Source organism: Lissotriton helveticus, chromosome 7, assembly GCF_964261635.1.
Source record: "Lissotriton helveticus chromosome 7, aLisHel1.1, whole genome shotgun sequence".
Taxonomy (NCBI): domain Eukaryota; kingdom Metazoa; phylum Chordata; class Amphibia; order Caudata; family Salamandridae; genus Lissotriton; species Lissotriton helveticus.
In genome coordinates this window covers 1,859,278,680-1,859,422,858 of record NC_136068.1, presented here as the reverse complement: position 1 = coordinate 1,859,422,858, position 144,179 = coordinate 1,859,278,680, and the positions used below count along the sequence as shown (strand labels likewise).

The 144,179-nt window shown below is 44.4% G+C and overlaps 1 pseudogene; it reads left to right on the top strand.

The window, feature by feature from the left end:
* Nucleotides 1–31,235: 31,235 nt before the first annotated feature.
* Nucleotides 31,236–127,806, top strand: LOC144767793 (cytolysin tenebrosin-B-like; annotated as a pseudogene).
* Nucleotides 127,807–144,179: the final 16,373 nt, after the last annotated feature.

The following is a 144,179-nucleotide window of genomic DNA, read 5'->3' as shown; positions in this document are numbered from 1 at the left end:
CGCCCAGCTGAGTGGGGAACCACAGCAAACTAGCGGTAAGCAGATTGTATGTGTATGTTACTTGGGCCTGCAATGCATGTATTGCTGCTCAGACACAGTAGTGGCTTCCGTGGTGCGTTTGTTTAGCTGAAATACCATGCTGGTGCCATTAGCAGAGTAGGCGTTGGCATCCATGTCCGCCAGGTGGACAGCCCACTTGCTTGGTAGTTAAGGGTTCCAGGACATGCCATTGAGGTCTGTGGTGCCATGGCATGACATGTGTGCAGATAGTAGGGGTGGGACGTGGGCAGGATGTGTGCTACATGTACAATGTATGTAATGGAATCCTAGATCTGTAGTCCTTCACTACGTGAGTGTGGCACTTACTCACACCGCGTTTCTCTCTATTTCAGCTTTTTTTTTTTTTTTTGTCCTCATATTTGCCACCAGATAGAATGACTCCAAATGGAAACTCTCAACTCTGCCAACACAAAAAACACCTTACTGTGCACCCTGGAATAATTGGTTATATGTGTGGCCTTCGAGAAGTCTCCCAGAGGTGGGTTTTCTACTAGTCCAACTCCCCTGTTCGATGTTCCTGTACCTTGTCCTAGGGAGGACCAGACCACAAACCCCTGGCTTAATCATTGGACGTTTAGTGTCTAACTGTCCGACCATTTAAGCAACGGTGCCCAAATCTTTTCCGCCTCCTCTCCACCACATTTGAGGTCTGTTTTACTAATAGCCATAATGTTCTTTAAGCATTCTGCAAACATAGGAGGGGTTGGGGATTTCCATTCTTTGCATACCTCTCTTCTAGCGATGACAATCACATAAAATATAAACTGGGTAATATTATCTGTCAAATCATATTCTTCCAACAAACCCATCAAAATCAACCTAGGGCTACCTGTGATTGTTCTAACCAGTGCCTCCCCCAAGAAGGTACAGACTGCTAACCAGTAATTTTTAATCTCACTACATTCTACAAAAATATGTATGTCATCTGCCTCTGCATGTTTACATCTGGGGCATACATGTAGTGTTCCAGAAATTTTTGAAAGCTTGGAGGGGGTCCAGTATACCCTGTATGCCGTAAAAAGATGATTTTGCCTAAGATTAGCGGGTTTTTTTGTTTTCTGAGAGATTGCAAAAGAATCTAACCATACCTCTAGTTGTTTCTCAGGATCTTCTCCTATTATGTTTCCCCAGAGTTTCGAGATCTCTGCCTCTTGACTATCATTTGCCCTAATTAATGCGTTATACCACGCTGAGACCTCACCCTTCCAACCTACTTGTCTGTTTGCCAGGTCTAAAAAGTCACAATCTTCAGTTTCTGACATCCAGTTTTGGCTCCCCCACCATGATGATAGCTGATAATATTTAAACCTGGCTAGAGCTCCTCCTGTTATATTAGATAAGGATACCCAATCCATTAGTTTTTGATTCATCTGGAGATCTCCCCATCGATTTAAACCCGCCTCCCTCAGGGGGAATGAGAGTCTATCTAATAGACATTCTGGTGTTCCGGGGGAGTCCCAAATTGGTGCTGAAGAGTTATAATATGGAATTTTCCATATTTTACATGCTATTTGCCAAACTTTTAGGGCAGTTAGTAAAATTTTGAGGCGGACTTTTTTGTAGAATTTTTGGGCACCGAATTTAAACAAGAAAAATTCAAGGCCCTGAGGTAGGTCAGATAGAAGAGCTTGAAACAAACGACCATGTGACGATGCATCTAATTTATTGGCCAGGAGTCTAAAATTTTTTAAGTGAAATGCATAGCAGTAGTTAAACAAATCAGGGAGAGCCAGTCCTCCTATTTTTAGCCCTCTCCTTAGCTTCTTCCAGGCAATTCTTGGGGACTTAGATGCCCAAATAAATGAACTTATTTTCCCCTGAAGATTTAAGATATCTTTATTGTGGAAGGTTAGCGGAATACTGTTGAATAAAAAAGTCACTTTTGGTAATACTACCATTTTAATTAAATTAACTCTTCCATAAATACTAAGAGGAAGATTAGACCATCTTTGAAGAAGTTTGGTAATGTCTTTCACCACGACCTGCCAAGACACTTTAGGTAAGTCTAATAGATCTTTAGTAATATGTATACCCAAGTATCTAATCGTAATCTTTACATCAGGAATGGGGATAGGGCTATTCCAGCTCATTATATCTATTTTATTTTTGTTGATGCCGTATCCTGGAACTGCTCCGTATTCTTCTGCAAGAGTGAATAACTTTGGGATCGCTTCTAATGGGTTTGTGGTATATAATAACAGATCATCAGCGTATAATGCAGTTTTAAGTTCCAACCCACCCATGTTGAAAGAAGAAATTGTTGGGTCGGATCTAATCACCATAGCAAAAGGCTCAATATATAAATCAAAAAGGAGAGGAGACAGGGGACAGCCCTGCCTCGTCCCACTCGATATCTCAAACCAGTCTGACAAGGCTCCGTTAACTAAAACCTTAGCTCGTGGATGTCCGTATAGGTTTTTAACAGCCTGAATAAAAGGTGGTGGAAAACCAAACCTTATTAGAGTGTCCCACAGAAATACCCAGTTGATTTGGTCGAAAGCTTTCGCGGCATCAATTGCCACGATGGTAAGTCGCAATCCCTTATATAGAGCATAATCTATTGCGCCTATAACCTGAAAGGTCAGCTCATTAAGTTGTCTTCCTGGAATGAAGCCCCTTTGGTCAGGGTGAATAACAGTTTTAATAACTTTAGATAGTCTTTCGGCCAATATTCCATAAAATATTTTAAGGTCCGAGTTTAAAAGAGATATGGGTCTGTATGATTCTATATTCTTTGGATCTTTGTTTGGCTTTACGATTAGGGTAATGGTGGCCTCGAACCAAGATGGTGGGATACCCGCTTTTTGCTGATAGATGTTATTAAAAAGAGTCAGTAGATGTGAAGTGATCTCGTTCTCATAATCTGTATAGATCCCAGTCGGCAGACCATCAGGGCCCGGGGCTTTATTCCTACTCATTTTCTTTAGTTGAGCTCTTATTTCCCCCTCTGTAATGTCTCTTGACAGGGTCTTCTTATCCTCTTCATTCAATTGTGGTAGTGCCCTTTGGTTCCACCACTTCTCTAGGTCTTCTGTGCCAATCTTGATGTTTTCTTGATATAGCTCCTCTATAAATCCTCTGGCTTCCTCCCTAATTTCTTCTTCCTTAAATAACTGATTTCCAGAGGCCCTTTGGATCAGGGTGTCAATGTTATTTCTAGTCCTGTCTGCTCTTGCTTTCCACGCCAGAAGTGCCCCACATCTTTCTCCGTATTCGAAGTTTTTTAGTTTGCTAACTTCCCATCTGTCGTGAATTTCAGCTTTGGCAGAGGGCACTGACCCACAGACGATGGAGATGAGTGGTGGCAATGCCTCCGAATCAGAGGTCACACACACGCAGACTGACACTGAGGAGGGCAGCCCCGGAGAGGGGGACAGGACCGTCCCTGAGGACTTGCATGTGGAAACACCATCGCCCTCATCCTCAGAAAGTGTTGGTGAGTCCGCACTGTTGGCACAGACAGGGAGTGGGCAATTGACACCTTCAGTCGGGACACAGCACATAGGGCCCACACTGCCACCCACTGCAACATGTACTGCTCGTGCTCGCCAGAGGAGGGGGAGCAGAGTTGCCTTCGGTGCAGGAACCGCCGCCCCTGCCCCAGTGACACAAAGTGCACTTTGTGCAGAGGCTGTTGATCTGCTGCGACAGCTGTGTGTAGGGCAGACCAACATGATCAATGCATTCCAAGACCACGATAGGAAGTTGGGGCAGGTGGTGGCATTCATGGAGGGGATGCATGGCGATGTTGCTGGTCTCCACAGAACACTTCAGTCATTGGCAAACACTGTGTCCTCAGCCATTGTACAGTCGCATAGACAGGGTGCTACTTCTGTACGACCATCCACACCACTTGATGTTACAGGGGAGAGTGAGTCTTCAGACCAGGCTCTTATTCTGGTTATTACACTAGGAGCAGCCACAGGCAGCAAGGCAGGGCACGGAGGGCACAGACACCATCCCCTAAGCCTGTGATCTATTTATCCGAAGACGACGTGTCCAACACTGGAGTTGACAGACAGGATCATGTAGGGGTGTGTATGGAAATGGATTCACATGCTACACAGCCATCCACCACCAACGTGATTCCAAAGCCAAGGCCACCTCCCAAGAGCAGGGACACTCCCAAGGACAAGGACAGTACCAAGGAAAGGGAACTTCCCAAGAGCAGGGACACTCCCAAGGACAAGGACAGTACCAAGGAAAGGCCACCTCCCAAGAGCAGGGACACTCCCAAGGACAAGGACAGTACCAAGGAAAGGCCACCTCCCAAGAGCAGGGACACTCCCAAGGACAAGGACAGTACCAAGGAAAGGGCACCTCCGAAGAGCAGGGACACTCCCAAGGACAAGGACAGTACCAAGGTAAGGGCACCTCCCAAGAGCAGGGTAGCTTCAAAGGAGAGAAACACTACAATGGACATGTCTGCACCCAGGGACAGGGCACCGGAAAGGGATCAGGGCCATTCCAGGGACAGGACACCTCCGACGTCCAAGGCACATCCCATGCCCAAGGGTTCTCCCATGGACACGAGCACCATCAAGGACAGGCATATTTCACCCCTGCCTGCACTGAGGATGATGTTTAAGGAACGTACAACACATGTATCAGCGGTGGAGTCCCCCCATACCTCTACTCCCATCCACGCCCCGCTGAAGCAGAGGAAGGAGTACACTGTTGTTGCATCCCCCATTACACATGATGCAGAGGGCAGAAGGCAGGCCCACAGCAAATGGCAGGCAGGGTAGAGCACGTCCCCAGAGAGCAGACCACCACAAGCATAGATACAACTTTGTTGTCTGGTGATGCCACTCCACTTACCAGTCCAGGCATGTCCGGGGTGCCCCTACGTTTCACAAAGAAATGGAGACACACACCACTGAGACCTGAACACCCCAATGTCGCTACAGTACAGCTGTCCCCAGCTCCCAGAGCCACCCTGCCTCCTGGCCCATACAGCCCTGTGGCTCACCATTTCAGTGGTCCTAGTGGCTCAGCTGCTGTTCACTCACATGTGTCAAGTGCAGGCATGGTATTTGTTGGTCAGTGTACAGGGATGGAAAGGTGGGATTTCACCTCTAGAGTCTGCTTACCATTCTCCAGAATCCCGTCACAGGTCGACTAGACCTTTTTACCTGTCATAGAGTGATTTAGGCAACCTGTTCACAAATATCGATTTAATTCTACTGATTCCCAATTGCTTTCCCCCAAAGAACCACTGACCAAAACTAAGTTTGAAGGTTTATTACATAACCAAAAATAACTGCAGGTACAAACACCTCAGCAGGAGGTTCAGGAGATAAACGGGCACTAATACAAACATAATCCTACGGAAATGTCTCAAGCGACTGATGAACAATACAAGGATCAATTCCAGAATCATCAGACTGAACAGAATTGCTATAACCTGAGTTCTGGTACTCATCAGGATAAATTCAGGTTAGTCTGTCCCTACACTATACTAAGTGACATCCCTACTCAACGATAGCCCAACCTAACCCAAAAGGTGTCAGCTGTGGTGACTTCCCAAAGAAGCTCGCCCACATTCTCTCTTAACTAGAGACTCCTTCTTCGCAGCTAAGCTCCTTGACCATCCAACCGCTCTCTCTAGCTCCTCAGCCCATCTGCTCTGCTTCCACCCTCGGGCGCTGACCCTAATACAAAACCCCACAATGCGAACGACACGCCTTCAGGTACGCCCCTCTCGAAGGTGTTAACTACAAAATCTTCCAGTATGGCACCGGTCCATTCTTGCTCGCGCAGACGTCCTTGGATCCCAGACTCTTCATCGCTTCTAGTTGCATCTTCAAATTCCTGGTCTACTCCTCCGTGTCTGAGTCTAACATTTCTAACTCTCATACACAATGGGCCCTTCTACTCTACAATCTACTTGGTGATGCACCTGCAAAAGAATATACGCAAATAGGCTCACAGTCTAATAATGTTGCAACATCTTCTGAAAGCCCCTTTCATAAGCATTTCTACAGTTTAAATGTTAAGCAAGACATTTTCAAATAGGCCTACACCATTTTCTATGAACTAGGCCTCTGCTGGATTTATAGGCCCAACATCGTACATGAGCAGTTCTCTTGTTTCACTAGACCTCCAATCCTAACAGCAAATGCATTTTCTACTTTAAGCTAGTTATTGATTATACAAGGCACAATAAATTTCGATAAGCAGATCTTAAATTCACAATAGTGCTTGGTTAAATGCACTTCTCATCAGTGACATATTTCTTTTTAACGCCATCTCTAAGTTATTTAGCAAGGGCGGAATTACACTTTATAACATTGGTTCTGCACATTTTCTGATACCAATTACTCTATTACTCCATCTCACATTGCGTCTAAACGTGATTTTTTTTTTTTTTTTAATCCTCATATTGCGAAAATTTTATGTATTTTGGAAAGTTTGGTTTCTGTCTCTGAAGCTTTCTTTTTGTACCGTCACTGCCCAATGGTCTCTCTTGTCTTGGGAGTTTTTCCCCTTGTCTTGCTTGGTCAGAGGAGAACCTTTTCCATTTACATGTAAACATATCTGTTGTCGTGAAGGGGGGAGCTAGCCAACATGGCTACTCTATAAGTATCATACTTATAAACCAGAATATGCTTTCGCTTTAATCATAGGACAGTGTGTTCTGCCCTATCCTCAGAGGTCAGATGTTTTTCCATGATTTCCCAATATTTAAACCTCTTGCTAGTTTTTCCCCTTCTGTCTAGTTTATTTACCTTGATAGCTGAGTTCATCCACTCTACATGCGTCGGGGGTTGAGGGTTAATCCACTTAATGCAGATCTCCCTTCTGGCTATCACCATTAATACAAAAAGTAACTTTGCTTCCATTACTGTTAATTTAGCTATCCCTGTTTTGTTATCAATCCCAAAGAGAATAAGAGTTGTACTTACATTTAGATGTTTTTGAAATATTGAGATCAGCGTCTTACCAACTTCTTCCCAGAATATTTTCAGGGATGGGCAGCTCCAGAACATGTGGACATCGTCAGCCCTTTCTTCCCCACATTTAGGGCATTTTTTGATTACTGCATTTTTGAATTTTGAAAGTTTTTTCGGTGTCCAATAGGCTCTGTGCAGGGTATACAGATGATTTCTTTTTAATGCCGCGGATTTTAAAGTTGACCAACACTTCTCTATTGAGTCTTCCCATATATTTACTAGGTCTTCTGAGGCCAGATCTTTTCCCCATATTTGTTCTACCATCTGGGAACTTTCGTCTTCTTCTGTTATAAAGGTCCAATACCATTTTGCTACCTCCTTATTTATGGGTAGAAGTTTTATCATTTCTTTTTCTAAGGTCTTGTTTTCTTTATCATATGTTGGTAGTGTCTTTGCCCAGCTGTTTAGTTGATAAAACTTGAATTTTGATATTGATCCATTGGAGATCTTATGCATTTCTTCCCATGTTATTAAGGTTGACCCATTTAGAAGTTGACCCCAATATTTAATATTGCTTTGTTTTAGAGGGTTGGCCATGGCATCTTTTAAACAGTCCGGAGTTCCAGGAGAGTTCCATATCGGTGCCTTTGCACTATAATAAGGGATTTTTAAAATCGTTCTAATTTGCATCCAAAGTTTAACTGCCTCCTTCAGAACTTTTAGCTTGATTTTCTTAAAGTATTTTTGGTGGCCAAATTTAAAAAGAAAGTGATCCTCAGCTTCTGTCATTACTTGCAGATATTCCGGGTAATATTGGTGTATTCTTAGTAGAGTCCGAATATTTTTAAATTGAAAAGCCCTACAGTATTCTGTTAAGTCTGGACTTGCTATCCCTCCTTTCTCCTTTTTCCTTCTGAGTTTTTTCCATGAAATTCTGGTTCCCTTGGAGGTCCATATAAAACTTGCAATCTCTCCTTGCAGCTTTTTTAAATCAGCTTTTTTGAAATCCAAAGGAATAGTGTTGAATAGAAAGGTGTATTTTGGGAGTATGGTCATTTTTATGATATTAGACCTCCCTATGATGCGTCTAAACGTGATTAAAAGTCCTCTATATATATGGGTGCTGACTACTTGTACATATGATGCACCCCTACAATTTTCCCTATTTAAATGGCGCTCTCTCAGTTACCCCCTTTGATGACCCGTGTCATCACCACCCTTACATCTCCCTTAGGGTAAGAATAGATGGTGCAATTGAGTTTACACAAAAGGTCTCTTCCTAACAGGCACACAGGACTGGAGTCACACACTACGAACTGGTGTCTATCTCTGAAACTTCCGATCTTCACCGGAACTGGCTCAGTCAGGGGGTTTGTCATTCTTCTGTTTGCTACTCCTACAACTTGTATGGTCTGTCCTGAAAGAGGTAAGTTTGGGACTACCGCAGACCGCACAGTGGAGCGAGAGGCACCAGTGTCAACCAGAAAGGTGGTAGGATAGCCATCTACATCTGCCTCTACAAACGGACCTCTCTGATCTACCTCCAATACTGCTCCCAGAGTACAGCCCTCCTCCCCATCCACGTACCGTCCGGTCACTGGGTCAAATTGGTAACCTTCGTCCCCTTCCACTATGAAGGGCATCTGCTTGTATACCTTGTTCCCTGTGGAAATCTTCGGTGGCTGGGGAACCGGAGCCCTAGGGGCTGAAGTCCCCCCTTTCGTCGTCTGGAACTTGGTCACTGTCACCTTCCGTACCGGAGGGGCTTGAATTTCCTCCTCCTCCTCCTCCTGTACCTGATTGTCTGGGTTATGGGGGCACTCGCGCCTCCAATGCCCGACCTCATGACATTGATGACACTTGGTCGTCTTTTTCAGGGTTGCTATATCTATCTTTGGTCTCTGACCTTCCTCATTGTCTCTCTTCTGTCCCCCTGATATCCTTCCCAAAGTGCCATTGCCTGACTGACCCTGTCCTCCAGATTGCATCTGAACTAACATCAGTTTGTCCTTTAGCTTCCTTGTCTTTGAGTCTATCTCATCGCTGCAGTACCTCGCATACCTCAAGATCTCATCCAGAGGTTTGTTTTGCCAACAGATTAAATGTTGCTGTATCATAAGGCAAATATCAGGCCTCAGTCCCAGAACAAATTTGGATACGAACTGTCCCATGTCCTTTGGGTCCATCACATCTAACCCACTGTACTGTTTAAAAATCTGCAATAATCTCTCGTAATATTCATGCACTGTCTCCTTTGGTTCCTGCCTAGTCCGATCTATTTTCACCCAATCAATGTCCTGTGGTGGTACCTTGGTCTTTAGCCACGTGATCGTTTGCTGGTACTTTGCCATCACCCTGGGTGACGGTCCATTTGTGGCAGTATCTCGCTCTGGCTCCGCTGTGGGCCATTCAACACTGACCTTGCACGCTATCCACAAATCACCTGGAACCACAATGTCAAACAGCGTGTTCAAATCAATCCACAGCACCTTTGAGATTTTAATGAACCTCTCTACCTGTTTGTACCATTCCACTGGACTCTCACGCAATTTTGGAAATGTGTTCGTAAAGGCAGCCAGGTCTCCCCTACTCCATGGTACATGTACATATCCTCCATGAGCCACCTCCCGCAAGGGGTATGCTTCTATATGCATCAACCCTCCTCCCGGGGATGTCTCAATTACACTCCGTCTGACGCTCTTTCTCTTGGACCACCTTTCCTCCCATTTCTCCAAAGGGGACCACGTTCGGATTCCCACTATCAGCTCCCTAATGTGAGTTTTTAATCCGATAACCCTCTTTTCTTCTAAATCTTGATCTGAGTACTGTAACCGGTGGCCACTCTGCAGTGCTTTTGTTTTCGTCAAATCTACATTATACTTATTCGCTAATTCTGAGAGTTTCTCATGAGCTGTCCTAGCCCTCCGTGTAACATCCTTTGCCACAAACAATAGCTCATCTGGTTCGTAGAGTTCGATCCTTTCTAGTGGCAATGTACCTTCCACTATCTCCTTCACTTCTGTTTTTAATCTCAGCACATCTAATTTCCTTGCTTTTATCGCAGCCTTCAATGTACCTTGACTAGCAGTTCCATTCGAGTCCCTCCCGCCACTATCCTGACACTCTCGTCTGTTTTCTTCAGGTGTGTTAGGGGGAACCCTTCTATGCTCCCAGCCGTCTCGGACCCACTCCTGTCTATTGTCGCTAGAGGTGTGGTGGGACGCCCCCCTATCCCCCACCCCTTCCCGTTCCCATTCCTGCCGGCTTTCACTAGGCACACAGTGAGACACCATCCTATTATCCTGACTCTCAAACCCAAAGACATTCCTGGATCTATCACTCTGAGTGTCCACAATTGTTTCCCAAGTTCTCAAGTCTGGCCTTAATTCCCTCATTGACCTTGGTCTTGGTCCCCTCAGATCCATTGGTCCCCTCCAACCCCCCTGCTCTTCCGAGGAGTCTGCAAATGCCACCAAAGGATTGCTTCTTTCTACAGGCTTTGGCAACTGCCTCCACCCTTCTATCCCATTACTCCTTTCCTCACTGGCACATCTCTCACTCCCCGTTTGCAGCGGTCTCTCATCTTGTTTCTGTTCTGGGTTGTGCACTGATACTATGGGACCTATGGTAACAGGTACCGTAAGAGCATCTGGCAATTTCTGTGAGTGGACACCCTCTTCCACCCGAACCTTTTGTACTGTAAATCTTCCTACTACTCTTGTCACTGGAGAAGGTGGAGGTGCCTTTTCTCCCTCCGCCTGGCAAAACTTTTCTTCTGAGGTACTCAAACCACTCACCGTTTGAACCCCACCATCCCCTCCTGAAACTTCCCAGTCCTTGGCAGATGTTGGCGTGCCCCCAACACGGGATTGTATGGAGGTGGTCTTTCTGACAACAGCCTCTCTTTCAGGCTATCGTCTGTCTCACTGTCTTCATCCTCCGTACTTTTCCTCAGTGCATCGCCTGTATTTTCCAGCAGCGGGTACAACCTATCCCCTTCAATGGTGTGTACCCTCCATCTCTTGGCCAGGGCATCCCATCTCGCATCTTGGACCGCCCTAACTGATCGCTTCACTCTTTCTTGTCTCCTATCTCTGTTCCGCTCATGGGCTGCCCTGATCCATGCATTTAGTGCTTCAAACTGTGTTGGTCTGGACTAAAGTCGCAACGCAGCCATAATCGCTTTCAACTGATACAACACCTCTAGTCTAAACGTTCCATATTTAGGAAACGTCAATTCTTCGTTTCCGTCCGTCATCTTACACCAAGTACCAAGCCACAATATGGTGTGTAACCCAACATTCGTTGCCGTATAATAAGCTGGAGTGTCCTCGGGTGGAGCCTCCACCCCTCCCCGAGGTTCTATTCTGTTTTCACCCTTGAAACATTTCCACAACACTTTAAAACATTTCATGATTAAAATCCACAACGTTTCCTTGTTTACTGCACTCGTTTACTTCCTGATGACAATCCACCAATCCCAGCGCGGCTTCTCGCTAACCGCCCTATCTCAGCGTGGCTCCACGCTAGCCGACCAATCCCAGTGCGGCTCTTTCTGACGTCACTCGCCTCCGTTTCGCAGCAGTTCCCCTCCTCTCTCCGTTCTTCTCGCGATCTCGCATGCGTCCCAATCATACACTGGAAATTATTACTTCCGACCAAGCAACCACCTCCCTGACTGTACGGCCACAGTCTAACTGTAATTGTCACCAAACTGGCAAATGTCTGTCCGCGAACGACCGGACAATCGCCTCACTGATAGGTTACAAACTCACGGCAACTTCCGACCAGCGTCCGTTACTCACACATCCGTTCCCCCTATCTCGGTCCTGCGGGCGATCAATGGTACCTCATGACCCCCTTAACCATGGTCGACAATTACTATGGGTGTTCGATACACCCAGACCACTTAGACTCCCCTTGAGCCCAAGATTTTCACTGGTTGAGCGCGCTCACAACCTGTTCACACTACAGGCATTCAACTCCGCAAGACAATACAACACACAACATAACACCGCAATCTAGCAACGCATGACCCTTTTCATACTCACTCTCCTTCGACCTGCTGCTTTCTCTGCCGCACTGTCACTCTCCGTCAGTTTCCATGGAGCGCCGTCCATCCGCAGTTTTCTGGACTCTCTTCATTGGTTCTCTATGGGCCTCGGGGATATCTCAACTTGCTTCTAGATTACCCTCACTCCAGAAGGTAAACCATCCTACACTGCTACCAACTGGAAAGGCGGGATTTCACCTCTAGAGTCTGCTTACCATTCTCCAGAATCCCGTCACAGGTCGACTAGACCTTTTTACCTGTCATAGAGTGATTTAGGCAACCTGTTCACAAATATCGATTTAATTCTACTGATTCCCAATTGCTTTCCCCCAAAGAACCACTGACCAAAACTAAGTTTGAAGGTTTATTACATAACCAAAAATAACTGCAGGTACAAACACCTCAGCAGGAGGTTCAGGATATAAACGGGCACTAATACAAACATAATCCTACGGAAAAGTCTCAAGCGACTGATGAACAATACAAGGATCAATTCCAGAATCATCAGACTGAACAGAATTGCTATAACCTGAGTTCTGGTACTCATCAGGATAATAGACATAAATTCAGGTTAGTCTGTCCCGACACTATACTAAGTGACATCCCTACTCAACGATAGCCCAACCTAACCCAAAAGGTGTCAGCTGTGGTGACTTCCCAAAGAAGCTCGCCCACATTCTCTCTTAACTAGAGACTCCTTCTTCGCAGCTAAGCTCCTTGACCATCCAACCGCTCTCTCTAGCTCCTCAGCCCATCTGCTCTGCTTCCACCCTCGGGGCGCTGACCCTAATACAAAACCCCACAATGCGAACGACACGCCTTCAGGTACGCCCCTCTCGAAGGTGTTAACTACAAAATTTTCCAGTATGGCACCGGTCCATTCTTGCTCGCGCAGACGTCCTTGGATCCCAGACTCTTCATCGCTTCTAGTTGCATCTTCAAATTCCTGGTCTACTCCTCCATGTCTGAGTCTAACATTTCTAACTCTCATACACAATGGGCCCTTCTACTCTACAATCTACTTGGTGATGCACCTGCAAAAGAATATACGCAAATAGGCTCACAGTCTAATAATGTTGCAACATCTTCTAAAAGCCCCTTTCATAAGCATTTCTACAGTTTAAATGTTAAGCAAGACATTTTCAAATAGGCCTACACCATTTTCTATGAACTAGGCCTCTGCTGGATTTATAGGCCCAACATCGTACATGAGCAGTTCTCTTGTTTCACTAGGCCTCCAATCTTAACAGCAAATGCATTTTCTACTTTAAGCTAGTTATCGATTATACAAGGCACAATAAATTTCGATAAGCAGATCTTAAATTCACAATAGTGCTTGGTTAAATGCACTTCTCATCAGTGACATATTTCTTTTTAACGCCATCTCTAAGTTATTTAGCAAGGGCGGAATTACACTTTATAACATTGGTTCTGCACATTTTCTGATACCAATTACTCTATTACTCCATCTCACATTGCGTCTAAACGTGATTAAAAGTCCTCTATATATACGGGTGCTGACTACTTGTACATATGATGCACCCCTACAATTTTCACGATTTAAATGGTGCTCTCTCAGGGACATGTCCGGCCAGTGTGTCTGGGTCTATGGCACATGTGTCAGTCAGTAGATCGGTGGCTGTGTCTCACACTCCTGTTGCTGGTGCTGGCGGTGTGTCTGGGTCTATAGCACATGTGTCAGTCAGTAGATCGGTGGCTGTGTCTCACACTCCTGTTGCTGGTGCTGGCGGTGTGTCTGGGTCTATGGCACATGTGTCAGTCAGTAGATTGGTGGCTGTGTCTCACACTCCTGTTGCTGGTGCTGGCGGTGTGTCTGGGTCTATGGCACATGTGTCAGTCACCACAGCTGTGGCTGTGTCTCACACTCCTGTTTCTGGTGCTGGCGGCATGTCTGGGTCTAGGGCTCATGTGTCAGTCAGCACAGCTGTGGCTGTGTCTCACACTCCTGTTTCTGGTGCTGGCGGCGTGTCTGGGTCTAGAGCTCATGTGTCAGTCAGTAGATTGGTGGCTGTGTCTCACACTCCTTTTGCTGGTGCTGGCGGTGTGTTTGGGTCTAGGGCACATGTGTCAATCAGTAGATCGGTGGCTGTGTCTCACACTCCTGTTTCTGGTGCTGGCGGTGTATCTGGGTCTATGGCACATGTGTCAGTCAGTAGATCGGTGGCTGTGTCTCACACTCCTGTTTCTGGTGCTGGCGGTGTGTCCGAGGCGAGTTGTTCAAGCAGTCCACCAGATTCTGTGGTGTGAGGTCTAGTTGCCATCAGTCACATGTCATTTAAGTTTGTGTGGAGATTGACGAATGTAACCACCTATGTTTTATTACTCTCCTTGTGATGGGTCGCTTGACACACGTACTTGGCTAGCCAATGATGTACCTGCTCTGTTGGGCACAGTGCCCTGTTGCTGTTCCGATACTGCATTCTGCCCTCTCACGTGCTGCCAATGATGTACCTGCTCTGTTGTCCACAATGCCCTGTTGCTGTTCTGATACTGCATTCTGCCCTCTCATGTGCTGCCAATGATGTACCTGCTCTGTTGTCCACAATGCCCTGTTGCTGTTCTGATACTGCATTCTGCCCTCTCACGTGCTGCCAATGATGTACCTGCTCTGTTGGGCACAGTGCCCTGTTGCTGTTCTGATACTGCATTCTGCCCTCTCACGTGCTGCCAATGATGTACCTGCTCTGTTGTCCACAATGCCCTGTTGCTGTTCTGATACTGCATTCTGCCCTCTCACGTGCTGCCAATGATGTACCTGCTCTGTTGGGCACAGTGCCCTGTTGCTGTTCTGATACTGCATTCTGCCCTCTCACGTGCTGCCAATGATGTACCTGCTCTGTTGTCCACAATGCCCTGTTGCTGTTCTGATACTGCATTCTGCCCTCTCACGTGCTGTCTCTGATGGACCTGTTCAGTGCAATGGACTGTTGATGCACTTAGCCCCTCTCACGTGCTGCCTCTGATGGACCTGTTCAGTGCAATGGACTGTTGATGCACTTAGCCCCTCTCACGTGCTGCCTCTGATGGACCTGTTCAGTGCAATGGACTGTTGATGCACTTAGCCCCTCTCACGTGCTGCCTCTGATGGACCTGTTCGGTGCAATGGACTGTTGATGCACTTAGCCCCTCTCACGTGCTGCCTCTGATGGACCTGTTCAGTGCAATGGACTGTTGATGTACTTAGCCCCTCTCACGTGCTGCCTCTGATGGACCTGTTCAGTGCAATGGGCTGTTGATGCATTTAGCCCCTCTCATGTGCTGCCAATGATGTACCTGCTCTGTTGTCCACAATACCCTGTTGCTGTTCTGGTACTGCATTTTGCCCTTTCATATGCTGCCAATGATGTACCTGCTCTGTTGTCCACAATGCCCTGTTGCTGTTCTGATACTGCATTCTGCCCTCTCATATGCTGCCAATGATGTACCTGCTCTGTTGTCCACTATGCCCTGTTGCTGTTCTGATACTGCATTCTGCCCTCTCATATGCTGCCAATGATGTACCTGCTCTGTTGTCCACAATGCCCTGTTGCTGTTCTGATACTGCATTCTGCCCTCTCACGTGCTGCCAATGATGTACCTGCTCTGTTGGGCACAGTGCCCTGTTGCTGTTCTGATTCTGCATTCTGCCCTCTCACGTACTGCCAATGATGTACCTGCTCTGTTGGGCACAATGCCCATGCTCTTGGATATTCTGATATTATGCACCTATTATGTTGAATAAAGCTAATAAATCATGTTTTGTGGTTTGTCGCTGTCATTCCTGGTTGTGTACTTCAATTGTGTATATTTTGGTGCGTTCGTCAATGTATTTCCTGTGACATGACACTCCCCCCTCCCAACGTCACAGCCCTGCCAGGTACTCCCCTTCCCGAAGTAAATGGTGTGTAGCGTACCTGCTTCGTCGTCGATGATGGTCCATGACTTGCTGGTGGAGGACCGCGAAGAGTATCGGAAAAGCGTGTAGCGCTGGGTCCATGTGGGCGAGCTGCTTGTGGTGGGTATCTTCGCAATGTGTGGTTTGTTAGCTGTGGGGAATCCGCCGTGTTCAGGCAGGTTGTTTTTCCGCAGCGGTTTTATGTGTGTTTTCCGCCATCGTGATTTGGGACACGGTCGGAGACGTCATTCCGTACGGCGGTGTCTCTGGATTGGTTACGTCCGCCGCGGGGTCCGGTGTAGTTCCGCGGCGGTGCGTTCTCTTCCGCCGCATACGGAGTTTTCACAGTTTTTCCCATCCTAATATGGCGGTCGGACTGTCCGCGGCAGGCGGACGGAAAAGGGCTTTTTCCGCCTACTCCAGGACGGCGGTCGTCCTTCCGTCCGCCATCCTAATGAGCCCCTTAATGTTTATGGCTCTGGTGTAACTCCTGCAACAAGTAACTGTGGACCTACTTCAGCTCAGTTTTCAGCTTCAAAAGCTTTATTCGGTTTGTCAATAACAATCATATAAGCATCTTGTTAAAATACAAAAAACTATTATTAGAAGCCCACTTTAAATTCTCAAATATTTGCTTAGCAGCATAGGTAACTTAGAAACAACATGTGCAGTTTTATCTTTCGTGCAAAATCGCAAAAAAAGTGACAAGTGCAATCAGTTTACATTTTGTGCAAATTTCGCAATAAAATACCATATACAATCATTTTACATTTTGTGCAAATTTTGCAAAAAGTGCAATGTGCCACTAATACTGAAATAAATATTACAACCAGTACATGAAAACCCAAATTAGTCACATGAAATGTTGTATATGAATCACGTGTTCTAAACCTGTCTCCATAAATTCCATAAAGTGCTTGCGTGCTTTCTTAGATGTTTAATTCATAACATATAAATATGCATATTCAAAAGTAAATAGATTTCCTAGCAGCTATGTATTTAAAAATATAAGATGCAACATAAAAGCATATGTCTGGACCTTCCAAAGAAAACAATAACTTCATAGCATTTAGTTGATCTTACATTATGTTTTAAAAATATAGGTTTCAAATAAAACTTCCTTAAAAAAGAATAAAATTTACAAAACATTAAAAAATGACAACAACTTTGGTTGGATATATTATCAGATGGGCATAGAGAAGTAGAACTTTTTTCATAGTTGGAAAAGCCACAAGATGGTGACAATCCCTAACCTTAGGTGTGTCAATACAAAACGGTGGGAGGTTCTAGTCACTTCGGTCAGATATGCCTGAAAGCCATTTCTAAGGTTTAGTTGCTGATAAAATACCAGAGTGGGTTGTTCTCCCATGGACCTCCCTTTTATATGCTAGAAAGGTTATTTTTAACTCATTCTTAGCGATTGAGGCTGCGTACTCGGGCTCTACCTGAATGGTACAATTAAACAGAAGACTATACCAATGGTGGATATAAATTAACCAGGGAATACGAAAACAGTGGTCCAACTTCAAACAATCTTTAATAATTGATTGGGTAAATAACGTTTCTTCTTTAGACCAAATAGATCACCACAATAACAGGGGGTGTAGGGAAGCTAGGTCCGAAATATATTTGATTCCCACTTCTTGGTGTACCAATTTCATAGAGACCATGTTGGCACGCTCAGCAACCGTTTGAGAAAGGTATTTTCATCTTGCTGAAGTGACTTTTCATGGCAGTGTCCCCAGACTCCAGCCCCATAAAGTGCGGAAGACACACACCTGGCATTATAGATGGCCACCATATCTTTTACTCTGCGATCCCCCAATTTTGCAGAAAATCTAAAAATACTATTAGTATTCCTACCCATCTTAAAACGTACATTTTCATGTTCACATGTCCATTTCCCATTACCAGCAAATGTTATACCCAGGTAACAAAACAATTTGACTGATTGCATTTTAGTATTCTCTATATAAAAAGTCCTAGTTGATTTAACATTTTTCCCACATGTCATAGCAAATGTTTTGGATTTATTAATTAAGAGTTTTCTCCCGTTAATAAACAGTGTAAAATTATTAATAAGCCGCTGGAGACCAATCGGAGTACCTGATAATAAAACAGCATCATCTGCATATGATAAAATAGGTACAGCTTTGCCGTCTATCAATGGAGCATCCGCAGGTATCTGTCTGAATGTTGTGTCAACTTGATTGATAAATAATGAAAACAATAGTGGAGCCAGGACGCAACCCTGTCGGATGCCTCTTTTTACGTTAATAAAGGGGGTGCATTCCCCCATGGGCCCATAGCGAACTCTACTTGATAACCTCTCATAAACCCTTGCTAAAACATATACAATCTCCTTTGGGGCACCAGAGTCAAGTAATGTAGACCACAGAATTGAGTGGTCCACAAGATCAAATGCGCTACTCAAGTCGGCGAAACATAAAAACATGTTACCCCCTTTAGCTGATGTGTATTTACTAATGAGAAGATCAAGGTTGACACACTGTTCCAGGGTTCCTAATCCCTTTCTGAACCCATATTGTGCTTGTGAAAGGATAATATTATCTGAAGCCCAGGTTTCAATCCTTTTTAGCAGAATCCTGCTCATAACCTTGACAGACGAGTCCAACAATGATATTCGACGATAATTACATGCTTTTGATTTTGAGCCTTCTTTAAATAATGGTATAATTAGTGACTGGCCCCAAGACAACGGAAATTGGTCCACTACAGCAACATTAAAAATCCTAGCTAAAATCGGGGCCCATAAATTCACTTCACTTTTGTACAAGTCGATTGGCACCCCGTCGGGGCCTGGGGCTTTGCCCCCCTCACTGTTGGCCAACCCTTCGTGCACCTCTTCGACATTTCTTAACAAAGGTAGTATAGGCCACATGGAATCATTAATTGGCAGCGAACCTAAAACATCCCCATCTGGATTAAAAATATTTGTAAAATGTTCGATCCAGGTATTACAATTTTCATGCAAAGTTAATTCTGGTACATATTCGTCCTTTAAAAAAGGACAGTTTATTTTCTCCCAAAACAATTTACTATTATTAGTAACTGCTGCTAGGCTAAGTTAGTCCCATGCGTCAGCTTGAAGTTTTCTTTTTCTCACATTGATGCTAGCTTATAGTTAAAACATAATTCTTGAATATGGACCGTATTTCGAGGCTTAATACCAATGGCCTGTTTCAATCTATAGAGCTTGAGTACAGTTATGGTCAAACTATCCAACATGCTCCTGTGTTTTTTGCTCTATGGCTCTTGGTTAATAGACCTTCTATTGTATTATTTATCTTTAAAAAACTAGAGAGCAATAAATTTAAATTGACCTCATCGCCAAGACAATAATCTATTTCCCTTCTACATTGTATTACAATCAATAAATCAATCAGAGTACTTGCAAAGCGCGCTACTTACCCGTGAGGGTCTCAAGGCGCTATGGGGAGGGGGTTGCTGCTACTGCTCGAAGAGCCAGGTCTTGAGGAATCTTCTGAAGGCGAGTAGGTCTTGGGTCTGCCGTATGTGGGTAGGGAGGGTGTTCCAGGTCTTGGCGGTGAGGTAGGAGAAGGTTCTGCCGCCGGAGGTCATTCGTTGGATGCAGGGGACAGCGGTGAGGGCGAGACTGGCGGAGCGGAGCTGGTGGGTGGGGGTGTAGAAGCTGAGTCTGCTGTTCAGGTAGGCTGGTCCGGCGTTGTGGAGTGCTTTGTGTGCGTGGGTGAGGAGCTTGAAGGTGATCCTCTTGTCGACGGGGAGCCAGTGTAGGTCTCTCAGGTGGGGGGTGATGTGGCTGCTGCGGGGGACGTTGACGATCAGTCGGGCGGAGGCATTTTGGATGCGTTGTACAACATCCCTTTGTATCTTTTGCGGATCAACACCAGCCCATTTTATCCTCATACCATTTGGTCTTATGGGGTCAATGCTGGAGATACAAGCATCAATATTAGAGGGTTTATTCCCCCAACATAGCAATGATAAGGAAATACTATTGGGATCACTTACGGCCTGCTCTGTAATCCATACGTTTGAGTAATCATGGTTACATGAGATCAATATATGATCAATATTGGTGGCGGCATTCATACCAGTAAAGGTTGGGTATTTAATATGTCCCCTGGTCATAGTACAGTTTAATAATTCGAGATCGAATTTTGCTATTAGTGTGTTTAAGGCTGCACCATATTTGCATTGGAGGAAGTGCATATGATTATCATTATCATCGACGTTATGACCCTTCCTAAACCCACATATCTTAGTTTGAGCCAACGGACATGCCTGAATGTTAAAATCACCAACCCAAAGGATGATAGCTACCTTACTGGTCGATGCCATCACCCTTTCAATTTCTTTTTCCAATGTATAAACAACAGACCCTCGTCTATTATCAAACATGTTGTTGTTGTAATTGATCTTTACCCTTATAAAAGTGAAGCCTCATCACTTAGCTATACATATCAACTGCTATACAACTTTTAATTGTACATGTATTCAATTTATTAGAGACAAGAATCAAAAGGCCCTTGTTTGCTCTACCTGCCAAAGAATCGGCAGCATGTAGCCAATGCGAGGTATGGCCCTCTACAAAAATCGGTTCTCTGCAGCAAGTTTCCTGCAAACAAAGTATATCATAATTTGAAGTAATAAAATCCCTCCAGAATGGCGTATCTTGTTTCTTTCTGAGGTCTGCAATATTCCATGTTACAAAAGTGTAGCCTTCATTTATATTGCCGTTTGTAGGCCTACATATAGGAATATCTAGAGTCTCCATACAGGATGTATCAGTTGTTTCCCCGGTTACAATTATGAGGATTTCTGTTGACTTCCCTGGGGACGTATATTTTATTTCTCTAATAGTAGTTATAGCCAATTCTGGATGGGGTTTCCTACATTCTTGCGGCATTAAAGAAAAAAGTGACTTAACTGGTAATTGATGAAAAGGGTAGTCTGCAGCTAATCCATCAACATCCTTATACAAGGTCTTATTTAGATTATGTTTCTGAGTTGTTCCATAAACTATCATAAGTCAGTCATTATCCTCTAAGGAACTTACAGCCTGATTCATCAAGCCGAAATCGGCTCGCAAAGGGCCAGATTCTGAGAATCTGGCCCTTTGCAAGCGCTATTTTTGCATTTGGGATTCATCATCCCAAATGCAAAAATCGGTAATAGTGATTTCGCTATTTTGCGAGGAATTACATTTAAGGAATCTCTATTTGAGATTCCTTAAATGCAATTCATCATCCATTTAAAAATTGCGAATTCGCAATTTCGGCCCGCTATTTACCACGAGGTCAAACCTCGTGGTAAATAGCGAAAACTTAGAAAAATGCTTTTAAAAGCATTTTTCTAAGTTGCATGTTGCACACACACATGTCCTTTGGACATGTGTGTGCGCAACACCTGTTTCAATTTGCATTTAAGGAGTGCTACAGGGTGTCCTTTGGACACCCCTGGCACCCTTTAAATCGCTATCTTATTTGCGATTAGCTAATTGCTAATCGCAAATAAGGAATGTGTAGGAATGGCAATTCTTTTTGCGATTCCTACATGAATCCCGTTTTGCGAGTCTATAATAGCGATTCCTTATGAATCGCTAATAAAATAACTCGCAAAATTAGTGCTTGAAATCTATTGTATGTTGGGATAGTAATACAGGTTGGTGGTTTTAACGGTAGTAGCATTTTATTAAAGTTAGGGTTGTAGTTAGGGCTGTCGTAATTATCGGTCGTCTTAAAAATATCCTAGAGGCAGGAGGGTGGTGTTGTATTCCCAATGTGATGGAGAAGGGGCGCTCGCAAGGGTATTCCGTGCTCACCCTGGGGTCCTGAAATTAATAATTATGCAATTTCCCTCAAAACTTTTCTTGAGGGGACCGATCCAGCCCACCCCTTGAGTTAGCAAGACCTGGTTGGCCATTGGAAAGTCACAATTATTGGTTAGCCAATGTATAGTTTTATTCTTGAGCATTTCATGGTTTTCCCTCTGATCTTTCCGTTATTTAGGCACATTAACAAGGACCGCTACGTAAGCACCACATTCAGGTGGTAAATTGATAGATGTAGGTGTCTTGTTTATAGTGGGGAACATTGGGTCTTGGTAACCTGGTTTAGTAACATCTTTTGCTGGATATTTACTAGCCCCTGGGGTTAATTTCTCCCTTTGATTCATGTCAGGGTTGGAATCAGTAGTTAACATTCCTCTATTTAACATAGAGGGTTCCTTTAGTTTTCCCCTGGGGCCTGAATTTTCCGTAGATGGTCTCTCCAAATGGTGATTATTTATTTTGGGTGCAATTGAAGTACTATTACCAGTAGTGTCCAATGTAATAACCTCACTATTTACCTCACTATTTACATCTACCCTTGATCTAACTTGTTGTGTCCTTGCATTAATTTTATCAAGGGTTCCACTCAGCTTGTGGACTTCCTTGGCTAAGTTATCTAGCCTATCATGAAATGGCCTAAGCAGCTCGATTAGCTTGTCAGAAATGGCTTCTAAGGTAAATGTACCAAGGGCGACATCTAAACCTTGTTTATTACTTGTGGTTGCTGAACCCTCCGTGTAATCATTATTTTGTCTTTCTTAGCCTTTGTATTTCCCTGGCATGTTATTTTCTTTTTATATCCCTTTGTTTTTATTGGGGAGGAGGGGGAAGAGTTGGCCAGTATAGATATAGTAGGTGTATTAGAAATACAAGTATGGTCATCATTATTGTTAGTCACACTAACAGCTGTATTGATTTCATCTTCTAGAGTGACATCTAACATAGAAATACTCTGTCTGTCTTTGCTGGCCAAAACGCACTCTTCGCTAACCTGGTCTCCACAAGCAAAACTAGACCCCCTAGATAGAGGCCTCTCAGTGCGATCAATTTCCTCAGATAGAGCACTGACTGCTTTTACTAGATACGAATCTATAGTAGTACGAGGTTTTTCCAACAAGGTTTTTGTGGCTCATCTTCTGGTCATGTTGTAATTATTTATAAGAGATGGACGATGCTCAATCCTCAGTATGGTAACTTAGCTTATAGCCCAGAGTGATGCAATCCCAGATCAAGAATAATACAATTTGACAACCTTTCCCCAGCAATACAACTTTAGTACCTGTTAAATGCCCAGTCCAAGTTCGTTCAAAGGTTAGAGGGGTGGCCCAGCCCAGCCTCCTCCGGCCACTGACGGCCTAAGACGGTCCCGCCCTTGTCCCGGGCACACCCGCGCGCGTCCCGTGCTGCGGGAGCCCTGCAGCCGATTTAAAGCGCCTCCTGGGGCTAGATTATTACTCGCCTGTGAAGCGCCTCGGGGACTCTGGGAGATGGGCGCAGAGAACCAACGTTGCAGCCCCCCACGGGCTGTTTCAGGAGTCTTTTGTAAAGCGGGAACTAACTTGGCAGCAAATAAGGAAATTAGTTGAATGAGCCAATTGGGTTTGACTATTGTTACCCCATGTTTAAGGATCAGAGTACCTGCACTTGGGGGCTCTATTAAAATGCCTCCCAGTCCATAGAGTAAAAATCTAGCCTAGAATTGTGAAACCTCCGGGTACCACACAGAAAGGGGCCTGCTTACAGCTTAGCTCAGCCACTCGGTATTTTCCAGCACAGCACCCTGGTGCTTTCTTCAACGAAGGAGCTCCCCCGAGAAGCTCCCTTTCCATGTGCTGTGTCCCTGCAGCTCCTTCAGCACACTCTGCGCCTCGTATGCAGCCCCTGCTTCCCCCAGAGAGCACCCGCCTCCCCCCACCCCGGCTGGCAGCCCAGGCTGCGTAGCCGCAGGGCGCCTTCGGTGTTCCGTGTGGCTTTCCTGCAGCAATCCATGGGGTCCCTCAGGGACGGCTCTAGGCTCATGGCGGCCCTGGGCAGGTGGCGTAGGTAAGGGGCCCCGGAAGAGGTGTCCGGGCGGGGCAGAGCGCGGAGACCAGTGAAGAGGGGGGGGGTCTCAGGGTGTTTGGAAGTGGAACAGAGCCGGAGGCCGCCAAATCCCTGCCAGGGGCCGCCACGCAAATATGTATCCATCCTCAGAGTGTTATTATATTAAGGATATATATTGGCGTGGCGGCCCCTGGGTATGGCGGCCCTGTGCAGGTGCACAGCTTGCACATGCCTAAGGCCGCCCCTGGGTCCCTTCGCTCTTCCAGTAAGGCTCACTGGGAGGAAGTCCCGCTGCTGAAACGTACACAGTCTGAAAAACACAACCGCGCAGCACCCAATCAGACCTTCCATTTTATTTATTAGTAGTTTTGGGGGTTGGAAATGTGTGGGATGCTAGCGCAACATTGCGGTGACCTAGGCGCAATTTCATTTATCCATTGAGTTTGATACAAATTTTTATCAATAAGTTCGGGTGACAATGTGAAGTCTTTAGATTCATTTCTATGCGTTATTTTTTATGAATGCGTTCTGCCGTATGCCAGCGTCTCCCCTTGCAGGCACTTGGGGGCGCCATGCAGTGAAGGCTCAGCGGCCATGACAAACGCTTTCGAGACAAGGTGGACACTGTTATCTCAGCTCAGGGGAGTCACTGAAGCCACAGAAGCCCTGGGTCCAAGTGGACTTTTTGCAGCGCTCATCGGATCCCGTTTGCTGAAGGAAGGCTATTCCGTCCTCTCCATTGGCCCCAGGGCAATGGCAATATACAAATGACCCCATCATGGCACGTGCTGATCGTGCCCCGGTGTCTGAATATTACACCGGGACGCGTTCAGCATATTTCTGTGGGGCCCAGCTTCTTGGCAGGGTGGACGGCGTCCACCCTGTGAAAAGAGTTTCGGGACGCCGTGCACCTGCGTGTACCCCGACTCGAGCCCTGATTGGTGTGATGTTCTCTCCTTTTCTAGTTATACTTTTCCTTCCCCTTTAAGACCTGTCATTCCACTCCTCATTCTTAATTCTCAGAATGTACTTGCTTGAAGGATTCTGTATTTGTCAGTTACTTGTGGCTGTTCGTGGATGAGGTTTTAATAAACCCACTCTGCTTAACAAGATAGACTTCATCTTTATTTTATTACATTTATACAATATTATACTGGCGACGATCGGAAACGACCTCAACAGAACAACACAACAAGCTTCCTGACCTGCTTTCTCCTCCAGCGGCTGTCCATTCGTGTTTCAAGTGAAGCGAAGACTTCCCAGCGGCAGTCTTAAAAGTATCATGGTGGTGAGGAGAGCGGGAGGTGTATTATTATAATATAAAGAATTGGGAAAATCTAAACTTAAAGACTTTGCGTGTAAAAGACGAACTTGTTTGATGCTCGCGCTCCGCTCCTAAATTGCTGACGTCGACATGCGTTTCAAACGTATGTGTTCCAGCTAGCGATAAGAACGCACTACGCGCTGACGATCTGTAAAAGCTGATGCTGACGTCTTTATCTGCGCTTCAGGAGAGCTGCGCTGCGTTCCAGTGGAACGTCCATTGTTGCTCACGTCTTGACGTCTTTATCTATTAACGCTGTGATTCAGGAGGGCTGCGCTGTGTTCCAGTGGAACGTCCTTTGTTTCAATCTCATAATACTACATTCAAGAAAGCCTGCACTGCATTCTATTAGAACGTCCTTTGTTTTAACACGTTCTGTTCTGGCTAACAAGCATTGGAAAGTGGAACATTCGAATTTGCTATCTCCTTTCTTCTTTTGTCCTGGAAAAAGACTGATATTTAGAACTCTTGAACAATTGGCATTTGTTTCTTCCTTCTAACACATTAATATATTGGCACAAAGGAAGAAAATGTACAGATATTAGATAAACAAGGCATAATTAGAAGAAAACTAACCTTAAGAAGTGACTAATTACAGGATATATATTTATTTAAAATTTAAAGGAAAAATTTACTTATTGTTTAAAAAATGCAAAATGTAACGCAACCTGCATTTTTCTTTACAAGTCCAGGAGAGCCTAATGTAAAATGGAAAAAATGGAAAAAAATATTTGCAAATTACGCTAGAGTCTGCGGAACCAATCTGAGTGCTGAAAGGAAACACTCACTTCTACTACATTGTCTTGGGGGTGAAGGACAAGATGTTCTTGAACATTTGCCAGACTTATCAGCTGCAGAACAAAGAAACCTTAATGAATACGAAATAGCCATTGTTCAACTTGACAGGCATTATTTACCTAGACTTAGCACCATCATGGAAAGGTACCATTTTGGCTTGTGTGAACAAAAGAAAGATGAAACAGTAGAAGAATATGTATCTTCCTTGAGAAAACTTGCTTCGTCATGCAACTTTAGGCAGACACTTGATGAAAGGATACGTGATCAGTTTGTTTTAAGATGTGCACATGACGATATAAGAAAAGAACTGTGGCTAAAGGATGAACCTCCTTTAGAAGAAGTTTTAACTATAGCAAAACAAGTAGAACACATGACGAAATGTGTCGGTGAACTTAAAAAGAAAAAGAAAAGCCGTCTACTCCTGAGTCTAAGGATGAAGTAAAAGTAGATGAGACTGTTTATCAATTAAAAAAAGTAGAAAATGTTATTAATGAAGAGAAGCATGCTAGGTCATTTAATCCTCCTTTATCTTCCTCCAGTAACAAATTTTCTTGTTTTAGATGTGGTCAAAATAATCATTTGGCTAATTCACCTATGTGTCCTGCGTTAAAGGTTACATGTAATTTATGTAATAAGAGGGGTCATTTTGCAAAATTGTGCAGAAGCAAAACATATAATAGTGATAACTCAAGAAGAAGATGGTCTCAACCTCATGTAAGATCAATTTGTTTTGAAGTTAATGATGACAAATCAGACCATCCATCTCATTTAGTTAGTGTTGAAGGCTCTATGATTAATTTAAAATTTGATTCCTGCTCAAAGATAACCATAATTGATGAAAAGTTGTATAACGAGCTATTTAAAGGCAAAGTAAAACTTTTCAAATGTGATATTTTTCCTTTAGGGTATAGTGAAAAACCTATTGTGATGCTGGGTTATTTCATGGCTGAGATAGAACTTGGTTCAAAGATCACTGTCGGTAAAGTCTATGTGTCAAAGAAAGGTGATGCACTATTAGGTTGGTTGCATCAACGCTATTTAGGAGTGACACTTGATCCAAATGCCTCTCCCCAAGTCCAAATTCATGAAGTATCTAACTCTGTAAGTAACAACAAGAGTGATGAAAGTTTGTCTTTGTCTTTGGCAAAACAATTTCCAGATGTTTTTAAAGAGGAATTAGGGTGTTTGCGTGGGTACAAACATCATATAAAATTAAAAGCCAATGCTCTTCCTGTTGTGGCTAAAGTAAGGAGGATTCCCCTTGTAGAACAAGCGAAAGTTCAGGAAGAACTTGACAAACTTGTGAGAAATGATATTATCGTACCTGTGGAGGCAACAGAGTGGCTTGCTCCAGTGGTTATAGCAAAGAAACCTACTGGTGAAATTCGTCTTTGCATTGACCTAAGGGCCCTAAATAAGGAAGTAGTTGTTGACAGGTTTCCCCTTCCTAATATAGATGAGATAGTCAGCACTTTAGAAGGTGCAAGGTATTTTACCACTCTTGATTTAGCTTCCGCATACCATCAGGTAGAGCTAGATACTTATTCTCAAGACCTGACTGCCTTTATTACACCTATGGGTACGTTTAAATTTAAGAGAATGCCTTTTGGCCTCGTCTCAGCTGCCTCAGTTTTTCAACGTATCATGTCAAAGATCTTAAGAGGCTTGTCAGGTGTTAAGTGCTATCAGGATGATTTGTTAATCTATGGAAACAATGTCCTTGAGCATGATTGTCGTGTGTCTGACGTATTAAAACGATTGGATGGTGCTGGCATGACCTTAAAAAGATCTAAATGCAAATTTAGAGTTCAGGAAGTTAACTATTTAGGTCATCGTATCACTGGTGATGGTGTTTTTCCAAAGAAGGAACTTGTTGAATCTATAGACAAAGTTAAAGATCCAACTTGTAAAGATGAACTTCTCTCATTCTTGGGCATGGTGGAATTTTATGGTAAATTCATTCCCAATTTCGCAGACAAAACCCATAATTTGAGAAAATTGACTGCAAAAAATGTTGTGTTTGACTGGTCTTGTGAATGCAAGGATGAATTTGAGTGTATCAAGAAAGAGTTGAATAAAGCTCCTTCTCTTCATGCGTTTGTTCCTGGACTACCCACTGTCATGTTTACAGACGCAAGTGATAAAGGCCTGGGTGCGGTTTTGGTTCAGAAGAGAAATGGTAAAGATTATCTTATTTGTTGTTCTTCTCGTTGCCTTAGAGGATCAGAGTTTAATTACTCTGTAATAGAGAAGGAGTCTCTTGCTATTTTCTGGGCTTTGAGAAAGTTCAAGAATCTCATTTGGGGAACGAAGGTGTGTGTGTTATCTGATCATAAGCCTTTGAGAGAGGTCTTTTCAAAGAAAGGTCTTGATGCCATTTCCTCAAGAATCAGAAAATGGATTGTTTCTCTGCAGGAATTTGAGTTTGAAGTAGAGTATATTCCTGGGATAGCTAACAGGTCGGCTGATTGTTTATCTAGATTAGTTAACAGTGAGAATGCTGATCACGATGATTTGTGTGAACCTGATGAATGTAGTAATGTGTGTGAAATTACTGATGGTGCAATTGATGAAACTGAATGGAGGTCGGAGTTGGGCAAAGATGAAGAAATATCCAATGTAATTCTTTCTTTAATGAGTAATTCTCGTCTGTCTAAACCTTGGTCTTTGGTTTCAGATGAACTCTCTGTAAATAATGGTCTGTTGACTCGTGGTACTAAACTTGTTCCTCCCTCTTCTCTAAGAGGAAAGTTGTTGACCCATGCTCATTGTGGTCATTTGGGGATTGTGAAAACCAAAGAGTTCTTACGTATGCAATTCTGGTGGCCAGGTATGGATCTTTAAATTGAAAGAATGGTCAGAGAATGTCCTGAGTGTTGTTCTAGCGATAAGATCCTTAAAACAAAACAAATGCCCATGGTTAAGAGGGCTTTACCTGGTCATCCTTGGGATGAAGTTGCCATTGACATTCTGGGTCCTTTATCTGGTGTTTCTGATACTCCTTACCTCATTGTATTAATTGATCTCTACTCAAGGTGGATTGAAGTTTCTGCTGTCAGGGAAATTACTTCTGATTCCATCATTAAGTTCTTGGAACCTCTGTTTTGTAAGGAAGGGTTTCCAAATAGTATATTATCTGACAATGGTCCTCAGTTCTGTTCCTCACTTTTTGTTGATTTTCTAAAAAAGTGTGGTGTTACTCAAAAAAAGTGTTCACTATATCACCCTGAGACTAATGGTGCCGTAGAGAGGGTCAATAAAACTCTGAAGGAGTCAATTCAACTTGCTCGTGCTTCAGGTTTAAATTGGAAAACCACTCTCCAAGACAGGATAAATACCTATCGTTTCGTCCCTCATTCCTCTACTGGGAGGTCACCATTTGAGCTGTTCAAAGGGAGGATTCCTAATACCTTGTTGTGTCCTGGGTGGATGTGCTTAAATAAAGGTCTGGTGGATAATAACATAGGTGATTGGAGGACAAGAGAACTGCTCAAGCAGAATGCACGTAAGTCATACTTTGACAAAAAGAAAAGTGTAAATTTTCATGAAGTCAAAGTCGGTGATCTGGTAAAAATAAAGACCCCGGTTGGACGTAAACCGTGGTCCAAATATACTGATGTTAGAGCTGTTATCAAGATTTTCAGAAATGCTGTTAAGACTGAAGATGGAAGAATTTGGAATAAGAGTCGTGTTGTGGTTGTTAATCCTAATTTGTCTAGTGACTCAACTCATAATGATATTGGTTTGTGCAATAATTCTTTCCTTCCTTCTAACTCTTCTTTTGACAGGTTGTCATCTCCTTCTACAAGAAGTCAAAGAATTCGTAGTGCTCCGTACTACTTAAAAGATTATGTTTAGCTTGTTTTTCTCTGCTTAACTTAGTCTCATTCTCTCGTTTATAAAGAAAGGGATATGTGTGATGTTCTTTTTTCATTTTGTAAAGGAAGGGAGATGTGTGATGTTCTCTCCTTTTCTAGTTATACTTTTCCTTCCCCTTTAAGACCTGTCATTCCACTCCTCATTCTTAATTCTCAGAATGTACTTGCTTGAAGGATTCTGTATTTGTCAGTTACTTGTGGCTGTTCGTGGATGAGGTTTTAATAAACCCACTCTGCTTAACAAGATAGACTTCATCTTTATTTTATTACATTTATACAATATTATAATTGGCCCTATTGAAGGGGCCCCTCAGCATGAACACAAGCCGTCACAGCCTCACAAGCAGCGGTGGTGTTAGTATGATGACCCAGCAGTGGCCTCTCGGAAGAATGCTCGGGCTAACCCATTCTACTGTTTTAAAATGAATTAGAAAAGTGTTTGCCAAATTAACACTATGCTTACTTTTCTGATAATTATAAACAGCGTGAAGGAGACCGTGTCATTATTCCCTACACTGGTGGCCCGTGGAAAGTTCGAATACATTTGGAAGATACATTCATTGTAAATGGAGGGAAGCCTTCGGAGTTCGGAGACATCACAATGAATAATGTACTTCCGCTGCTCGTCTCTCCCTCCTCCTTCTCTTTAAACAGATCATCAGTGACGTGAAGTTACCTTTCTTTATTACAATTTACTTCTTAACCCCCTGATTACAAGCAGGTCGTGATTCCATGCGGAGATTTCCCGCAGCTGGAATTCCCGTGATTGGCTGATACCTCCACATGGAATTCCACCCATTATGAATACAACACATTGGAATGATGAATAACTTACAGACATGCACTGAACGTCTGGTGAATGAGAGCAGAGGCTTCTGTGCTAAGAGGTGGTGGGTGAGGGAGGATAGTGGGTGGAACTGGAATGGAAATGGTAGTTTTGGCAAGAAAAAACCTCTCCCCTAGCCAGAAGAAGAGCTTGGCAGGGACCAGGATACAAGGCCTGGCCACTGCAGCTGCCGAAGCCTTGTGTGATCTTTGCCAGGTAGAATTACCGGCCGATAAGATTGGATCCAGCGATCCGCAAAAAGATGCCGAAACACAACGCATATGTTTAATATGTTCATCTGAAAGAGGAAAAATAGATTAGAAAAGAGTATTCCTAGAGCGCCCACATAAGTGGATATCAACTCACATTTACCCCACCTGCGCCGTGTTTCTGCCCTTCATCTATTCTGATCCTATTGCAGGTTGATGGGCTGGTCCTTGGCCCGTGTCCAGCTCACTTCAATACCCTGGGCGTGTCTTGGAAATACCCTGTGGCTGCTGTTCTGGAAGGAGGTTGGGCTGAAGCCTCTCACCTACCTTTGCACTCCACTAACTTCACCCAGGGGAAGAGAAGAGAGTCCGGAGAGCGCTCAACGACACCCAAGTGGCACCAGGTCTTTGGTGAGGATGGCCCAGAGCATGTCCATCAAGGAGATGGTGCTGCAGCTTACCACCACCAGGTGTGTGGGAATCGAGATCGCCAACGCCACCAAGTCTCTCACCCTGAAAATCGCCAGGTGAGCTACACTTGGCCACCATCGGAACCCCTGTTCTTTCTTACCCAACCTTACTCTCACCCAGGGCTGTAAGTGGGCCGGGTCCTGCCGGTGCTCAGCACCGGCAGTTCTAAAAAGCAGGTGCCGAGACGAGTCCCTATGGGGCTCTCCATTCCTGCCCTCACCCTCAGAATGAAAAAAATAAATCTTAACTCTGCGGCAGTGACACCCTTGACTGCCTTTAATGTAACTTCAAAGAGACTCGTTATAATTCTTACAATCTCATCATTTCAGAACTGAAGCATTTTCAATATTAAATATAACAAAACCATGCTTATTTATCAGAGTCGATCCATTCATTTTTTACTGCCACTGGGTCCTATTCTATCTGGCTTGCCTGTGCCACTAGATTTAGTTGCTGGCCCACCGAGTTCTGAGCATCTGCTCGACTCTAGCATTCCTTTTTTACTACAGGATAGGGATAGCCCCCCAGAATCCCAGGTTGCTTTCAACCCCGTCACTAATCTCTCAGCCTCGTTGGTTAGTATATCAGACGAGGTTGCATCTATGACGGACTCTTTGCTGATAACAATTAAGCCTCTCCCTAGACCCGATACGCCCGCCGTAGCTGTAGCTGCGGAAGATAACCGACGTTACGGTCCTCCGCCTAAGAAAAGGAGAAGGAAGGGGCAGGGTATAGCTCGTAAGTAAGCCGCATCTTCCCCCTGTACTAAGCAGAGCTATCTCCCTTCTCCAGCCATAAACCTACAGAGTCCTACTTCTATTCTCTCTACAGACCAGCAAGTTCCCGATCTACTGGGGAGCATGGAAAAAATGATTAGATCACTTACCATGCCCCTGGTGGAGAGACTTAAGGGGATTGCTGTACAGCTGAGAGATTTAGAGAAGGCATTCAAGGCTTTACATCTGAGTAACAAGGGTCCAGGTGGGGAAGTCCCTATCCCCCCTGTTACTACTGCTTCTCGGGGTTCTGCACCACGGACTAAAGAAAAATCTACCAAGCAGCCCAACGGTGCCGCGTCGTTGGTTACTGTAGTTCCCAGGCGCGACACTGATGGTGCAGTGAAGGATTCTTCGGGGAGCATGACATCTACTTGCTCACAATCCAAACCCGTGGTTGCAGATGCTACTGTCAGATCACAAATCCCTAAAAGACAACGAGTTAACTTACCCCCTGAAGCAGTACCTTTTGTGGTGGTCTTAACCGGCGTTCCGGTCTTGGAGCCGGGTAAGAGGGAGGACCAAGTCCAACTTAAAAACAAGGCCATTTATTGGCTAAAACAGAATCGGCCCTTACCTCCTTACCTTAACGGAGAAATATTAATGGTACGACGGCTTGTATGGCTAGGGTCCACCCAAAAAAGCATAACAGGGGATATCGTTATAATTAGTTTTAAAGATAATAGGGCGGTTAGTCATATTCTAAACTGGTCCTCGTCTAATAGTAGCAGCTCGATTACTCCTCGAGAACTACCTTACTTTTATCCCAGAAACCTGATAACTCCAGCGGCTAATCCTAGACAGCGGGCTTTTAATGTGACAAATACAACCAGGCCTTTGACATACCTGCAGGATAAACAAACGAGGGGACAATGTTCCCATCCTATGGGGCAATATCGTGCACCTAGACCTTTATTTGACACACACTTAGTTGATTCTGTTTTTCCTGCTCATCCGCTCCACCACGATTCTTGGCCTCAGTATTTTAATCATCCCCCTACAACACCTATCCCCTGGACTCTTAACAGGTTCCAAATCCCCCTTAATAACCGTTTTGAAAGCCTTCGAGAATTGGAGGGTGTAGATTGACTGAGTTGTAGTTCGCATGTATTAGCTTGTCCGGCAGTTTCTACCTTTCAAGCAACTTGTCACAGTAGTCCATCCATTGACTCAGTGCTGCTTAATGTTACTGGTCCCACTTTTACTCCTGGGCAATGTGATGATTTAGGTCCAGTTTCAATTTGTAGCCCAGGTCTTGTTAATCTTGATGTTTTAAAAGTTAGTACAGTAGTCACCTCATGTAGCCTCAGCCCTGATATCCCTGATGTCCCTGAACCTAGTAGCTCCAGCCAGATCCTTGAGATTCCTGTGGACCGCAGTAATAGGGGTCAAGTGGTTAAATACAGTGCTCAAGGGAACTTTGAGTTCTTATTTTGGAATGTTTCAGGGATTAAGGACAAGGCATCGGATTCTTCTTGGGTTGAGTTTGTCGAACCTTTTGGAATATTGTGTATTCAAGAAACTTGGACAGTTGAGCCCGTTCATCTAAACGGGTTTAGAACGTTTCATGTTGCAGCTGTACCCTCCAATCGTGGGAGGAATAAGGGTGGGATATGTATTTACATTTCGAACCTGCTGGGTGTTGCGAACATTAAAGTAGTCAAGTCAGGACTATGCTATCAAATTTTATTAATCAGGCTGGTTTCTAAGGTCGATATTATCCTGGTTAATATCTATAACAACCTGCATGAGCATTTAGTCCCTGAATTGGTATCGTCTGTGATTAAGGGCATAAATGGTATTGTTACCCCGAATGGGAGGGACCGTATTATTGTTTGCGGGGGAGATTTCAATTATAATTTGTGTGTTCATGAGAGGGGGGGTTGTGGATTTACGGGGGAAGACGAGGATGATATTTCCCCACACTTTTCCCACCAGGAAGGCGGTGACTCATTGAACGATATGATGGCATCTTTTAATCTAGACTTTGTGAACAGGCTGTGCACCCCTAGTTTTGAATTTGGAGCAACCTTTGTGGGTAGAGGGCCCGGCACCACCATAGATTTTATCATCGCCTCGGAAAGCCACGCTACTTGGTATGCAGATTATTCCACCCATCCTGTAGGATTTAGTGACCATCTCCCTCTTTCTTTTGCTATTAACATACCTCAGGCTAAGTCTAGTTCACTTATAGAGAGATTGTCGTGGCTGAAATCCTGTGATATGTCCAGGCAAAATGGCTATGCCATCAAATGGAGCCAGATTGACCCGGAGGTTATGTCTGTAAAGATAGTCAGGGGATCCTTGGAATCTATTGACAGGTGTCTAGATGTAGTTTCTTCTCACAAGGAGACACTGGCAGCCTTTGATGATATTACACGGACCATACGAGATAGTCTGTCCCGTAAGGGGAAAGGCCCCACCACTAGGATGACGACCAATTCATGGTTCGATGCCCCATGCTCTAGGGGACATTTACATCTTATGGATGCGTTACATAAAAAGATCAGGGACCCGTGTGAGGTGGCCAACTGCAGGAAAGACTATCGTCTTTCCCGGAAGATCTGTAAGAACAATATAAAGCAGGAGGCATGGAACAATCTGGCTACTGCCGCACAATCAAAGGATAGCGCCCTATTTTGGCGAGCAGTCAATGCACCCTTTTTTAACGCACCAAATAATGCTAGGGTTGAGGTGGCCATCAATGAAGCCTCCTGTATTGACTTCTTTTCAGAAGTTTATAATCCGGAGGGGTTTCCTAAACTTGTGGATATGGGGGATCCGGATTGGGACATGGCCAGGAACTTTCAACTGGTTAACTTAGACATCTCAATTGGCGAAATGTCCGCCGCCATCGAGCAGAGTAGGGGAGGTAAAGCCCCAGGAATAGATGGGGTTCCTATTGATTTATTTAAATACTCAGTTGATTTATGGTCTCCCATACTGAAGAGAGTCTTGGACGCTAGTTGTGAGCTGGGGTTTCCTGGACCTGGTCCGATTCCATTATTATACCCATCTTCAAGAAGGGAGATAGGGAGAGCCCTTCTTGTTATCGCCCTATCTCCCTTCTTGATTCCTTTATGAAAATTGCGGGAAGGGCCGTCCTGAACCGGTTATCTTCCTGGGTGGAGGAAGAAGCAGTACTATCTCCGGTCCAGTACGGATTCCGCAAGGGGATGGGAACTGTGGAACAGGTCTTAAATTTCACACTCCTTCGTGGAAAATACGTCCAGGCTAAGGCAGGCAAACTCTATGCGGCATTTGTCGACCTGAGTGCCGCATTCGACTGCGTGTAGCATGATCGACTGTGGAAGGTGTTAGAGGATCTTAAAGTAGAACAGGCCATTATATCTTTTTTGAGACAACTCTATGCGGGGGCAAGGGTGAGGTATGGAACCAGTGGAGAATGCACCAAGCCATTTCACGTAAAGCGCGGAGTAAGGCAAGGGTGCGTACTCGCGCCTCTCCTTTTTAATTTATATACAAATGATTTAGAGGATGTCCTGGTGTCCAAAGTTATTGACTCGCCCAGAATCAATTCCAAGCAAGTGGTGTCATTATTATATGCTGATGACGCCGTCATTATGGCGAGGACAGAGAGAGGTCTGCAGCTAGCCCTGGATGTTTATATGAACTTTATGGATTCCAGGGGATTGTCACTAAATGTGAAAAAAACCTTTGCTATGACGTGCGCCAGGGGCAAGTCTAAAACCTGCAAACTGTTTGCACGTAAGGAAAGAGTGCAGACTACAAAATCTTTCTCTTACCTAGGAGTAGTCCTTGAGGGGGGGGACTCTGGGGCTCAGCCATTAGGAGCAGGGCCCTGTCGTTCAAAAAAGCTACCGCAGCACTCATGGTCTTTTCATGTAAAATGGGTAAAAGACCCCCTGAAATCCTACTCAAAATTTATATGGCCAAATGCGTTAGTACAGCCATTTATGGGGCCGGTGTTTGGGGCATCCAAGATAGTAGGGAATTACAAGTTGTAGAAAATGCTTTTTTAAGGTTTATTTTAGCCGTCCCACCCAGTTTATCTGTGTTTAATTGTCATGCTGAGCTGGGGGTTAGACACATTAGCGACCTGATTGCGATGCAACCCTTGCTACTTTGGCACAGGGTTTGGACAGGAGCAGACTTGGAACTCAATAGAGAGATTCTTCGCGATGTTATGGCTCTTGACAAATCCAATAACATAGCGTGGTTGACATACATTCAAAAGTTCTGCCAGGATCTGGGGAAGCCTGAGTTTTACACGTCACCAGAGGAGCTAGCCAGGATCTCGAGGAGAGATCTAAAGATTAGCTGTTGGCTTCATTTAGAATCCTTGCGCCTTGGTTCTGAGCTAAACAAGGAAACGGTAGCGCGGCACCAATTGTTGCTCACCTCGGCCAACATGGAACCCTATTTGATCTGGTGCACCAAGGGTTTTGACAGATTTTTACTTACTAGGCACAGATTTAACATCTTTTTTCGCCTGGTGTCTTTCCCACATCCAAACGATTGGTCTAAAATGCTTACCAAATGTCCATGTGATGGGAGGGCAGAACAATCAACTCTCCATGTGATTTTCTTTTGCAAATTTTATCATAATGAGAGAGTTCGATGGATCAAACCACTCTTGAAAAACCATGGAACTTGGTATCAGTGCCGCCCAGCCTTATTGTATCTCCAATTACTTAATGACGAACTGTGTGTGGCCACCGTGGTTGGCTTTTTAAAAAGTGTTTTTAGAAAAAGGAAAAGTTTAATATGTTTATAATATATTTTCATTTTTATTCTGTAGTCGGTTCTAAATGCATTGTTATTTCTATATATATTATGTATTGTTTTTCTTTCTTTGATGTAGCTTTTATGGTTTTTTAATTTACAAAAATCGAATAAAGCTTTTCTACTACTACTACTGCCAAGCATATTTGTTTACGGAAATTTTACACAGTTCTCTATACCAGGAGTTTGCTATCCATGTACAGTAGTTCAGACAATAGAAACAAGCATTGGCAAAGACAATAGGTCTGGCAGATAATCAAACCTGCTGACATTTACATTCGCGCACTGACTCTTCGCTATGTCCATGCTCTCAATCGCTCCTCTTCCATGCTTTAGCTCAGAAATCCTTGAACTCAATTCTCCATTCATTGACCATTGACTCCTGTTTACATTCTTCCAGTAGCCAACAAATTCGCCAGTAAAGAGGTACTTTTAGTAATAAGCCACCTATTGATTTTGCCCATGCTTGTTTGGAATACGAGAAACACCTCCACCACCCTAGCCCATGTGAAGATATTTAAAAGTGTAATCTAGACCACTATAATAAAGACCATGTGAGCACTTTTAATATTTGTATGTATGTATATTTCAAAGGATTAAATGAATATAAACTTCAAAGGAAATTGTATGAAAATTCATACTTCCTTCTTTTATTTGCATGTTTTAGTTACACATGTTTGTTTTTGGTGCTGTGGATTTTAACAATACTGTGCAACCAACAGAAATGGTCCTTCGACAAGAGTAATGATAAAAACTGTAAAATCATTTGCTCTCATGAGAGCATTATTCATCCTCTTTACAAACTAATTTATTAGGTTTCGTGTCAAAAATTATAAGGAACTTGTATAATAATATATAAAGGAAAAGCACTATAGAAACAGTGCCATAGCTAGCCCTTGTGCCACTGTGGCGGTCACTGCTTTTGCCGCCCGTGGCGGCCGCATGAAAGAGCAGGGGCGGCTCCTCCATTAGGGCGGAGGAGCGCAGCCACACTGCTTTCTCACAGTGTGAGAAGCAGAACATAAAACGGTATTTAAATACCATTTTATGTTCTGCTTCTCACGCTGCGAGAAAGCAGAAGGCAGGGGGATTCCTGGTTGGGGATGGGCGGGAGGCTTTGTCTGGTTGGGGCGGGCAGGTGGGCGGGTCTCTATGCAGCCTACATAGAGAAAATGGCCTCCCTACAGGTGCCCGCATGGACGTCGGCCGCACCAATCACAATGTTGCGATTGCAGTTTTGTGATTGTAAAGGGAGGGAGCATGCCTGTTCCTGTTCAGGAGCAGGAAAAGAAAGGAAAACGCGGGGCCCCGCCCAGGAGCAGAAGCAGCGCGTGACCTGCTCAGGTAAGTTTTATTTTATTTTTATTTGAACACCTGGCAGTAACTACCGCGTGAAACTCCCCCCTCATCCCCCACTCGCGAATATTGCGAGCCCACGACTGTGAAAGAACAGGGTGGAGATTAGTGTGTGGAGGCCATTGCCCCCAAAACTCATGCAACCCGGGGTGGACGGCCCCCCTACCCTTTGCCACGCCACTGCATAGAAATCTAAATGTGTAGAAATGCCTATCATCGTCCATTGAATAATTTAGTGGTCTGAACCCCAAACTTAACATAATATTCTCTCACAATTGTTGCGTAAACTTTTAAGATTTGCGCGCAACCAGAAACATTGCAGTGGGCTGGTGGCCATTTTGTCCAAGAAAGTGAAAAAATACTAAATGATGCTGTATACAGACCCGGACAGCCTCTTTACATAACCCCTCCCATGCTCATGACGAGCTCAGCTCGTCATGAGCCACGGTGGCCGTGTGCTCATGACGAGCTGAGCTCGTCATAACGTCCGCGACTCTCGCACGCGGGGCTAATTCCCCTGCTGTGCTGAGCATTCCAAAGAAACGGGTGTGGCCGTAACGAACTCAGCTCATCATGAGCACACACCCACCCACCGTGCTACGTGACGAGCTGAGCTCGTCACCAGCACAGGGGCGCTGTGCGTGCTCCCCGCCCCCCAGCACAGCAGGGGAATTACCCCCGTGGCCAAGGGGTTAAACCACTAGGAGGGCGCTGGTCTCTCCATACTTGTGTTTGATGCTGATTGAAAGACCTTCAGGTCCCTGGAACTCTCTGAAGCAGAGGTCAAAGTGGACCTGATCTTTCCAAACTTTTTAAATTTACAAAAAGAGTTCATATAGATCTTGTTAAAAAGCAACTGTTCCTGCACTGTTAATGACACCTGGAGTGACCCCAGCTGTAAGGCTAGTAGGGAAGGAGGGTGCCTCCAGTGCTGTGAAGGGTGGGGGGGGAAGGATGGCAGACCGCTATAAAAGAAACAAGCCTTCTCTTCAGGGTGCCTGACTCCTGTATTCAGAATGTGTGCAGCTGGTTAATGCCTTGCGCGCTCGTGACGGAACCACTCCGTCACTAGCCACGGACGCGCTGTGCTGGTGACGGAGTGGTTTCATCAAAGCGTGGCTGCCCCGCCCACGCTGCCGTGATTCCGTGCCTGCGTGGCGGTTTTATTGAGCGGGCGGGGCCATGACAGAACCACTCCGTCACAAGCACAGCGAGCCCGTGGCTCGTGACGGAGTGGTTCCGTCACGAGCATGGCGGCACCGCGCCCCCCCCCCCTCCCCTCCAGCACCGCGGCGGAATTACCGCTGCGGCCAAGGGGTTAATCAGTGATTATAAAAAGAGCCAGTTTAGGCCTTAGTTGAAGGAGTCATTGAAGCTTCAAGGTGACAAACAGTCTGATTTACAGTTTGGCAAATAATGTACTCCGTCATAGTGGCAGAGGAATACCCTCTCCACCAAACTGAAGGTCCACACACCGCATTTAGACTTGGGAGGACTTTTGTATCTTGGTTTTACATTTATATTATATTCATTGCACTGTTCCTTTAACATGTGCATTCCTTTTAGATTCTTCATTGCAGATGTGTTCTTTCTCTTTGCTTGGTGGGGCACTAGCCTGGAGAGGGACACCAGCTGATCTCTGTAGCTTATGAATAAATATATATTATCTCTTTTATAACTCCTTGGTGAATGTTGTATCTTTTCCCCTACAACAAGGACCTACAGTATACAGCAACGGAGACCACTCCATCTCTGTCGCTGACAAACTCCTCCTACAGAGGTTTGGGCCTTTGACCACCGGCTCTATTCAGAGTTCCGAGTACATCCTTTTAATAGAAACTTGAAAAAGATTAGGACTAGGTACAGTCTGACACCATATCACAAAAATATGTATTTTGAAAGCACTGATGTTATTTAAATGCTGTAGGGCCTCGTGGAGTACACAAAACGTACTCCTGTAATAATGTTTTACATACTCTTACACGCATTTGCGAATTTGCCCCAAAATATCTAAAATGGGAATAAAATGGAAAAATTCAAGGTAGTAGAGTAGAAAGGCGGCAGGAGTTTTTGGAGGCGGCAGCCACCCCCTGCTCTTTCCTGCCGTCTCGAGGCAGCAATAGTAAGCATCCCCCCAGCTCTTCAGTGCGGCTGTCACGGGGCGGTGTAAGGTTTAGCTACGCCACTGATTCAAGGAATATTCATCTATAATTAGCACAAATATAAAGGACTTTGATTTACTTGCACTTTTATTAATAGTGAGTTGGTGATTCAGAGGCTGATTGACTCACTCGTGTAAGAGTATATAAAAGAGAACTAGAGGAGTATGTTTTTGCACACTCCTAAGTGACTTTATAAATAGACCCCTAAATATGTTTTCACATTTTGCAGCAGTCTATCTTATACTGTCAGTAATGCCTTTTTTAAAAAACAATAATGACTCATATTCAATGTACTTTGTGTTATCGACTGGTACATTGTAGCACTATTAATACATTTCCCTATTCCCAAGTCCACCAATCATGTTTCAAATCTGTGACCTTACAGTTACGCACAGAAACATCTGCAGTGGGCACATTACCTAAATGAACTTCCCTACCAGCACAATGCATTTTCCACTGATTAGTTTAATTAGCATTTGTTGGCCACTATAGGTGTATTTAGTGTATTATATGTAGTTACCTGAAAGTGAAATGCCCAAAAAATTATTACAGAATATTTTTTTTATTTTTAGAATATGTCTCAGACTCGGCCCCCACAATCACTGCCCCTGCACCTATTGCATCGAGGATCAAAGGTTTCCTACATTATGTATGCATCTTCACCGAGTCATGTGTTGCTTAGCAGTAGATTGCATATAGCGACTGCCCATTGAAGCCTGTACATATTGGCGTAGGTCCCCTCTTGAAAAAGTCCAATCTGGGTCAGAGGGCGACCACCAGTTCATGGCTATCACCCATTAGGCTAGGATGAGAGCCAGGCCAATGTAGCTACTTGTAGATTTACCACTTTGGGCTGGGCATCAATAGGAAAAAGCAGATCATGGCACAGTTAGGATTATACCTGCCTGAACATGAAACTAATGATTCCACAACTTCTCTCCATCATCCACGAATTACTCTACAGAGCCAAACCATGGGGCATATGTACTTACATTTCATACAATGCAGAGTAGCAAGAAAAGTTGCTGACTGTGCCGTGTTGAATGAAAGCGAGACAGAAGAAATGTGTATTTCTACTAAGATCTGGAAGATTTCTGCTATTTCATAGCACTGATGCACTGTGGACTGCCTAGAGCTAATGCAGACACTCTTGCACCATGGTTCAATGTTGCCTGCGTTAAAGACATTTTACTTTTTATACGAGTGCTGCACAATGGATCACACATAGAAAAAGGAGGTAACAGAGAAATATATGTGTTCCTCCTCGGTACAGATGGTTCAGAGAGGCCCATAACATTTTGATGCATTCGCAGGTTTGCTAGCCAAAATCCATAGGATGAGGCATGTGAATGCCCATGCTCAACCCAAGGAACATCTGCCTAATGCAGAGTAACTCGAGGCATCTCTAAGCACTGCCTTGCATTAGTTTGTGGGAAAGATCTCATGCTAAGCCATGCACATCTGATTTGTGGGGCTTTGTAAATCACAAATCACATTTTGCGTCATGGCTGCACAAAAAATGTGGTAAATCTGGCCTCATGTGTCCAAAGAGGCTACCTCCTCACACACCCGGGGCAACTATATGCTGCTTTATGGGACATAGAATGTAGATGTGCCAGGGTAAACTAAATACGATGGAGATAGCTGATGCGGCAGCTTACAAGGGGCATTCCCATTCATCATCTCCTCCCCAAGGTCTGGCTCACATCAGTCCCTAATGGGACCTTGGTCTTTAGCCCACTTTGGCCTTATACCATCTGTGATGCATATCATTCCTAGTGGGTCACAAACTGTGACGACCCATATTAATATTCATGAGATAGGTCGCTTTGTGACCCACTGAGAATCACTAATTGAAACTTAACACGTTTCATACCTTAGGAATAGTGATTTGCTACTCTGTATGTTAGTACATCTAGCCCATAATCTGGAGCACCCAGGTTTCTGCCCACTTCTAGGAAGTAAAACATCTCCCGCGCTATTCCCAATGGGGTTGTAAAATGCGAGCCTCATTCATGAGGCACTCGCAATTTGCGACCCCATTGGGAATGGCTGGCCCTCCCAAGGATGATGGTCTGCTGGGCTCAGCAGACCTCCATGTCTGGGACTGCTTTTAAATAATGCATTTCTTTAGAAAAAGCAGCCCGTTTTCCTTAAAGGAAAACCAGATGCTTTAAAAAAATAAATGTAATTTTTTCGTTTCATTTTTTAAGGGCAGGGAGTTGTCCCTGGGACCACTGCCTGCCCCTAAAAAATATTTTCTCCTCCATTTGCAAAGGGGAATGGGTCCCCTGGGGACCCTTTCCCAGTTGTGACTGCATTACCACCTTCTTGAAGAGTGCGGTAAATTGTGAGTGTTTTGCGACCGTAATTGCGGTCGCAAAACATTCATACACAGGGTTGAGAGTCGCTAGTAGAAAGGGACGCCCTTGAAACCCCCTTCCTAGTAGCGAGTCACAATTCATATTTAGTGAGTCGCAATAAAATTGTGACTCGCTAAATAGGAATTGTACATGGCCCATTAGGATTTTGCATGTGCAAATGGGTCGCTAACCCGTTTGTGAATGCAAAATTGGGTCATACATCGGGCCCTTAGTGTACAGCATTAACATCCACAGTGTGACTGCACTGCCAAAGCCCATGCAGCACAGTACTACCCAAAAGTGATTCAAATGAAGCACATCAAAAACTTTTTTCATATCTATGTAGGCTGCAACTGCACCAGGCGACTGCGCAGGAATCTCACTAATGACTTGAAATAGCCACCAGACATTGGGCATAGTATTCCTTCCAGGTTTAAACCCTATTTGGTCAATATGGACCAGGTGTTGAAGCACACTGTTCACCATCAGCTAGATCAGAATTTTACAATTAAGGTCCAGCATGGAAAGTGAACGATATGATCGTGCATCCAGCGGGTCATGGTCCGCCTATGGAAACACCAGTATGGTGTTATGTTATGTTATGTTATGTTATGTTATGTTATGTTATGTTATGCTATGTTAAACAGTGATTTATAGAGCGCTCAGCTACTCAACAGTGTGTACCGGCGCTGTGACAGAAAAGCTAAGTGCAGGAACAGTGTACCCAAAAATAAGAATGAGCGGGGGCAGATTAATTTAGCTGTTGAAACATCCAAGTTTTTCAATTGTTTTCTAAACTCCAAGAGAGAGGTGGATTGTCTCAAAAAAGAGGCAAAGTATTCCAAGCACAAGCTACTTGTACCTGCAAGGACCGTCCTCTCTAGCCCTGAGCTGGAGAACACCCCTAAAATATAGACAAGTAGCTATTAACCACATGTCTGGCCATGGGTTCCTCACATGTTTTGTAGAACTCTGGGGGCAGTATGTTGCTGCCTGGAGCCTTGCCAGGCTGTACCCTGTCAAATGGAAAGTTCTATTTCTTCAAGAGTTATTGCTACATCAAGATATGTCACTTGTTCTGGTGACAGTCTTTAGAGGACAACACTTTCCACATAGCTCAATGCTGGTCTTCCTCTGGTGGTGCATTCCCTCGTACAAGGCAAAATAAAACATTGCAAAGTATTCATTGATGTCTAATTGTGGGATTACTATTTGTCCATTTAGGCATCTCACGACAGTGGAGCGGCGTGGCCGGGCTGGCGAAGATGGCTGTCGCTCTTTGCTGAGTTCCTGCCATCCCGCAAGTAATCCGGAATCATCCACTGAGGAAATCGTGGGCATCCTATAAACTGTTGGCTCCCTGCAACCTGGCAAGACACCGGTAGTGCAGGTGGAGTGCCCTACTAACCCGATCCAGCTGAGGGCGCCTGCGGAAAGCGAGGCGACTCACGGCCCACTCACCCTTCCAGGGCTCCGAAAGAAGATTTAGGCAGTGTTCGCTGCTAAGGAAGGCCATAGGGCAGGTAGACAGCTTGGCTTTTTAGGACTTGAACCCCCTATTCTCTCTTTCTCTCCCTTCTTTCCTGGAGTCTCTGGCCCCAGACCATGCAGTGAGGAGCAGCTGGTTTCCCTGGCAGTGGTGCTCGGCTCTCGAAAGCACCTGTCGGTGTATCCCATCTGGAAAGAAAGTGCCCTTCTCACAGGACACTTGGTGGCAGGATTGAGCTACTGCAGTAAGAGGGGCGGAGGTGGGGTCCCACGGCAGAGGTGAGGCAGGTGGCAGGCTCGGGCCATGGTGGTGGTGTCACATCCCACTGTTCTCTTTGACTGGCCCTGGGTCTCTAATAAGAGCAACCCAAGCCACCCGGGACCTTGTGCTGTGGGGGGCAGCAGCTACTTATACCCTCTTCCCGACACTGTAGGGGTCGGCGGTTGTAGAGCATGGGCATGGGGCCTCTCTGTCATCCTTAATCGGAGGGCTACCACAGCATCCAGTCAGACCCGGGCGGGGAGGCCGTACAGGCCAGTCCTCCCATGGGCCGTACTGGCCATAGCGGGCACCTGGCAATCCCCCGGTGTGCCGCACTGGTGGCTGCTGGTTTTGGGCCCCTGGGGCCGTTTTTGCAGCATAGCTGCAAAATTGGCCCTGTACCTAAATCAGCCTTAAAACGTCACGGCAAAGAGCTCGGCGGCACCTCCAACGCCCCCACAGGTCCCCCCCCCATTTGGTAGGGGATGCGGGGGGCGGCCAACAATGGCATTAGCACAAAAGTTGAGACAGGGGAGGATTGGTGTAAGAACATCTATATTACATTTGTTAACTGTCGCAGCACTTCTACCGGGGAGGTCCTGCTTGCACCATCTCAAGGTGCTGACCACCTAGATAAGACTGTGATCTGGTGAGAGCTGAGTGGCTGCAGACCTCATCCCAGGCTAGGCTTCATGGTGAAGGATAAGCCACCCCACAATTCGTCACAGGGCAAAAATGGATACATGTTATGAAGCCCACCATCCTCTGCGGAGCCCCCTGGACATGCTGGGGTACAGGTGGGCAAACCTCAAACATCGGAAGTGTCTCCCATTTTGCAGGCCATCAATGACCTCCACTTCTCTATAGAGGATAAATAGTTGACCTCCAAACAGACCTGCCATTCATACATCAGGATCTACATAACACTGTTGGCAGAGTCACGGCAACCGAGACCAGGATATCTGAAGCAGACGATTTTTTACAGGTCTGCCAGGCTGAGGTACAGACCCTGCTACACATCATGGCCCTGTCCGTGGCATGAGCGGACAACGCGGAGGGCTGATCTAGTCAAAGCAACATCCAGGGGTTCCAGTGGGAATGGAAGGTCCGAACATGACTGCTTTCATTGCTACCTGGCTTCAAACATGACTGCCACCAGACGGAGTCTTCTTGTGTTTCATAGTTGAACAGGCTCACAGATATTTGAATGAATGGCACCTGCCTTGTGCTTCGCAAAGGCCCATAATCATGTGCATATTGAACTATGCCTACCGCAATTCTGTAATGCAAGCCTCTTGAATTAGAGACTTGTTGCACTGTGGGTCATCGTGAATTATGGTTTTTCCAGACTACACCCTCAAAGTGCAACAACAACGCCGCCTCTTCCAAAACTACAAACAGAAACTGAGGGCCATAGGCATCCAATACATTCTACTGTTTCCTTCCTGCCTCTAAAATGTTGTTTGGAGGCAAAGTCCTGTTCTTTGACACACCCAAGACCGCATGGAAATGGGTGGAAGAGAGGCCTCGTCCAAAGACCAGACAGGACACTTCCTCAGACCAGGAGGCTCCTACGGAGGGGTGAAGGCTATGGCCACAACAGCAGGGTGTCGGCACGGACGGGGCACTTGTGGTCTGGAAGGACCTGAGATCCATGACTTGCAAACTGCATCCAATGGAGATGTTCCACTGACTGTTGAGCTTCTGGTACAAGTGGTCCCTGCGTTCTTCAAAGACTTTTCTTCTTGCTTGCCCGGCATCATTACTTACAACTGCTATTTACTAAGTGATTGCCTCATGTTATGTATTTTGGAAGCGGGGACATCTCTCTTAATTCATCTGAGGACTACAGGACCATGCCCCTTTATTTATGGGGGCAGGTTCTGTTAGGGTGAACACTGTCCAACACTCGGGGGAAGGTATGGACTCTAGCACTCTCAGTTCGCATCACCCTGATGTTAGCCCTACAACAGGTACTACAGGTACTTCCAGTTTCAGATGTATAGGGCGGGGGTGGAAGGGTTAGTCTTAGGATTTCTTAGACGTTACTGTTTTATTGTTTATGCGCCCATTATAGCACTCGCACTTCACGCACCCATTCACCGCCTCTGTTCTTCCCTTAGCAAGTTCTGTGGTGCTCATGGAGGATAGGATATTTCGGGAGGGAGGGCACTGGAGGGAGGGCCCGGATCCACGCAGCTCCTCATCTAGAATGTACAAGGGCTGTTAGACAAGATAAAATGCAGAAGAATCCTGAGCACTGCTAGCAGGGCTGGCCCAGAAATTCTGCTTCTGCAGGAAACCCATCTTATCTTTACAAAATGCTCCTTTGAATGAAGTTCACAAGAGTATTCCATTCAGGGCTCCAGAGGGGTGGCCATACTACTGAAAGTCCCATTCCAACACACTCAGACTTTGCTACATAGTGTGCCATTATGTCATGGCATTTCTGGCCTTCTTTATGGGAACCTTTTTCACTACTCCATGTATACACAACTCCCCCTCTGAAAGAGACTTTTCTGAACACCAATATGCAACATCATTTTGTAGTTCCCATTGGGGCCCTGGATCCTGAGTGGAGACATGAACTGTGTTGCTAGTGCATAGGTGGACCGCTATTCTACGGATATGAGGTTGTCCCCCCCAGACAGGGTTGGCCCGATTCTTGGATAAACTAGGCTTGTTAGATACCTGGTGGTTTTGTCACCCAACAGACAGGGATTACACATTCTTTTCTGGGTTGCATAAGACCTTTTTGAGGCTGAACTATTTCCTTCTCGCCAGTTCCCAGGAATAAATGATACATGGAGCAGATAGACAGGCACGCCGGCTGCCTGACCATGTGCCTGTCGAGTTGCTGCAGCACTGGGGGAGTAGGGAGTTCCACCCCGGTGGCATTTAAGAAATCGGACCCTTGTGAGTGCTTAGTTCAAGGTAGCTCTGCACAATACCAATGGGGAATTGTTGTGCCATAATATGGGTTCAGTCACTTCCATGCGGACCAACGCAGCCGGGTGGACGCTGAGGTAGAGAGCCTAGAGTCAAGACTCCTGAATTTGGAGGCCCGGTACTTGAATTCACTGGACCTGGGATTCTTTGAGATTCGCTGCATATAAGTTCCAGTCTGCATCAAACCCTGATGGAAGAGGTGAGGTTGGCCTCAATGGTAACTTTGATTATTTATCAATGGGAAGACAAGTCTAGCAAAACCTTATACTGGCTCTGTTTCATTGTATCTTCCTGTGAACCTATTCCATAGGGCAAGAGAGTGATGGGAGAGCAGCTTATTGCTGCCTACTATGGAGCATCATATGCCCAACATAACACGTATACCCACTCTGAGTTGGAGACGTTTGTGCAAGATCTCCTGACTCGTGCTCTTTCAAACTTAGACAGGGATACTTTGGGCCTGGCCACTATGGTAGATGAGTTGGGGGGGGGCAGGGGGGGGCGGGGGTGTATTGATGCAGATTCAGCTTTTTAGATCACAAGGACCAGAAAAATTCCCAGCTGAGATTCACAAAGCCAATTGGGTGCTCACGGAGCCCCCCTTGTTGAGAGTCTTTCAGAAGACCATTGGGGCTAAACTGCTCGCTTTGAATATCAGAACGGCTAACATCATCATTCTGAAGCCGCATCAGCAGCCGGATCTCCTTTCTTAACATTGACGGCAAGGTATGGGCCAAACTCCTTAGTGATTTCGACTAATGCATGCATAGCCGAGACAGGTTCTGAAGAGACAACTGCCAGGTCATCAGCGTAAGCTAAAATCTTGGTCTCAAAGTTGTTTATTATAACTGGCTTAATTTCCCCATTGCCTAGTATCTGCCCTATTAATGGGTCTATGAACAAAGCGAACAGGATGGGGAAACAAGGGGCATCCTTGACGTATCCCTCTTGTTATATTAATCTTGCCCGAGCTTTCCCCCATCAGCTGTACCTTAGCAACCGGATCAGAATACATTGCCTTAATCGCAGTTAGAACTCTTGGGCCAAACCCTCTGCGGACCAGTATCCCCCATAAGTAATCCCACCTACGCGGTCAAAGGCTTTTTCAGCGTCGAAGAGGATCATGGCCATCCCCGGCAGCATGGGCCTCAAACAGAGATATTACTCGTTTTATTTGATCATTTGTTCCTCGACCAGGGATAAACCCATACTGCCAAGGGGAGACCAGACCACCAATGACCCTCCCCAGGCGCTTCGCCAAGATCTTAGCATAAAGTTTATTGTCCGCGTTTATAAGCGATATTGGTCTGTAAGGCCCTGGGTTTTCCTTAGGTTTCCCTTTCTTGTGAAAAACAACTATATTTGTGTCCTTCCATGTCACCGGTATGTTCCCAGTGCCCATAATTCCATTGAATAAATCAAGTAACAGTGGTGCCACCTCATTAGAGATACATTTAAAAACCTCCAATGGGATGCTGTCCGGCCCCGCTGCCTTACCCGCCGCTAGCTCTTGCAATGCTTCTAACACCTCGTTGGCTGTAATATCCCTCTCCAGAATTTCCCTCTCTACCTCATCTAACTTGGGTCCCTCATCCAGATATTCTCCTCGTGGGATCTCTCCATCCACCTCTTCCTGGTATAATGTCTGATAGAAACGTTTAAACACCTCAAGAATCTCATGTGAGTCAAAGAACTCCTGACCGTTCTCCTGGATGCTTGTTATTAGATTTTTAGTGGTACCCTGTCTAATTCTGAGTGCCAGTGCTCTGCCTGCCTGTTCACCTGTTTCATACATTTTGCCTTTATAGGCTTGATATTCCGAGGCAGCTTTAGTGGCCATTTGTTTATTTATTTCTGCTGTAACAGAGCAAATTCGTAGCTGGCTTGTTTTACCATCTCTCCCTTGTAGGATATCAAGGCCATGTTGCTCTTCCACATTTACCAATCTAGCTATAAGCCTTTCCCTGTCCCCCTGTACTTTTTTCCTTATCCGAGCCGCATAACTAATAATTTCCCCCCTTAGTGCTGCCTTAAATGTATCCCAAACGGTATTTCGGGAAGCACTGTAGCGGTTCGCAGCAAAGAATCCCCTGGTCCATTTTCTCAGATGCTCAGCATATACATTGTCTGCTAACAATTTTCTATCAACGGTCCAAGCCCTTTGTTTTCTTGATATCTTTAGAAAATCATAGCTCAGATACAAGGGGCTGTGATCTGATAAGACCTTAGGTAGCTTCCTAATGCTAACTTTGCTCATTTCCGAAGATGAAACCAGGAAATAATCTAATTTCGTATATTTTTGATAAGGGTAGGAAAAATACATATTGTTATGCCCATACACATTTCGGCCAATGCCCATCTCCCTAATGGGTCAGACTTAGACCGTTTGATCCCACCGAGCCCAGTTTTCCCTAAGACGACTACCTCTCTTACTGTCGATGTCTGGGTAGTACATGGCAGAATATCAAAGCCTCCCAGGTTAAGCAGCTGTTTTTTCGCCCAGGGAATGTGTGTTTCTTGAATACATAAAATATCTGCATATTCTGATTTAACAAACGCTGCCAGTTTCTGTCTCTTTTTCCAGTCATTAAGCCCACCTATATTAATTGAACATATATTAAAATTCACCATTATTGCTTTCATACATCTCCTTCACTATTTGTACCAACCGATGAATAAAGACAACATGTGATCCTGAATAAAACCATACCCTGCACCCACCAGTGAGAGAAAAAAAAATTTGAAACATGGATTCTCTGGACGCTGTTCTAACTCACTGGGACCCTTACCTTACCTGCTGTACACGCTGTGGGCCACTCTTCCTGCCGTCGCTGGGTCTCTTTTGTCCCCCTCCCGCCGTCGCTTCCACCATCTTCGCGGCCGCCGAGCGGAGGGGGGCACTTGACAACAAACTACATCTCCCGCCTGCCCTAGCGGCGGGAATCCCGGCACAGAGCGCGCCAGGCGGCGCTTGAAAGAGGCGTCACCCCGGTGGAGCGGGTGACGCTATTCTAACTCACTGGGACCCTTACCTTACCTGCTGTACACGCTGTGGGCCACTCTTCCTGCCGTCGCTGGGTCTCTTTTGTCCCCCTCCCGCCGCCGCTTCAACCATATTCGTGGCCGCCGAGCGGAGGGGGGCACTTGACAACAAACTACATATCCCGCCTGCCCTAGCGGCGGGAATCCCGGCACAGAGCGCGCCAGGCGGCGCTTGAAAGAGGTGTCACCCCGGTGGAGCGGGTGACGCTGTTCTAACTCACTGGGACCCTTACCTTACCTGCTGTACACGCTGTGGGCCACTCTTACTGCCGTCGCTGGGTCTCTTTTGTCCCCCTCCCGCCGCCGCTTCAACCATCTTTGCGGCCGCCGAGCGGAGGGGGTCATTCGACAATAAACTACATCTCCCGCCTGCCCTATGGGCGGGAATCCCGGCACAGAGCACGCCAGGCGGCGCTTGAAAGAGGCGTCACCCCGGTGGAGCGGGTGACGCTGTTCTAACTCACTGGAACCCTTACCTTACCTGCTGTACACGCTGTGGGCTTCTCTTCCTGCCGTCGCTGGGTCTCTTTTGTCCCCCTCCCGCCGCCGCTTCAACCATCTTCGGGGCCGCCGAGCGGAGGGGGGCACTTGACAACAAACTACATCTCCCGCCTCCCCTAGTGGCGGGAATCCCGGCACAGAGCGCGCCAGGCGGCGCTTGAAAGAGGCGTCACCCCGGTGGAGCGGGTGACGCTGTTCTAACTCCCTGGGACCCTTACCTTACTTGCTGTACACGCTGTGGGCCACTCTTCCTGCCGTCGCTGGGTCTCTTTTGTCCCCCTCCCGCCGCCGCTTCAACCATATTCGCGGCCGCCGAGCGGAGGGGGGCACTTGACAACAAACTACATATCCCGCCTGCCCTAGCGGCGGGAATCCCGGCACAGAGCGTGCCAGGCGGCGCTTGAAAGAGGTGTCACCCCGGTGGAGCGGGTGACGCTGTTCTAACTCACTGGGACCCTTACCATACCTGCTGTACACGCTGTGGGCCACTCTTACTGCCGTCGCTGGGTCTCTTTTGTCCCCCTCCCGCCGCCGCTTCAACCATCTTCGCGGCCGCCGAGCGGAGGGGGTCACTTGACAATAAACTACATCTCCCGCCTGCCCTATGGGCGGGAATCCCGGCACAGAGCATGCCAGGCGGCGCTTGAAAGAGGCGTCACCCCGGTGGAGCGGGTGACGCTGTTCTAACTCACTGGAACCCTTACCTTACCTGCTGTACACGCTGTGGGCTTCTCTTCCTGCCGTCGCTGGGTCTCTTTTGTCCCCCTCCCGCCGCTGCTTCAACCATCTTCGGGGCCGCCGAGCGGAGGGGGGCACTTGACAACAAACTACATCTCCCGCCTGCCCGAGCGGCGGGAATCCCGGCACAGAGCGCGCCAGGCGGCGCTTGAAAGAGGCGTCACCCCGGTGGAGCGGGTGACGCTGTTCTAACTCACTGGGACCCTTACCTTACCTGCTGTACACGCTGTGGGTCACTCTTCCTGCCGTCGCTGGGTCTCTTTTGTCCCCCTCCCGCCGCCGCTTCAACCATCTTCGCGGCCGCCGAGCGGAGGGGGGCACTTGACAACAAACTACATCTCCCGCCTGCCCTAGCGGCGGGAATCCCGGCACAGAGCGCGCCAGGCGGCGCTTAAAAGAGGCGTCACCCCCGTGTCGCGGGAGAGCGCGCGGGAGTGCCCGGGGCTAAGCCCGGGCAAAGGGCGGGCCCTCTACGGCCCTCCAAGGCCAAACAAGGCTGGGCTGGGCATACCCTTTAAAGTTTATGCCTTGACTCTCGATCTGTAAAACACTCTATTACCGAACTAATACCATCAGAAATGTCTACTTCCGTGGCTGATGATTTTCCATCCAGGGTAGGAGTATCCATCCTCGGTCCCTTGGATAAATATTTCTCGAGAGCAATTGCCGATGCAGATAGAGATATAGCATTGGCTGAGCGACGTGCGGAACGTCGCCTCTCTATTGAACTATTAAAAAACACAGTCATTGCTCCAATTCCTAAGGAAACAAAGATACCACACTTAGAAAATGTCACCATTGATAACACAGACGCTGATTTGTTTAATACCGAGAATATCCCCTTGATCTTTCAAATCAGCTCTTCCCCAAAGCTGGCCAACATGTCGATATCTGCTGTTACCCAGTCAGACACACCTCCCCCTAACAACCTTTTAATTGATCTTAATACCCCCATAGAACTTACAGCTTTTGGACATTCTACTCGAAATCTTTCTGTGGCTAAAATAGGCTTCGGGGATGATCAACATGCGCAAACACGACCTCCCCCTCCTATAGAACTTAGACCATTAGCTGATAACAATTCTTTAAAAAATAAACGCGGTATCATCCGCTCACCTCCCAAAAAATGAAGGAAAAGAAGCGGGGGAAAGACAGCAATCTCTGCTCGTAACTTGCTGCCATTTAAAGTCTCTTTGAGACAGGAATTAGCTGGAATTGTAGAAAGGGTTCCAAGCCTCGCCTCGACTAGTTCAACTAATATCATCCCTTCTTATGTGCCTTCATCATTGAAAGACTTTATTGATGCGACGGAACAGCTTTTGAAAGCCCTGCTGCTACCAATAGCAGAGAGAGTCAAGAGACTAGGCGCCCAATTAGATACTCTTGTCGAAGGTACTAATCATACGATCCAAACAAAAAATGATGTAATAAAATCAACGAACTCAAAGGGGGCAGAAAAAGTGCCAACTAAGGTTACAGCAACATCCGCTGTAAAAACAGCTATTGTGCCAATGCCTTCTGTAAAAATAAATCTGGCAAACACCAAGGTCTCTTCTGCTATCAAGAAGATGCCCCAACAATCACAGTCTCGTCAAGTTAATGCACTTGTGGAATCAGCAAGATTTGGGATTAAAAAGACCTACTCCCAGTTGAACAAGGAAAAAGTTAAACCAACCCAGATTCTACGTGAAAGAAATGTGGATCTACCCCCTGACGCTTCCAAATATGTTATTATTTTAACAGGGGTTTTGCCCTTACCATCAGGGTCTTTTGAAAATTATAACAGCCTAAAAAATAAGACTATCTACTGGCTATGCAATAATAGACCACTGCCACCCCACCTTAATGGTGACATAATTTCTGTGCGACGAACAAATTGGGTGGGAATGCGACCAAAGGACATTGAGGGCGATGTCGTGATTGTCACTTTTAGAGATCATAGAGTCATCTCGCACATCATGGATTGGTTTACAGATACTAGTCGGGGGCCGATTATGCCAAAAAACGTGTGTTACTTTTATCCTGAAGGCTTGATGCCCCGTAAGAAATATTGTCCAACACAGCACTGCGAAAACTATTTTTCTTCCCAGCAATATAGACATTCACATAACTCTTATCCCTCGAGGCCAAGATATATGGAAAACAGCTTTCCTCGTTCCTTCCCACATGCTTTCTCTGGCTATGGCCATTGCCCGCCACCTAGAACGCCTCAGTGGAATATTCCTTGTTTTAACCCTTATGCGCCTCTTTCTGGCTTGGATGATATTGAATGACTTTCCACCCTAGATGCATCATCGACAAATTGTTTTGAGCACCTTGCCAAACATCAAAACCCGAACATTGGGCCTTCCAAAAATCTGAAGTCAAAAACTTTTTCGGGGAGCAAAAAAGGCAGCGAGGGTGAAAGGTCTCCTTTTGGTAAACTCAGTAGCCCGAAGAAAGGTCTTCTTCTCGAGTCCTTCGAGTCTTTGGATTTATACAAAAATGTACACCTTTCTATAGTTGGATCACAGCTTGCAACAAAAGTTTCTGGTAGCACATTGGCTTTATCAAGGGTGGATAGCCCTGAGAAAGGGATTGAAACTGCTGCGAGCTTTGACGTAGCACCTTTAAATAGTGTTTCTGTGTGTACCAAGATAGACGCCAGTGGGATAACAAGTCGGACAGAACTTTGGGAACCCTTAATTAAACAATCTGGGGTAAATCAGGAGAATAATACAGAGGCATCTTATAAGCATTCTATGAATCGTGCCACACTTTCCCAAATACAGATACTTAGCTGGAATGTGGCTGGCATCTCCACTAAAATAGGTTTATCATCTTGGCTTGATTTAGTTAGTTCTTTTTCAGTTTTATGCTTCCAGGAGACGTGGGTACAAACCCCGGTTCATCTTCTGGGTTTTCAGACCTTGCACTCACCAGCGTTACCGAGCAAGCAAGGAAGAAATAGGGGTGGGCTGTGTGTTTATGTTAATATCGCTAGGGGTTTGAGCGTACGGAAGCATTCTCTCACGGAGTCTTATCAAATTATCTCCATTCAAACAGGTAAATCTTTGCATTTGCTAATAATAAACTTTTATAATAATATGCCATTACATGGTCTGGAGAGGGTGTTAAATGAACTGTTTCACGCTGTTGTTTCTGTCAAAGATCTGCTTGGGAGGGAATGGGCCATCGCCTTCATGGGCGATTTTAATTGTTACACTTGCCAGTATGCTTCAAGGGGACTCTGTGACTTTATTTCCTCCCCAGATAATGATGATACCTCAAACCATTTCATGCACTCAAAAACAGGGGAGGTACTAAATAGCTTTTTAGCAAATTTTAACTTAGCTTTTGTAAATGAGCTATGCTCACCTCCGATACCCTTTTAACCCTCTTTTCATGGAAGAGGTTCAAACTCTACCATTGATTTTGTTCTCTTTTCCAAGAGGCACGCCTCCTTGATATCCTCATGGGATACGCTAGATCAGATATATGGTGATCATTACCCCATAGCCTTTTCTATTTCTTTACCATCCCACATTATAAGTCATCATACTCATCCGGTAAGGTACGACCAATCAATTTCAATAGGGGTGGTAAATGGCTATACTCTTAAATGGGGAAAAAATTGAGCCTGCTGGCCTTCTTAAGAACTTAATAGAGACGAGGTGGGAAGAGGTGCATATTTGTCTGTCCATGACAGAACACCCCCAAAAATTTTTTGAATCTTTCTCAAAAATACAAGAAACTCTAAAAAAGTTACTTACCCGCCAGTTTAAGTCAGGCCCCTATATATCTAAAGGATGGTTCGATAACAATTGTACACGAGCACTTAAGTTATTGAAAAAGGCTTTACAGTCCATCCCGAAGTCCTTAACTGAGATACGTCAGGCTAGATATTGCTACCGTCATGCTATTAAGAGCAGGATAAAAACTTTGAAGGCGGAGGCTTGGCAGACACTGTTGTCAACCTCCGAAAGTCGCGATTCCTCGGCTTTCTGGAAGCTAGTCAATGCCCCACTTCCGTGGGTTAAAATGCCTGAGACGAGGTTAGACCTGGCCATTGATGGAGATACTTGGGCTGCTTATTTTCAACAGCTGTATAGCAACCCAAGTCTTCTCGGTACAACTACATCGGACCCTATTCCTTCCTCTCCTACCATCACAGTGGATTTGGGAGAGTGTGTTCCTGACATTGTTTTCTCATGTGATGAGGTCATCCTTGCTATTAAGGAGAGTAGATCTGGCAAGGCCCCCGGTCCTGATGCCATACCAGTGGATGTCTTTAAGGCTGAAATAGATTTTTGGGCCCCAATATTAACATCTGTCATGAACTGTGCAAACGTTTATGGCCTAATCCCATCCTGGTCAGAAGCTATTGTGGTACCCATATACAAAAAAGGGGATAGGCATGTACCCTCTTGCTATCGTCCTATCTCCTTGCTTGATGCCCTAATGAAGATTGCGGGACGCATCATCCTAAAACGTATGCATATCTGGACAGAGGAGGCTGATGTCCTCTCTAGATTTCAATATGGTTTCCGAACAGGTAGGGGTACGGTCGAACAGAGTTGAAACTTATATTTTTTAATTTCTAAATATGTCGAGGCCAAACATGGTAACCTTTTTGTTACATTTATAGATTTGAGCTCAGCGTTCGACTGTGTTGACCACAAGCAATTATGGGGTGTTTTGGAGGACTTGGGACTGAACTTATCTATTCTTAATTTTATTATTGCTTTGTATAGGGATGCAGGGGCCAGGGTGCGGTACGGACAGAGAGGGGAGTGCTCCTCAAGATTCACCATTGGCAGAGGTGTGAGGCAGGGGTGCATTTTAGCCCCCCTGCTTTTCTCGCTCTACATAAATGACGTTGGGGATTTCATGAGGAGTTTTGAATGTGATTACCCTAAGGTAGAGGGCCATGCCGTCCCAATCTTGTTATACGCAGACGATGTGGCTATTTTGTCTCAAACAAGGTTGGGGCTGCAGAGGGCGGTCACTAAATGTACTCTCTTTATGAAAGAAAAGGGTTTGAAGGTAAACATTGCTAAGACTTTTTCCCTGGCTTGTAGCAAGGGAATAAAGAAAACCCCATGCCCGATATTCATCGAGGGGAAAAAAGATAGACACTGTAGAACAATTTCCATATTTGGATATTTGCTTTCATAGAAAGGTGTCCTGGCAACCCGCTGTAAAAGCTAAGCAGCTTGCTTTTTCAAGAGCGATTGGCGCACTCAGAGATTTTGCTAGTAAAATTGGGGGGAGACCAGTCAAACAGCTCATTACCATTTACAAAGCTAAGTGCGTATCAACGGCAATCTATGGGGCAGGGCTCTGGGGGATCGATACAATAACATCAATCCAGAAGGATGAAAATAAGTTCCTCAGATACCTCCTAGGGTTGCCGAAGTCAACGTCTACTTATTTGACGCACATAGAGCTGGGACTACCGTTTATCTCTGATACCATTAAGTCTGAGCCCATTCTCTTTGGACCACCCCAGAAACGAATTTTAATCGTGAAGTAATAGCTGACTGCCAAAAATTGGAGGGGGCAAAACACATAAAATGGATGTCTTTCGTTGAAAGGATGTGTCTTGAAATTGGCCGCCCTGAGTTTTTCATTGACCCATCGAGTCTGGAGCAAATATCGAGGAAAGCCTTGAAAAGGCTCTTAATGGACCATTTGGAAGCCAAAAGATGGTCTACCCAAAAGGACAATAAAACTGTTTTGGCTTTCCAAAGGATTACTAAGGTTCAGGGTCTTCAACTATACCTGACAACTGACATTAATTGCTTCTCAAGAATGCTCCTCTCCAGATTTAGATTGAGCTTCTTTTTTCGGCTAATTACTTTCCCTTCCTGCAATGATTGGTCCCGAAACCTGCTCCCTTGCCCGTGTGATGATATTGCACCCCAAACAAATATACATTGCATACTTTTCTGTAAATACTATCAAGTACCTAGAAAATCCTTACTGAAACCTCTACTGAAGACCTGGGGACTGCGGTCTTGTAAGGATGCTTTTGTTCGTTTACAACAATTGGAGAACGAGGAAGTGATACTTATTGTTGAAAAGTTTTTAAAATTGTTGCTAAGGTTCAGGAAGTCGATATGATATATGAATTTTTTAATTATTTATTGTCTATATATTCTTTTTAATATATTTTTTATTACTAATGACAACTCCTTCGTTTCTTGTGAAGCTACGTTCTTCTGGCATTTTACAGTCATATATGTGGTTTTTTATTGCAATTCGATTATTGTAATGTGTGCTTTTATGATATCCTTGTGATTATCGAATAAAGCTTCTTTGAATTGAATTGAATTGAATTCTCTTTTTATTTGCTTTACCCCCCCTTGCCCACCCCCTTGACACCCCTTACCTTCCCTAGCCCACCCCAATCCCTCCCCTCCTCCCACCCTTGTGAAGCGCTCAGACCTTGGTCTGTGCTTGCGATGTCTGCAGTGATAGAAGTTAGGGCAAAACATATATATACTATACAATGCCCTATACCCCCTTGCTTCCTCCAACACATTTTTTTTCCAAGATAAACATGATCTTAAGTAACTGCACTTAGGGAAAAAAACACATCTGAAAGGAAGCACAAGACAATAACTCCAATTACCTCAGGCCAACCAATTCCTTAATTAATTTCCGTAGCTTCCCAAAGAGTCCAAATACTCTTGAGCTTTCACCTCTGAGGTGAAAAACTGAGTCCGACCTTCATTTATGATTTTAAGTTGTGCAGGGCTGACCAGGTAAACTTGAATATTTTTCTCCTGGAACGGCTTGATCAATTGTCTCAATCTCCACCGCCTCTCCACCGTTGTGCGGCAAAAATCTGGCATGACAAAAAACGTGACTCCCTCACTAGATTTTCGTGACTCTGGTCTGGCTTTTTCAGCGATGGCCAGATGTAGAATAAAATTGCCCAAAAATATTAGGATGACTTTTGGCTTGTCCCCTCTCCCTGTACCTGAACGGAGTTTAAACGGAGTACGATGCGTCCTCTGAATTTCTGCCGACCAATTCCAGTCAGTGAGTTCTGGAAACGCCAGGTTAAATAATTTGATCATATATGCCCTGACATCAGAGCCCTCCACTCCTTTGGGTATCCCAAGCACCCTCAGGTTGTTCCGTCTAAACCTGTTCTCCATGTCTTCCAGCTTCCACTGGATGTCGGTTACCTGGGCATTTTGGAACTCTACTTTAATGATGGCAGCGGCGGCCTCTGATTCTGTTGCCACAATTCTTTCTTCAAGGTTAGACACCCTGTCCCCCACAGTAGTACATGCCTTAGACAGTTTTCTGACCACGCCCTGCATCTTCCACATCGCCGCTTGCGATTTACGGCTATCCTGGCGTGTTTCCTCGCGATGGGAGAGAATTGCCTGATGGATGACCTCTAGGAGCGGTGTATGAGATACTAGGCCCTCCAAACTCGGGCTTCCCTGGAGTGGCATAGAGGCTGAGTGATCCCAACGTAGGTCCCGAGCCGGCTCCTGCCTACTTGCTAGGGCACTAGACCTCTTCGCTGTATTGGGGGGATCCTGTTCCAGGTCACTTTCTGAGTCAAGGTTGCTTTCCCCCTGAGATGAACTCCGGTCATCCGACCATTCTGCTTCTTCTGAGACCGAGTAAAAACAATCACTGTTTTCTTTCTCCCTTTCTTTGCCATCCATCAGATCTACGGGGGCCGGGACCTCCAGCCTCTCCTTCTCCCTGGGTGTCAACTGCAGCAGCTTGAGCCCATCCTGGTACTGCAGAGCCCCCCTCAGCTTCGCTCTCTCCCTCCACCACTGTTTCCTTGGGGATGCTGAATAATGTACCTACATCACCCGGGATGTCAACCGAGGGGGGTGCTGTTAATTCTCATGCCTTCCTTCTCACTAGCCGGGAGGACCTCTACTTGCTCTGTTGCTGAGGCTTTACCCCCTGCGAATGCCTGGGGACCCTCCTGAACACTAGCGACTACCAGCCCATGAGCCCTCAAGCCTGGCACTTTCACTTGCATTACACGTACCTCTGCCTCCTCCTGGGGTCGTGTCATTGGGATGTCTTTCGTGGCTGCAGCTATGACAATCGGCCCTTTACCCCTGGAAAACATCCCTGGAATTGAGGCAGTCACAGGGCGTGTCGTTACCATAGCCTGCTTCCCTTTCCTTAGCGCCTCGACTGGGGGCGTGCGGAGTTTACACGGCGATCCCTCTGTTCTAGAATCTAGAATCTTGACCGGATTGATCCGCTGCCGGGGGCTTCCTCTCGCCAAGGCACCAGCTGCAATCTTTGGTGCCATTCCGCCAGCCCTCAGCTCACTCCGCCTGTTCCTCCCGACACGCCTCTTACACCAGAGCCGGAGCCGGAGCCACCGAAACAGAGCGCCGCTCAACCCTCGAGGCTGAAGGAATTCAGGTACAGATGTTTGCGCAGCTCTCGATGCTAGGAGAAGCGAGTCGTGAATAATCAAAAGCATTAGGTAGTGTTTTCTTTCCCGTAATTTGGAAAAAACGCCGATAATATTAATAAATAATAATAATAAAGGGGTTTATAGAGCGCATGGCGATGCCATCTCGGCGTGTCCCCGCGCTGTGGAGAAAGAGGCAATACCGTGACCGAAACAGAGTCTATAAGGTGTAGAGGTAGGTCTTTAGTGGTTTTCTGAACTTAGTTTCAGTTTCTGCCAACCTAATATTCACTGGGAATAAGTTCCATTTGCTGGCCGCTAGCACTCTGAAAGAGCGACCTCCCAGTCGAGCCTTACGGACACGGGGAACTATGAGTAGTCCTGTACCTTTCGAGCGGAGTGCTCTACTTGGCTCATAGGGGGGGGCTAGATCCGTGAGATACTGCGGAGCTTTATGCCATACTATCCTATAGCACATCACGAGTGCTTTAAATAGGATCCTTTTTTTATGGGTAGCCAATGTAGAGCAGCCAGAGATGGTTTAGATGCTGCTTTTTTAGGTAGTCTCAGGACTAAGCATGCTGCAGTGTTTTGAAGTACCTGCAGGCGCTTAAGGTTTTTTTCAGTGGTTCCCAAGAAGAGCACATTGCCATAATCAATACGGGCAGTCACTAATGCTTGGGTCATGGTTCGTCTGGCCTCTACGGGAAGTAAGTCCAGGGTACGATTGAGAGTTTTTAATACCCCGAAACATTTCCCCACTAGCCTGTGAATGTGGCCATCATAAGAACGTTTGGGATCCACCCAAATGCCCAAGTTCTTAGCTTCCTTACAGGGAGTGGGCAGTGGGCCGAGACAGGTAGGCCACCAGTCTCGTGTCCAACTTGTATCGTTCCCTCCTATCACCAGGACCTCTGTTTTGGAGCCGTTGAGCTTCAAACAATGAAGATTCATCCAGCCAGCTAGGTCCTGCATACAGGTCTGAAAGTTCGCAGCTGCCATAGTTGGAGCCTGTGATAGAGAGATTAGCAGTTGAGTATCGTCGGCGTATGAAACTAATTCCACACCGTACGATTGCACCAAGTCTGCTAAAGGCGCCATGTATAGGTTAAACAAGGTGGGGCTCAGGGCAGAGCCCTGAGGCACCCCTTGTTCTAAGGCTATGATGTCTGAGGAGAAGTTTCCCCGCTGTACCTGAAAGCTACGGTCGATGAGGAATGCTTTCAGCCAGCCCAGGGCTGACTCAGTGACCCCGGCTTTGTTTAGGCACTGTAGTAGGATGGAGTGTGCTACAGTGTCAAACGCGGCACTGAGGTCCAACATGATGAGTGCCATGGTGTGTCCAGCGTCTGCTCCCAGCCGCAGGGTTTCGGTGGCTCTCAGGAGAGCAGTCTCCGTAGAGTAGCCAGGCCGAAAACCCGACTGGGAGGCGTGAAGGAGATTGTTACTTTCCAGATGGATCATTAACTGAGTGTTAGCCACCTTCTCCGCCACCTTCGCTAGATAGGGTAACAGGGAGATAGGACGTAGATTTTCAAGGATATCGTGGCTCACATTGGGCTTCTTTTTTATCGGTAAAACAATTGCCTTCTTCCAGGCTTCCGGGAGTCTGGCAGACGCAAAGGAGACCTGTAGCACATGTCTGAAGAAAGGCTCTAGTACTGTCAAACTCTCTCCTAGTACCCTTGGAGGAGCAGGGTCACGAGGGGAGCCCGACTTAATACTTTTACAGATGCTATAAAGGATTTCTGGTGGAGGGACCGTAAATCTTTGTAAGCATACCTCCGTAGAACTTGCACCTTCCCTTTCTACAAAATCATGTCCAGAGGTCACGTTTCCAGAAAAAGTGGCATAGATATCTTTATTCTTGCCAGAAAAATAGTTAGCAATCTTATTGCATGTTTCCACTGAATCATTTTGGGTAGTGTTATCAGTGTTTAACACTGAGATCTCCCTAAAAATTTTAAAGAGCTCCTTTGAGGAGTATGGGTGTATGGGTGTATGGGTATGGGTGTTCAATAAACCATGCCCTTTCTGCTAGCCCTGCATAGCGACCACTACACAGTCGCCATCTTGCTTCCTGAGGTAGCAGCTTTCTTTGTCTTCGGTATTTCTGGCATCGCTTGAATGAGGTTAAAACACATGTAATATGTACGAAAAACATAGTTAAATCAGATCATAGATATGTGGACGCTGCAATGTATCTGTGAGTGATAATGAATGCAGCGACAGAATTAATTATAAAGGATAGTTTTGTTCCACTGTTAAAAGCAATCGAACGTGACCTAAAAAGGATGGATACTCTTCATTTGTCACTCATAGGCAGGTCCAATGTTTTAAAAATGACGATGTTACCTAAAATCCTGTATCTGTTACGCTCTATCCCCTTTTTAATAGATGAAACGATGTTAAAATCAATTGAAGCTATTTTTATGAGGTTTTTATGGCAATACAGGAAGATTAGGCGCTCTGTAAAATTCATGTCCCTCCCACAGGAATCAGGCGTGTTGGGTATCCCAAATATAAGGTACTACCATTGGGCATGCCTTTTGACACAAATGTCAGTTTTATTTGATCCCTCAACAAGTAAATCTTTCGCCCAAAGTCATTTATACAGTTGTGAATATATCCCCTTCATATATGAGCTTTTATTGGGGAGGGAGGCGTTGGGGTTACTGCTAAGGAAGACAGGTCGTAAGTATTTTAAGAAAATGAGATATAAGATAAGGAACAGCACCTGAGAGGTGTGGAAAAAAATGCAGAAGTTGTTATCGATTCCAAAAATTAATCTTTATACACCTCTCTGGAAGTCAGGTTTTTTCCCAAACTTAAGCAGGGATGGTGCATGGAAATATTGGGAACAGATGGGCATCCGGACAGTAGGGGATATAATGGAGGGGGGCGGGGTGATGAGTTTCGGGGTGATCCAGCACAAATATGGGATACTGAGCAATCAAAGTTTTAAATATCTCCAGGTTACGCAGATGTTATAATCTATAAGACCTCGCGTCCCTCCTGATAGTCGCTGTAGTGCTTTGGAATATGTGTTAAAAGGTGGCGTAGAATCAAAATATGTATAAAGCCTTAATATCAGCGACTCAGGACGATATGGAAAAAAATTAGACTTCCTGGGCTATAAAACTGGGAGATTCAGACGTGGATCCAGACAGAGCGCTACAATTGGATAAGGAGGTCTTACGTTCATCTAACCTGAAAGCTCAACATTTTAAAACATTATTTAATCTTTATTATACACCCTCTAAGCTGTTTGACTGGGGTAAAAGAGAAGATAATAGATGCCCTAGATGTCTAAAAGGTCCTGCGGATCTGCTACACATGTTCCACCACTGTGAAAAACTACGTATTATAAAAGGGGAGATTGAGACATTTTTGGAGGGGCTGCTAGGCTTTAAGATCTGCCTATCCCCGACCCTAATGATTCTCGGAATTGACAGTAAATTGGGTTTAAATAAGGAGACTGAAGTGTTTCTCTTTACATCATGTGCAGTTTTGTGTATCTTGATTTCAGCAGCTTGGAAGGACGTCACCGTCCCATCATTTCAAATGTGGCTGGCCAGACTTTTGGGTATCCATAATGTTGAGTCCACATTATATGCACTCAAGGGCAGGAAAGCACGTGAATTTGGGTTTAAAATATGGGCGCCCTTAAAAATCTGGAGAAATGCACGATTGTAAACATAGGATAGTATATCTATTGATATTTATGTGTATAATGTACCTAGAGAACTTTAATGGTATTTATTTAAAGACAGAATCTTATTTTTGTATATGAATGCCTATTTATTCTATTTATTGTATTTCCTTTTAAACTTTACCAGGTTGAATAATGTATGAAATGGTTTTTCTTTGTTTTGTACCAGTAATGAATTCTCAATAAAAAAAAAAAAAAAAAAAAGAGGGCAAGGTATAGGCCAAACTGTTTGATCAAAGTTGTAGCTACCTTGGTCCTCTCAGACCAATGTGGCTTCATGCCAGGGAGGGCCACGCAACACAATATCCGACAGGTGTGCAACGCAATAGCCTTGTTCAAACATTACCAGAGAGTGTGCTGCTGCAAATAGAATTACCCAAGGCCTTCGACTTGGTCAGGTGGCTGTTCCTGTTCTCCCTCCTGGCCAAAATGAATTTTGGACCTCAGTAGTTTAGCTACATGAAGCTTCTTTACACTGAGCAGTTTGCACAAGTGAGGATGACAGTTCGGCTCGCTTCCGGGTTGGGCGGGGGACTCGTCAGGGGTGTCCTCCTTCAGCTCTTCTCTTCGCCCAGGTTATTTATGCACTGGTGTATTGGACCAGAGTGGATGTGCAACTAAGGGGGTTCGAGTGGGGGCCTGTGGCAGAGGAAAGGTTTGCGTTGTTCTCAGATGACGTGCTCATATTCCTAACAGACTTCCAGCGTTCAGGTCCACAAACACTGTTGATGCTGGAGATGTTTGAAAATTTCTCAGGGCAACGAGTTCACCTCAGTAAGTCATCTGGCTATATAAGAGGTGCTGGTATGCTGGAGTTGCCGTGGGCATCAGAGCTTAAAATTCTCTGTCATGGGTTTTGCTACTTGGGAGTGCACCTCACCACTGACGTGGCTTGGGCAGGATCCCTGAATATACAACCGCAGCAGGACAGGCTGGCAGCAGACTTAAAGTTCTGGGCATCACTTTCTCTCTCCGTTATGGGGAGATCATCTATCTTTAAGATGGTGGCTCTCCCTCGCTTGTTATAACAAACTTCAAAATGTCCAGTTCCCTGTTTCTGTACCCTTCTTCACATGCAGTGACGTGTTCCTCTGGGGTTTCCTGTGGAATCGTGGACCATCTTGATTTTGTCTTTCTAAGCGATGTAACTCAACCTATGATGGTGGCATAGCAACACATGGCATTTGGTCCTACTTTAGAGCAGTCCAGTTGACCATCCTGAGTGACTGGTTATTTAGGCAGGTCGAGGACGCGCCTACTTATCCAAGGGGTGAGCACTGGGTGTGCTGCCACTTCTACTGTGTGGGGGAGGTTCTTCTACACTACCCTCTCTTTACCGGTGTGGTCCTTGGGACCTGGAGGGAGGACGGGATGGCTATGTGATGGATGGAACGGCTCACACTAGAGACTATTCTCTAGGTACCAGGAGTGTTGGGACTGAATTTACCAAGGACCCCCAGTGTACCTTGTTGTACATCACAGGTGGGGTAGACGGAAACAGATGCCCCCGGACCTTGTTTTGGCTGGGCCTCACAATTGCCAAACTAAATGTTCCAAAAGCTTGGAAGGATGCTCATGCTGCCTCATTAGAGGGCTGGAAGGGTGGGATACGCTTGGAAGCCAGTCCCAACAAGAGGTGTCCCTATAGCCCAAAACCAAGGCATTCATAGCATGAGGGTATTTCAGAGAGGGGTGGGACAGGTGGGATGGGAGGCACAGAGTAAACACCATCTTGAACAGGAGGAGACATGGTGCTACTGGTGGGTGTTTTGTTATATTTGTTTGTTGTTTCTTTTACTGTTGTTTCTGATTGTAGGGTAGGGCCTGAAGTCCTCACTAAAGCAAATAATAGCCAGCAAGGGTGATGTCTGGGCCAGCCTGCTATTTATTTATAATATCTTGTACCATTGCCAAAAACCCAATAAAAAGTTTCAGAAAAAGAGGCTGTTATTGTGGAGCATGGTTGGTCAAAGATGATGTCAAAGAGGGATAGCCTCACTATCAGGTAGCCCACTATCCCACCATATCCCTCTCAGTATGACTGGTTGCTTTGAACTCTCTGTTCTGGGCCTTTTACTTAGTGCCTTGTGCAAATATCTCTTGACCAAGAGCAATAGAGGATCAATCCACTGTGACAGGAAGTCACTTTCCAGAGTGTTCACCCTTGCTTCCAGATTAAGCAGCTGTTGCTGCAACACTGTTTGCATGCCGGTAGCATTTTTAATACATATACTACACATTGAAATCATCCCACTCTACCAACAGGTGCTTCACCGTTCCCTCGTTGGTGTTTAAAGAAGCGATACCTCACATGAAAAACAGCATCACTGACCCCATTAGAAAGTCAACAGACGTGGATTATGATTAAGTATGTCTTTGAAAAAGCAGTCTGTGTTAAGGAATGCTGCCCTAAGCTGCATGGTCACAAACAACATGTACATCCTAATGTGAAGATAATGTAGTGGTGAGAAGTAGGATTCATTCCTACGTAGAAGGTGAGCCTCCCTCTTGGCATCAGTCAGGTTCTGTCCCTCTAATCAGGCTTCCAACTTTGCTTAGAGTGTCCTGGTGAGAGAATGGGTCAGATAAAAAATGAAATTGATTTAAATCACCATCAACCACAAATTTAAAGGTGCCCCCAAATAAGTAAGGATACAGAAAAGGGGGTGGCGATGAACAGAGTGTCTGAATTAAGCAGACCACTCTTACCCAGTCCAAAGATCAGGGCTTGATCCATCACCGTTATTTATCTCACTGCCCCATCCCAGCTCAGAACCTGGCTGTATGCAAATTAGTCTGTCCCTGGCCCAGTGCATCATGGGAACAGGGCCGACCAAACTACAAAGCCAATTCTTCACCAGAAAGGAGACAAGCTACCGGGGACCGGTTTCTGGCATTTCAGCCTCTTCGGCCCGGCTTGCTTGAATCCTGATGGAGCAGTGAGAAAGGGACTCATGTCTGAGTATACCCTGCCACACCTATAGTGGCCAAAAACGATACAGAAAAGGGGGTGGTGATGAACAGAGTGTCTGAATTAAGCAGACCACTCTTACCCAGTCCAAAGATCAGGGCTTGATCCATCACCGTTATTTATCTCACTGCCCCATCCCAGCTCAGAACCTGGCTGTATGCAAATTAGTCTGTCCCTGGCCCAGTGCATCATGGGAACAGGGCCGACCAAACTACAAAGCCAATTCTTCACCAGAAAGGAGACAAGCTACCGGGGACCGGTTTCTGGCATTTCAGCCTCTTCGGCCCAGCTTGCTTGAATCCTGATGGAGCAGTGAGAAAGGGACTCATGTCTGAGTATACCCTGCCACACCTATAGTGGCCAAAAACGATACAGAAAAGGGGGTGGTGATGAACAGAGTGTCTGAATTAAGCAGACCACTCTTACCCAGTCCAAAGATCAGGGCTTGATCCATCACCGTTATTTATCTCACTGCCCCATCCCAGCTCAGAACCTGGCTGTATGCAAATTAGTCTGTCCCTGGCCCAGTGCATCATGGGAACAGGGCCGACCAAACTACAAAGCCAATTCTTCACCAGAAAGGAGACAAGCTACCGGGGACCGGTTTCTGGCATTTCAGCCTCTTCGGCCCGGCTTGCTTGAATCCTGATGGAGCAGTGAGAAAGGGACTCATGTCTGAGTATACCCTGCCACACCTATAGTGGCCAAAAACGATACAGAAAAGGGGGTGGTGATGAACAGAGTGTCTGAATTAAGCAGACCACTCTTACCCAGTCCAAAGATCAGGGCTTGATCCATCACCGTTATTTATCTCACTGCCCCATCCCAGCTCAGAACCTGGCTGTATGCAAATTAGTCTGTCCCTGGCCCAGTGCATCATGGGAACAGGGCAGACCAAACTACAAAGCCAATTCTGTCCATCACCACCCCTTGTTGTAAATAATTTTGTCCACCCTAAGCGTGGAAGGGTATACTCAGATGTGAGTCCCTTGCTCATTGCACCATCAGGATTCAAGCAAGCCGGGCCGAAGACGGCTGTAATGCCAGAAACCGGTCCCTGGAAGCTTGTTTCCTTCCCAGTTTAAGAATTGGCTTTTGTAGTCTGGTCTGCCCTGTTCCCATGATGCACTGGGCCAGGGACAGACTAATTTGCATACAGCCAGGTTTTGAAACTGGGATGGTGCAATGAGCTAAAAAACGGTGTTGGATCTAGCCCTGATCTCTTGACTGGGTGAGAGTACTCTGCTTAATTCAGAGACTCTGTCCATCACCACCCCTTGTTGTAAATAATTTTGTCCACCCTAAGCGTGGAAGGGTATACTCAGATGTGAGTCCCTTGCTCATTGCACCATCAGGATTCAAGCAAGCCGGGCCGAAGGCGGCTGTAATGCCAGAAACCGGTCCCTGGAAGCTTGTTTCCTTCCCAGTGTAAGAATTGGCTTTTGTAGTCTGGTCTGCCCTGTTCCCATGATGCACTGGGCCAGGGACAGACTAATTTGCATACAGCCAGGTTTTGAAACTGGGATGGTGCAATGAGCTAAAAAACGGTGTTGGATCTAGCCCTGATCTCTTGACTGGGTGAGAGTACTCTGCTTAATTCAGAGACTCTGTCCATCACCACCCCTTGTTGTAAATAATTTTGTCCACCCTAAGCGTGGAAGGGTATACTCAGATGTGAGTCCCTTGCTCATTGCACCATCAGGATTCAAGCAAGCCGGGCCGAAGACGGCTGTAATGCCAGAAACCGGTCCCTGGAAGCTTGTTTCCTTCCCAGTGTAAGAATTGGCTTTTGTAGTCTGGTCTGCCCTGTTCCCATGATGCACTGGGCCAGGGACAGACTAATTTGCATACAGCCAGGTTTTGAAACTGGGATGGTGCAATGAGCTAAAAAACGGTGTTGGATCTAGCCCTGATCTCTTGACTGGGTGAGAGTACTCTGCTTAATTCAGAGACTCTGTCCATCACCACCCTTTGTTGTAAATAATTTTGTCCACCCTAAGCGTGGAAGGGTATACTCAGATGTGAGTCCCTTGCTCATTGCACCATCAGGATTCAAGCAAGCCGGGCCGAAGACGGCTGTAATGCCAGAAACCGGTCCCTGGAAGCTTGTTTCCTTCCCAGTGTAAGAATTGGCTTTTGTAGTCTGGTCTGCCCTGTTCCCATGATGCACTGGGCCAGGGACAGACTAATTTGCATACAGCCAGGTTTTGAAACTGGGATGGTGCAATGAGCTAAAAAACGGTGTTGGATCTAGCCCTGATCTCTTGACTGGGTGAGAGTACTCTGCTTAATTCAGAGACTCTGTCCATCACCACCCCTTGTTGTAAATAATTTTGTCCACCCTAAGCGTGGAAGGGTATACTCAGATGTGAGTCCCTTGCTCATTGCACCATCAGGATTCAAGCAAGCCGGGCCGAAGACGGCTGTAATGCCAGAAACCGGTCCCTGGAAGCTTGTTTCCTTCCCAGTGTAAGAATTGGCTTTTGTAGTCTGGTCTGCCCTGTTCCCATGATGCACTGGGCCAGGGACAGACTAATTTGCATACAGCCAGGTTTTGAAACTGGGATGGTGCAATTAGCTAAAAAACGGTGTTGGATCTAGCCCTGATCTCTTGACTGGGTGAGAGTACTCTGCTTAATTCAGAGACTCTGTCCATCACCACCCCTTGTTGTAAATAATTTTGTCCACCCTAAGCGTGGAAGGGTATACTCAGATGTGAGTCCCTTGCTCATTGCACCATCAGGATTCAAGCAAGCCGGGCCGAAGACGGCTGTAATGCCAGAAACCGGTCCCTGGAAGCTTGTTTCCTTCCCAGTGTAAGAATTGGCTTTTGTAGTCTGGTCTGCCCTGTTCCCATGATGCACTGGGCCAGGGACAGACTAATTTGCATACAGCCAGGTTTTGAAACTGGGATGGTGCAATGAGCTAAAAAACGGTGTTGGATCTAGCCCTGATCTCTTGACTGGGTGAGAGTACTCTGCTTAATTCAGAGACTCTGTCCATCACCACCCCTTGTTCCCAAATAAGTAAGGTTCTTTTAGATGTTTGTCTAACCAACTGTGAGATATGATCTAGGTGGGTGGTCTGTTTACAGTTAGGGGAATACTCTCCTTTCATATGAAGGGCTCTGCTTTCAAGTTTGACAGATATATAAATAAATCTCCTGATCAATATGGTGGCTCTCCACTCTATACAGGATTTCAGCGCATATCCAAATGCAGACCCCCTGGCATATGCAAGGTAGGTCGAGGAGAAGATCTGCCCTTTGTGTCCTTACTGCAATTTCACAGTCTCTGAATTACTTATGTAGTCCTGCAATAGTGAGATACGAAGGCTTTTGCCCTTTATGTATGTTTTGGACGTGGCCCTTTTTGCAGGGTCATCCCTAAACTTTTTGCCTTTCTCTCAGCCTTTTTTCTGACATGCTGTTGGTGGTTTTAAGACTCTGGGCACTTTAGCACTGCTATCCAGTGTAAAGTGTGTGTGTTCTCTGTTTTGGTAAGATTGGTCCGCAATACCTTGCAGAAAAATACCGCTTTTAGAAAGCAGAATCACGAAGCGTGGACCAACTGTTGTGTCAGCGTTATTTTATTCCCATTCACATGTCACAACGCGTTTCGGCCGTCCCAGCGGCCTTGATCACATGACTGTGCATTCTGACAAGCCCAGTTTTTAAAGTGCAAGTGCATCACATATTACAGTCGACAAAGAAGAAATACTTTCATGTTTAAATACATGTATAAGAATGTTTTTTGACATTGATATAAATACATATGCCAAATAAGAAATACCAGCTTAAATGCATGATACTATAAACAATCCATTTTGGGTAATTTTCATTTTTAGAAAAAAGACATATATTGAAACATCCTTTCGTATTATATCTGCATGAATGCAAATGAACGCCCCTTACTATTCTAAACTTCCTCCTGCAATATAATACATATACTCTTACTTCTACGTGCTCACCTAAACGTGAAGAAAAGATTTGAGAAAAAACTAATGTGCCTTAAAAATTATAAATATCTACGTGTTGAATTTAAAAGAAGAGAGATTCATTCTGAATTCTTTGTATTACATTAGGATTATTCCTAGTTGTTTTTAGTCACCTTATTACTTTGCAATTATATCCATTGCCTACATTTACACATATATAGCTCATATTAGATTTTCATTCAAAAAATCTTTATACATAACAAAAGTGTCATTGTGCTACAGTAATGTAAACCAAAAGTGACCAATGCTTATGTTCTAACATGGTAAGATTGGTCTACACCTGTTTGGCCTATTTAATTTACCTGTCAGTACATTGTAAAGTGGTCTCTCATATACCCAAGGATGGCAAATTAAATGCTACTGGTGGGTTTGCAGTGTTGATTGCGCCACACACCAAAGTAGCCTTTCAAACCTATCTTAGGCCTCTGCCATTGCACAGCCTGTGTGCGCAGTGGTACTGCTGCTGTGACGTGGCACCTAAAGTGTGTGCCATGTCTGTGACCCCACTTTTACGGCAAGTCAGTCACCCTTAAGGTAGGCCCTAGCTAGCAATATGGGCAGGGTGCATTGTAGGTAAAAGATAGGACATTTACCTTAAGTGTGTGACATGTCCTGGTAGTGACAAACAGCCATTTTGGTTTCTCACTACTGTGAGGCTGCCCATAGGAATGCATTTTGGATTCCCTGATAAGTGTTTCAGTGGTAATTCCTGATATGAGAGGAGCTGCGTGGTCAAGTTAAGCATATTTGGAATGGTAATAATTAATGCTGTGTAATGGTGTGCGCAGATTTAATATAACTATTTTAGAAATGCCACTTTTAGAAGATGGCATTTCTGTGTGCTATGTGTCTGCCTGCCTGGTGTGAATTGCATGTCTGGCTTTTGAGTGACAGGGGCTGGTGAGGTGTGTGTGGCTCCAGGAGGGGCAGGGTCAGTCAGCACTAGGCTGAATGGAACATCTGCATTTGGAGTAGGGGGAAGAGAAGTCCCTGGTCCCTGAATAGGTCTGTGCTTAGCCTGTACAATGCCGACTCCACCCCCCTGTGGCGTGTCTGATCACCGAGCCCCACCCTGACAAAGGGGAAGAGGAGCCTGGTCAACAAAGTGCTCCAATTCCCCCCTGTAATAGTTTTGGCTGGTTCCCTCAAAGCTTGATGTCATATAAATATAGGGGCTGTGACCCCATGAATGGGTGCTGTTCCTGAACTTGCTGGGGCTGGCTGCTGCTGGGGGCCCAGGAAGAACCACCACAGTGTGGTAAATAAATAATTAAATACCGGTACTATTTTTGAATGCATTAACAATAACAGATAGCTCAATAAATAAGAGGCAGGATCCGATGTATCCGAGTCGAACAGGCTTTATTCAGGCAAAAGGGAAGGGACTGGATCGGGACAGCCTGAAATAAAATAGAGAGGCAGCTGCAGCGCTTTCATCACAATTCAACATATATATAGTAAGACATTTCAATTACATTACATACAGTAGGCGTAACTAGTGACAAGCGTAAGATAAGAAGACATGGGCGTGAAAAGAAGGCGTGCACAGGGCGTGCACGTAGACATGTGATGAGAACGTCACAGAAGTGTCATGAATGGGCGGAAACATGGAGGGGGCTTCCTGAGCAGCTGGGACCTTTAACCTAGTGGTGCGCGCAAACGGGCAATGACGTGTTACCGGGAGAACTGGGGGCTATGACTTCTACACTAGAAGAGGAGACTAAAGTCTGCGGTGTCAGGACGACATGTACCTATATCATATCTGGTATCTGGTGTTTGGAGTACATGTTGATAGAATCTAAAAGTTATCAGGGCAAAGGCTACTTGACACTAAGGCTGGTGCATGCATATATTCTACATGTATTGCGTGTGCTATGAATCTTCTATGAATATTAATACAGTAATTCACTTGCATGGAGACAGAAAGACTAGACTATAGCTGAAACTGTTTATGCGGTTCAGTAGCTTAGGAATGCGGAGAAGGAAAGCTGGACTGATAACTGGAAGCATAACATACTCTTGGCAGACAGGCAGGCAGAGCCAGGCCGGGCACCGCGCTGCGCGGCAGGAAATAAGTGAAGGGTCAGGGATGCAGGTGGGGGCTGCATCGCTCCTCGGAGTGGGTTCAGGAGACTGGAGCTTGAATCTGGTGTCCGGGCCCTTTGAGGCCTAGAAACGGGGACAATTCAATGAATTAACGTGCACACTGTAAAACGTGGCAACATAGGCCTAATACTCGTTGCTTTCACGAGAACTGGATACTGGCATACTAGAGTTGGACACAACTATAATTGCGTCTTTAATCGATTATAGGGGGATATATGCATATCGATCATGCACATATAACATAGGATGGGGAACACGTAGGCACATATAACAAGGCAAAATTCAATTTTCCTCATTCCCTCCTTGTGCCCTACGCTTCCATCAGGAAACATCAATATTCATGATACCATCTATCTGTTCATATAGCATCATTTGCTCGTATCGAATTGTCTTGGAACGGGACTTAGGACTAGGACTAGGAATACAAGAGGTAGCACACAAGCCGCAAATCGCAGGGCCACATTGTAAACAGAGGCAGCAACTGAATATAATCATAACTGCTATACCTAGGAATGACAATACTTTCCAGCCCCAAGCAGATATAATACTCCAGAGCCAACCGGACCATGTCCAGGTGCCTGGATTCTGGTGTAACTGATGGGCAATTTTATGAAGTCTGGTTATAGCTGAATAAACAGACGGCGCGTTATTAGGAATGAAAATGCAGCAACTAGATCCGATGACTCTACATGCTCCTCCTCTATCGGCCAGTATGACGTCAAGAACGAGACGATTTTGGAGCACAACAAATCTCATAGCAGATTGCTCTTCAGTTAAATTACCTAGAGCGGAAGTAGTCTCATTCACTACTGCTTCAAGGGTTCTGGTTAGCCTACGTATTAACTTACTATTCTGGACAGGGCCAATGAAGAAAAAGAAACCTTTATTGAAGTCTTGATACTGTTCTAAGGCAGTTTCAGTTTGATCGACAATTGGGGACTCGATCTCCCTTCTATGTCTAACGTGTACTAGATGTGTGTTTCGGTGATAATCAGATGGGACTAGAAAAACTGGTGGCAGTAGGAAGGCAATATAACATGTTCCATCCCAATCGAGGGGCAGACGAACATATGCGGTCTGACCACAAACAAAATAAGAATGACGTGAGGCTTTGAAAATAGATTTCCCACTGTCACTATACTCGACCACAGTAGTACAATCACTATGACCTACATGTGTGGAACCATTCTTTCTGACACATAATTCGCCTTTGACTGGTAGAACTGAAATAGCAGGCAAATCTGGAGTAGTCTCGGACTGAACATTCAAGACCATGAAATTCGAGGAATAATTACCTAGATCATATACTTCATTTTCTAGATCTAATCCTGTTCTATGGGAAAATCCTTCCTTGTCTGGGAAACATGTTTTATTCAGAAGGGACATATCATTTGAGGATGACGTTAACGTGGACCATGCTCCACACGAACCATTATGTGAAAACGGATAGGGAAAGAGTGGCAGAACTCCCTTCGGTGTCTGGAAAGGGGGGAGTCGACCACACACCCAACAATTAGTGGCATTGCTGGTCTGGTGTGAATAGTGTAGCATTCGGATAAAAGTATTATTACGCATAGCAAGACGATAGGATAACTCGTGAGGAGGCAGGTCACTAAATGTGTGCTCTACTGTACATTAGAAAACATATGTACATCTGAAATAGGAAAACATAAATGTAAAGCATAACTTATGCAAGTAACCATAAGACTCAGAAATAATAGAAAGAACAGAGTAATGATACATCTTTTAGAGTTTTGACTAACTCTCTCACTGTGTGGGTCTATCTCATACATGTCAGGAACCTGTCTAACCGTTTCACCCGAGAGGGACTTAGACAATTAAACTGGCTGACTTACTAGACCTCAATTTCTGTTTATACTCCTGTTGCGGAGTTTTCTCTAACAGGGGAAGTTTAGATTCAGTGTCTGGGCAGTCCTTGAGAACGGGGCAGTCTTTAAGAAACGTCTTTGGTTTGAGTCCATGAAACTTTTTCACATGGCTGGAGTGCAGCCATCCTTTCCTGTTTTCTACTTTTACTGCGGTCCTGGTGGTGAGGAGAACAAGGCGGGGCTCCTTCCAGCGGGGCTCCAGCGGACTTGAACGATCAAAATTGCGAACCAACACAAAATCTCCTGGAACGACTTCATGCGGTTTTACTTCGGTGTTGTCTGGAAAAGCAGCGGCAACCTGTGAACGACAAGATTGTAGTGCAGACATCAAGGAGGCAAGGTAATCTGTCAGCATATTACTGTCAACATCTGTAATTGTACGGGGTCTAGGTGTACCCCACATATTTGGGGGGCGACCGAACACTATCTCATACGGAGATAGACCTGAACGGGAATGAGCGACCATTCTCATATAAAAAAGGGCGACTGGCAGCGCTACCATCCAATCTACACCTTTCTCTGCACACACTTTGGCGATTCGGATTTTCAGGGTCTGGTTATGTCTCTCTACGAGACCGGCTGCTTCAGGATGGCGTACACAATGGAACTTCCACTGGTACCCTAACAGAAGGGATACTTGTTTCATGAGCTCGGATGAGAATGGCTGGCCGTTATCTGAATACACGACCCTAGGTAATCCATAGCGGGGAAAATACTCACGAACCAACTGCCTGGCAGTGGTCGCAGCTGTGTAATCTGGAACTGGATATGCTTCTGTCCACCTGGACAAAGCACATACAACTACGAGGACATACTTGAAACCTCGACATCTCTCCATCTGAATATAATCCATCTGGAGGACTTCAAAAGGGTGGTCAGGAGGATGGAATCCACCTTGTTCCACCGGGACACCTTTACCTGGATTGAACTGACAACAGATCATGCAGGTACGCACTTTCTGCTTGGCTGCTGCTCGTAAATGCTTGTTGAACCAGAGATTCTGGATGCTGTCTAACATGGCTTTTTCTCCTAGGTGTGCTGGACTATGTGCGGTGTTAATAATGACTTGAACCATAGAGTCGGGGAGAAACCATGTGGCTTTTCCCTTCGTCAACCAACCTTGATCTGTCTGGACCCCTCCTTGTTCAGACCATTTCTTGATTTCATCGGGAGTAGCATGTGACTGTATATCTATTACATCCTGTGTAGGATCCTTAACTGTCATACAAGTAGACTGAACTGGAATGTCTGTCTGTGTTGTGTTAACTGGAATGTCTGGAGTCTGAGCTGTGAGCTTGGCTGTTCAATCTGCTAGATCGTTACCCTGGGAAATGGTGTCAGTGACTTTCGTATGTGCCTTGCACTTCATGATAGCGATAGCTGTCGGTAAATGTATTGCATCTAACAGAGCTTGAATGAGGGGGCCGTGCTGAATCTTGGTTCCATGAGAAGTCATAAAACCTCTTTCTTGCCAGAGCACTCCAAAGTCGTGTACGACTCCGAATGCATAACGTGAATCTGTGTATATATTTACTTTCAGGTTCTTAGCTCGTATGCAGGCTTGAGTCAGAGCGACAAGCTCTGCTGCTTGAGCAGACAGGGTGTCAATACGATGTGTTTCTATAACTTTGGTTTCAGTAGTCACTGCATACGCGGCTACTAGTTCTCCTGTACTTGTTCTCATACATGAACCATCCACGTAAAGTGTCAGGTCGGGATCAGGTAATGCAATGTCTGTCAAGTCTTGTCTTGGCTTTGTCATGGTGTTAACAACTTCCACACAGTCATGTGTGGCAGGATTTGAGGTAACTGACGGTAACAGTGTAGCTGGATTTAAAATGTTGCAGCGTCTGATTTCTATGTGTGGCTGGAACAATGTCAGTTCATAACCTGTTAAACGTGCAATTGTCAAGTGCTGGGTCTGTGTTCGGTTTAAAAGAACTTCCACGGAGTGTGGAACTTGTACTGTCAGGGAGTGTCCTAACACTATGGAATCACTTTGTCTGATAGCTAGAGCTGTGGCTGCAACTGACTTGAGGCACGCAGGCAGAGCCTGGGCTACTGGATCTAATGTGCTAGAAAAATAAGCACAGGGCTTGTATTGTCCTGCTTGATCTTGTGTGAGAACAGATAATGCAGTACCATCACGTTCAGTAACAAAAAGTGTAAAAGGCTTACTGTAGTTCGGTGTTGCTAGAACAGGTGCTTGGCATAAAGCTTTCTTTAACTCATTGAAAACAAGTGTATGTTCCTGGGTCCAAGGGAGGACAGTCGATGTCGCTGCCTCCTGTGTCGTTAACTGTATCAGTGGCTTGGCTAGAAATGCATACTGAGGAATCCATTGTCTGCAGTAAGAAGTGAGGCCGATAAAAGCTCGTACCTCCTTCTGTGTCTTGGGCTGTGGAAGATGTGCTATTAACTGGATGCGGTCAGGTGTCAACTGCCTACCCCTCTTGGACAGTAAGTGTCCTAAGTAGACCACTTGCTGGACACAGAATTGTAATTTGGAAGGGGACACCTTGTGCCCCATCTCGGCCAGGAAATACAAGACTGTAAGTGACGCACGCTCGCAGTCACGTTCAGAATGGGCTGTGATCAATAGATCATCGACATACTGGAGCAGGGCAGTGTCAGTTGGCATGTGAATATTGTCTAGTTGTCTTTTAAGTGCTTGACTGTAAATGCTAGGACTCTCTGTGAAACCTTGAGGTGCTCGTGTGAATTTATAGCTTCTTCCATTTAAACAGAATCCGAAAAGGAACTGGCTGTCTGGATGAATGGGGACACTAAAGAATGCGTTCTTGAGATCGATAACAGTGAAGAACGTGGCTTCGGAATCAATGGCTGTCAATAGGGAAGAAATATCTGGAACCACTGGGTACTGGGGTATGATACATTTATTAAGTTCTCGAAGGTCAATCACTAATCGATAAACTGGAGGTGCATTTGGATCAGTACGTTTCAGAATCGGAATAATAGGAGAATTACATACATTGGAGTCAGTTTCTACAACTACTCCTTGAACAATAAGCTCGTCAATAATTTTGGATAAGGCTGCTACAGCCTCAGGTGGCAATTTGTACTGTCGGATTCGTGGTAATACAACACCTTTCTTCAGAGTGACACGATGGGGTGTGATGTGCATACAACCTACATCAGTTGGACCTTGCGCCCATAAATGCTGTGGTACATTCAATAATCTTGGATCAAAATCACGTAATACATAATGACCTTTAAAGTCTCTCAAAAACAGTCGTACCCCTTCTGGGGAACAACATATGACGGCTCCTAATTCTTTCAGAGTTTTAATGCCTAATAAATTTTCTGGACAAGATTTCGTGAGTAACAAATCTGTAGTTCGGGACAATGGACCAACTTCTAGAGTAACTGGTTTCGATATTTCATTAACAATAGGCTTTCCTGAAAATCCAAGGGAAACATTTCTTGAGCCTGAGAGTGGAGCCCCTGGAACCTCGTCATGACTGATGGTAGTCCTACTTGCCCCTGTATCAATCAGAAACTTTCTGTCTTTCCCTAATACTTGACTGTGTACATAGGGACCCTCTTGATCTACAGGAATCTCGATGAGAGGCAAGCCTACCTCCCTCTCTAGGCTGTTTCATGAATACGGCTGATAATCTGGATACTCTGACTGTGCGTACTGGTACATCTGCTGTGTAACGTGTTGTGTTGCAGCTATAGGCTGCGGTACTGTAACTGTCTGTTGTGCGTTCTGTGGTGGCTGGGAATTCTGTGTAACTTGTTCCTGTCTCGGCGGACGTGGTCTCTCTTTCGTCTTACCAGTAGCTATGTTGTGTTTCAGAACTGCACATTCGTTTATATAATGACCTGGCTGTTTACAGTAATTGCATGTCCCTTTAACGGGAGCTGCAGTATGACTGGCTTGATTCGGACCCCTCTTCTGACTGTCTTGCGGAACCGACTGTGCAACTAATACTTTCATTTTCGTGTCTTTCATACGTCTCCTTTCGTGTTCCTGCTCTTCCCTAATTCTGTTCTGGTGGTACTGTAGCATCTGGAGCATCTGTGACGGAGTATTAGCTTGCCAGGTACTTTCGACTTTCAGTACTCGATTTTTAACTTGTGAACTTGAATTCTCGACTAGTTTGGTGACAAAAAGATGGGGACACGATTCACTACTTGTTTTCAGACCACTATTAATCATGAAACATTTCTCAAATCTAGAATAAAAATCACTAGTATCTTCGTCTTGTTTCTGTTTACAGGCTGAGATGGCATCCCAATCTTCCTTTTTCGTGGCTAGTAATCTTGGCAAAACTTGTATTAACAATTCGGGCAAAGCTTTAGCTTTATCCCCAAGACCGGTACCTGGTACTCGTGTATTATCTTCAGTTTTTAATGCTGTCCAATCTATCTTTTTCTCTCCCACCTCCCATTCTTTTTCTTTGAGTTTTTCATATATGCCCGCAGGCAACAGGACCTTTAGCATTTTAATGATATCAGGATATGTGTATTCTCCCATACGGAGCATGTCCTTTAATTCACGGTGGAACCCTGCTGGATCTTTATCGTGACAGGGAATTAACTTTTTCATTTCCAAGAGTTCTATTTTCGTGATAGGGGTGTAAACAAATACTCCTTCTAGACTACCATCTTCCCCTTTAACTGGATGTACTTCTCGTAACGGATTCTGTCTGTCTATGTAGAATGATTTTCTTTCTGGGGGTGAGACGGAAACATAATGTGGATTCAGGAATGTTCGGTATTTGTGGCGCTGTTCTAATATGACACTAATTAAATCGGTACCTAGACCTTTCCATCTGTTTTGGAGTAACTCGTTTAATACATCATGTAGAGGACCTGGATCAGAATGCTGTTCCTCATACAGTGTAATGAGGTGCTGGATCATATACATACCCACGAGACGCTGCTCGGCTGGGGGCAGTTTCAGAAACATTTGGGCCACTATTTCATCTGGAAACGTGGTAGAATCACTAGTCCATCGGACTGCTGATCGGGCTAGTTCTTGTTCATGCATGGTACTAAGCTCGCTATAACCTATTCGTGATTTCAGAATTTGATCGGTGGCCTGGAATACTTGTTCAAGAGAACACTGTTCTGGTGCTGGAGGAGGAAAAACTTTCTTGTAATCTAGGCGCGAATGTCGGTCGGGAAGTCTAGTTCTACCTACATACGCTATTCTGGAGGGATTCTCGCTGTCTACCTCTTCACTAGAAGAGTCATTCTCTTTCTCGGTTGTTAGTTTTTCTTCCTCTTTCTGGTGTATACGTATTATTTCCTTACGAATTTTCTTGTACATACTCTCTACACTACCTTGTGTCTTGTGTTTTCCCTCGGCTATATTGTCACTCCACCTGGTCAGGGCTTTCATCTCGTCTTGATCTTTATCTGGATAATCTTGCTCTCTTATTAAACAATTAATCAAGAACTTTAAAATCATAAGTTGAACCTCGGCTTTCCTCTGTGACATAGCTTCGTGAATACTTCCTGGATTCTCTCCTGTACGGATAAAACAATATATTCTGTTTAGATGTTCCTTCATGTCGGGCAGGGTGATCAAAAAGCTAGCAACCCGTCTTAAACGTACTGAATATAAGATCATGTGATCTTCGCCTGGAACTGGGTCATATATACATTCGGAAAGAAGTCGCTTGAGATCTGTGTATGTAGCCACTTTTGGCGTACGCTGTAACGCTACGTCATGCAGCGTCAGTCGTCTTGCTTGAGGCGGGGTGATAGGAGCACTTCCCCCCACTGCTCCTAAACTAGAATCGTCGGTGAATACTGTACGTGCTGGCAAAGTAACTGGCAAGGCGGGTACATTTACTGTGGGCTGGTCCGGGGGTACTGGCATATTAACTTGGCCCCCGGGACCAGTGGCTGGAGGAACAGGAATTACATTATTAACGGGAGGCTGTGGGTGAGCAGGCGGAATAGGATTTGCATATTCTGGGACTGTGTCGTCCAAATAGGACGAAAGAAAAATTTCAGCTGCGGTCGGTTTGTGACGTAGCTTAATCGGGACCAATGGTGGCGGTAAATTACAGGGTGCTTCCGGGGTTGCCTTCGGCAAGCCCTCGGCAAGTAGAGGATACATACCTTTAATAAGGGCATTTCTCTGTCTGTCTGACTGTTCTGCTCTAACTCGTTCACCTTCTTCGATTAATTCCTTTTCTTGGGCTCTTTCTGAGGATTCCCTACTTAATTCTGTTTTTCTGAATTCTTTTTCGGTTCTTTTATGAGATTCTTTGCGCCATAACTCGATGGCATCTTTCTGGGACTGTCTGGCTTTCTTTTTCCATAATGCTTCTTCTACTCGCATGATGCACTCGGCATCCCATGTACCTGATACCGGCCATCTATATTTCTCTTCAAGATCTTTAGTATAATCCGCCCATAAATCTAGATATAATATGGCATCTAAGCCATGCTTGTGATACATAAAATGTCCAGGACTGTCCCTAGGGGGGACAGGAACTGCTTCTTCGAGTAACCCTTTTCTGGTCTTTATCTGACGTAATTTCGAGAACAGAGGCATTTCGGAATTTTACTTTACTTGCGAACACAATACACAATAATCACAGTAATGAAATGGCAAACAAATCACTCATACCACGACATAGAAATACATTAATAACAGTTCGAACAGAATACTACCTGATACACTGAAAACATAACACATGAATTTCTCGAGAACGGACTTACTAGAATTACTGGATGCACTGCTAAAACAGTACAGAACATACCGGTCCCATAAAGAGACACGTCATACCGTACCCACCTAGGTGGATACTTCGGACTGGATCTGCGTACCCAAACCCAACGGACCAGGAACAAACTATTGATCCTGTCTAGATACTTCCCCCGCAATGGTACTCACCGGGAAGCAGAAACTGGAAGGCCTCGGACTGGACTGGACTGCTACGACGCCGGACTACGAACTTCGGACTTCAGAAACAGGTGGGCCTCCGGATACTTCGGACCTTGCTCTCTCGGCTTGGGCTCTGGTCGGGACGAACCGCATTCCACACCGCTTCGTCTGGATGTCGGACCGCAGTCTCCGTCTCCTCCCTGGGCCTGAGGGAGACTTGAAGCAGAAATATCTGCACGTGCACGGTATGTTCCGTCACGGCTGCAGAGGGTCAGGGGGCCTGCGTTACATCTCCAGTGCGTGGGGAAGGGGCTCGTCCCTATTCGGGCGCCATTATGTGGTAAATAAATAATTAAATACCGGTACTATTTTTGAATGCATTAACAATAACAGATAGCTCAATAAATAAGAGGCAGGATCCGATGTATCCGAGTCGAACGGGCTTTATTCAGGCAAAAGGGAAGGGACTGGATCGGGACAGCCTGAAATAAAATAGAGAGGCAGCTGCAGCGCTTTCATCACAATTCAACATATATATAGTAAGACATTTCAATTACATTACATACAGTAGGCGTAACTAGTGACAAGCGTAAGATAAGAAGACATGGGCGTGAAAAGAAGGCGTGCACAGGGCGTGCACGTAGACATGTGATGAGAATGTCACAGAAGTGTCATGAATGGGCGGAAACATGGAGGGGGCTTCCTGAGCAGCTGGGACCTTTAACCTAGTGGTGCGCGCAAACGGGCAATGACGTGTTACCGGGAGAACTGGGGGCTATGACTTCTACACTAGAAGAGGAGACTAAAGTCTGCGGTGTCAGGACGACATGTACCTATATCATATCTGGTATCTGGTGTTTGGAGTACATGTTGATAGAATCTAAAAGTTATCAGGGCAAAGGCTACTTGACACTAAGGCTGGTGCATGCATATATTCTACATGTATTGCGTGTGCTATGAATCTTCTATGAATATTAATACAGTAATTCACTTGCATGGAGACAGAAAGACTAGACTATAGCTGAAACTGTTTATGCGGTTCAGTAGCTTAGGAATGCGGAGAAGGAAAGCTGGACTGATAACTGGAAGCATAACATACTCTTGGCAGACAGGCAGGCAGAGCCAGGCCGGGCACCGCGCTGCGCGGCAGGAAGTAAGTGAAGGGTCAGGGATGCAGGTGGGGGCTGCATCGCTCCTCGGAGTGGGTTCAGGAGACTGGAGCTTGAATCTGGTGTCCGGGCCCTTTGAGGCCTAGAAACGGGGACAATTCAATGAATTAACGTGCACACTGTAAAACGTGGCAACATAGGCCTAATACTCGTTGCTTTCACGAGAACTGGATACTGGCATACTAGAGTTGGACACAACTATAATTGCGTCTTTAATCGATTATAGGGGGATATATGCATATCGATCATGCACATATAACATAGGATGGGGAACACGTAGGCACATATAACAAGGCAAAATTCAATTTTCCTCAACAGGGGCTTGCCTCCTTGCTGGAGGGCCCTATGTGCTGGCCTCCCTGGGCCCAGCTGTACCCCTGGAACTTTAGCTTGGACCTTTTCTTTTGAAGTCCAGGACCTAGCGCCTTGTGGGGTGCTTCTATTTTTACTTTGAAGCACTGGGCTGCGACCTGGAGATTCCCCTACACAGCGTGGGAAGCGGTAGCCCACCTTGCATTTTCGCTTTATTGCCACGGGTGCCCACCGTGCGTTTCTGCATCTTTGGAGAGCGACTGCCCACCCCGTGTTTCTGTGAATCCAATCAGCAGGAGCCTACCCTACTTTATGCATATTTTTAATGCGGGTACCCACACTGCATCTGGTGTTTCCTAGCGGGTGCCCATCCCATGTTTGGTGTTGTTGGCGGGTGCCCACCCCGCTGATGTTATTATTTGGAGGCGGATGCCCACCCCGCATTACAGCTGATAAAGAAAAGCTGCTGACTCTGAAGTCAGGCAGAGTTCGCCGGACTGTGGGCAGGCTCAGGAGCTCCCGCCCCCACAGGAGCCGACCGGAGCAGGCACGGCCCGTGACAGGCGTGCCACCGGGCGGTGACATGGGGCGGGGGAGGGTTAGGGTGGGGGTTGGCAAATGCGGGAAACTGACAATTTCAGGTAAGTACCGAAAAAAAATTGTCGGTGCTTATTGTCACAGCTGCCCCGCCTGACAGTGGGCAGCTATAACGTTTGGGGGCACATTGTTTGTAGCACGCCAGTAGAGGTCCAGAGGGTACCGAAGTGCCAGCGCCTCTATTTGTGCTCACAGTTGCACAGCAGTTAGCGGCAGCTGCAACGTTTGGCCACATTTGTCTTGTAGGGCCCAGTGGGGGTCCAGAGGGCACAAGAAGTGTCAGTGCCCCTTTTGTTTCACAGCTGCACCGCAGTTAGCGGCAGCTGCAACGTTTAGGCCAGATCATTTGTGAAGATTCCCAGTGGGGACCCAGGATGCAGCGTGGTGCCAGCGCTATCATTTCTTTGGGGGAATTTTTGATTCAGTTGCTGAGAAAAGAGTGAGATACAATCCTGCCCTACCCCAGCGCAATTGTGCACCTTTATGTTGCTGCATTGGTAGCCAAGCCCTGACATTTTGGACTTAGGGCATTTGAGCCCCAGAGAAAAGGCCAGTTGGCCGGGGGGTCAGTGGTAGGTTGGTAGGGCGCAAGGCCCTAATGTGATTTATGAGGTGCCTATGACAAATGTGATGTATGCATCCTGATTCATGCCTCTGATGTTTATGCTTATGAGGATGGTGCATAATTTGTTTTACGCCTAATGTGATGCTGATTGCATAATATGATTTATGCTGCAGGATATAATGCTGAGTACAGTACTTTGCCAGTAATTACTGGTTGTGTTCTACATTTACTATTTGTGCTTTGTGATAGTTCTGACAGTGGCTCAATTGGCCCTGTCATGTGTATATAATCCCCTGAAACTATTGCCTAGTGCCAATTGGCACAGCGTATATTCTGTGATTACTATTCTAATGTGTTTTGATAATACAAAGGCTATTTTTATGTATAACCTTGTGTGAAGTTTCCTTTGTGGTGTGCCTAGTGTGTTGCTGCTGTGTGTGTGTTGCGCAAATGCTTTACACATTGCCTCTGGGATAAGCCTGCCTGCTCGTGCTAAGCTACTAAGGGAGTAAGAAGGGTTTATCTGCAGCATGTAACTCCCTTGCCCTGACTAGAGTGGTGGTTTCTGCCTGGCTTTGGCGCAAGCATTATCCAACCAGAAATCCAATTTCTAACAGTAATTGTGCAGCTGAAGTCACTTGGGCACTTTGCCCAGCTACCTGATGTTCCAGTTAAGCAATCTGAAAGCCCTAGTGTCACCTACCAGAGACCTAAAAGTTGAAGTTAACGGCATTTGTTTCTTCATGAAAACTAGTATGAACACATTTATATGGGGCTGCTCAGATAATTGCCTTGACCCCCTTCATAGCTGAAAGGCTCATTCAGGGAAACATCCTTTACAACAAAACTTTTACCACGCAGTGCTGTTACAACGCAAGTATTACAACGAAAACCTTTACAACGCATTACACTGGGGGGCGCTCTAGGATAGGGAATAGTTTTAATTTACTATCCAACACCTTCCCTAGTGTCCACAGGGCCTGGAGTTGGAATAGTAAATTAAACTATTCACTATCCAGCACCCCAAAGCGCTATGCGTTGTAAAGGTTTGCGTTGTAATACTTGCGTTGTAACAGCATGCGTGGTAAAAGCATGCGTTGTAACATCATACATCCCTCATTCAGCAGTGCGTCTAAATGTCTCAAGACATGTGCCTCAACAAACTCTCCGCATCCGGAACTAGGCCTCAAAACCATCATAGTGCAGTAAACAAACCAATATGTCAATAACATAAACAATTAATTAGACACAATTATGCTGTGCTAAGGCACAAACAAACTAATCAAAGAGGCTACCATAAATACAAATGGTTGGGAGTACATGTTACCCAATAGACCTCCACTTGTCACCACCTCACATCTATGGGAATATCCTAAGGTTTGCCAAGCCTCATCTTGATGCAGGGAGACTGTACACTGTTCAGACCATTTGAGTATTTTGCATAGGTATAGAATATAATTTCCGCATTTTGTAGAGTCACTTAGCAACATTATATCATCTGCTGCTCGAGTAGTGAAATGGGGTAATTCATTTTTCCTTCTTGCCGCCACTTCTCTAGATGATAGACTCTTCTCACTGTACGACTCATCCAAAGTGACATGCGCGGGGAAGTCCAGTGGTCTGCGTAAAGCCACCATAAGGGCCACCACCTCCTTACATTTGGCCACCACTTGATGCGGTGTGGATCTTCCATGCAGTTCACCGCACCTGCGTTTTTTCCTTGGTGGGCATTGGGGATCGGGCAGCCACCAGTAGTGAAGGTGAACAATGCCTCTGCCCCATGGTCCCTTTCTGAGTTACATGTGGTTCTCTGAAGAAGATGGCTGCACTATTATCAATGACTTTAGGATTCACAGGGAAAAGAATCATGCATGCAAATCCATCGCAACCAGCCTTTAACTGCCCAAAATGAGCTCCACTTCTGCTGTAGCAGCATTGTGAGATCTGGAAATAGTTGTACCTTATAATTATTCAAAGTGAAGGGGTCCTTATCTCTGGCTTGGAAAGGATCAAGTCCTGGTGTCTTTAGAGGAACGGCCTGGCCACAATTGTTCTAGGAGGAGCTCCTGTTTTTGAGGCCAACATCAGGGCCCTATTGGGCCCTTTACTCCACAAAGGAATTTTTACAAGGCATCCAGTGAAAGAACCCCTTATATTTAGTGCTCCATAAATGGTTCAATTCCCCTCCACGCCCTCACGTAGCCCTATAATCCTCAACTTCTTGCACTGAGACCTGCATCTTCAACCCAGTTTTTTGAAGAATTTACTCTTTTCCAGGAAATCAGCCAAATCCGTTTTTATCCCAGTGACTCCTAAATCTAATTTCAGCTGCATTAGTCTCGGTCTGCATGACCAGCTCATCGAGTCAGCAGTCAGGAGACCTAGGTCCAGATCAATGTACTGCATTATGTACTAACAACGAGGTCGTTGTAAGGACCGCATTGTAATAGCACGCAATGTAATACATTGCGTTGTAAACAGCTATATTCCCCCAGCCCTGTCCAACCTGTAAATATATGACCAGGCACTAGGGAATCAGTGCATCACAGGAAGAAATAGGCTTGTGATCCCAATCTGTAGTTTCAAAGATCAAGGCCCAGTTCCTTAAAGTCAGTTGCAGCCATAATGGGGTCCCCTGCATTTCCTGCTAAGCCAGTTCCCACCACAGCTCCTCCTACCAGCAGGAAGAAACCTAACAGGACCCACTACCACTCCCTGGTCCACACTCACCAAGCCTACTCTAGTTTGGGTTGGGACCTCCCACTCACTCCCACATCAAGCAAATTGTGAAGAAGGCCTGCCACCCACCAAGCAGCACCAATGGCTCATGGGGGAATCCACTGCACCCAAGGTGTAACCTGCCATGTCAAGCCGCTCCAAAGCACAACCCCCTAGCAGGATCTGAGCCTCTCACCTCCAGTGCCCCTCCCTTATGCCACAGCAGCCACCCTCTGCAATCAGTATTGATTCCACGTGGCCAGCTCTGAGCTTAGGCGCTATCTTGTTTCAGAGTCAGGATGCTCCCTCTTCCATTCCAAGAGGCTAATAGGCCATTTCTATCCTCTTCTGCAGTGTCTTCTTATTCCTGGAGCAATCAGTGGCATAAACAGGTGCAGCTGGGTCACCGGGGAGGCTGGAGTATTGAGGATCAAAGCTCATGTGAGGCAACTTCTGCAAGCCAGAAACTTAATGTGGAAATTGAGCCAAAGAGCTGGCTTGGCTCTAAGAGCTATAGCATTAGCTGAACCATTTGGCATGTAAATTGTGACACAAATGTCAAGTACAAATATCATAAGGACTCTTCAAAATTCAAAAATGTGTATTTCTTTAAAATGCAGAGTGTTTCACTTTAGTACAGTTTATTGCTTCACAGCATTGAGTGGTATTTATTACAATTCATAGATTCTAAACATAAACTTAGAAACATTAATGCACCTCCACCATCGCACTGATGATGAAGCAAGAAATGTCATGTGTACCCTATGTGACGTAGGGTGTTATTCTGGATTAAGCAACATTATACAAGAGATGGTTTTGTACAGAATGCATTCTGAACTGATATATTTCAAACGTCTTCTCAAATATGATGATAATGGAAAATTTGACAGTGAATTGCGGTAATTACCTAGGACCACACTATTTGACCAACTGGGAAATACTTTACACATTTTCGTTATGGAAATTCTAGCTGCTCTGCCGTACGTACGAGGTGTTGAGCCCAGGTTTATATATCGTAACTATGTATTGGCATAACACGATTTTGAACGTGTTACAAGGGAAGGTATTAAGTCACATCCTCCCCACCTAATAGCCCACTTTCTTACAATCTTCTGTTCCTGCCGCCTTCTGGTTCCTGTCTCCTCCCCAACCCCTCACCCTATGTGACTGTCTGGTGCCTTCTGACTCTACTTGCATGTGCTCATTCCCTTCAATGTCATCCTTATTTAATCTTTATTTATTTTACTAGATTTCATTTTTAGTTATTTACTAAGTTTACTTTGGTCTCTCTAAGATCATTTGGTACTCTCTGCATCCCTGTTTCTTCTTCTCTGACAACTACACTCCTACATGTTGCCACTATTTCTCCTGCTCCCACTATATCAAAATCCTGTATCCTCCTGTAATCCCCTAAAGCCCTCTGCTCCCTGACACTACTCCCTGATCTATTCTAATTCTTCTGTTCTTTTTTAAAATTTTAAATATTTGTTATTGTGCAGAATCATATACAAATCAAAAACACATAACAACATTGGGATTCATAAATAAAAAACAAACCTGATTTACACTATTTAAGACCAGTCACTGTTCAAGACAGGCCACACTTGCTAAACATCAGTATTTTACACATATAAATAATAAAGTGCCTTGGTGCGAACCTCGAATGTCAACCTACTATTGAATTGTAAAGCAGCAACAAAAAGTGCAATTGTGCCCAAAATACGAAAGCTACTCAAGCCAACTAATACCTAACCTTTAACATACATATTATAGCACCTGTCAAAATTAATAACATAATATTTCATGTAAAATCGGGACCAATAACAGTAAAATCGCTCTTTGATGGAACGCCTACTTGGCTACCATCATAACTAAAAGGATTTGATAGTATAGTACATATGCAAATAAGAATGCCTACATAGCATAACATTTATGGCTACCCTACTCTATTGGCATCTTCCATTACCTCCATACACCGCCACGAGGCAGTACATCTTTTAGTAACCCCCCCACCCTTGACACATATCCCTCCTCAAACTTTTTTGTGTGGTTCATTTTAATGAGGCAGTCTTGATACGTGGGTACTCTATATGACTTCCAATTCTGAAGGATCATAAAGAGAGCTAATAAAGAGCATATTGCAATAAACGTCTGCTCCATTTACCTACCGGGGTGTCCTGCCTCTGTCTTAAAAAGCCAAAAAGTGCAACAGTGGCCTCGGGCTCGAACTTAATCTGCAACCCCATCTTCAGGGCCAAAAACACCTTTCCCACAAAACTGTGACACCACTAGGGAGGTAAAAAAAATATGGAACCAACTGCCCACCCCCAGCTGCTGGTAATGAAAACAGCAATCTTCCAAAGCGGGATACATTCTTTTAAGAGCCCTTGAAGTATAGTATGCCATTCAAAGAGATGAAAAAGACATCCTCTTAAAATGTGATGCTCTTAAAGCCTTATGTCCTAATAATGATATTGCTTGCCTCTGAGAAAGTGCATTGTGTTGATTGGCTGAATATGTTTAAAAAACTTTTCAGCTGGTGGCACTCTCTTTGATTCTGTAATAATCTATACCAGTTGCCAATCTCCCTAAGGTTTGCCCTAAACAAAGCTGATAATGCAGGGTTTGGAAGCAAACTGGACACAGGGCAGCATTTTTTCACTAACTGAATAATCTGCTGAAAACCTAAAAAAAAGAAAAGCTCACATCGATGTTCACAGCTTGCACGAAGATCTTGCCAAATAATATGTTTCCCCCTCACCAAAAAGTGTCCATATTCTTTAAAAACATGTGCATTCCAAAACCTCAAATGATCGGGTAGTATTTTTAGACCTACATAGTTACATTCATTAAGCTGTACATACTGATATCCTGCCGATACACTTTTTGATATATAAAAAGCGTGAAGTCTCACAGTCAGTTCCTGGACAACTTTAAACCTTTTTTTCTTTGAAAGTTTGGCCATCCTAATAAATACAGGGAGCTGGGAACACGCCTCCTGTACCATTTTTTCGAGGTCCCCTTTGCATCCATTGTTTACACTAATATGTCAATAAGGGAGTCTTAATGCTAAGTACATCTGAGGTAATTCCAACCACCCTCATTTATTTCAAGTTAAGGTACAGGTTGTTTAACCCTAGAGGCCTTCTTACTCCACACAAAACGTCAAAAAGTTGCCTCAATCAATCAATTAATCATATCATTTGTAAAGCGCACTACTCACCCGTGAGGGTCTCAAGGCGCTGGGGTGGGGAATGCTGATACTGCTCGAAAAGCCAGGTCTTGAGGAGTTTTCTGAAGGTCAGCAGGTCTTGGGTCTGCCGTAGGTGGGTGGGAGGGTGTTCCAGGTGTTAGCAACGAGGTGGTAGAACGATCTGCCACCGGAGGTCGCTCTTCGGAAGCGGGGACTGTGGTGGCGGTGAGGTCGGCGGAGCAGAGCTGACGGGTGGGGGTGTAGAAGCTGAGTCGTCTGTTGAGGTACGTTGATCCGGTGTTGTGGAGTGCCTTGTGTGCGTGGTTGAGGAGCTTGAAGGTTATCCTCTTGTTGACCGGGAGCCAGTGCAGGACTCTCAGTTGGGGTGTGATGTGACTGCGGCAAGGGATGTCGATGATCAGGCATGAAGAGGCGTTCTGGATGCGTTGGAGCCATCTCAGGAGTTTGACCGAGACTCCTGCGTAGAGGGCGTTTCCATAGTCCAACCTGCTGCTGACGAGGGCCTTGGTGACCGTTCTTCTCGTTTCAGTGGGAATCCACTTGTAGATCCTGTGGAGCATGCGGAGGGTGTTGAAGCAGGAGGAGGAGATGGCATTGGCCTGTTTAGTAATGGAGAGGGTGGAGTCAAGGATGACCCCTAGGTTGCATGCGTGGTTGGTGGGTGTTGGAGCGTTCCCAGTGCGGGAGGCCACCAGGAGTCGTCCCAGGCCGAAGGGGTGGATCCGAGGATGAGGACGTCCTTCTTGTCGGAGTTCAGCTTCAGTCGGCTGTTCCTCATCCATTCACCGACGGCCTTTATTCCTTCGTGAAGGTTGGTTTTGGCGGTGTGGGGGTCCTTGTGAGGGAGAGGATTAGCAGGGTGTTATCAGCGTAGGAGATGATGTTGGTGTCGTCCAGACGGGCGACGTGGGTGAGCGGTGCCATGTAGATGTTCAACAGAGTTGGCCTGAGGGATGAGCCTTGGGGTACGCTGCAGATGATCTCGGTGGCTTCGGAGCGAAAGGGGGAAGGCGGACGCTCTGTGTTCTGCCGGAGAAGAAGGAGGTGGTCCAGTCCAGGGCCTTCTCTAGGATCCCAGCATTGTGGAGGCGTGTTCGTAGTGTGTGGTGGCAGACCGTGTCAAAGGCAGCTGGCAGGTCCAGGAGGATGAGGGCCGCCATTTCTCCATTGTCCAGCAGGGACTTGATGTAATCGGTGGTTGTGATGAGGGCAGTCTCGGTGCTGTGGCTGCTGCGGAACCCGGACTGGGAAGGGTCCAGGCAGCAGGTCAGTTGTTCGTTGACGGTCTTCTCGATGACCTTTGCCGGGAACGGGAGCAGGGAGGTGGGTTGGAAGTTCTTGAGGTCCTTGGGGGCCGCCTTGGGTTGCTGTCTCAAAGGAGGTGTTGATGACTTTCTGGAGATGCGGTGCAATGGATTTGCTGGCTTTGTTGAAGATGTGGTGTGGGCATGGGTTTGACGGAGATCCGGAGTGGGTGGTGTTCATGATCTTGATGGTGTCGTTGTCGTTGATGTTGGTCCAGGAGAGCAGGCGGTTGGTGCGGATGGTGGTTGTGAGGGCGGAGGTCTCAGTGGTTGTCGGGGCGGTTGTGGCATTGAAACTGTTGTGGATGTCTGCGATCTTGCGGTGGAAGAAGATGGCCAGTGAGTCGCACAGGTCTTTCGAGGGTGGGACGTCGTTGGTGTTGGAGCTGGTGTTGAAAAGTTCCTTCACAATGTTGAAGAGCTCTTTGCTGTTGTGCGCGTTGTTGTCTAGGCAGTCTTTGAAGGAGGCCCTTTTGACGGATCTGATGAGGTGATGGTGTCTGCGGGTGGTGTTCTTGTGGGCTGCATGGCTGTCCGGTGTTCGTTCACAGAGCCAGATCTTCTACAGCTTTTAGCAGGTTTGCTTGGAGGCCCAGAGGTCTTCAGTGAACCAGCTGGCTTTCTTGTTGATGTGACTGTTGGAGGGTTTCTTGATCGGGCGAGGGTGTTGGAGCAGTCGTTGATCCATTGTCTGAGGTTGCGGGAGGCAGTGTCGGGGTTGGTGGGGTCGGCGGGTCGGCTGTGGGCGAGGGTGGTGGTTAGCTGGTCTTCTGTGACTTTGCTCCAGCAGCGGCGAGGCATCTGTTGGGTGCAGTGGTGTGGTTGAAGGAGACGTGGGGGCTTGCGGAGAAGATGGGTTTGTAGAAGTGGGCCTCAGCAATGCCTAATAGTGCTAGGGGTTCTCCCTTCTTTGCACAGAGTCCTCAGAGCATAGAATAGAAGTTGGCACGGAAACTGGAATAGAAAATACAGTTTATTAAACCTCATGAGGTGGAACTACATTCACACAGCACCCTTCGGTAATGTATGAAGTAGCACACTGAATGGCAGGAGCTTGGTCCTTTTATACCCACACAGGGGCTCAAAAGAAGGTGGTACAAGTACAAGAAGAAGGTTTTAGGTACATGTAAGGTCATAGAGAAAATGCACAGTCAACAAGTAGGAGGAGCTAACAGTTGCTAATACTGGTGAACACATCCTGACAGTTACAGACTAACATCAGCTGCACGGAGAGCTGCAAGCTCAACTGAGCATGTGCGAAGCAGAAGGAACTAAATATAACCTGTCTCTAGGCAGATTCCAAGAGCAGACAACAGCAAGGTAGGACAGGGCACATGGCACGCACGTGGTAGCACATGGCAAACAAGATGGCTGACAGAAATACAAAATGGATTCCACAAAACAGACAAGATAGCCACTAAATTCAGGATGGCGTCTGCTAATGCTAACCTAATCGCTGCCAAATTACAACAGACAACCCTTTTAGCTTTAGCTGAAGACATTCGTTCATCTGGGGTAATCTAAATATGCATCCTGTATATCGATGCTCATCAGTTCAGTGACCGCTTTATTTAGCATTTGGTGGGCTTTCATTTCTGCAATATTTCTCTTGGCAGGTGTACAAGCAGTGATGCATATGGAGCAAAGCACAGGACCACATTGTATACAAGTACAGCATGTAAATAATATCGCCAACAGTATACATAAAATAGTCAGTAGTTTCCAGCCCCAAGTAGCAAATAGTGTCCAGAACAAGGTTGAAAAAGTCCATGTACCAGTCTCTGGGTGAATCTCTGCAGCAAGCGTTTGCAGTTTTGATATTGCGTCGTATACTGAAGGTGAGTGATCTGGTATAAATATGCAGCAACTGCTACCGATGATGCGACATGCACCACCTCGATCAGCCAAAATCACATCAAGCACCATGCGATTCTGGAGTGCTACAATCCTCGCAGCTCCTCTGTAATGTTCCCAAATGCCAGAGCTGTCTGATTGGTAACAGCTTCCACAACACGAGTCAATCGCCTTATCTTTCTGCTGTTCAATGCAGCACCCACAAAGAAGAAGAATCCTAAATTAAAATTGACGTATTGTTGTAGAACAGTGTCAGTTTGGTCAACTTCATCTATACATATCGTCCTCTTATTTCTGTACTTAGAAATGTCATGGTACAATTTCAAGTCAAGGTGATATGACGCAGGTGCCAAAAACACAGGGGGCAACAGAAAGGACACATAGCAGTTCCCTGACCACCCAACAGGTAGTTGATAGTATCCCTTATTTCCGCACATGAAATAAGTATTATGTGAAGATGTAATACTGCTATTATTAGCACCTTCAATGGTCAGGACTACAGTACATTCACTTCTCCCCACTGGAATTCTCCCAACACTACTTATACACACATCTGCTTTAGCTCTGGTCACAGAAATTACAAAAGTTCCATTGGTCTTAATATTTCTCATGTTTGTAAAGACATATGGTGTCGAAATATTGTCAGGGTGATACTCTTCCCATTCCCATTTAGTCCCTTTAGGTTGAGGATAACCATCTTTATATTGATAGCATACTTTATTGAGGTGAAAGTTAATCCCACCTACTGAAGGATTTCCAGAAGAAAACAAAAGCGCAAACCAAGCTTGACAAGAACCATTGTGCAAGAATGGAAGAGGAATAAAAGGTGTTCCTCCCTTTTTCTGGTGAGCAGGTATCATCCCACACACCCAACAGTTGGTAGTATTTGTGGCATTATGAGTGTGATGCAACATCTGGATTAATGTATTGTTTAGGTAGGATTGTTGATACTTCTGCTCATGGTAGGGAAGCGAAAAATAGTGGTGTTCAACTGGTGTTGGAGTAGTGGCAATCAAAAGCTGTCGAGCAGGAGCCACTTTCTCAACAAACCAAGCTATTATTGCCTAACCACCATAGCAACAACTAACCCTACAACACAAATTAATTTCTTATTGCAGATCTTATCAACTGTTGATCTTTCAACAGACATAATTACTTCGTCGTCAAAAACAATCGTTGGAGCTATTATCCCTGGGCAGCCGTTGATTTGTTCACCAAGGGTCAAGACGGGTGTCACTACACTATGCAGGACTGATCCCCCCCCTTGCCACATCGGCAATTCGTTTCACCAACCCAGGGCGGTAGCTCAACCAGTTTTTTTTGGCAAAGCAGATTCTTTCCTTGGTATCAGCTGATATCGGGATTCTCCCGCGATAGTGTGGTCCGGGAAGACTTCTGCTGATTCGTCAGGTAGATATCTTGACCTTTCTCTGTCTCCAGAATCTCTTGATGGTCGGTCAACACAGCAGGTTCCACCAAGGGAGGTAGTACTCTCTTGCAGGGAGTACTCTGGACCCAATTCTTTCGATTCGTCACTCGAACTGCAGTCCTTGTCGCAAGGAGCACTTGCTCTGGTCCTCGCCACCTCGGCTCCAAGCTGTTCAATCTGTCGAAGACCTAGACCCTCGCGTTGTCACCAGGTCAGAGTTTGTGGGCTTCACCTGTAGATCTGTCAGGAAGAGCTTCTTGAACCTGTTGATGAATAGAGATCTAACTGTTCGTTAACTGTGCCAAATAATCATTCATCAGAACACATGGAACATCATGTATGAGGCGTGGCTTAAGAACTCCCCAAATGTTCATTGGTCTCCCAAAGACCACTTCATATGGGGTAAGGCCAGATCGTGAATGTGGCACCGATCTTATGGACAACAATGCCAGGGGTAGTGCATCTGGTCACTTCAAAGACGTGGAAGCCAGTATTTTCACCAACTTCAATTTCAAAGCAGCGTTGTACCTCTCCACTAATTCTGCTGATTGCGTGTGGGAGACTTCATGGAATTTCTGCTTCATCCCTAATCCTTTCAGGACAACTTCCCTAATAATAAATGAGGTCCGTTGTCACTCCACAAAAGTTTACAAACATCATATCTAGGGAAAAACTCCTTTACAAGCACCTTCGCTGTGGTGAGAGCAGTATTATCCTTTGTATGGTATGACTCTATCCATTTACTGAAGGCACATACCACCACTAGGACGTATTTCAGATTATTGCAGCGTTCAAGTTGGATGTAATCCATCTGCAAAACTCCAAAAGGTGCGGTTGGTGTATCAAACCCTCCTGTCGGAGTCCGTGTCCCTTTACCAGAATTATACTGCCAACAGATCAAACAGGACTGTACTACTATTTTAGCTGTGCTGGCAATTTCAGGATTCTCCCAAACTTGCGAAAGTAATTTAGTTATTGCTAGAGCTCCAACATGTGCCAGCCCATGTGCCATTTGAACCATAGGTTGTAAATAGGCTGCAGGCAATTTCTATTTATCCGTGTCTTTGTTGCCCCAACAACTCTCATCGTCCAATATCCCTTCTTTAGCCCATTGCTCAAGTTCTGCTACAAAAGCAGATCTCTGTACATCTAACACTTCCTGTCTAGCATCATGCCATCGCTCAGCTTGAGACTTCACTACATACATAGAAGTAGTGCTTCGTTAAATTGCAGTCTCACAAGCTACGCCATCTGCAAAGGCATTACCTTGTCCTATCTTATCAGTCACTTTCTTGTGTGCACTACACTTCACAATCGCTATCTTCTTCAGATATGTCAGTGCAGTCAAAAGGTTATGTACTAATTCTCCATGCATTATCTGCATTCCAAGGGGTGTAAGAAAGCCTCTTTCCTTCCAAAGCAGGCCAAAGTCATGGGCCACTTCAAAAGCATAGCGACTATCTGCATAGATGTTCACACACAAGTCAGTGCTAAGCTCATGATCCAGCGGCCCTATAGAAAATATGCCATAAGCTACACTACCCAACTCCACAATACTCACCATTAATCATAAATCACTCACAAGGCCCATAAACTAACATGACATATTTAGAGCAACTGAATCATGTGACCTAATTAACCTATTCACAAAATATATACATTTATATACAACTGCAGTAAAATGTATTCATCACACCCTACGATTAATTAAGCCACTGTGGCGAAAAGATCTGCTAATGGTAACCTAAACTCATGAAATAACAAGACCAGCTTGTTTTTCAAAGAAATTATTTATTAACTATTTATTTAAGGAAAGTGCATCAGAATCTTTTATTTATGCATCATTGAAGTTTTTAGTAAAAAGGTAATGACAGTTTCAAGTATAAATCAAAAGGCATAATTCAAATGGAAATAACAGTTTGACATTTTCTAAACCCTAAGTCCCTAGCTACACTTGCTCCATGAAGAATAAGGGAAAACGTCTTTTTGGGCCCTAAAAGGATTTCTTACGTGCTCCAAGAGAAGTCCGACAGCACGACACTCCCATCTAAAGAACAGCAAGCAGCAGCTTCCCTTCCTAACAGGGGAAGGGTTTTTATACCATTCTAACTAACTAATCTAAGAAAAATTATATTCTTTTTGCTCGATCTGAGTTCCAATTGGCTGTCAAATGACAGGCCATAATGTCATCGCATTCTTCAGAACCCCAGTTCCGTCTCTTTCTTAGAGTCCATTGTCCTTTACTTTCGAGTCATGAAGCTTCCTCTAGTTTGCAACATTTATTAAAATTGTTCACGACTTCCTTAGCTTGTCACACTTCTCTGCCGGTTCCTGGCCTTGGCCACGCTGAGTAAAAGAACAGTCAGCTCATCATATTTACTTTTCTTCATGTAAAAAAACTTGGCAGAGAATCTTTTCATGCTGGACTCTTGCTTTCTCCGAGCAGAACTTTTGCCAACTGCAAATGCACTAGGCCCCAAACCACTTTCACGTTAACTAGTGTATAAACAAACACAAAAGAATAATTAATGCAAGAAATAAAGTTTGTTCTGTTACCCACCCACCGTTGCTAATTATTAACCCATTAATCTAAGTTACCTAGCTGAAGCAGATCAAAGCAACAAACAGTTTCGTACAACATTTAGGACAGAAAAACATAAACATGAGCACATGGAAAATAAGCACATGTCATTAATAAAACAGCAGCATTTAGTTTTGACATGACAATAGACATAGATTAATTCATTATTTTCACACACATGCAAAATGCAACATAATGCACATTTATGAGCACACATAGTAGTTTCCCGCGTGTTTATGAAAATGTGACTTTTATTCTAGGTTGGTTCGTTTTCACACAACACACATGCAACATAATTAATAATATTAAATTAATTATGGAAGTGTAACTTCACGAGCTGAAATGAATACATTTCTGAATCTCGCTCCATCAACTCCCTCATCTGGTGATTTCTAAATCACCACACCACACCCAAAATTTTAATAATTTGTTTTTATCTAAGATGAACATGATTTGATTTCACTGTGTTAGTATTTCTAAAGACTTGTCTCAGCTGTCTGTCTGCAGCTATCATATTGAGCTCTACGAAACTCCTCCAGCTCTATCTCTCTTTCTTGTTCCTTTTTGATTTTGTAAATCCTTTTCTTTTCCCTTAGATACTTTTTTCTCTTGTGTAACATGCAACTGATCTTCAACAAAACTGTCACAAAAATTATTACAATCAAAGGTTTTAAAATCTTGCCAAGAATTGAACTACCAATCTCTTGAAACCAGGTTTTGATTGCCTAAAATCTTTTGGAAAGACGTTCTGAAAAATCATCCTCTTCTAAGGGAATTATATCTGAGTGCATCTCTGTAATATTCTTAATGTACATATCAATATTTCTACTCTCATCTGGGATATATGTACAACAATGCTGGACATGTAAAATACCACAGACTCCTCCCTCTTTTGCTAGGAGTATGTCCAGGGCAAGACGGTTTTGCATTACCATCGATCTGATTGCAATGACCTCAGTATCCACTAATTGGAAACCACCAGCTGTGTCAGTTGATAATCTATCAACTATTGTGGACACTTTTCTGATTCTTCCTGCATTTAGGGTTATACCCACTAGAGGTATCACTGCCTCAAAAATGTCTCCCAGAATTTCTGAAAAACTTTCTCTTTTGTATCTATTTACGTGATTACTGATTTCAAATGAGCCTTCTGCATTTCTGTCAACATGAAATATTTTTGGAAAGACAAGACCAACAAAACATGTCCCATACCAATGGTCTGGGAGATTATAATAGGCTTTGTCTCCACAAACAAAATAAATTCCAGGAAAAATTGGATTTCTACCACCTTTGAATCCCCAACCCCCCATGATTTGGTATGTGTCTTCACAATTGCTAGCTCCCACAAAATAATTATCAAAAAGTGTGTTATCTCTTCCAATACAAAACTTGCCACTAATTGGCTTGTCTATGTGAATTGCAACATTGTCAAAAGATTTGCCATTGAATTTTTCATCCTCCTTCTGCCAGAACTTGGATTTGGTCTGTTTGACCATCTCATTTCTTTTATAAATTGCTTGTCTCTCCTCAACAAGGTTTAGGAAGGTCTTTTCCTCAGCTCTCAATTTACAGGTTAGATTATTTCTATAGGCATACTCATAGGTGAGTTCGTTAGTCACTATAAAGAATTCCCTCATCTGTTTTGCTTGCTTGTGTTTATTTAAAGCCTTCTCAATTTTTAGATTTGCAAAAATCTCATCGTAATTAGAGTAATAATATTCTAGACGACCAGTCTGATAAAATAAGCTATAAGTAAGAGGAAGCATATTGTATGTCACTCCCTCTGAAACAGAAGCAGGCAACTTTACACATATGTAGCAATCTTTGACTTTCATAACCTTAACATATTCTCCCAGAAGTCTTGAAAATGTATTGCTAGAAAAATCACCAACAGACCTATCTTGATGAGCTTCTGGTCTGTGATCAATAACTTTGTTAGATTTGTCTGTTGCACTATGTTTGTCTTGACTAACTGAAGCTTTGCTTGTCATATTGACCTTGTACATTTCCTTATCGATCCCGAAAGGAAAGATGACAGCTAAAACTAACCAGAGCAGAATTTATTTATTTATTTTTTTTTTTTTTTTTGAAAAACCTTTATTTGAGTAAGCAAAAAAGTACAAGGATGGGCCTACAACCACACGGGCCGGCCGCTAAAAGAGGAGTAGACACATATCATATATGCCCGCGGAGGTAAAAGTCAATCAACAATGCAATACTCAGCTCTATTTACAGGACAAAAACAGATTTTATTTATATGAAAGAACAAACACACACAAAAGGCGAAAGTATAGTACCGAAGGTCAGCTCAATGGATGTAAGGGGGGGGACAGCAACAGAAGTACAGTAGCAAAACACTAAGCACTGAGGAGCTCGGAGGGAGGGGGGGGGGGGAGGGACCCAGAAGTCAGTACAAAAAAGGGGAGGGGGAGGGCCGGAGACACCAGCACAACCCCTATATGAAAGGTTCCAAGAACGCTTGCCTATGGAGACAGGGCAAGCCCAACAGTGCCCACAAGGGGAGGAGTACAAATGTCGCCACGGTAGTCGTTCCAGTGACCCCACATCTTCACCCATGCCCTGGGTCTGCCCCTGGCCACATAGACAGTTTTCTCACGGAACATGGACCAATCCATGTTATCCTCCCATTTCGAGAGGTCAGGGGGCCTGGAGGCCCCCCAGAGTTGTGCAATGTCTCGCTTCGCAACCATATATCCCAGGGTGGCCCATCTAGTCTGTGCCACCGAATAGTCCGTGGGCTCCCAAACATTCAAAAGACATCGATGAGGTTCCGGACACAAGGACACACCTGTCACCACAGCCATCACTTCAAGCACGGCCGCCCAATAAGCAGCCACCATCGGGCACTCCCAGAGAATATGTAGGAAAGTAGCACGCAATCCACACCCACGCTTACACAGCCCATCGGAGGAAAAGCCCATCACCACCAGTCGCGGTCCCGTCACGTACACCCGATGAAGGATCTTCAATTGAACCAGACGGAGACGAGCCGGAATAGCCACCTCCTTCGGGGAGGAGAGGGCTGATTGCCAATCCTCATCATCAAGTTCCAACCCATCTCCCATCCACAATTCCCGAAGTCGGGCCAATAAGTCGGACCGATTGTTAATCAACTTTTTATAGATCAGGGAAATAGTGCTATCAGGAAGATGTCCATCAAGGATACGGTCCTCAAGGGGGGAAGAGTCAGGTGGAATCTCACCAGGAGCAAACACCGAAGCCAGGGCGTGCCTGAGCTGTAAATAACGAAAGAATTCCCGACCACTCAGGCCATAGTCAGCCTGGAGGGCCTGAAACGAACGCACAGAACCCTTAGAGTACACATCCCCCACCTTGGAAATCCCAATCATGTCCCAACGGTCGAAACCCTTGGAAGACCAAAGACCGCCCAGACGTTCTGAAGCATAAAGCGGCGTCGCCAACGTCAAGCGATCCTCCCAGCCCAAGCTCAGATTCGCGGCACGCCACACCGTCAAAGCAGTCAATGTAGGTCCCACAAGATGGCGCCCAGCGGAGCGAGAATAAAGCACTCTGTTAAAGTCACCTCCCGGAAGCTGAAGTTTATCCATTGCAAACGCCGGATTACGACCTGGCGAAAACATAGCGTGATTGATAGCGGACAGATGGGAAGCCCAGTAATATCTCTTAATATCGGGGCGCGCCATGCCCCCATCATACCACGGGATGGAAAGTTTCGCGAGAGCAATGCGCGGACGCCCATCCCAAATAAGCTGCCTCTGAAGGCTCTCAATCTCCCGAAAATAGGACTTAGGGATAGGATCAAAATAATTCTGGAGAGCATAGAGAAACCGCGGCAATGACATCATCTTAAACAGGGCCGCCCGACCCAGGGGAGACAGGGGAAGTCTGCGCCAACGGGCAACGTCCAAACGTAGCCTAAGTAACGGGGGAAGGAGATTACGATCAAAACGAAGGGACGAGTCCAAGGTAACAAAAACCCCCAAGTATTTGAAGCCATCCCTGGCCACCTGAAGAGGAAGTCTGCTCGGCAACGGAGGCAAGACACCAGACAAAACATACACACAGGATTTAGTCCAATTGATGACGAGGCCTGAGTTAGCGCCAAAGGACACAAGAACGTCAAATAAAACAGTTAAAGACTTGCGAGGGGAAGTAAGGTACAAAAGGATGTCGTCCGCATAAAGCGAGACGCGGTCTTCGAAGTCCGGGGCCCAGCGAATCCCTTTAAGGGACGGTTCCCACCGGAGCCAGGCCGCCAATGGTTCAAGAGCGAGCGCAAACAACAACGGGGACAGGGGGCAACCCTGACGGGTACCCCTGCCCAAGGAGAAGGGAGCCGACACTCTACCGTTTACCACAACTTGTGCCAGAGGTTCCGCATACAACAACTGAATCCAGCTAATAAACTCGCACCCGAATCCGAATTTCTCAAGAGTCGCCCATAGATAGGGCCACTCCACAGTATCAAAGGCCATAGAGGCATCCAGGGACGCCAAAATGGCCGGCTCAGTCAGAAGCCCCGCCCTCGCCATCACGCCGTGAAGGCGTCGCAGATTCAAAGCAGTGTTGCGATGCGGGATAAAGCCAGACTGATCCGGATGGACCAAATCCCCGAGAACCGAAAGGAGACGAGTCGCCAAAAGTTTTGCCAAAACCTTGGGTTCAACATTTAACAGGGATATGGGTCTATATGAGGAACAGAGGTCACGTGGTTTACCATCTTTAGGGATGACGACAATTGTCGCCAGGCGCTGATCATAGGGAAGGATGTTACGTTCACGAGATTCTAGAAACATGGCGCGAAGATACGGCGCCATCTTATCGGGGCGTAGCTTGTACAACTCAATGGGCAACCCGTTCGGGCCCAACGCTTTGCCCGAACGGAGCGAACGGATAGCAGTCGCTACCTCATCATTCGTAAAAGGGGAGTCCAAAGCAATACGGTCCAGGTCGGTGACACAGGGCAAAGTGATATCGCGCAAGAGTAAGCGGGAGTCAGCCACGTCCCTCTCAGACACGGGAGCATATACAACACGGAAATATTCCGCAAAACGATCAACAATGGCAATCGGATCAGTCACATTCTCACCACTCGCAGACTGAATCACAGGCACCACACGATTAACTCTTTCCTTCTTGTCCAACCACGCTAGGAGTTTGCCCGCCTTATCACCCACATCGTACAATCTGCCTTGTTGCTCACGAAACATCACCTTAGCAGCGTCTGTGACCAGGGATTTATATGCAAACTGTTTTAGACCCAGGGCATGGAGCTTCTCAGGCGTGACACCAGATTCCAACTCATCCTCCAAAGCAGAGATCTCCCCCTCAAGGTCCACCACCTCCCTCCTCCCGGCTTTCTTGGCTTCAACAATCAAGGAGAGGGCCTGTCCACGAATCACAGTTTTAAAGGCTTCCCACAGGGACACAGCCGAAGGGACCGACCCCTCGTTCTCCAGGAAATATGCATCTATGGACTTGAGCAAGAGGGTACGAGTCTCAGGAGAGGAAAGATACCATGGGTTAATTGGAGCCACTCGGCCCGCTGTCTCCACCCCAACCTCGAAACGAAGCCAAAGCGGCGAGTGGTCAGAAATACCCCTTGGCAAATGCAAAATCTCGCGAACCGCTGACGACTGGGCCGCGGGCATCAGGAAATAATCCAGCCGAGACAGACTGCCATGAGCCCCAGAATGGAAAGTGTATTGGAGCTGAGTGGGGTGCAAAAGTCGCCAGCAGTCCACAAGGCCAAAGGTATCTAGAAACCCACCCAACCACTGCTGAGCCTGCGGAGTATCCCTAGGGGGATGGCGATCGTGAAGGCCGGAAAGCACCGAATTAAAATCTCCGGCCAGGAAGAGAGTACTTTCAGGGAGATCTAACAAAACACGGCCCAAATCAGTGAAAGTAGAAGTCTGTAAACCCGGGGGAACATAAACATTAAAGAGAGATAGGGTGCGGCCCTCATATCTACCCACCAAGACAGTATACCTCCCACGGTCATCCTGAATCACCTCGTCAATCGCTAGGGGGAGGGAGGTTCGAACAAGGATACCCACACCCCTAGATCCGGAGGTAAACCCCGAGTGCGCCACAAGGCGGTAGCCCCATCTATTCATCGCATTACAAACATTACCAATCAAATGGGTTTCCTGCATGAAAACAATATCTGGCGACAAACGTCGTATACAATTCAAGACCACACTGCGCTTAATACGATCTCCCAGGCCATTAACGTTCCAGGAAACAAATTTCAACCCTCTACCCCCCATCCCAACCACCCGAGCCAAGACCCCTCATCCACGAGCAAGACACCAGAAACAGCAACAGACACAGGAGCAATTCGCCTTGAAAACAACACACAAAAAAGAAAGAACTTCCCAGCCCCCCTCCCCCAAACTGAAAGGAAACACCCCCCACCCTGCACCCCTGCAAAAAGCTAAAGAGCCACCCCAACCTGCAGTGTGCCTGTCGCCCCATAACCCCTAGTCTACACAAAGACCCCGGAGGAGGAAAGGTCTCCGTTCCACCCGCCCCTGACAAACATCAAGAACGAAAAGTAACAAAAGAAAGATGAAATAATCACACTGCAGAGGAACGCCGGTCAACAATCCTGAAAATGTATTCAAAATAAAACATGTGAGCCAAACAGTCAGATCTCCACACCACCTTCGGCACCACCAGGGTGAGCGGCGGATTCAGTCTCAGGAGCACGGTCAGGCAAGGAGTCTAGCCAGTCATTAACAGCATCTGGGCGATCAAAGAAAAGGGCACGCTCATTATACTCGATCCGAAGTCTGGTGGGATAGAGCATAGCATAACGTAAGCCCCGATCCCGAAGACGTTTCTTGGCCCCACGAAACTCCATCCGTTGTTTCTGAACTTGTTGGGAAAAGTCCGGGTAAAAGTTCACCGTAGCATTCTCAAAGGCCACCGGGCCCTTCACCCGTGAGGCCTGCAGGATAGCGTCCCGGTCTCTATAGTGAAAAAGCTTCGCTACAATGGGTCTCGGCGGGGCTCCCGGCCGAACCTTGCCCCCTGGAACACGATGTGCGCGTTCCACCGTGAAGAACTTCGTAAGGCCGGAAGGGGCAAGATGGTTCAAGACCAGATCCTCAACCAGGAGATCCACCGAGTGGGGTTCAGGGTTCTCCGGTACACCAACCAGGCGAACATTGCAGCGACGTGCCCTATTTCAAAATCCTCCAGACGTCGGGTCATGAAGTCGTGCACCCGACGGAGATTGCCGATTTCTGTCTGGAGCTCCGAGACGTCCTTTGTGAGGCTGGACGATTTAATGTCCAACGATTGCACCCTCTCATTCGTCTTGCCGAGATCAGCAGGAATAAGATTAACCTCAATAGCCACGGTGTCAAGTTTATGGGCCAAGGCCTCGTACTGTAGGCCGGTGGATTACCTCACGCCCGAGATGGCGCCCATGATGTCCTGTAGGGAGGGCTCCGCCGACTCTTCCAAAACTCGTTCGGACGCTGTACTAGAACCAGGCAGGGCAGCTCCGGGGGACCCCTTAGAATGAGTATAGCGGTCCATGACGTTTGATTGAACCGGGGCTCCGCGCAGTGGTGCTTTCGTCTTGCGCGTCTCTCTGTCCCCTCTGCCCGCCATTTTGAAGATGCGTCACAGGACAAGCCACCAGGGCCGACGGGCCCGACACCCAAAGCACAGGATCAAAAGTACACAAAAATGAGGGGCACAACTTGGGTAGAGGTCGCCAAGCCAGCAAATAGTCCGCAGGTAAACCCAACAGCCGATCCGCCTCCAGGTCTCAGCCGCAACTCGATAGTCACACCCGTGGCCCAAGTCGGAACAGAATCGAAACCGAAACTTAGGAAGGGGGACCCACAAGGCCAGATCTCCTGCCGTTGTTGTTCAATTCCAGGACGGCTACAGAACCGCACCCCGTCCCGGGCGCACCTCGAGGGCGGAGTCCAAAAGTTCAGACCATCATATCTCAGGAATAAGAGATCCAAATCAATTTCTGAAAGGTGCCAGGCTGATCAGCCAAACGTCCTCCACACGGATTCTTGCAAGAAATCAGGATTCAGTCAGGATAAAATGCCGGGGGCGGCGAGGGTCCGGAGAGCGCTGTGCTCAAGCGGCCATCTCGGATGCCCGCCAAGCTCCTCCTCGAGCAGAATTAATAAGAGCACACATACCAGAGTCATCTTACAGCATTTCTTAAAAATGAAGCATCTTGAGGTATTATTCATCAAAACAAAAGGCATTTTCACTAGCCTTGTCACAAAGAAAGAAAACAAAAATTTAAAATATCTCCAAAAATACCTAAAATTCTAATACCCCCCTTTTTCAATTTTTTTTTTAACCTTCTAACAGCTTTTCTTCGACCTTATGTCACAAGTTAATTTTCAGCTAACACAATTTCTTTGACCTAGTGTCACCTAACATAATTTCTTCAGCCTTATGCCCAAAATTTGAAACCTAAATTCTAATAAGTAAGTATCTCAATCATTGTCACTATTGTCTTCAACTTCTTCCTGACTGCTACTGTTAACCTCAACTATAGGTGGAATTATAATATAAGTCCACTCAGGAGATTTATATTTCTGATTAGGCTTTAATGTTCTTTTTGTCTTTCTAGAGATAACTTCTATTTTCTTTCCTTCCTCAGTTTTCTTTTCAGGATCTTTCTGACTAGTTATCTCATTTATTTGTTCTTTGGATTTCTTTATCAACTTGAATTTCAACCCTCCATTTTCACTTGGCCAGTTATCACCTTTTCTTGGTAATTTCATCTTTGGTTCAGTCACATTAGATTCTGTTCTCCAAGCTATTTTCTGAATTTTCTTATTTGAGAATCTTCATCACTCTCATCAGTATCACTGTCAGAAATTTCAATTCTTGACTCAGGTTCTTCTCTACTCGGCAGTCTCACTCCGTTAGGAACATCATCTCTATAACTGGTACTTGGCAATTCGTCCTCCTTCTCTTCTTCAATTACCTTCAACTTCCCAGTTTCGGATTTCTTGTCCCTGCATTCAGAGCTTCTTTTCTGCTTTTCGATACTCTCCTGGTCTTGATTTTGAACTTAATCAGATTCTTCTGCTGTTTCTTTTTCTAGCAGTACTTCATCATTTTCAGTCTACAACTATGATTTTCAGATCTTTTTCATTCAAATTTCCATTCACAAAAGATTTTTCCAAATGTCGACCTCCCTGTCGATCTTCAGAATCTGGATTCTCTTCAGGTTCTTCTTCAGAATCTGAATCAGCTGTTGTTGTTGTTGTTGTTGCTCTCGTCATCAGAGTTTTCTGGAGTAGACACACGAAGGGTATGACCACCGTTTTATACCTCTGCACTTCACAGCATTCGTTGTCACAAGAATCACCTGTCTCGCTTTCTGCCACCTTGGTACCAGACAGTTTCTTCTTCGGTGAACTTTTGTCCTCACCCAATCACCAGGTGACAGATCATGTGCTTGCTCTTTGTCTCTTGACTGTACTTCAGTTCCCACCTGATTAGACACAGAAGTCACGACATCAGATAGCTTTCTACAATATTCTAAAATCGCACTGTCATTTATGCTTAACAGTTTTCCTACTGGTATAAATGCCTGTCTCATGACTCTGCCCATGAGAATATCATGGGGACTTAAACCTGTCGTTTTATCTGGTGTACTTCTTAGAGTCATCAAAACAAGTGGAAGAGCATCTGTCCACTTTACACCTGTAGCTAGACACATCTTAGCTATTCTGTTCTTAATGGTTCCGTTTATTTGCTCCACAACTCCAGATGCTTCTGGTCTGTATGCACAGTGTAACTTCTGCTCAATGTGTAAGGCTTCACAAATTAATTTCATGAATCTGTTCTCAAAATGACCTCCTCTATCACTCTCCACAGTCACAGGGAAACCGTACCTTGGTATAATCTCCCTTAAAAGCAACTTTGCAACAGTAATTGCATAATTGTGACGTGTGGGAAATGCCACAACCCATCTTGAAAATAAACAGACAAACACCAAAACATAGTGCAGTTTGTTGTGCTTCGGCATTTCAATGAAATCCATCTGTAACCTGGTGAATGGACCACCCTCCCGTCCTATGGCTCCCGTTCCCACAACCATCTTTCTGTTTGGGTTCATTTGTTGACAAGTTAAACACCTTTGACAAAGAGATTCTGCAATTGTTCTGAACTTAGTATTAAACCAAGTTTCCCTGAAAAGCCTTATCATCGAATCTCTTCCAATATGTCCTGGACCATGATACGTTCTGGCCATGTCAGCGATCATGCAATTTGGTAAAACTATTCTGCCATCTTTGTAAGTCCAAACTCCATTCTCAACCACTGCCTACATTCTGTTCTCATCCATGTGTTTTTCTCCTCATCATCAGCTTCATCTTGTAAATCTTTAACTTCTTGCCATATTTCAACTATTGATGTTAGCATTAATGAATTCAAACCATGTTCATTGTTTCTCTCCCGATTAAGTGCAAAATTGTTTCTTGCACAGTACTTTGCAATTTCGTCTGCGTAAGCATTTCCTTTGGTGATGAAATCATCACCTTTCTTATGTGCAGCACATTTTACGACTGCAATTTTCTCTGGCAACTGTATGCCATCAATTAATCTTTTTATCAAATTTGCATTTCTGATTGGTGAACCTGCTGATGTCAAATAGCCTCTCTGAGACCAGAGCTGTCCATAATCATGCACAACTCCATACCCATATTGGCTATCAGTTATTATGGTGATTCTCAAATGTATTGCTCTTTCACATGCACGAATTAAAGCAATCAGTTCCGTTACTTGAGCTGAACGAACTCCTTCAAGACATGATGCTTCCACAACATCTGCAACTGTGCAAACTGAGTAGGCTGCTCCCAAAAAGCCTTCCTCTGTTCTCAGACAAGAACCATCAACAAAGTAGATGTGGTCTGAAACAGGCAATGGTACATCTTTAATGTCCTGCCTTGGCTTGGTACCGTATTCCAAAACATCCAAGCATTCATGATCAACATCGTTTTCATTTCGGATTTCTGTAACAGTACCATCAGGCAACAACGTGGAAGGATTTAGATTCACACATCTTGCTATTGAAACATTATCTGATCCCAGAATGATTTTCTTATATTTAGTCAGTCTGTTACTTGTTAAGTGTTGCGTTTTGCTCCTAGTTAGAAGAATTTCAACTGAATGGGGAACATAGACTTTTACAGGAAATCCCATTATGATTCCTTTACTTTGTTCAAGGCTTACACTAGTTGCTGCAACTGCTTTTAAGCAACCTGGTAATGCTTTTGCAACTGGATCAAGGACTGCTGAGAAGTATGCAATAGGTTTTCTCAGTTTCCCACGTCTCTGTATTAACACAGAAAATGCACAACCTTCTCTTTCACTGCAATATAGCTCAAAATCTTTTTCATAGTCTGGCATGCCCAAAGCTGGAGCTTCACACAAGCTTATTTTAAGTTTTTCAAAAGCTTCCATCTCAATTTCTGTAAGGACAATTGGATCTTTTATGTCTGATTTTGTTAGTCTCTGTAATTGCTTTGCAATTACTGAAAATCCACTAATCCATTGACGACAATAACCAACCTTTCCCAGAAACATTCTGACCTGTCTTTGTGTTCTTGGAGGCTGCATTCCCTGAATCATTTTAATTCTCTCAATTGTCACTTGTCGGATTCCTTTTGCAATTCTATGACCAAGATATTTTACTTCTTGTTTACAAAACTGCAATTTTGCAGGAGACACTTTATGTCCCTCATCTGCCGGATGATTCAAAAGAGTAATCGTATCTGTAACACAGTTATCTCTTGTTTTTGCTGCAACGAGAAGGTCGTCAATGTACTGGACCAATGTTGACTTACCAGGTAGATCTAGATCTTCCAAAGATTTCTTTAACAACTCATTAAAGATAGAAGGACTCTCTGTATACCCTTGAGGAATTCGACACCATGCTAGTGTACGATTTTGGAACCGGAACGCAAAGATTTTCTGACTCTCTGGATGCAATGGAACAGTAAAGAACGTATTGCAAAGATCAATGACAGTATACCATTCTGCATCATGCGGAATCTGGTAAAGAATGACTGCTGGGTTTGGAACAACTGGACAACAAGGAACAACTATCTGGGTAACTTTTCTCAAATCCTGAACAATTCTGTACGTTCGTTTTGACTTTTTGATCCCCATAATCGGTGAGTTACAAGGACTGCTCTCAATTTCTTTTAAAACACCTTGCTTTATGAATTTTTCAATCACAGGAATGACACCATCAATTGTTTCAGCCTTCATTTTATACTGTGGAATCTTTGGAAACTCAATTCCCTGTTTTACTGTAATTTTGACTGGATCAACATGTTTCATCAGACCCATTTCATTTCCAGTTAAATCCCAAATTTCAGCTTTGACTGTCTTTTTTAATTCTTCAGGCAAATTTTCTTTATCAAATACAGGAAATAATTTTGTTTCCTCTGCTTCAACCATTAACATTGTTAATTTGTACAGGCCATCTTCCTCCATGGTTTGTAACTCAATTCCCTCCGGTGAGCAATATATTTTGCAGTTCATCTTGCATAGGATGTCTCTTCCCAGCAAGTTTACAGGACTGCTATTGCAAACCACAAATCTGTGTTTGTCTTTGAATTTGCCAATTTCTATTTTCACAGGTTCTGTTAAATCTGTTTTAATTTGCTGATTAGCTACACCAACTACTTGGATGGTATCCCCAGAGAGAGGCAGGTTTTCAATTTCCACTGATCTAACAGTAGAACGGGTAGCACCAGTGTCCACAAGAAAAGTGATTTCTACATCATTCACTTTACCATTTACATATGGACCAGACTAGTCAACCTCAAGAGTGGCTCCAACTACACACTCTATCCCCTCTCTCAGGCACCGTCATAAGAAGTCATCAGAATCACTCCCTTGGTTTCCTGTTAACAAAAATTGTTCAGATCTATTTTGCACATTAGGTCTTTGAGTTCTTATTACCTGATCACCACCGCTGAATCCTGTATTTGAATTATACCTCTGACCACCCCTGCAGTTTGGAAGAGGAGGATGTGGAATCTGACTCTGCTGATTTACTAACTGTCGCTGTAGCTGTTGTTGAAGATTCAACTCATTCAATTGTCGCTGTAGCTGTTGCTGCAGATCTACATCATTCTGCATCTGTGGATTTAATGATGCATTTTTAAAATTTCTGGGCGGGTTTTTACACTCACGCTTCCAGTGTCCAATTTTGCCGCAATTAAAACAAGGTAATTTCTGCTTTAATTCCTCTATGTTAACATTACATTTTGGCTTGTTAAAGTAATTTTTAAACTTTCCCTGACCCTGACCCTGATTCTGATTCTGATTCTGAAGAAAATTCACATTCCTATTCTCTAAGCTTGCAATTTGATGTTCTGCTACTTTCACTTGTGCCCACATTGCTTTCTCTTTTAATTTCTTCTGTTTGGCCTCTAATTCATCACTACAGTATTTCGCTTTTCTCAAAATGTCATCAACTGAGTTTGATTACCATCCGACAATATTATTCCTGATCATTTCTCCAATTTCAGGTCTAAGACCATAAACAAATCTGTAAATGAAGTGGCTCATGTCCTTTTCATTTAATTTTTCATAGCCACTGTACTGCTTGAAAACCAGTAATAGTCTTTCATAAAATGAATGAACTGATTCTTTTGGCTCTTGGTTTGTTCTGTCTATTTTTACCCAATCAACTTCTTTTGGGGGAATCTTTTGTTTTAACCAGTAAATCACTTTGTCATAGAGATCCATTACCTCTGATGCTGGAGCACCTGTTTCCTTGTCTCGAGCTGGTTCTATCTTAGGCCAACTCACAGCAATTTTACATTCTGTCCAAAGATCTGATGGGACAACAATGTCGAAGAATCCATCAAGATCAATCCACAGAACTTTCGATACTTTGATCAATCTGTCTACTTGTCGATACCATTCCACAGGCTTCTCTCTCAGCCGAGGGAAGTCATTTGTGAACAACAGAATGTCTTGTCTTGACCAAGGGACATGAACATAACCACCACCTGCAATCTCTCTCATTGGAAACTGTTTAGCTAATTCTTCTAGCCTTTCTTCTTCCTTCTTTTTGGTCCACTTCACTCTCCATTTACTCAAGTCACCCAACTTTTTAATGTACACAATCAAATCTTTTATATGCATGATTCTTCCCATTGTATTGAAATTCCCAATGTCTTTTTCAGTAAAATCTAATCTGTAATGTTTTCCCAAATTTTTCTGTTTGCTCAAATCAAAATCCAATTCTGCAGCTAATTCCTCCAACTGATTATATTTGTTCTTTGTTTTCCATTGTATGCTTTTACTGATGAACAAGAGTTCATCATCTCGATAATACTTAAACTGTCAGGACCAATTGTGCCAATTATTAATTCCTCTAAATCTGCTTTTAATTTTGCAACATCAAGTTTTGAAGTGGACTCTGTTTTCTCCGGAGATTCAGTATCTGATTCTGCACCCATTAGTGTTCTGCTTAATAAACCTTGATTAAAAGTCAAATCAGGTATCATCGTTTTTTCTCGATGTATTTCAGTTAATTCTGAGTAAAAATTTTCAGCTACTTTTTGAGTTTCTGCATTTATTTGGAATTGTTAAACCTGATTGTTTAATTTCTCCTTGCTCAAAAACAGGCTGAACAGGACCAATCGTTACTGGAACTGTCACCGCTTCCATGCCTTTAGTTAACTGACAAATTAATTCCTCTTTTGATCGTAAATAATCTGAAGTATCTGCAACTTCCTCATTTCTGCCAGCTCCCATTGAAATTCTAGGAACTTCCCTTCCCATTGGAGTTTCAGGAAAAATGTTGCTTTCATTATAAGCACTTGAATTTGTTCTAGTTTCTAACCTTTCAGGAGTTCCAAATGTTTCTGAATTATTTGGATATAATCTGGGTGATTCTTCATTTAATGGAGTTGCACTTGGTGTGGTTCCTGGAGAAACCATCGGGGTAGACCACGAACATGCTGGTTTTAATGGAGTCTGTTTTTTATTTGTCATACAGATTTCTTCTAAGACTGTATCCTCCGTTTCACTTTCTGCAACAGCATTATTTTTCTTTTGGGTATTCTTTTGACCTGGTTATTCAGTAATCATTTCTCTTATTACATAAAGACCATCGCACATGTCTGCCATTCTCCACCTACGCATTCTATCTTCATGAGTTTCATGTTTAAAATTTGATGAATTTGGAGGTCTTATCATGCCATTTGCTTCCCGCTGTAGTTGAAACATTTCATCCTCCCATTCAACTAAAGCCTCAAATTGTGTTGGTCTAGGCTTCGGCATAAGAGCTGTCATTCTTTCTCTTAAATTTCTCAAAATTCTCATGTTAAATGAACCATCTTCCGGCCAGGTTAAAACACCGTCGTCTTTAGTGTAATGCCTCCAAACATCAAACCATAGGCAAGTATGATAACCATATTCACCTTCCATATACGCTGCAGGTGTTTTATATTTATGAAGTAATTTTCCACCTCGCGTTTCAATTTTCTTATCGGGTGAAATGAAATTTTTACATCTTTGAAGCAAAGTAAGCTTTTTCTCTTCTTTCTTGTAAAAATAACTCATTTTTAAATCAAATTCGCTTAATTGAATTGATCGTAAATATATCCTGGATGTTCCGCTGAACTAGCCAATCCGTGCACGAAACACACCAACAAGCCAATCAGGTTTGAGCCACGTCACCACCTTGCTCAACCAATAGAAATGGTACTTTCCAAAAGAGCCAATCAGCTCGTCCAAGTCACACGAGCCAACCAGTGTACAAGCTGTGACGTATGTTATCCAATCACAGCGCGGACCGTGTGACGTACACAGCCGCTGCGGTTTCTCGCGTCTCACTCCCAGTGCTCACCCCACCTTCACAAAAAACGTTTCACAGCGCCATTTTAAGAATGCTTTTTCAATGTAATTCAATTAAAAATGACAAAAACAACAAACCATTTGTCTGTTTCGCTAAAATAAAGTGACAGTTTTTACAGTTATCCAAGTATTTTTTTGCGTGGAATAGACGACGCTACTCTCACAGAATATACATTCACCGATAAAGTAAACTTTTACTCTACCCTTCAAACAGATAATAACGAACTCGTTTCCCTCTGAATACACATAAAGTAGCAATTCAAAGTTTGACTCGAACGGAATTACAGAATCATTTACGCACTTTCAAACGGAAAATTTCTTTAACCACATATATATGAAATCCTGGCAGGACTTTAACCAGCCACAGAAAACCTGAATCACCAGCAAAATAAACTACGTTACTTTACCCTTCACTCAAGCTTGAATATATTCTATAACTCTTTTCGCAGTGAGTTTTAGAACGGGCTCTCTGTCCCTATACTCAAAGCTACGATTTCATAGACAATCCTCGCTATACATGCATTTTATCTAGCACACTTATATCCCTAACGCGTGTTGTACGGCCACAACACTTGTGATATACATTAATACCACTATTCTGAAACAGATCAAATGCACTGTGCAACTTCACTCATGTCACACCACTCTGTACCGGTACAACTAGGATTTTTCACACTGAAGGAAAAAACCCTTTCGACTACATGTAACAAGCGAACAAAACTCAACATATGTTAGACATTGATCCTATGTAACTACCATGTAGCATGTTGGTTACCATAGCAACCGTATCTCTGCTACCAGATAAATTGATCCAGCGGCCCTATAGAAAATATGCCATAAGCTACACTACCCAACTCCACAATACTCACCATTAATCATAAATCACTCACAAGGCCCATAAACTAACATGACATATTTAGAGCAACTGAATCATGTGACCTAAATAACCTATTCACAAAATATATACATTTATATACAACTGCAGTAAAATTTATTCATCACACTTTAACAAAACCCTACAATTAATTAAGCCACTGTGGCGAAAAGATCTGCTAATGGTAACCTAAACTCATGAAATAACAAGACCAGCTTGTTTTTCAAAGAAATTATTTATTAACTATTTATTTAAGGAAAGTGCATTAGAATCTTTTATTTAAGCATCATTGAAGTTTTTAGTAAGAAGGTAATGACAGTTTCAAGTATAAATCAAAAGGCATAATTCAAATGGAAATAACAGTTTGACATTTTCTAAACCCTAAGTCCCTAGCTACACTTGCTCCATTAAGAATAAGGGAAAAAGTCTTTTTGGGCCCTAAAAGGATTTCTTACGTGCTCCAAGAGAAGTCCGACAGCACGACACTCCCATCTAAAGAACAGCAAGCAGCAGCTTCCCTTCCTAACAGGGGAAGGGTTTTTATACCTTTCTAACTAACTAATCTAAGAAAAATTATATTCTTTTTGCTCGATCTGAGTTCCAATTGGCTGTCAAATGACAGGCCATAATGTCATCGCATTTTTCAGAACCCCAGTTCCGTCTCTTTCTTAGAGTCCATTGTCCTTTACTTTCGAGTCATGAAGCTTCCTCTAGTTTGCAACATTTATTAAAATTGTTCACGACTTCCTTAGCTTGTCACACTTCTCTGCCGGTTCCTGGCCTTGGCCACGCTGAGTAAAAGAACAGTCAGCTCATCATATTTACTTTTCTTCATGTAAAAAAACTTGGCAGAGAATCTTTTCACGCTGGACTCTTATTTCTCCGAGCAGAACTTTTGCCAACTGCAAATGCACTAGGCCCCAAACCACTTACACGTTAACTAGTGTATAAACAAACACAAAAGAATAATTAATGCAAGAAATAAAGTTCGCTCTGTTACCCACCCACCTTTGCTAATTATTAACCCATTAATCTAAGTTACCTAGCTGAAGCAGATCAAAGCAACAAACAGATTCGTACTACATTTAGGACAGAAAAACATAAACATGAGCACTTGGAAAATAAGCACATGTCATTAATAAAACAGCCGCATATAGTTTTGACATGACAATAGACATAGATTAATTTATTATTTTCACACACATGCAAAATGCAACATAATGCACATTTATGAGCACACATATTAGTTTCCCGCGTGTTTATGAAAATGTGACTTTTATTCTAGGTTGGTTAGTTTTCACACAACGCATATGCAACATAATTAATAATATTAAATTAACTATGGAAGTGTAACTTCACGAGCTGAAATGAATACATTTCTGAATCTCGCTCCATCACTCACACGCTCGTGTCAAAGCTATTAGCTCAGCTGCTTGAGCTGACTTCTGAGGTATGTGAGCTGTTTCCACTACTGTCTGAAGTGTCGAAATTGCATATGCAGCTGAGGTCGTGCCATCTGGTAACTTCAAACAGGACCCATCAACCCACAATTCCTCATCTACATCTGGAAGGGGCGTATCTTGCAAATCAATGCGACCCTTTGTCTGTTCCTCAGTAAGGAATATACAATCGTGAGGCTCCTTTGACTGAGACTGAGTCGCAGGATATGGCAACAAAGTGGCTGTGTTCAGTGTCGTGCATCTCTTCAAGGTAATATGAGGTGCTAACAGTTTCAATTCATATCCTGTCAGGCGAGCACTAGTTAAGTGTTGTGTCTTAGTCTGATTCAAAAGGGCATCTACTGCATGGGGTACTAGCGCCAACAGTTTGTGTGACAAAACTATCCCTTCACTCTGACGTATGGACACAGCTGTTGCTGCAACTGAACGAAAACACCCAGGCAATGCACGAGCAACAGGATCAAGGACAGCTGAAAAATATGCACAGGGACGCTGCTTGTCACCATGTGTTTGTACTAGAACTGACAATGTACGTCCATCTTTTTCGTGTACATAGAGTGTAAAAGGCTTCGTGTAATCTGGAGTGCCTAACACTGGTGCAGAACAAAGAGCTTGACTTAACTGTCGAAAAGCATTCTCACATTCATCTGTCCATGGAAGGGGCATTGGAGTATCTTTCGTCAAAAGCACTAGCAAGGGTTTGACAATGTGAGAAACCCTAATATCCATTGCCTACAAAACAAGGTCAGACCAATGAATGCATGGACATCTTTCTGAGTGGAAGGTACTGGTGTGTCTAAAATTGCTTGAATGCGATCTGGTGTCAATGCACGGCCCTCCTTAGACAGAAGGTGACCTAAGTAGGTTACCTCTGTTCTACAATATTGCAATTTCTTTCGTGACACTTTATGATGGTGTGCAGAAAGAAAAGAAAGCAAAGACAAAGTACACCCTTCACATAGTTCAGGCGTATCGGCTGCCAACAAGATGTCATTAACATATTGAATGAGAGCGACCCCTTTAGGTAAGACGAAAGAATCAGGTTGGCTTTTCAGTGCTTGGTTATAGATACTAGGACTCTTGGTGTACCCTTGAGGAATTCTACAAAATCTGTAGGATCGATTATTTAAAGTGAAACAAAACAAATATCTGCTATCAGGATGAATAGGGATTGAGAAGAAGGCATTCTTCAAATCAATCACGCTAAATGTAGTCCCTGTCGGGGGGACCAAAGTAAGTAGTGTCATTATGTCAGAAACCACTGGGTATTGTGGTACTACAATCTTGTTGACTTCTCGCAAATCAATAATAAATCTGTAAATCCTAGTATCAGTAACCTTTTTTCAAAATGGGCAGAATAGGACTGTTACAAACATTGTAAGGGACTTCCTCCACAACCCCCACTTTAATCAAATCATGGACAATACGAATGAGTGCTTCTTCACCTTTCTGAGAAATTTTATATTGAGGCAATTGTGGCAATGAAGCGCCCTCCTTGACACTAATATGCACTGGTGGAATAACCATTTATCCTACATCAGTGTCTGAAGTAGCCCACAAAGCACTAGGGAGTGAAGCTAATGCAGTATCTTCTTTAACCAAACAAGATCTCTCAGTCATGGGGTAGTTGTCATTCAAAATAACACGCACTCCTTCAGGAGAACATCGTATCGTAGCCCTGAAATACTTGAGCATATCAAGACCCTCAATATTGTCTGGTGTGTTCGGAGAGGGCAAACATTGACATTGAGCAGGTAACTTATCAACATGGAATGCAAGTGGTTGTGACAGTGGCTAAGGGAAGGCGTTCCATCGAACACTATCGATGTAATCGTTGAGCCAGACATGGGAGCACTTGGAACCAATTGTTAAGATAAGGCGCTACGAGTAGCTCCTGTATCAACCGGAAAACTGATCAGTAGAACCCAAAACATGTGCTGTAACATAGGGACCCCTCTGATCTACTGGAACTTCAACTGATTCCTTATCCCATCCTAGGCAATCCTATGCATAAGCAGAATCTTGATAATCAGACGGCTCATAGTCAGACATTTGATACTGGTTCCTTCTATCAAAAGTGTTAAACCCATCCTGCCCACGTGTATTAGCATCAAACGTAGCACGATCATTCGTGCTTCCTCTAGGCCCTAGATATCCTGAACAACTTATCATTTGTCCCTGACCACGTGGACACTGCTGAGCACGCAGCACTGGACAATCAGAAATCCAATGTCCAAATTTCTTGCAGTACGCACACTGGTCAACAGACAAATTCGAACGAGTATTGGAAGGAAAGGACGAACCATAAGATCCACGTCCACCTCTATCATTACCTCTAGAAGGCGGACCATAAGCCAGAGCCAACATAACCTTCGTTTTTAACTCTTTAGTCTTTTTATCCTCATTACCCTTAGCTTCTAATTCCTGGCGTTCATAATACTGAGCTATAGTCAAAAGAGAAACCGGAGAAGCGGTAGTCCATGAACTCTCACTGGCCTTTAGGCGGCTAGCTATTCCTGGCAACAAATTGGCAACATATTTATCGACAAACAGAGTCTGCCCGTGTCTCCTGTTAATGACTGGCTACTAAAATCGTGGAATGCCTCCTCAAAGCGTGTAAAGAAATCTGAAACTGATTCATCTGCCTTTTGCTTACATGATGCTAACACAGTCCAATCTATCTTTTTAGGGGGAATATTCTTCTTTAACTTAACTAATATAACTGTAGGGAGATCTAAAATCAATTTACACGGTTTCTGGTCAGGCTCCCGCTTTACATCCATTTGTTCTAACTCTTTCCATAATGCCCCAAAAGTTGCACGATCATCAACTTTACGCACAGTTCTCCACATGTCAGGCGGCAATATCAATCCGAAAAACAAATCAATATCAGGCAAAGTCATGGTACAAGAGCTAATAGCACCCTCAACATCATCATAAAAAGCGGCTGGATTTTTGGGCGGATCAGGCAATGCATTTTTAAGGGCCATAACATCCGCTCTATTCCAAGGAGTATAGACCCAATTATAAATAAAGTGACCCTGGCAGAACTTTTATCATCATCTGTTCCCTCGCCTCTAGGAGGAACATACAAAGGCGCGGCTTCCCGCATAGTTTTTGCATGAACTATCATAGTCTTATCTGTTCCGAAGATAGAAGCTTGTGCCACGCCGGTCTGAGATGTTTGTGCAGCTGCGTCTGCTGCCTTTTTCTCCTCTCGCAAACGGACTGCCTCAATACGTAATTTAACCAAACGCCTGATAGAGTCAGCCACCTGAGAAAAGAGAAAAATACCATCACGCATTTGCTTACAATCATTTGCTATATCAACAGGCTCCAACATTCCTCAGAATGTTTCCTAAACCGTTCAACTATTTCTGCGGCAAACACCTCTGTAAAATATACTTGCTCCCTTTCCTGCCAATTCTTCATATCATCTAAAAGTTCAGAGGCAGAAGCAGTATTACGGGCAGCTTTGCAAGCAGCAGATATAAGCTCAGCAGAACACGCAGTGGGCAACATAGAACGAGTTCCTCGTGCTTTATCCTGATCTGTGACAGATTCCTCATCAGACTTATGAGGAGTGGAAGGGAAAATATACGGAGGTGGAGAACGATCTAATATCAAAAAATCATCTTACGGTTTATGAAGGATAGGATAAAGGGGTTGCCTAACAGCGTACTGGCAAGTTACCTGTAAATGGCGCTCCCTATCCTCTCTCTCTTTTAGTTCTTTTGTTTCCTTGTTTTTTAACTCTAATGCTTTCGCATAAATGTTCTTTCGCTGTTTATTTGCAATCAAGGCTTGCTCACACTTCATTCGTTCACACACTTCTTTCCCCCACATTCGCACACAGTCAAACATATCTTGCCTAGTCTTTCGCTTAAACATACATTGTTCCACATACTGATTCTTTCGCAAATCAAATGACCCATGCATAGGACAACGCAACTCAGGATCCTTACTAGTATATTTATTCCATAACGTGCTGTACATTATAGAAGAAATACCAAACTTAATATACATAACCCTATTAGGCGTCCCCTCCGGGGGGGCGGTTGTTCTTCATCAAGTCTCAAACTGGTACCACTACAAAAGCAACACATCCTACGTAGTGTGCTAGAAACAGGAATGCCAAAAATAGTGCAGAATATGCAGTATTATAACCAAAGTAGCACTTAAGGTACCTTTAGTACGATGTGCCGTTCAAATCAATTCAAATAGAGAAAATTCTCCTCATTACCTGCCTATATACATTGCAATTCATATATTAATCCCATACAAATCCAAGTTGGCCAATATAAATTCCAAAATACCAAAGCCGCAGTAAGCGTTACTAAACTACCTTACCAATCACAGGCATCAAAACCAACAGCAAGTGCTGCATAATGACTCTTACCAATCACTTGGTGTCCAGGTTCCAACTGCCAAGTTCTCAAAATCGACCAAATGGTCACTGCACGGCGAATCAATAGAAGAGATCTCAGTCGAGGACCGGCACCACCGGGATGGTCAGATCAAAAAGAGAGGAAAAACGCTGTGGTTTGCCAAGACGTGGGTCTTCTCGGGCAATGATCGTCCGCCACGAGATTCCAATACTTCGTCGCGACCACTCCTTCGGGTATCCGAGTCGCCGATGAGACCCGCGTTGGAGCGCCAATTTTAGTAGTGGGCCTCAGCTAGGCCTACCAGTGCTAGGGGTTCTCCCTACTTTGCACAGAATAGAAGTTGGCACAGAAGCTGGAATAGAAAATACAGAGTTTATTAAACCTCATGAGGTGGAACTACATTCACACAGCACCCTTCAGTAATGTATGAAGTAGCACACTGAATAGAAGGAGCTTGGTCCTTTTATACCCACACAGGGGCTCAAAAGAAGGCGGTACAAGTACAAGAAGAAGGTTTTAGGTACATATAAGGTCATACAGAAAATGCACAGTCAACAAGTGGGAGGAGCTAACAGTTGCTAATACTGGTGAACACATCCTGACAGTTACAGACTAACAGCAGCTGCATGAAAAGTTGCAAGCTCACTTGAGCATGTGCGAAGCAGAAGAAACTAAATATATCCTGTCTCTAGGCAGATTCCAAGAGCAGACAACAGCAAGGTAGGACAGAGCACATGGCAAACAAGATGGCTGCCAGAAATACAAAATGGATTCCACAAAACGGACAAGGTAGCCTCTAAATACAGGATGGCTTCTGCTAATGCTAACCTGATCACTGCCAAATTACAACGTGGGTCAAGCGTGTGACCGGTGGGGTGGGTGGATGTTGTGACGAGTTGTTTGAGTCCGAGGTTGGCTAGGTTGTCGATCAGTGTGGTGGAGTTGGTGTCGTTGTTGTTCTCGAGGTGAAAGTTCAGGTCCCAGAGGAAGATGTAGTACGTGGAGGTGAGGGCGTGTGTGCTGACGAAGTCGGCGATGGAGTCGCTGAACTTTGGTCGGGGCCCGGGGGTCTGTAGATGAGGGTTCCTCTGATGGGTGGTGTTGGGGTTGTTGTGGATCTGGAAGTGCAGATGTTCTGCGGTGCTGAGGGTATCGTCGGTGTTGGTCGAGACTCGGAGAGTGTTCCTGTGGACGATGGCGATTCCTCCTGCTGCTCCATTGGTGCGATCCCTGCGGGTGATCTTGTAGCCTTCCGGGACGGCTATGGCTATGTCGGGTGCCGAGGCGGGGTTCAGCCAGTTCTCTGTCAGGAAGGCGACGTCTGGGGAGGTTGAATTGAGTAGGTCCCAGAGTTCAACGACGTGCTTGCGGGTGGAGCAGGTGTTGAGAAGGATGCATCTGAGGTGGTTGGGTTCTTTCCTGGTCGGCAGCATGGTGGAGCGGATGCTTGCGAAGCTGCAGTTCCGTCAGGTGAAAGCTCCATGGGTGCGCTTCGGGGTGTCCAGGAAGCAGGTGTGTGATTGTCTGATGTTGAGTGCGTGGAGGGTTCTGGTATCGTATCGGTGTCGGGTGTTGTGGTGTTCGTGGGGTTCCAGGGGTCCTGGCGCTGAGCGAGGTCCTGGCACTGGGCGAGGTCCAGGCACGGAAGGGCGCAGACAGGCTTGCCTTAAGCGCGCCTTTGGCTTGCAAGCGGCACGCCCGCTGTGTGGCTTCCATATGAGGGGATGTGGGAGGAGCTGGATGGCGAGGCAGCGAATGGGATTGCAGGGGCGGGTCTGCAGGGACTCAGTGGCGGGAAAAACAGACGGGCCATGGGAAAACTGGGCACAGGAAGGAAAAACAAGTTTAGGCAAGAAAACAAGTACAGGCACAGAGGAATAAAAACAAGTCTGGGCAAGAAAGCAAGTTAGGCACAGGAGAATAAAAACAAGTCTGGGCAAGAAAGCAAGTACAGGCACATGGGAATAAAAACAAGTCTGGTCAAGAAAGCAAGTACAGGCACGGGGAATAAAAACAAGTCTGGGCAAGAAAGCAAGTTAGGCACAGGGGAAAAAATGAAAGATAAGGCAAAAACAATGCAGGCAGAGCCGTGAAGCAGCGTGGGGAGCGAACTGCCTGGAAGCAGGATCAGACGTTCTTTAAACCAAGCCTTCATGATTTTTATCGGGACGTTAGAAAAAATGAAATATGAACAAGGGTAAAATTAACATTGTAATAAGAGCCAGCCTGCCTACTAATGTAAGGGGAAGTAATTCTCATTTATCCAATAGTTCTTAATGTTCTTCATCACTGTTGGAACACCCTCAAGCTACTGATCTCCTCTAAAATAGAGAATTCCCTAAGTTCATGTTTAGCTTTAACCAACTGCGTGTCTTATAACACTTGTGTTCTCTGGGAGCATGTCCTCTTCTGCAGAGCCACATCGACTGTGGATTGAAGCTCAGCTATACGCGTTGCCCGTTTTTTAAGCTTGTAATGCCATAATTGCAACCATCTGACCCGGATAGATGCTCTAAAAGACCCCAGAGTTAAAAGATTGAAGCTGTACCTTTATTCAGCTAAAAAAAATCGGCCAAGACGCTTTCAAGCATATCGCCATACGCGATGTTTTGTCTCGAAAGGCTGGTGGACCTGCTGGATCTATTTACCCTGCACTTAACAGTCAAACTCCTGACGACCTACCTAGAATAGCAGACAAATGGCAAGCAAAGCTGGAGGTCCCACACAGTATATTTTACAGCGCGCTGAAGCTAGCTCAGAGCGATTTGCTGTTGGCCAAATTACAGGTGCAATACTTTTAAACCATATTCTTTTTATATATTACTCCTTGCAGAGTCGCCAAATGGGGAATAGGCAATGGGACGCAGTGTCCTAGGTGTTCGGAGTTTGGTGTAGACGAAGTACACATGTTTGCCACCTGCCCGAAACTTACTCCGCTTCTTGTTAAGATACAGGACTTCCTTGGGACGATCATTTCCTAGGTCATAGAACTGACCCCTACGACTATCTTACTTACAAGATGATGTCAGCAGAAAGAAGGGTGGGGCACTCATATTTGTGGCAATGACAGTGTGGAGGATCTGCATTGCCTCAGCATGGGTAGACGCAGATCCTCCTTGTTTCTCCCAATGGCTGGCTAGATTAGTTGCGACCTATCACCTTGAGAAGGCTGTTTACGCAAAAAAGGGCCGTACAGGGCAAAGGAAGGGACTAGACATCTGGGAACCCCTAACTTTCTGGTTGGTTCAGACTGGCCCACAGGGCTGACTAGTCAATGTGGCAATATAATGGCCTTCTTCCCTAAGCAGTGCATGCTAAAATCATGATAGCTTAAGTTTTTGCCATATTTTTTCCTTGTCTCCTTTGGTTTTATGCAATTTTTTTTTCTCTTGTCTATTGATTGTATATTTTGCTTTGTTACTTTCTCCTATGTCCTTGATTCATATTGTTGTACAAGGGGGGTTGGGGGTCCTGGAGGGTTTTTGACATTGTCTTACCTCTGTAATAACACTTTGGAAAATAAATAATAAAATTAAAAAATAAAAAATTAAAAATCGGCAAATACATTTTTCATCCTAAATACTCATTCTCAATTAGCAACGAGGCTATGATTCATCTGCCACCTGGACCTCTCCTGTCTCCTTACCTCCCGTTCAATTTAAATGCTAACCAGAGAGTGGTCTGAAAATGAATTGGCCCAAATTTTGGAGTCTACACATTTCCGGGAGTGTGAAATGAGAAGAAAGTCCATACAAGAAGCTGATTGAGAATGGCGTGAAAATCAGGAATATTGTGAGATTCCCAAATGGTCTCTGCCCCAAGGATCAATCAGTTGGTAATCCTGCTTCATCGCATCTAATACTATTTCGGTATTTGGCTTCAACAGTTTTTTCATTTTATTTGATCTATCCCAATCTAAATGAACCCCCCCTCAAAAAGAATATTTGGTCCTGCAGCTCCCATAGAGTTTGAGCCATCCGATACTGGGGCGTAGTAATTAGCCAAATTCAGAGAGTTACCATATAGTGCGCTGACTGAAAGCCAGAGCATTCTACCATTAGGGTCCCTACGGACTTGAGTAACCAACCTATCCACCCCTTTACTCAAATAAATTGCTACCCCCTGACCGCCAACCCTGCCAAAGCAAAATCAGTCCCAAAATAATGTTTAGGAATAAAACTCTTCAGGATTTGTTTTAAAGGCGAGTCTTCTGAAGGAATAAGACTTGTGGGGAAAAAGAAGTTAGGCATCTGATCAACCCCCTATAATCATGCTTATTGGATATTCTGTTAATATTACACACTAAAATTCTGACTTTAAGACCCATTACCCTGATAGTATACTCTGCCTTGAGCCCTCCCTCTCAAATAAAACCCCAATGATTCATAAACTAGTATGATTCTGTTCTTTTTTTACTAATCATGCACACCACCACCCAAACCAACCTACACCCCTTTCACCCCGTAACTCACCGAAACCCCGAACCCACGCAAGAGAGGAATGGCCCTCAGTACCCCTCTCACATTGGTGGTCACCCTCCCTGGGTGCCATGCTAATGGAACTCCTGTGGATACACAAAGCCCACTCCACCGCCGCCAATGCAGTGTTATACCAATCAATTCCACTTTCATTTATACACATTCCTAACTCGACAGTCAGCCAAAAATAGCACCTTTAAAGCAATTCTATTGGAAATACATTACACATCTGTTCCACTTAAACCATATTCTGGATTAGCCACTCAGTTAGAAATCTTCTGCAAACACTCTTGAGCGCAATCAAATACGTAAACATATGAAACTGCCGATACCATTAATTTTGATTATTGAGAAATTGATGCCTGGGCTCCCTGCCTTTAAACAAATACTTAGCAATCAAATGAGAAAGGATCACTTGGCCTGCTTTAACTTGGGTTTGCAGGTAGCGTACTTCCGCCCCAATAAAAAACCCTCATGCACGTGTCTGTTGTTAAGCGAAAGCGGTATATCTTGATTCTCCGCCCCTTTAGACGTGTGAGTGCATAATCATTGGGTTGGTGGTTATGCAGCCCCCACCAGGAGGAAATCCCTTTGGTTACAGCAGTAGTGATTAGTGATAGGGAAGTGCTGTGCTGTGAAATAGTAATACAACATGTTGACGAAATCTTTAAGGCGGTGAGCTGCCGCTGCCGACATATCCGAAAAAAGTCGACAGTGAGGTATTTCATTAGTTGAGAACATTTTCTTTTCCATAGCTTTGGCCAACACTTGCTCTTTTACCAGATAATCTGTAAAGTTTACCCATATTGTGCGGGGCAATTTTGAGTTCAGGAATGGCTGCGCCAGGACCCTATGTGCTCGTGTAAATGTCAAATCCGCGGGATGCTCCGGCAAGACATGCCTCGTGATGAATGGGTCTACACACAGTAAGACTGTCCTGCAGGCCTTTACATCCCTCTGGAACATCCGCCAGGGGTAAACTTGAGGGACATGAGTGATTTTCCAGATCTTTGATTTTATTTTCTAAAGAAAATGTTTGCTTCCTTACTTCCTGTATTGCGTTAACCTGATCTTCAAGTTGCGAAATTCTTGACTCTTGACCGCAAAATCGAATTCTTCTATTCATCCCTGTCTTTCAATCCACTTTTATGCCTCATCCTTAACTCTGCCACTCTCCCCATCTCCCTATGTTGCTCTTGCTTCCCCTTTCCTCTGAGTCTCCCTGCTTTCAGCTTTCACCCTCTGCCTACTCACTTTTCCCCATCACTCTTTTCATCACTGTTCCCTCCCTATCACTCTATCTCCATGCTTCCTCTACTGCCCTCGCTCTCTCACTTTTGAGGTAGCTGATAAACTCAAGGTTTGACATACACATTTGGTAAACTTTTACACTTAGCATGCACACAAACCATACAGCGCACATGTACACATAGCACACATGACAAGGCAAAGCCAAAAGGTCTGCCTTATAACTGAAAAACAATGCTAGACATGTTAGCTCTGTACGTATCTATATATCTGTGGTATTTCTGTAGCGCAAACCTAGACAAAAGCTAGTGGAGCACTGTACAGGAACAAAGATCAGAATAAAGTCAAAAGCAAAAGAAAAAGTAGCTTCTTTGTGATGTGGAGTCTTCAACTCTTTCCTAAATTGGAGCAGCATTTTGGGTGGTCCTAATGTATACAGGGATGTCCTTCTAGTCACGGGGGGGCAGATTTACAAGCCCCTTGCGCCTCTTTTACGCTGCCGTTGTGTCACTTTTGTGACGCAGCAGCAGCGCAAAAGATGCGCCATGGTGCAGGGAAGTTACAACGTGATGCATCTGGGAGATGCGTCACGTTGTAAAGCCCTGCGCCATAAGGAGGCTTTCCGGCGCAGGGGGGCGTTCCTGCGCAGGAACGTCTCCTAAAAGTGGCTTAGTGAAATCTATAAGATTCACTCGGCTCACAATTACTGGCGCATCCCTACTAATTTGCAGGGATGCGCCAGTAATGGTAAATTTGCCCCTGGATGTATAGATGAAAAAGTCCCTTCTGCAGTCTGACGGGGTCCCCGCTGCAGGTGTGCTGAGAACCACCTGCAAGATAATCAGGGGTACTATTTATGAAAGCTTTGTAAATGAAGCAGCTGGTTTTGAACAGTATCTCACCCTGGGGCACTCCAGAGGTGATAGGAATCTTTTGGGACCTGGTGGTGTTGATGTGAATAAACTAGTGTTGGTTTGAAAGGTAGGAGGAGAACCAGTGAAGGACAGTGCTGGTTTGTTGGACAAAAATATATCAGGAGTGATGGAGGCTAATTCATGGACCAGTTGAGAAATGCATGCCACTTAAAGTGCTACACTGTTATAGCCAAGGCCACTGGAATTATGCAACAAAGAGTTGCCTCATTTGCCCAATTATTCATCACCTGCTAGACAGAATTATTTTTGTTTCTATTTCAAATGGATCAAAGGTTACCAAAATGTGGCACTACATTTTGCTATGTGGTGGAATGCCTTTTCTGTTGAATATTGCTATATTTGAGTGTTAAGTTCATATTAATGAGGTGAAACCTTTGCTCATGCTGTGGTAACATTTGCAAAAATAGAAAATAATGAAATAATACTATCGCAAACTAAGCAGCATTGTGAAGCATTATTTACCTTTTCTTGACACATATTACATTCATCTCTTATGCATTTTTTTTCTAATTGCCGCAAAACTCCAGTGGTGCTGGTTACAGCTGAGGTTTGATGATTACCTGTGAGCATTTATGTAGTATGTCTTCACAGAGTTGAGAAGGATTTTTAGAAAACCAAAACGCACAATGTCCTCTATAATTGTGATCAGTTCTTGAATAATGTGGTGTCCTTGCATTTGATACAATGACATGAAGGCTCATCACGAGTAATGTATTTTGATGATAATGTCTCCCAACAGGACTTTTTGTGAAAGTGGATACAACTCTATTCTCCAGCATTGACCATTCTTCCAGGAGAAGTGAAAAATTGTGTCTTTGTCAAAACTGACCTGGCTCCCACAGGCAGCGTTGGTGTTCTGACCTATGACTGTGGGAACTTTTCACTGGCTGTAATGTTCTCCAACCCATTTGATTTCAACATCTACAAGGTGTGGTACGGGCTCCACATCGCAGAAGACGCCAAACAACATCAAGATTTGGAGACGCTCTATCATCACATGTACTACAAAATGGCCCCCGGCAGGTTTTTTGAAAAGGCGGAAGTGTCAAAAACCACTGGAAGCATTCAGCTCCAGCATGAAGGGTACTGCGTCACAGCCACAATGTCGTACGACTGCAAGGCCATCCTGAAACTAAAGATTGAAGACAAGTGAGTCCAAGACAAGAAGGAAAATGGTGGCCTCCAAGAAAGAGAGCAGCCCACATCTGGGGAATCCTTGCCATAGTTGTCTGTGAATTGTCAAATAAAATGGATACCTAACTCAATGCGGTCTCCGAGTGGCTGTCTGTTTCATTCTCTATGTGAGAGGAAGAGAGTTATTATCTTCACTCTCGACCTCTGGGGCTTCATTTATGAGAAATGGCGCATCGCTGCGTGAAAGCAGCGATGCGTCACTTCTCAGTGCGCACTCCTTGCGACATTCCTGATGCGTCATATTTAATGTATGGCGCATCATGTCGCAAGGAGTTACAGATACGTCAGTATTTCTGATGTATCTGTACGGCGCAAAAGTGACGCATTGCTGGAGTATGTCACAATAGTGACGCAACTCCAGCAATGCGTCCTTTCACATGGGGCAAGCCCCATGTGAAAGGGCCTGCGTCAGTCTTACACCTGCTGTGAGGCAGGCGCAAGATTTTGACGCAACGGCGTCCTAAAAGTGACGCAGTGAAATCTCATAGATTTCACTGCGTCACTTCTACGACCCTTCGTTTGCGTCAATACGCGCCCCTTGCATACATTATACCTGGCGCAGGTATAATGTGGCGCAGGGGTTTACAAAGTGACGCATCTACCTAGATGCGTCACTTTGTAAATATGGCGCAACAAGATGCATTTTTTACGCCACTGGTGAGTCACAAAAAGTGACGCACCGGCGGCGTAAAAGTGACGCACAGCCTCATAAATGAGGCCCCTGGCATTTTCTGCCAGAGATTTTGATGGATGACATTTCCTTAACATCCATTTACACAGAAATTGACTGCTGAGAGTGGGAGGGATGGGCGGCAGAGAGAGAAGGAGGGTAATCAGAGATGACGTAGGCAGATCAGATCATGATCAGAAATGTCCCAACAGAGGCTAAAGTGTTAGAAGAACTTTTCTATAGATTGTCTGATGGCTTCAGTAAACTGACATGAACGCTTCTTCTGCAAAGAAAGAGTTAGGGGAAAACAAAGAGAACAACTTTGATTCAGAATTCAAAAGCCTTAGGCATATTTACAATGAAGTGATGGTGTGTGGCGTTAGCCATCCTGGCTTAATGCCGCACTCCACCACTTCAGAAATGCAAGGGCTGCACCATATTTACAACAATACGGTTCAGCCCTGCGTTTCCCACTGCGCTGGCACTAAACTCAGCAGGATAGCCCCAACGCAGGCACCCTTGAACCATAGTGCAAGGGTGTCTACTCTATGGGGAAGATTGTTTATGAGCAGGAAGGATTCCTTTCCTGCCCATAAACAATCTTTAAATGACGTTTTGTAACTTGTATGTGTAATGCTTAATGCAGCACACATGGAAATTGCAAAATGTCTTTTCTTTTTTTTTGATTGGTTATGTGCAGGATGGGCCAACTTTTTACCCCATCCTTGTAAATAGGTGGCAGTGTCAAAATCAATGAGTGTTGTGGTGGAACACCTATTGCCCTCCCCTTTCACAATTAGTACAGCATGAAAGGGTGCCTTATTTACAAGGCAGCATTAAGCCATGTTAAGTGGCTTAACGCTGCCTTGTACATACGGTGACGCTCCTATCGCCTGAAGGCGATAGGGGCTTGTAAATATGCCCCTTAGTGCCTTCTGTTAGACATTCAAATGATGTGGGTTCCAGCTTTGCTCCACAGAGGCGTAATCACTTGGACCACTGGTTGTCAAGAAAGCTTGGATATCCTGGTCAACCATATCTCTTGCCCCAAACTGGTAACCTGCAAACGTATAAATGCAAAAGCGATGCTACATCTTGTATATATTTACTGCAATTATTTTCCATAGATGGTGCCGGCTGCTCGGAAAATTTCGCTTGAGTGTTTAAATATACTTGTACCAGCACCCTGCCATCACTTCCCTGAACCTCTCAACTGGTACTTGCCATCCTTACATAACCCAAAGCTCTGAAATGCTTCATTGCACTTTATAGTGGAAGAGGTTGCAAAATAGCCATGCTGTTCCAATCTGGCAGCCAACACCTTTTAGATAATTTACTTGTAAATGTAAATGTAAATGTATTTGAGCTTGTAAAGCGCACTGCTACCCGTCCATAGGTTTCCTGGCGCTGTATAACTCTGGGGAACCCGTCCTGGCTTTCCCTGTGGGATGGTCCCTGCTGGGAGTCCCCAAGGTGGAACCAGGCATCCCTGGAATTGATGGGGCCGTTGTGGAGATTAGGCAAGCTAATGCCCAGAGTTGCCGAGTGGAACCCCTGATTAGAGTAAGCACCGAAGCGAGAATTATCGAGTCCGCTGACCCAGGTCCACAACCCTTTCAGTCTGCCCCCTTCATCCATTTGTCTGTTGTTGTTTGGCTCTAATCTTCCTTCCACCCACTGCAGCATACAGCATGGGTCAGTACCTCCCCGGCATGCAGAGAGAACCAGTGAAGCGGTGGCCTCACCTTGATGAGTGTGTGACTACAAGTAGGTGCCCTCACTCCTATGCCTTTTTGAGCAAGAACAATTGTGAAAATCAGTATTACCGCAGTGTGTATTGCAGCCCTAAGACCAGACTGGGTCTATCTTCCACCTATTAAAGGTAGTTTGGAGATCAAGGATATCAAGGGCATCGTAGGTCCTGATGAAAGCTGTAAGACCCATGTAGGGTTTTGAGAAAATTGGCTGAAACATGCTGACAAACATGCAGAGAGGAGGAGTATGGAGTCATTAATACTCCCTGACACAAAAATCCGTTATCTATTTTGATCCTGACCAGGAAGTTCAAGAATAAAAGTGTAAGCTGATATTCCTGAGCCACTTTAAACTCCCATTTCGGCACTATTATTCCTTTTAGATACCCATTATTTTATGTTTGTATTGTCCTCCCCTCCCCAGTGCACCACCCCAGGCGTTGGTCTGTGCAGGGGTGTTGTAACAAGCCCTATGATGAAGCATGCCACTATTAGTGGGTGAGGGAAGTTTTAAAAAACAAAATGTGTACCACTAACCATACTAGCCGTTTTTTCTTTGTACTCCTACTCTTCTTGTGTTTTGTTGGCTCATTCTACATCAACCATTGGATAACTTCACTGTAAGTGCTAGAATGCGGCTCTATCACAAGGTCAATACCTAAAACCATGGTTATGTCGGATAGATTTTCAATGGTTTCCAATTCGGAGGAGTCCATATTCAAAGATCCTTTCCCCAGCCCAACAAGGTTATTATAGAAATACACACACACATTGATACCAAAAAACTTTGATTTGTGAACAATAAATTGTCTCAAAATTGTTATTTTCACTAGAGAAACAACAAAACTTAATTGGGTGCATTGTGTATAGGAAGTGCTCATAAACAGAAAAGTGTATGTGAACAGAAAGTATATATGTTATATATGTTGATTAATATTATGCAGTCTGTCTACTAGTATACATCGACTTGAGTCTGAGCTGGCTCATTTCATAAGGGCATTTTTTATATAACAGCCTTCAGACATAGTCCGGATGATTGTTTTGTCCACGTTTCAGCCCCAATATTATAATATGAAAAAGCTCATAATGTTATCCAGGAAGAAAAAGGGCATTACTCGTCACCATAACACTCATACTCAAGGCTCCAACAGGTAAACTATCAGGAGTAACTGAATGCATTACTTACATGGCTTTTCAATCATTTCTAAATCAAGACAAAAGTGATAAGTTCTATTTTGTCTTAAAGTCCAACTCATCCACACTAATTATTCTAAAATTCAGGTGTGTCATGAATAAGGCTTCTAGTTTTCCATTTTTACTGATTTTTACAGATAAATAAAGACAGAAAACAATGTGTTTCCTGTCTGTATTTATTTTTAAAAGTGGAAAAATACAAAAAATGATGCTTCTTGCGAGAGACTCTCCAGGCTCCCTTTCATGAATTCCAGGTAACAGCTGAGCAGATAGGCAGCATGGACAGTTAAAAAACAGGTTGAGATTTCCTTAAATACATGAATATGTTAACATTTATTCTCATAACACAAAATAAATATGGATAAATACAAGCACGAAAACTAAATATGGAAAAATACAGACGGTAATGTTAAAAAAATAAATACCAAAAAAACGGGAGCCTAGTCAATATTAACACAGGTCGATAAAAAACCCTACTGGACAACCCTCACATCATCTTACCACTGTGCTTTTGTTTGCTGGAATGAATGATCAGTTGCATATCTACATATATATTCACTCAAAAAACTATAAGTTTTAGGGGTGTTATAGTTAGCTGGACATTTCACACATACAAAACCATTGAAATTGCTCCTATATAGTTAGTTGTACTAACTATATTTTGTGCATCCGCAATCCACTGCTGATGATGTCACATATTACATCATTCATGACATGGTCAGTGACATCACTGATGACATCTCAAATGACATCACTGATGACATCATCCAGTGAATGTGGTTTGCTTCGTTATTTAAATATGCATTATATATATAGTAATTTGCATTGAAGAATGAGTGGATATATAAAAATAAATATTTGGATGGAGGATTTAGTAGCAATGTAATTGACTGTTTACTTTAACAATGTATAGTGTCTCACTAAATATAGTGGATAGTGACTAAACTGTGTGAATATCTGTATCACTTTGTCAGTTGTTGTGTAAACTGGTTCTCCAGTTGGTTACTAGCTATGTGAAAGTCTATATTAGTTATTAATTAGTTAACTGAGTATTTGTATAGGAGAGTGAATGTGTGTGTTGTTCGGTGGGGGGGGGGGGTGACTGCCCAAAGATGTGTGAATAGTTGATTCAGTAGATATATGAAGTTAAAACTACATGTTCTAACAGTTGTTTGGGTGAGTGAATATCTTTATGGGTGTGGTGATGAGCAAATATATTTCTCAAGGGCACATGTCCAACAAACTACAAAAAATAAAAGGCAGTGTATGTGTCAGTTGTTGTATATAAATAAGTATGCATAAGACTCAATGATTGTGTAAGTGACTATATGGATAACTGTATACTTGTAATAATGATTTCATAATACATTAAGTATGACTTACTATCTAAATGAATAGATGAAGTGGTATTTGTATAAGTGTGTAGCTAGGTAAGTATGTAAGTATGATCCATTGTTTGCATAAGTGAGTAGGATAACTTCATATGTGAATAGGTTGTGTTCTGGTGTGTAATGTCGATATAGGTGTATAAGTATTTTTGATAGTGTTCTATTGTTCATTGACAGCATGTATGAGTGAATCTACAGGTAAGTGATTAGATGTGTGTATACATCTAGGAATCACTGAGTGGGTTTTTGGATACTTGTATTGCTGTGTCAATGGATTCAAATATGATACTCTGTATTTTACAAAGAGTGATGAAAGATTTTACTAGTGTATTAAAAGGTGTATGTGATTGTCACGTGGATGATGTCATCAGTGATGTCACTGACCATGTCATGAATGATGTAATATGTGACATCATCAGCAGTGGATTGCGGGTGCGCAAAATATAGTTAGTTCAACTAACTATATAGGAGCAATTTCAATGGTTTTGTATGAGTGAAATGTCCAGCTAACTATAACACCCCTAAAATTTATAGTTTTTTGAGTGAATTTCAAAGGTTTTTTAAATGCTAATTCCTAACTATATAAGGCCTGAAACCTATGGTTTTTTTCAGTGAATTTCAAAGGTTTTTTAAATGCTAATTCTTAACTATATAAGGCCTGAAACCTATGGTTTTTTCAGTGAATTTGCAAGGTTTTTTAAATGCTAATTCCTAACTATATAAGGACTGAAACCTATGGTATTTTCAGTGAATTTCAAAGGTTTTTTAAATGCTAATTCCTAACTATATCAGGCCTGAAACCTATGGTTTTTTCAGTGAATTTCGAAGGTTTTTTAAATGACAACTTTTAAATGTATTAATTTTTTTATACTGATTTACTACATTTTTGCTGGCAGGTGTTCAGAGGGCACGCCCCCTTTTTACAACACTCTGCAGCGCAGCTCCATGGCGCTTACTGGAGATACCTGTTGGAATAGTTCCCTCTAGGGGACCTCTGGATTGAACAGGAATTAATTCCCCAACTTAAACTGTGTAAACGCACCCTGTAGAGTGTTCTAAATTGGGGAATTAAGTTCCCTTGCATACTAGGGTTCCCTGGGGGCCAACTAGCCCACCTGGAACCTCCAGTATGCGCCAGGGGGCTGCATTGCAGAGAGGTGTGATGAGGCTATGCTCCTTTTTACACATCTTTGCAACGCAGCCCCCTTGCGTGTTTGCAGAGGGGGAACTAATTCCCCTTGCATAGTGGGGGTCCGTGGGGGCCAGCTAGCCCACCAGGAGCCTCCAGTATGCGCCAGGGGGCTGGGTTGTTTTGCCCCGGGGGGCGGAGGTCCCCAGGGCAGTGTGGGGGGATTGGGGACGCCCCACACTTCTTTATCACTATGCCCTGACGATTTAGTACCCTCCGGGGGGTAATATGAAAAAAACCAGACCACCTGGGCAGGCCTAGGGGGTCAGGGTGTGTCTACCCTGCCCCCTTTTTGTGTTCTACACGTTTGTTTTTCTGCTTTCTTGTGCCTCGGTCTACCAAGCACAAGATGGATGCCAACACTTCCTGGTTTAAAGTGTTGACAGCCAATGAGCATGCAGCTTTCTCGGGAAGGCATGCTGATTGGCTGCCACTCTCTGTCAACACTCCAAAGCAGAAATTGTTGGCAGCCATCTTGTGCCTCGGTAGACTGAGGCACAGGAAAGCAGAAAAACAAACGTGTATAACTCAAAAAGGGGGCAGGGTAGAAGAACCCTGACCCTCTAGGCCTGCACAGGGTGTCCCACAAGGACCCCCAAGGCCCCAAAAAACATTTTTATTTTCGAAAAATCGCGGGGTGCTCGCACGGTGCGCGCTTATAGATGTATACATTTTTTTCAATTTCGATTTTCTCAACAACTACTGGAGGGATTTACACCATTTAAACAAAAGGGCGATCTGCGAATCAGACTCTACCATTCTACCATTTTGCCAAATTTGGTGTAATTCCCTTCAGCCGTTCGGGCTGTAGCCGTGTCTAATCGTCCTATGGAAATTAACATGGGGAAAACACGTTTTGGGAACCCCCTTTTTTCTTGGCCCCCGCTTGACGAATCTACCCGAGACCTTCAGGGAAGAAGCGGAGCGGAACGGGCCATCTTCTTTGAGAAATTCGCGAAGATTCAACAACCGGCGCCAAAGTTATTCCCAATAGAATGTTGCGGATTTCCTATGGAAACTAGGTCCTAACATCTGTGGACTCTGAGACACCACAAACCATAAGGTATTACTGCAATTTCTGTTTTCTAAATCTTCATCTTGAAGTTTAAATGAAGACATTTCTTTCTCTATTTTGACCTGCTTAGGCAGTTTGTTCGCCACATTGCTAATTCTATATTCATGAGAATGTCCTTCCAGCTGTAGACCGTTTGTCACAAGCCTTTGCAGAGCTTTGCTATTCTCCTTCATAAATGTCAAAGCCCTTTCATCTCCTCTCATAAAACTTACAAAGAAGGGTTTCCAGATGTTTTGACAGGAGACAGTGGGTAGTTTGTTCCTTTTAGCAGAACTGACAGATAAGCAATTTGTTAGGGTAGAATTCAAAAGACATTGAGCAGACATTTTGACAACATTGTCATAAGGTTGGGTCACTTCAGAGGGAGAGTGGTTCATGGTATACCACGATTTAAGGAAGCATGTATGTTTTAGATCTGAAGGAAGACTAGTTTTATTGAAATCAAAGAAAGCTTTCTTCTCTCTCTTCTATCTGCTTAGTTCATTCACTACAGACAACTTCATATTCCTTATCTATTCAATTCAATCTACCACTTGATTAAATAGAGCTGGATAATAGCTAGAACTGTATTCACCTCAGCATGCTAATCTCATAAATTGTTTCCTTAACATATTAAAGGCAGTGCTTCCTGTTCAGGAAAATATTTATTTTGTGCTCTGTTGAATGTCACATGGAGATCTGAGGATGCTCCAGCGCGGCTCCAGAAGTCGTTTACAATCAATACTCACCATCACCTCGAAACCTTAAAACACACAAATCATGCACCAGTGGGGCCCATAACACTCGTATTTACCCTGTTCACTTACACTAGGCTTCAAGGCTCTGGTGAATCACACTGGAGAAACGCTGTTGCATTTGGTGGAGCGTCTAAACCTATTTATCTATACATTATTTACACCTGCAGATTTAACATTTATCCATGGACTAAATTATTCAGACACACCACCATAGTGGCAATGGATCTGTTAGAGTGAAAATTAGGTGTACGAAGAATCAAAGACCAGCTTTTTACTTCTCCATTAAATCTCATTTTTATTCAAAACAAACTTTATCATGTCTGACATTTATGCATTAGTAAATCTTTTTATTCAGTAAAATCTTAAACTTTATTTCAAAATGTTCATTTTTATTTGAGCTCAAGAAAGAAATCGCTTTATTTCAGAAAACAGTTTAAATTAGCAAAGAACAGATAGTTCCAAAGTCATTCTCTCCTAACTTCCCTAACTAGCACCCTCATCTTATCCTAAAATCCTGCAAAGCAAACAAGAAAATTCATAAGAGTTCTTACAGCCAGGAACCGGTCAGCAATCGGGCAGCATCTCCGATGGAAATGGAAAAAGCGACCCCAACTAGACAAATCCAGGGATTTTTATACCTTAATTCCCTAACTTAATCTATCTAAAAAGTATCTAACAATTCTTATTCACCTTTTCATTGGACAATTTCGGGGTGGGTGAGCATCATCTCACCATTACAGCATCAATTTCATAATGTGTCAGCAAAAAAAGAAAGGGGCTTTGTTTTAGGACAGTCTTTGGCCTAGGCATTTCTTCCAGTGGCTACATCTATACATCTTCCCAGGCTCTGAGCACGACATCATCTCTGCTTGGCACCCATCCTAGGTTCCGGGCCACATGAACCTCCTCGAGCACAGGCAGTTCTCTCTGACTTGCAGGTTTTGGCACACCTGCGCAGTTCAACTATTGCTCACAGTTTACCCTAGCGTCCATTTTCATACAGGCCTCAGAGGCCACTTTTGGAACTATTATGAAAACAAACACAAATTTATGTTAAATTGTGAATTTAAACCCGTTCTGTTTACCTCCCACCTTACTAATGTTTCCCAATTAGTTGTTACCTAGCAGACAAGCCACATAAATGCGTTTTATACTTACATTTCGACCTCTCCATCACATAAATGAATACAATAAGCACATTTAAATTGCGTTTGTTTACGAATAAGCTGCACATTAGTTCACAACACGATAACAATACATATTAGCTAGTTTTATTTATGCCATACAAGCAAATTAGTCCTCCCCGTGTGTAAAAAATAAAAATAATGTGTGCACTTTACTCCATGGTTGGTTAATTTCACAAAACATGCAATCAGTCAACGTTATTGTTATGGGACATTAATTTCACGAGGGGTACACAAAATCTTGCGCTTGCCACCTCGCTCCATCAATTCCCTCATCTGGTGATTCTATCACCAAATAACCCCTCAAAATTTTAGAAAACTTAACAGAACATGTTTCAACTTCTTCTTATTAGTATCATTTATAATTTTGTCTCTTTTTCTCTTGAATCTTTGAAAACTTTATCTTTAATTTCTTCCATTTCTATCTCATTCTTTTCTCTTATCCTTGCCAATCTTTCTTCATTTCTTTTCTTCATCAAGTTTCTGAAATCTCTTCTACCTTTGAATATAAAGCATAACTAATAAAGAAGATCACTATCACTGTAACTGTTATTGGAATTAGTATCTTACCTATAATAGAACTACCCTATTTCTTGAAACCAGTGTTTAATTGCTGAGAAACGTTTACCCAGCCTTACAAGGACACCTTCAACCTCCAGTGGTTCAATTTCTTTATGCAAATCTGTAATATTTATAATATACTTTTAAATGTTCTGACTTTTGTCTGGAATATAAGTGCAACAATGTTGAACTTTCAAAATTCCACAGACTCCTCCCTCTTTTGCTAAAATTATATCAAGGGCAAGTCGATTTTGCATAACCATAGCTCTCATAGCAACCATTTCAGTATCTACCATTAGGAATCCTCCTGTTGTATCTGTTGACAATTTATCAACAATTGTGGACAATTTTCTGATTCTGTTTGCATTGAACGAAACTCCCACTGCTGGTATCAGTGCTCCAAATACATCACCTATTATTTCTAACACAGTCTCTCTTCTTTTTCTACTTAACACTTTACCTATTTCATGCTTTCCATTAGTACCTCTATCTACATGAAAATTTTTAGGAAAGACCAAACCTACATAACATGTCCCATACCAGTGGTCAGGCAGTCTATAATAAGCTTTATTCCCACATATGAAATAAATGCCAGGGAAAACAGAATCACTTCCCCCTTTAAATCCCCAACCTCCTAAAATTCTATAAGTATCTTCACATTGACTTGCACCCACAAAATAATTGTCATACATTGAATTATCTCTTCTAATACAAAATGTTCCCAACATTGGTGCATCAATATTTAATGCCACATTCACATGCTTATCTTCAATATTCTCATCATCAAATGTATAATATTTTGATTTTGCATGCTTCATTTTTTCTTTTCTTTTGTAAGCCATTCTCCTTTCCTCAACCATATTTAAAAACGTCTTCTCTTCAATTCTCATTTTACAGGTCAGATTATTATTAAATGCATACTCGTGTGTTAATTCATCTACTTCTATAAAATATTCTCCCATCACTTCTGCATGTCTCCTTTTGTTTAGCTTGGCATCAATCTTCAATTTTGCAAATATTTTATCCACATTGGAATATTGGTACTCCAATTTACCAGTCTTATAAAACAAACTCGAAATTACACTACAAGTAACTCCATAAGTAAGAGGAAGGTGATGATAGGTCACCCCTTCTGACACTGATGCTGACAACTTTACACAGACATAACAGTCATCAACATTCATAGTTTTAATATATTCAAGCAATAATTTCGAAAAAGTATTTTTAGTGAAGTCACTAATTGACTTATCTTGATGCAACTCAGGCTTATACATATATGTCTCATGTACATTCTCTTTCTCATTTGGCTTATTGGTACTCACATTCGGTTTTAATTTTGTTAAATGCGTTTAGAAAGTAATCACAATAGCTAAAATTACCCATAATATAGTCAACAATCCCATGCATATTGAGCAACACCTATACCATTTTCTAAAAATAGAACATTTTGTCTTATGATTGCTTATTGCCATTTTCTAACACTTTTTCTTCGACCTTGTGTCACCTATAATTTTCACACCACACAGCTCTTTAACAGGTTTTCTTCGACCTTGTGTCAGTTTCTACTCTAAATAATGCTATAATTAAGTTTTCTAACAAGTTTTTTTCGACCTTGTGTCAACTCCGACCTCTTCTATATTTACAAAGAACCGTCTCACAGGACTTCTGGATTTTTCACTTTAAATATCATATACTTTGGGCACCTAACTTCTCATTTCTTAATTGACTTCTTTACTCACTTTTCCCAATTGGCTTTGGGTCATACAGGTTTTCTTGACTACTATTGACTTCAACAATAGGTGGAAGGACAACGTAGGTCCACTCAGGTGACTTGTACCTCTGATTTGGACGTCTTACTCTTTTTGGCCTTTGAATTGTCTCTATCTTCTTGCCCAGTGTCTCTTTCTGACTGGTTATTTAATTAAGTTGCTCTTCTTGCTCCTTTGCTGTATTTATTATTTTGAATTTCAATCCTCCTGCTCCTTTAGCCAGTTGTCTCCTTTGCAGACTTTCTTAGTCTTTGGTTCTACAGTGTTATGCTCCACTCTACAAGCTCTTTTTCTTGTGCTTTTTCTTAATGGAGTCTCATCTGCACTGTCATCAGTTTCACTTTCGGTATCTTCTACTGTATCATTTATTATGATTTTCACAATGTCTTTGTCTTCATCAGTCTTATTTTTCACTACTGTCACTCTGTCAGGAACTCTTTCATAACTGGTACTTGGAATCTCATCCTTATCGTGAGTTACTTCATCTTACCCAGTTTCAGGATTTCCGTTCCTACTTCTGGAGTTTTCAGTTTGCGTTTCAGCTTTCTCCTGTTCTACAGCTTCCTCCTCACTTTCTTTTGTGTCTTTACTGGTGCTTGCATTTACTGATTCTCGATCTTCAGGTTGATCTTCTGAATCTGGTATTTCAATAATCTCCCTTTCACCTCAGACGCAGAACTGGCTTCTGATACTTCCAGATGTCGACGTTCGTGTCGATCTTCAGTATCTGGATCCTTTTCTGGTTCAGCCTCAGAATCAGAGTCAGTTGTACTTTCACCGTCGTATGGATATTCAGGTTCAGGCACACGGATGGTGTGACTAGCATGAACCCACCTCTTCAATCCAGCACATTTAACTGCAGTATTGCTGATCAAGATCACCTGGCGTGGTCTTTGCCATCTTGGTACCAAACAATTCCTTCTTCGATGAACTTTCACTCTTACCCAGTCCCCAGGGACTAGATCATGAGCTGGAGTTTTCTCTTTAGGATTTGATTCAGTTCCCACCTGGTGGAGTACAGAAGTTACCACATCAGATAGGTTTTTGCAGTAATCCAGTATGATGTCATCATTTATAGCTAGCAACCTATTAACTGGTACAAAAGCCTGCCTCATCACTCTACCCATCAAAATTTCGTGAGGGCTTAATCCGATTTTTCTGTCTGGTATGCTCCTTAATGTCATCAACACAAGTGGCAGGGCATCAGGCCACTTCATTCCTGTTGCCAAACACATTTTTGCAATTCTGTTTTTAATTGTTCCATTCACCTGTTCAACTACTCCAGAAGCCTCAGGTCTATATGCACAATGTAGCCTCTGACGTATATCCAGAGCTTCACGAATCATCTGCAGTAAATCATTTTGGAAATGCGGGCCTCTGTCCGATTCAATCGTGACCGGCAACCCGAAGCGTGGTATTATCTCACGCAAGAACAGTTTAGCAACAGTTATTCCATCATTTCTTCTCGTGGGGAAAGCTTCCACCCATCGAGAGAACAAGCAGATTATCACAAGAACATATCTAAGTCTGTTACATGGAGGTAATTCAATAAAATCCATCTGAACTCTTGTAAATGGGCCACCCTCCCGTCGTATGGTTCCCAAGCTTACAACAGTTTTTCTGTTTGGATTAAATTGCTGGAAGACCAAGCATCTTTGACACAAACTTTCAGCAATCATCCTAAATTTTGGATTATACCAAGTCTGCCTAAAGAGACGGATCATGGCGTTTCTGCCAATATGTACTTGACCATGGTACATTCGGGCCATATCTGAAATCATGCTATCAGGCATTACTGGTCTTTCATCTTTGTAAACCCAAATTTCATCTTCCTCCCTTTGTCTGTAACCTGATTTTAACCAAATATCTTTTTCCTCTGTTCCTGCCTCTTCCTGCATCTGCTTCACTTCCTGCCAAGTTTCTACCACAGTGGTTAGCATTAAAGGACTTGGAACATGTTCTTCAGTTTTCTCCCGATTATATGAAATTTGATTTTTAGCACAATGCTTTGCAATTATTATTATTATTATTATTCTGAGTTTTGTATAGCGCCTGGTTACCTATAGGCATCCCAGCGCTTACCAGAACATAACACTACTAGAGAATGAAGGGATTAAACAGAAAACAAAAAAGTTTTAAAAAGTTTTCGAAACCGAAGAAGGCTAGCTTCCGAGCGCAGTTGTAGGGGCAACGAGTTCCACAAAGAGGCCACATTTATTGAAAACCTTCTGCCACCCGTTCTTGCCTTTTTCACCCTGCCAACCTGAAGGAGATGTTGATGGTCAGAGCGAAGAGAGCGAGGGGCCTTGTAAGGCTGGACCATCTCCTCCAGAATAGGTGGGCCTACCCCGTGCAGAACTTTGTGAGCGATACAAAGTGACTTGAATTTCACCCTGTCCCTCACAGGGAGCCAGTGCAATGCCCTCAACGCCGGGCGAGCAGATTGACGCCTGGGAAGACCCGTCAAAAGCCTGGCCGCCGCGTTCTGCACTTGCTGCAGTTTATTCAGGGTAGATTCGGGTGCACCCAGGAATAACGCATTGCTGAAGTCCAGCCGCGAGATGATAAGTCCCTGGATGAGAAGCCTTCGGGTGGTCACTGGGAGCAGGGGCAGAATCTTCTGAGCTGCGCGGAGCAGGCCAAAGCACACGCCAGCAGTCTTTTTGGCATGAGTTTTAAACGATAGGTCCTGCTCCAGCCATACCCCCAAGCTCTTGATCTCCTGTTTGGGGGGGGTACCGGTCCCAGACAGTCTGGCCAGCTGCTGGGGGACAGAGATGGAGAGGAGTTCCCCAGCAGCATCAGTTCCGTCTTGGAGCCATTTAACTTTAGGGCTGAGCTGCACATCCACGTGTAGATCTTCTCGAGACACGTGTGCAGCCGGTCGGGATGGTGCGCCGACTGGGAGAGGCCTACCACCAGCTGAGTATCATCAGCATAACTGATGATTTTAATACCCAGCGGCAGTACCACACTCTCCAGGGGGGCCATGTAAACGTTGAATAAGGTAGGGCTCAATGAAGAGCCCTGTGGCACACCACACTGGAGAGGGGTTGAAGATGATTTTTCATGGCCTTCCCACACCTCAAATGAACGATCTTCCAAAAAGGAAGCGAACCATTTGAGGGCCAGACCCGTGACCCCCACCCCTGACAGCCGTTGGAGAAGCACCTGATGGTCCACGGTGTCAAAAGCAGCGCTGAGGTCCAGGAGGATCACTGCCACTGATCCCCCCGAATCCAGCATGCTCCTAGCATTCTCCACGACCGCCAACAGGGCAGTGTCAGTCCCCTGATTGCATCAGCATAACTGTTTCCTCTGGTGATATAATCATCACCTTTCTTGTGGGCTGAACATTTTACCACAGCCAATTTTTCAGGCAGCTGTATCACGTCAATCAATGTCTTTACGAATTCAGCATTCCGAATGGGTGTTCCTGCAGAGGTCAAATAAGCTCTTTGGGACTAAAGTTGTCCATAATCATGAACAACTCCATAACCATATTGACTATCGGTCACTATGGTTACTTTCACCTCTTTTCCCAACTCACATGCTCGTATCAAAGCAATCAACTCCGCTATTTGAGCAGAATGAATTCCTTTCAGACAGGATGCTTCCAATACTTCTGCCACTGTACAAACAGCATATGCAGCACTTAGAACACCACTTTCTGTTCTCAAACATGATCCATCTACAAACATGACGAAATCTGATTCTTGCAAAGGTTCATCTTTTATGTCCGGACGAGGCTTTGTGCAATATTCCAGAACATCCAAACACTTGTGATCTAGCTCTCCTTTCACTTCTGCCTCAACCGTATCAGGTAACAGTGTTGATGGGTTAACATTCACACATCTTGCAATTGTCACATTCTCAGCTCCCAAAATTATTTTCTCATAACGTGTCATTCTGCTGTTAGTCATGTATTGTGTCTTTGCTCTTGTAAGAAGATTCTCCACTGAATGAGGTACATAGACTCTCACAGGAAATCCCATCACAATTCCTTCACTTTGCTCCAGACTTACAATTGTTGCTGCTACTGCTTTCAGACAACCTGGCAAAGCCTTTGCAACAGGGTCCAAAACAGCTGAGAAATACGCACTTGGTTTTCTCATTCTTCCATGTCTCTGAATTAATACTGACAGAGCACATCCCTCTCGCTCACTGCAGTACAGTTCAAATACTTTTTCATAATCAGGCATTCCCAAAGCTGGTGCTTCACACAATTTAGTTTTAAGCTGTTCGAATGCTTCTATCTCTGTTTTGGTCAGTACAATAGGATCTCTGATATCTGCTTTTGTCAACCTCTGCAATGGTTTTGCAATCAATGAAAATCCACTTATCCACTGTCTGCAGTAACCTACCATTCCCAGAAACATTCTTACCTGTCTTTGAGTTTTAGGGGGCTGCATTCCTTGTATCATTTTCCTTCTCTCAATCGTAACTTGTCTGATCCCTTTAGCAATCTTGTGACCTAAATACTGTACTTCTTTCTGGCAAAACTGCAATTTTGATGGAGACACTTTATGTCCCTCCTCTGCCAAATGATTCAGTAATGCTACTGTGTCAGCTACACAAGCATCTTTTGTTTTGATGCAATCAAAAGATCATCAATATACTGCACCAACACAGATTCTCCAGGCATGCTCAAATTTTCCAACGATTTCTTTAGCAGCTGATTGAAAATCGATGGACTCTCAGTGTACCCTTGTGGAATTCTACACCATGCTAGAATACGATTTTGGAACCGAAACGCAAAAATTGGTTGGCTTTCTGGATGCAATGGAACAGTAAAGAACGCATTGCATAGA